The sequence below is a fragment of the Patella vulgata genome, chromosome 1, assembly GCF_932274485.2.
Source record: "Patella vulgata chromosome 1, xgPatVulg1.2, whole genome shotgun sequence".
NCBI lineage: Eukaryota > Metazoa > Mollusca > Gastropoda > Patellidae > Patella > Patella vulgata.
Genome location: NC_065879.2, coordinates 43025933 through 43170111, shown reverse-complemented (window position 1 = coordinate 43170111; position 144179 = coordinate 43025933). Strand labels below are relative to the sequence as shown.

At 35.5% G+C, this 144179-nt stretch overlaps 5 protein-coding genes across 10 annotated transcripts; 3 read left to right on the top strand and 2 right to left on the bottom strand.

Annotated features, from left to right (window-relative positions):
* The first annotated feature begins 12797 nt into the window (after positions 1-12797).
* Positions 12798-57796, top strand: LOC126820850 (monocarboxylate transporter 12-B). Of its 3 annotated transcripts, XM_050548993.2 has the most exons (6): positions 12798-12862; positions 36931-37449; positions 39110-39253; positions 44264-44407; positions 46905-47861; positions 48481-57796. In XM_050548993.2, the coding sequence occupies exons 3-6, from the start codon at positions 39121-39123 to the stop codon at positions 48627-48629; spliced, it is 1383 nt and encodes a 460-aa protein (XP_050404950.1). In that variant the 5' UTR covers positions 12798-12862; positions 36931-37449; positions 39110-39120; the 3' UTR covers positions 48630-57796. The 3 variants fall into 3 exon arrangements, with proteins under 3 accessions (XP_050404950.1, XP_050404940.1, XP_050404935.1); XM_050548983.2 differs by lacking the exons at positions 12798-12862; positions 36931-37449 and adding an exon at positions 37485-37735; XM_050548978.2 differs by lacking the exons at positions 12798-12862; positions 36931-37449 and having other exon boundaries at positions 38450-39253.
* An 8764-nt stretch (positions 57797-66560) lies between these two features.
* LOC126820978 (WD repeat-containing protein 53) lies at positions 66561-75152 on the bottom strand. Of its 4 annotated transcripts, none has more exons than XM_056103556.1 (3): positions 74996-75125; positions 71692-71814; positions 66561-67817 (listed from the first exon to the last, which is right to left on the bottom strand). In XM_056103556.1, exons 2-3 carry the CDS (start codon positions 71692-71694, stop codon positions 66792-66794), a joined length of 1029 nt encoding a protein of 342 aa, XP_055959531.1. In that variant the 5' UTR covers positions 71695-71814; positions 74996-75125; the 3' UTR covers positions 66561-66791. The 4 variants fall into 4 exon arrangements, with proteins under 4 accessions (XP_055959531.1, XP_055959534.1, XP_050405183.1 ...); XM_056103559.1 differs by having other exon boundaries at positions 71718-71814; XM_050549226.2 differs by lacking the exon at positions 71692-71814 and having other exon boundaries at positions 74996-75152.
* On the top strand, positions 75135-118694 carry LOC126821018 (AMMECR1-like protein). The gene is made up of 5 exons (XM_050549272.2): positions 75135-75343; positions 98969-99079; positions 100733-100847; positions 110382-110472; positions 110891-118694. The coding sequence occupies exons 1-5, from the start codon at positions 75135-75137 to the stop codon at positions 111067-111069; spliced, it is 705 nt and encodes a 234-aa protein (XP_050405229.1). The 3' UTR covers positions 111070-118694.
* Positions 118695-120198: 1504 nt separating this feature from the next.
* On the bottom strand, positions 120199-127120 carry LOC126825182 (transcription initiation factor TFIID subunit 9B). The gene is made up of 6 exons (XM_050554677.2): positions 126986-127120; positions 123930-124066; positions 123240-123371; positions 122770-122845; positions 121837-121965; positions 120199-120495 (listed from the first exon to the last, which is right to left on the bottom strand). The coding sequence occupies exons 1-6, from the start codon at positions 127104-127106 to the stop codon at positions 120287-120289; spliced, it is 804 nt and encodes a 267-aa protein (XP_050410634.1). The 5' UTR covers positions 127107-127120; the 3' UTR covers positions 120199-120286.
* Positions 127121-127341: 221 nt separating this feature from the next.
* Positions 127342-135466, top strand: LOC126820194 (selenoprotein T2-like). Its single transcript, XM_050548069.2, has 5 exons — positions 127342-127531; positions 130551-130788; positions 131097-131184; positions 134445-134579; positions 135163-135466. The coding sequence occupies exons 1-4, from the start codon at positions 127359-127361 to the stop codon at positions 134555-134557; spliced, it is 612 nt and encodes a 203-aa protein (XP_050404026.1). The 5' UTR covers positions 127342-127358; the 3' UTR covers positions 134558-134579; positions 135163-135466.
* The last annotated feature ends 8713 nt before the right edge of the window (positions 135467-144179 follow it).

Sequence of the window (144179 nt, the reverse complement as noted above, 5' to 3'; positions counted from 1 at the left end):
TATACAATCGGCCTCGCTTAGCAGTGGGACTTTTTCTTATGTTTAAAAGATTTGGGGGAGATTTTTTTTAATTGATTTTGATAAAATAATCATATTTCTTTCGAACGTTTTACGTATATTAAGGACAATATACTATATATCCCAGAAACACGGAAATACATCACCCAATATCGCGTCTCGAGCCTAATCGGCCTCGCTATGCATGAAGTATACAATCGGCCTCGCTTAGTAGCGAAACTTTTTCTTAATTTTGAAAGATTATAAAGTATTTCTATGAATTAATTTACATTGAAAAATAATATTTTGTAAATTAAATGATGTTTCAGTAAGTGATTCACATATTTTTAGAATATTAGACAGTATATTCCAGAAATAGGGAAATTCATCGACTACTTATTATAGTACTCCGAGTACACAGTAGAACAGGTCAGGGAGAGTACATTTTGTCGCTATTGAATTTTCGTACCGCTAGTACCTCCCGTGGTCGTAGAGACTTGAAATTTTCAGGATGTGTTAAGAGCGACTATTGATGATCACACACTAGGACCACGGAAACCACTAGGTGTACGTAAGTGTAGTAGCACCTGAGATTTCTTTTATTATTAACAATAAATAGTCCTTTCTAAACTCGACCTTCAAAAAAAATGGGAGGACTTAAACAAGAAAGAGGCGGGGCTTATATCGGCCTCGCTCAGCATAATCGTAAAAATCGGTCTCGCTTAGTACGGTATAACACTTACCAACATTGTTAGTTTATGCGGACGCCTTACATGCCAAGCGGGGCTTGGATAAATACCCTCGATCACAACAAATTGGTAGTACGGATAAAAATTAGTATTATTTAATTGCTAAATCTTTTTCGTTAAAAAACGGGAGAGGAAAGTTATAATAAATTATTTTATTTATAGGTTAAAATAAAGATTGTTTACTTTATTGATTTGTTTTGTGAATCTAAGTGTGAAGGGTTGTGTTTGTGAGCGTGTCTCGCGGGTCCAAACACAGTTCAATTAACACCTTCTCGTAAATTTGTTTACTTAACGCATGTGTGTCGCGACTGCACGTGCTACTATAGCCAGTCAATACCCGACTTATTACACGTGGTATATCGCGAATAATTTTATCAACAGCTTAACTCCAGACAATAAGTAAATTATCCCATAGTAATTATTAGTTTATTAGTGGCGTCAATCACGACTTGAAGTTCATCGTCAGATATTTTGCGATGCTCGAAACAAGACAACCCGTGACATTCGTCAAGCTAAACGTGATTATTGCTTGCTGAAACTTGACGAAAGTAACGATCCACAAAAACTTCACAGATTCATGCACTCCTTGATTGGCAAGAAATACAACACTAAGCTACCAGCATCTGAAAATTCTAAAACACTGGCTGACTCATTTAATAAATTCTTCGTTGACAAGGTCGATAAGATTCGGTCTGATCTACAAATCTCTTCCACAGTCAACCTGGAAATAAATACCCCTACTTTTAGTGGTGAACCGCTTCTTGAATTCACAGTCTTCACTGAGAAGGAGATCTCTGAAATAATCCTTTCTTCCAAGCCCACAACTTGTATTAACGATCCTATTCCAACTCGTATAGTTATACAACATTTAGATATTCTTCCTCCAGTTATCACAACAATAATAAATACTAGTATAAAAAGTGGAATCTTTCCTGACATCTTCAAACAAGCAGTTGTTCGACCCCTGCTGAAGAAAGACAATTTAGATTCGAATATGTTTGATAAATTTCAGTCTGCGTACAGAAAAAATCATAGTACGGAAACAGCATTACTTAGGGTAGTTAGTGATATTCGTTGTGCTGTAGATCGCGGTAAAGTGGCTTCCCTGGTGTCACTGGATTTATCTGCAGCCTTTGATGCGATTGACCATGACCATATGTTGAAAACTCTCGAGACCCAACACGGTATTCAAGGACCTTGTCTAAAATGGTTTGCATCATACTTAAATAATCGAATTCAATCAACTGTCATTGCAGATGCTAAGTTCGATGCAGTTGAATTAAACTGGGGAGTTCCCCAAGGCTCGGTGCTCGGACCTGTTCTGTTAATTCTCTACACAACTAGTGTATCTCATATCGTCAGCCAACACAGCCTATTACATCATTCCTACGCAGATGACACTCAGATTATTGATAGTTTTTATCCTTGTGATTTTGACAGTCATTTCAACGTACATCAAATTGCACCCAATCTTTAAAAGGCTGGATGTCCACCAATATGTTGAAATTAAATGACAAAACTGAAGCTATCATGATGGATCAAAACACTCATTATCAAAATCTGATAGATCAACTTTGAAAATAGCTGACTCAGAAATTAAACCAGTCAACAAAGTTAAAAATCTGGGTGTTTACATCGATTCAGAACTCTCCGTTGAAGTTCAGATTAATTATATCTGTAAAACCTGTTTTTTCCACCTCCGCTCTATCAGAAACATTCCTCATCTAATATCGAAGGACGCAGCTCATACTCTGGTTCGATCACTCGTCTTATCAAGATTAGACTATTGTAATCGCTTGTTGTGCTGATATCAAAACTCCAAACCCTTCAAAATACTGCAGCTCGAATCATCAGTCGATTAAACAGGCACTCGCACATTACACCCGCACTGAAAGAACTGCATTGGCTACCAATTAAATCAAGAATAGATTTCAAGCTCTTGTGCCTTGCGTATAAGTGTTTACATGGAACTGGACCTTCCTATCTAGCAGATCTGTTATTACCATACTTTCCCGGACGTCCACTCCGTTCTCAACAGGAACATCTTTTACAACCCCCAAAAAATATAAACTCAAATCATTTGGATACAGATCGTTTGTTCATATTGTGCCTCTTTTGTAGAATTCATTACCGCTGAACATTAAGCTGTCACCCAGCCTAGAAACATTCAAAACTAACTTAAAAACTCATCTATTTACGGCCTATTATGGCACCCAGTCTGTGTAGCGCCTTGAGCATGCATACTAGCATGGAACTGTGCGCGATATGAATATACATATTATTATTATTATTTAATATTTTCTATTTAATTGAACAGTTATCTGTTAAGGGACAATATGTCTTGTAAAATAAACATTAACAATTGTTCATTTGAACAATTATGTGACATATGAGTCAGCCCGATTGCGGCTGAAAAAATATGTGCCACTCGAGAGGCTATTGGCAGCATAGATAAGGTAGAATTGGAACAGATTCCCGAGGTATTGAGTTTGTCTGCTTCGGTATTTTTGAAATTAGGCACGGAAAAAAAAGACGGTAAACAGCCGAGTAGACTACATCGTCGCCTGGAAACAATTTTGGGCGACCTTCGGTTATAATTTTTTCACTACTAGTGGTCGGAACTAGAAACCGAACGCGAATGGTCCGGACCATCGTCTTTTCAAAGATGGCTACCCCCAGGGACATGGTGATGTCATTATACTCTGCTTTAGACCTCGAGCATACCCTGAAAAAAAAAACCTTAACCCCAAGGAAGGTCTATACATCTCTCCATTGAGGATAATGAATCGCTGTGTTTAATAGTTTAATAAACAAATAATACTTTCATGAAGTTAAATTTGCGCGACTCAAATTAATTTTAGAGATGACACAGTTCCTTGTAACTTGATGTTACTTTTTGCAATTATTGAAATAATGCGTAATTTTTAGACTTACATATAGATTCAGACATAACATACGAGACAAAAAAATATCTGCTCATAGAAGTAGCAACCATTTAAAATTCATTCAAGCTTTCTTAAAATCAGATACTTAACAAAAATAGATTCTTTCTACGTCATATTCTACACTTTCGTTTCATCGACACCGCCAGGTTCAGTATTTTCGGGCTATGGTCCGGACTAAATGAAATTCGGATTCAGTTAGTTCGACCATAGTCAAGAAATCACGATAACCGAAGGTCGCCCTGAATGTAACCGGCCTGGCCGGTCCTATACAAAGTCAACTTTAGATGATGCCGCCGACGTGTCTCATTCCCATCTAAGTCCTTATCCTATGATGGTATGACAAGTTGGCAGGCTTTTTCTAGTAAATTTACGCGTTATGCTTTGACTATTACTGTGTAATGGCAGAAAGATATACTGAATTGTCATTTTTTGAACTTTTAGGCAAATTAGAAAAAAACGATTTGGAAATCAGGAATTATCAGAGTCGGCGATGACTCAGTTTTACAATTTACGTCAGATTAATGGAGAAAATATAAACGATTGGGCAGACCGTGTTCTATCGGTTGCTTCGCAGACCTTTAGAGAATGTTCCAGCGAACATGTCACTAGAGGGGATCACGTGGCTAAGTGGGTAAGACGCTGGCTCGCTAGCCTGGAGGTCGATCGGGTGTTCGATCCCTGCATTGGCCGAGAAAGTTCGTCCAGATTTTCCGGCGTGGTTCCCCCTTGTCAGTGATGCAGGATGGAGGGCCTGACAAGGACAGGGGGGGGGGGGGTGGCTGAATGGTTAGCGTGCGCGCGCAATATCATACAGTCTGTCATTGAGTCGACTGGCGTGGTTTCGAATCCCCGGTTGTACGTGACAAGGAGTAGGGTCGCCTGTCCAACCTCGTGGGTTTTCTCCGGGTCCTCCGGTTTCCTCCCACTGCTAAAGACCCCTACGCGCAATCGAATTAATGAAATAAAAATAAACCATATGTTAGTCCCGAAATGACCTAGTTTGTGTCGAGTGTACGTTAAACCCCATTTCTCTCTCTGACAAGGACAGCTGTCTAGTCGTTCGGATGGGACGAAAAACCGAGGTCCCGTGTACACATTGGCGTGCACGTAAAAGATCCCTTGGCAGTTGGAGTTCGATATAAGAGTAGGCCGTAGCGCCGCTGCCCGGGCAAAATTTCCCTCATCGCACACTGTATGGCGTATGCCCGTCTTCATTAGCCCAGGTTAGGAGCAGAACAGAAGAACGTTAAACACCATTTCATTTCATTTCATTTACATGTCACTAGTCAGGTTGTCTTGAGATTTTGTCAAGGTTGTATTGATAAAGAAGCGGCTTCAAAGTTTGGAAGAAAGGGTCGTCAAATCCGACCATACAATGGAGACGGTTTTAAAAACAATGGCGGAACTTACAGATAGTGTCTCTAAACTTAATTTGAATGTGTCAAGATTTAGACCGCGCTCAAGGTCGCCATTACGTGAACAATCCTCGTGTTTTCAGTGTGATAAATTGGGTCATTTCAAACGAGAGTGCCCAAGTTTGTTAACTCCAAGACAGGGTACGCCTCTAAATCCCACTGCAGAGCAGAAACATGTCAGTTTTGTCAGCGATGATAATCAGTGTTTAAACTACAAGGAATCGAACGAGTAGGCGAGCGTTTGATCCAGTATACTTTACCATCGTCGATATTATATTCAGAAAGTGAGGCGTCGATTGAAGCTACGGGTATAAATGAAAGTGGAACCGTTAATTGTTCGACCGGTTCTAAGTCCACCGTTTCCGTCGGTGATGAGCAATATATCACCACTCCGGGGGGGGGGGGGGGGTGATCAAAAGTTCCTGGATACCGTTGCAAATGGTGTCATTCCAAGAATCCACTCAATCGATTCCGCGAGATTTGAGGAATCGTGCGTTTTTTAGCTTCGATGTTTATCTACATGTACAGTGATCATTCAGATTCTGTAAGTCAGTTTCATTCAAAAGCTCAAAGTCAACAAGTGTCGACTGTGTTAAATAATGGGAGGCAGATGACAAAACTTTCGGAGCATTGCAGTCAAGGGTTAAAAGATAAACTGTCAAAAATTGAAGAGGTTCCCGAGTTTCGTGCGTTTGAGAATTCTGTTACGAACTGGTTGCGTTCGATATCGAATAGTCAACCGAGACTTCATTTTCGCGGCCTATCACTTGATACGCAATTTACCGCTGGGGAATATTCAATTTCAGATAGTTTCTTTGAGCAACAAAAAGAAAAGCCTTCTAGACTTACGTGTGTGGAGTTAAATATATCTTCCATAGATAAATGGTTCGAAGTTCCAGTGCATTATTTGGCTAGGCCCGTAAATTGGGATACGTGGTTATTTCAAGGAGAAATGAATTTATTCATAGAAGAACTAAGCTGTGTGTCAGTTTCATAAAAGAGACATTTTTGTTGACCCTTCACAGTGTTCCTGTAAATTAGAGCTGCAACGATTCAGTTCGGTGCACCGATAACCGACACTAGCCGTCTCGGTTCGATCCACGATCTACAACGTTCAAATTTCGATTAGGTTCAATTTCAAATAAAAACAACGTACACCTTACCATATGAAAAAAAATGAAAGACCTGTAGCAATTAAGTCCACTTAAAATTTAAAAAAAACTTTGTTTTTACGTAACTTTTAATTTACGTTATTTAACAAAACACGAATGTCACTCGAAAACATAACTAAAACAGAGTGACCTCCCTTTAAAACAATTTCCGTATGCTGACGAAAGTTAATTTATTTAAAATTGGTGACGTACCGAATGTTCATTGGATGTTAATTTAGGTCAATAGCTTCGGTAATCGTTATATAAATTCTAAACGATCTCATTAGCTGATAATTCCGGTCATTATCTTCGGATATTTTCGTGTTTAGCGATTATTACCCATAGTCAAGCAAACACTGGAAGGTAAAATTATGGCAGACGACGTACTTTCTCGACCACCTGGTCATTTGAAATCTAAAGTTTGGGATCATTTTGGTGTAAGAAAAAACTCTAAAGATGTGGCAACTTGTAGAGTATTCTTCACTGACATATATATAGAAAAAAATTACTGGTTATTGTAGCTGATAATCGAATCGAAAATAATCGAATCGAATGGTTAAAATCGATAATCGAACCGAATCGAGGTAGTTGTGAATCGTTGCAGCTCTACTGTAAATACGATGAACACAGATTTATTCATTGATGATTTCCGCCCCATCGACGATGTTTTTGATGCGTGTTACGAATCAGAAGTTACAAATAGTAATCTAGCTGTCCTTAAGCAGATATTAGCCTCACCGTTAACTGTTTCACGGTGTAATATTGACAGTCATTTAAATGAATTTACGTCTGGACTTTTAAATATTTCCAAAATCTCATTTGAACAATCTGTTCGATCGAATGCCGTGATTGTGATTTCTCTCATTGATGTAATCAAGTTTGCATTAGCAGCATATGGGCCCTTCTATAAAATGGTCGAATCTATTTATTTCGATCCGTACGTTGCGGTCTGGAAATTTTGCGTTAAACATCGGACTGAATGGCAAAGTCCGTTTACCATTACATAATATTAAATGTCTCGTTATTCCACGTGTGAGTTCAACTGTGGTCAACATGAACTGCATGTATTATACTATTTGTAGAGGGTCTTTGTTACGAATACGATCAGAATATCTGGCCAGAATAAAATGCTATTTTTCGAGTTTAGGAAATAAGATTCAATCTTTCCTTTGAAATAAAGGAACAAAATTAAAGTGAAGATGTCTTCAACATTACGATGTTGAATATTTACCTGTAAACTTAATGCCAACGGTGACTTTGATGGCTGTGTGTGTATGTAGAATTTTTTCGGTGAATTTATAACCGATTTGTTCTTGACTGATGTGTGAATGATACGGTGTACCTGTGTACCGTTACTAGTGTGATTGAAAGTGTGAGTGTGAAGAGTAGGATATTGTTTTCAGAACCAGGAACCAATCCTTTCAAATTAAGAAGGGGAGGTGTGTTGTGATTTTGCCCTGTATAATACAGGTGTCCGTCAGGATAACCGGGACTACTTCCACCTGTCCACGGAGTCCCGTGCTACCAGCGGGATTTAACCACAAAATTTTACTCTGTGCTAAATATGGTAAGTGTTAGATATTATGAAGCAGGGCCGATTTTGATAGATTCTATAAAGCGAGTATAATTTAAGCCCCGCCCTTTTGTTGTTTAGGCCCTTCCCACTTTTTTGAAGGTTAAGGTTGCAAGGGGCCGTTTATTGTTAGGCCTAATGATGAACATAAAACTTATTCTCCCTGAAGTTGAGAATACTATCGTTGGATCTTTCTCTGAGGCAGGACGATTTCCAATACCACCTAATATGTCTACAGAAGTATTTCAATCTGATGAAAATTTTAATAAGTTTGTTGAAAATTTTGAAGTTAATTCCACAACACGTTTTGTCGTGTCATATAACAGAAACTTTAATTTAACAGGTACAGTATAACTCCTCAGTTGCGTTCGGAGCCGTGTGCGTATTTTTATTTTTTTATGTAATCACCCTTTCCATTCGTCGGTCCGTCCACAATTCCTGTCAGCGCAATAGAGGATACAATTTTTATACGCCCACATGGAAATGTGGTCGTATATTGTCGTCACCCCCGTCCGTCGGTCGGTCTGTCTGTCAGTACGTCGATCCGTCGTCCACAATTATTTGTCGTGAACAGTCAAACAGACTACATTTATCATCCGATCTGTATGAAATTTATATGCAGTATTTAAATTAGTGAAACAGAGAAGCATATTGAATTTTTCAGCGAATTTCAGTGATCACTTTGAAAATTCTTTTGGACGCTCTACTACAGTTATCATCCGATAGACTTGAAATAGATACACAGTGTTTATGGTCATGAGATAAAGAATCTTATTGATTGCCAATAATTACTGCTAGAGTTATGGCCCTTGATCACTTTGAAAAATCTTGTATACGCTCAAGGGGCTACAGTTATCATCCAATTGACACAGTGTTTATGTTCATGCCCGTGTTACAACGATATATAAAATTAGAATTTTTAATTAAGTTAAAAAAAAATCAAGATTCCAATCTTTAGCTACATATGACCAGTTTCAATATAATATGTTATCAAATTCCACTGAATGTCAACTTGCACCATTCTTACACAAATGAAATAATAGACGAAACATCCTGAAAAACGTTGTATAGTTTGAAATTCTGTGACAGGCTCAAAATGTTTACTCTTATATATATGGTTACATAGCTTTAAACATAGTATGAAATTTTATGATTAGAATAGGTAGTTTAGAAACATGTGTTTACTTAATTAATTGGGTTATCTGTATTTATTGCCTTATAGTATTCGAAAATGTTTAGAAATTTTATGACTGGTTTTTATTTAAACATATAGTATATGAAATTTTATGATTAGAATAGGTATTTTAGAAACAGGTGTTTACATAATTGTTTTATCTGTATTTATTATCTGTATTTTAGATATATATTTGTATTTATTGCCTTATAGTATTTTAGATATATATCTGTATTTATTGTCTTATAGTATTTTAATATTTTAACCAGTTTCTCAAAGGCCTTTGTTGGCCAGAAATCATGTGTATTATGTTGTATAAAATGTGTAAATATTCTACTGATTTGTGACACTTTTAATAAAATAATTATTATCATCATCATCATCATCTAATTAGATGACAAATCGCTTTAAAAGACGAAACAAAGCATCTCTAGTACCAACACAATTGCACTTAATTATCGTGTCCCAAAACATCAACCAACCTAATTGCTTATCTCTGCCTAGCCTTAGCGCAAAATGTTAATCATCGAACACAGTCAAGACATTCACCCATTGAACAACTAAACGAAGTTTAAACATTCTACCTCAAATAAAGGTGGGTTATTGTCAGAAGCGGATTATAGCGGTGGCGCCAGCCTCCGACCCGAAAATAATGGAAAATGTTTAAAAATAAAACGCAAAAAACGCCAATTCCGGGGAGAAAACATAATATGGACCCCCTATAACAGAGCCCCTAGGTCTAGTGGAAGGGCCCCCAGGACAGAAAAAAGGCCCCTTGCCTGTGTTCAGTACTAAGGAACATGAGTCATGAGCCAGGCCAATTATATTCGACAAATGGCGATGAGCCACGGTGTCTAGGTGAGTAATGCGCTGGCTCACTGACAGGAGGTCCCGAGATGGATCCCGGTGTTGGCAGAGAAAGTTCGACGGGATTTTGTCCAGCGTGGCTTTCCCGTGTCGTCCGGTAGGGATACCCGTGTACATGTAAGATTCGGCAGAGTAGGCGGAAACGCCCTCATAGCACACATCATGGTATATACCCATCTTCATTTTATTCCTAAAAGTCGAATGCGATGTTAGAATTCTCATTTGCTTTCTTCTCTTTTTTGAACTGATAGTATTGGATGCCCGCAACGAGCTGAATTTGGTGTTGGGATATTCCTTAGTCCCCCCCCCCCCCCCAAAAAAAAAAATGTATACTGCTCTCTTGCACGAATCAAGAATCACTACCTGCGTTCCACCATGGGTAAGGGACGCATGAAAGCGCTCCCCTCGCTGTGTATAGAGTTGTTGCAGTTAACATGTTCGCAAGTCACAAAGCTGGAAAGAAACTTATTATGTAAAATATATGTTATATGTTAAAGCATCTATGCGACATTTCGTGGGTTATTTTTCTCTTGTCAACTTTGTTTCCAAGGAGTGGGTGATTTATCCATTGCAGAATCACTGTCTAATTAGAATTTTCGATCTGTATCGAAACAACTCTTTTCGCGCAAAAATGCTGATAACTCCGTATTTCGTCAGATTTGGGCAATGTAATCATTGGTTCCACTTTGTATCTAATCCGACAGGAAAGGGCTGCAATTTTCAAAACTTTCTGTAGGAGGGTCCGCGCTCAACCCAACCAATCATAAGAAAATGACTCACTTTACAGCGAGGTCGATTGGGTTCTGTATGTGGTATAGGATGCTGATTTTCTCTATTTCTAGAATATATATAAGATAATATTCTTAACTTTTATAAGAAAATCACTCAAATATCATTTTTCTATGTAAATTAATTGAAAAGAAATACGCCAAGACCTTTCATACATAAGAAAAAGACTCACTGTAAAGCGAGCCCGATTGATTGGGTTTTATATGTGGTATAGGGCCATGAATTTCCCTTTTTCTAGGATACATAAAAAATAGTATTCTTAATTTATATAATAAACAGACTCTATTGTTATCTTTTTTTTATGGAAATTAATTGGAAATATACTTCAAAATCTTTCAAAAATAAGAAAAAGACTCACTATAAAGCGAGGACGATTGGGTTCAATGTGTGGTACAAGGCAGCGATTTTCTCTATTTCTAGGATATATAGAATATTATTCTTAATTTATATAATAAAATCATTCAAATATCTTTTTTTCATGAAATTAATTGAAAAAAAATACTCCAAAATCTTTTAAACATAAGAAAAAGACTCACTATAAAGCGAGGCCGATTGGGTTCTATAAGTGGCATAAGGCAACGATTTTCTCAATTTCTTGGATATATAGGATAATATTCTTAATTTATATAAGAACTCACTAAAATATCGTTTTTTTAAATGGAAATTTATTTAAAAAATACACCAAAATCTTTCAAAATTGAGAAAAAGATTCACTATAGAGCGAGGCCGATTGTGTTCAATGTGTGGTATAAGGCAATGATTTTCTCTATTTCTAGGATATATAGGATAATTTTCTTAATTTATATAATAAAATCACTGCAAATATGTTTTTTATGGAAATTAATCGAAGAAAATACACCAAAATCTTTTAAACATAAGAAAAAGACTCCGTAAAGCGAGGCCGATTGGGATCTATAAGTGGCATAAGGCAACGATTTTCTCAATTTCTTGGATATATAGGATAATATTCTTAATTTATATAAGAACTCACTAAAATATCGGGTTTTTTTAAAATGGAAATTAATTTAAAAAATACACCAAAAGATTCACTATAAAGCGAGGCCGATGGTGTTCAATGTGTGGTATAAGACAATGATTTTCTCTATTTCTTGGATATATAGGATAATATTCTTAATTTATATAATAAAATCACTGCAAATATGTTTTTTTATGGAGATTAATTGAAAAAAATACTCCACAATCCTTTAAACACAAGAAAAAGACTCACTATAGAGCGAGGCCGATTCGGCTCTGTGTGTGGTATAAGGCAATGATTTTCTCCATTTCCAGGATATATAGGATAATATTCCTAATTTATATAATAAAATCACCGTAATATCTTTTTTTTTTATGGAAATTAATTGAAAAAAATAACCCAATATAATTTTAACATAAGAAAAAGACTCACTATAAAGCGAGGACGGTTGGGTTCAATGTGTGGTATAATGCAACGATTTTCTCTATTTCTAGGACATATAGGGTAATATTTTTAATTTATATAATCAAATAACCTACTATTGTTTTTTATGGAAATTAATTTAAGAAAATACTCCACAATCCTTGGATTCTATGTAATAGTGTGATGATTTTCTCCATTTCTAGGATAATATTCTTAATTTATAATAAAAAGAGTTACTCTAATATAATTATTTTATGGAGATTAATTGAAAGAAATATCAAAATCTTTTAAACATAAGAAAATGACTCACTATAAAGCGAGGCCGATTGGGTTGTATATATGTGGTCATAGGATAGCCTATATATGATAATATTCTTAATTTATATAATAAAATCACTCTAATATCTTTATTTTATGGAAATTAATTGAAAGAAATACTCCAAATTTCTTTCAAATATAAGAAAAAGACTCACTATATAAAGCGAAACCGATTTATGTGTCGTATAATGCGATGATTTTCTCTATTTCTAGGACATATACGATAATATTCTTAATTTAAAATAATAAAATCGCTCAAATTTCGTGTTTTTTATGGAAATTAATTGAAAAAATATTCCAAAATCTTTTAATTTAAGTAGATCCAAGATCTGATTTTAGCCTCTACTATACATAATGTCAAGGCCGTACATCGAACTGTCAATCAAATTGACTGACATGTTCCTAGATCTATCGTTTACCGCTATATATTGCTGTTTTGCCGTAGCTGCGACTCAGATTATCATTATGCTTTAGACTTCAAATAGGTAACATTTTTAGTTTATGCGGACGCCTTTCATGCCAAGCGGGGCTTGGATAAATACCCTCTATTACAACAATACCGTAAAACAATTTTTATAGCGGTTGCAAGTAATTCAAGGTTTGTCATTGTGTAGGCCTATTCACCTACCCGTTTCTTAATTTATCAATATCATGGCATATTTGGACCTTTACTTTGTATTTATTTTTTAACCCGCGATAGCACGATTTACCATATCTATTCAAATCCACCCAAAATCCACCATTATTTATTTCAATATCTCTCATATAATAATAATTAAACTTTATTTCATATATAATTTATTGTTTTTGTTAAGATTATTATTTATAGGGTTTCACACTGCGTTAAGATTATTATTATTATTATTATAGGGTGCCCCGTGCAGCGAAAATCTTATCTACTGAAAGATCAACTTGACACGGCGAATGTGCACACTTCAGTTGCTTGTTTCGAAGTGATTTCTGGCTCGTCACGCAGTACGATAACACTCGTAGTCGTATAGCCTTTGCATGTGAAATTCTCTACACATCTATCAACTATTGTGGGTTGCACATGATGATAGTACCTCACCGGGACGAAGTTGGGGGGCGCTCTGTAATTACTAGTTCGAACACTGGTTGTTTAGTAATTGGGTTTATTGTCGATTCAACTCATGTAAACAATACAGGACGGCTTACAAAATAGTCTACAACAAAATTTATATCTACAGCACAGTAAACAACACAGGTGAAAACAATATACGGACGTCAGACGCCCACCATCGTGCATCACCGCATGGCTTCTATCTAGACCATAATAATCAGTTACTATGACAATAATACAGATAATTCAACCGGACACATGGATGCGGCGCTCGTTCTTCGTCTTTTTACGCAAAATACTAATTTTTGGCATAATATACCGGCCCCTATCGAATGAATATGAGATACAAATTGACATATGACCAAAATTTACAAGATTAACATGTAGAACTAAAAATGCTTATTCTTCCCTGAGAATATAAAATTAATGTCTACACTTAATCTTGATAACTACACTCATAATGTATCTTAAATAATATAATCAATATTCAATATACATAATATCAAACTATAGAAACATTTATTTTAATCTTAAGATTCTATCTTTGATATTATCACTAAAGTATCAATTTGTAATTCTTAAGCTATAACTCAAAAGTTTATATTTCCACAGTTCTCATTGTTCTTAGTTCATGAATCACGACGTAATTCGCAAATACTGAATTTACAAACTACAGTTCACTTGATGCTGTACGACAGCTTTCTAAATAAATGCGATGGTGAATACGGAATTCACATATCGAAGTTATCTATTTCACAGTGTAATAAGCGAATGCGGAATTCACAAAATTACAGTTCTAGTTCTTAAGGGCAGGGTTCATGGTTTCTAGTGTAATGGCCAATACGGAATTCACAAATTACAGTTCACGGACATGAGCCTACTAAAATTCACATTTCACAGTAAACTAACTTTCACAGTTCACGATTCAGTTACTAAATTTCAAAGTTCACGATTCAGGAACTCGGGGGGCTTTCAACCAGTTTCTAGTCACTAATTCACGAACACTAAGACTTCTTGATGCGTGATCAGCTGGGTTTTGAGCAGACGGAATGTAGCGCCACTGATCATCAGTCGAACCATCATGTATAATCGCGAGTCTATTCGCAACGAACACTTGATGTCTGGTTGTCTCGTTTCTGATGTACTTAATAACTGTTTGACTATCAGTCCAGAAGAAACACTTGTTTATTGGAATGGAAAGTTCTCGTTGCAGCATGTTGTTGACTCTCACTATGGTTGTTGCTGCAGAAAGTTCAAGTTTTACTATCGTATGTAGTTTGATCGGGGCCACCCTGGATCTGCCAATCAAGAACGATGTATGAATTACACCGGCTTCATTTTCTAGTCGTACATAAGTCACTGATCCATATCCGAGCTGGCTCGCGTCAGCAAAATGATGTAACTGTGTGCTAACAACAGCTCCAAAATCTTTAGGTTTAATACATCTTGAAAGTTTCACAGTTTCTAAATTCTTCAAATCATCAATCCACTTATTCCATTCGCGACAATGATGAAGAGGAATGGACTCATCCCAAAAAAGCTTCTCTCTGCATAATGCTTGTAGAATAATCTTGGCTTTCAGGATGAAAGGAGCAGCGATTCCAAAGGGTCGTACACCGAACTCATGATGGACAAAATATTGCACTTTGTCGCTTTAGAATTCAAATTACTCATGTTGACACTAAATTCTATCATATCAGTTTCAACAGACCACTGTACGCCAAGAGCACGTTTAACAGGAAGACTGTCAGTATCGAAATCTAGATTCTTAAATCCTTCTTCTCTCTTTTCTAATGGAATGGTCTGAAGTAATTCTTTACTATTACTGATCCACTTAGTAAGGTTAAATCCGGCCTTTGACAGAATTTCGCAAAGTTCTTTTACAAGATTTACACTCTCTGTTACAGTAGGTAGGGATTTCAGAAAATCGTCTACATAAAAGTCCTTTTCTATACAGCGGGTTACGTCTTGCCTATAAAGATGCTGATACTCTAAGGCAACTTTACGCAGCGCGTAATAAGAACAACTGGGGGAGCTGACAGCTCCAAAAAGATGTACCAACATTCTATATTCTGTTAAAGGTTGATTTAAGTCACTATTGGGCCACCATAGAAATCTCAACATATCAATGTCTGATTTGTTCACACGGACCTGATAAAACATGGCTTCAATATCCGCCATGACAGCTATAAAATCCTCACGCCATATTAAGAGGACTCCTAAAAGGGTGTTTGTAAGGTCGGGACCTTGCAGTAAAAGAATATTCAAAGATATTCCATTAAAAGTAACAGGGCAGTTGAAGACAACTCTAAACTTGTTGGGTTTCTTTGGGTGTGTTACAGGATGGTGAGGAATGTACCATACCCTTCCATCGTTCCTGGCTAAATCTTTAGGCGGAATCTTCTCACAATAGTTCTTGTTCTCCAGGTTGTCCATGAAATCTGCATATTGTTCAAGTAATGAACTGTTCATCATCAGACGACGCTTTAGTCGAAAAGCATACATTTCGGCTTGTAGTTTATTGTTCGGAACAAGTTGGCTTGGATTCCGAAAAGGAAGTCTTGTTTCAAAATGACCATCTTTTAACACAGCAGATTGGCTCACAATTTGTACAAACTGTTTATCTTCGACAGACGAGTTCAGTGTGTTGTCACACAAACGTTCGCCAAATTCCAGGTTGAAATATCGTTTGACCTGGTCTTCTAATCTAGCATCAAGACTACAAAAGTTAACTTTCACATGGTTCACTTCCACTTCTTTTATCTTGTTAAATCCATAGAACAGCCACCCAAGAGGCGACTTTATTCCATAGGGTTCACCTAATTTACCTGTTGCGAGTTCTAAGGGTGTGGTCGCAGCTGGCACGTTAATTCCAATCATGATGGAAACTTTAGGGATCTGAATTTCACGAACATCAGGAACAGAAATTCCATGAAAATGTTGTTATTCTTCTTTGTCTTTCTGAGAAGGAGCATCAGACGCGGTAACAGGCATCTTGTATTGCAGGTAAGGTGACGGCAAGTCAATAAAATGAGTACCATTCAAGTCTCCAATTTGTAACACATCAGTCACATTTTCAGTCTTAACGGCTTGTTCACCGTTCAAAGTTTTCATGTTAAGGGTCACAGGTCTACACCGAACTTTCAAAGCGGTTATTATATCTGGTGTCACGAATTCTGCACTAGAACCATTATCAACAAATGCGTAAGTTGTCACGCTATCACCGGTTATCTTGGATCTTATACGTACAGGTGTAACAGTCATTAGTGGATCACCGTTAGAGGCAATTTCTGCACCACTGGTACTACATGTTACTGTCAAAGAACAACTGGAAGTCACATTAGCCTTCAGTAGGGTATCGTCATTTATGTTCTGTTGATGTCTTCTTTGATCATGGAGAATTGTGGGATGGGATCTCTGACACTTTGTGCATCTGGCAGATTCAGGAAATATACAGTTCTGTTTCCTATGCCCACTGTTCAAGCATAAAAAACAAAGTCCAGCTTTAAAACAAAAAGACGATCTTTCTTCTGGTGATAAGGCACCAAATCTACGACATTCTAACAGGAAGTGCTTGCTTTCTCGACCACAGTAAGTACAAGGTGGTTTCTTGGCTAAATTCTCAGGTTTAGTATTCTGGGTACCGGAACTATTCTCCCTTGTCACAGAAGCCAGAACTCGTTTAGGTCGAACCGAGTGAGTAGGATAGCTTCTCTGGGCTAATTGTGTATCGGCGCGACGTTGGTAACCAAGACCTGCCACACGTGGGTCATTCTCATTTCTGGACAAGTGACCAACAAACGACTCAAAATCTTCCAATGTTGGAGAGCGGTTATCAACTTCACGTAACCTTCCAACAGTATTAATCCAGCTTTGTTGCCAGGACAATGGTAACTTTAACGCCAGTAATTTCAAATACTCAAAACTGTCCATGCTTTTCATTTCCAGGTTTCCAATCTTCGCATTACAGCAGTTGAGGATGAACACAGCAAATTTTCTTATGGCGAGTTTGTCACCTACATTAATCTTGGGCCACTCTTCAGCCTTACTTCGGTATGCAGCTGCCAATATTGGGGCTTGTCCATACTCTCGCTTCAATAGCATCCAGGCGCGATCATAACCGTGTTCTGGTGGGTCAATGAGTGGACATTGCTTGATTAATTCACGAGCTTCACCTTTGGTATATTTAATCAAATATTCTAATTTTCTGGCATGATCACTGGTTTTACTTTCAATGACATACTTAAAGTTTTTCACGAAGGTATTAAATGACAAAATATCTGTTCTATCAAATATCTCAATGTCAGTTGAAGGCAAGGAGAATTCTCCTTGGTTCTCGATCAGCTTATTTAGTATCGCCACCATAGACGAGTCTTCACCACTTGAAGTATTTACGGGCATGTATTGCACGTGATCAGACCGAGGGGGTGGGCCTGGGTTCACTGGTTCTACAATGTCACTTGTAGCATTCACAAAATTAGGCTGGCTAGGAATACAAAATGTTTCTGGATCATTCACACGATTCTCTAAATTAGTGTTCTTGATAGGAGTTAATCTTGGCATGCTTCTTTCAGTTTCAGTTTCAGAAAACACGAAATCATGATCACTAACAACTGGTTTCTGTTTTAAACGACGATTCAATTCTCTTGCAGCCTGAAGTTTTGACTTTAAAATTAATTCTTCTTCCTTTCGTTCTAAATCAGCTTCTTGGGCCTTTAATTCTATCTTTCTTCGTTAGAAATCAGCCTTTTCTGTTGCTCGACGAATTTCTAATTCGGCAGCTTCTAATTCTAGTCTTCCTTTTATATCTTGTTTCCGTTCTTCAATTCTGGTTCTATCTTCCAGGGTTTCTAACATGCACTGGATTTCAATTTCATCTTTAAGACTTTGAACAAAACTATCTTTATGGTTTTCTGTCGGTGCTTCATGATTAGCTGTGTTATCTACAGGAATCACATTATCAGTGTCATTTTGTTCTACGTTGTTTTCTTGTTGCTCACCAACTGGATTGGGGGCATGTTCATTTTCATTTACAGCAACTCCGGCCCCGTTTGGGGGAGTATCGCCATTATGACCCGGCACGATTCTGTCGTTGAACGGGCGATTGGTAACATTCTCACTAGTTCTATCCAAAGTCACATCTGCTGCACTGCACACAAATGACAGTAGGCAGATATACAATAAAATCTTCATGACATTCTAAAGTTCTCAATTCTACTCACGAGTCCTTATGTTTTCACTAAGTAATGTGGGTTGCACATGATGATAGTACCTCGCCGGGACGAAGTCACCGAACACAATTTGGCGAACTATTCGGCTAGCGACCTATTCGACCGATCCAGCTGGCAACCTGTTCGTTGGCAACCTATTCGTTGGCAACCTATTCAGAATAAATTCAACAGTCGGCCAAACTCATCTATTTTTATCAACCAATCAAATCCAACGTTACGTCTATCAAATGAAAGTAGAATATATTATTATTTATCCATTCCTTTAGCCCAGAATAGAGATGTATTTTCGCATTATCTTACAAAATTCTGGACATCCAACTAAATATATTCCAAAATGGAAAATAAATAAGCTTTCCAAATATTATTAGTAAAAGTTGGCACAGTCATATTAAAGCGATGCACTCTCATCCTAAACATGGCCAATTTTGAAAAAAAAATTAAACGGAAAGACTGTTAATGTTAATATCCCGTGTCAAAATTCGGACCATCGTACAAAATTCTGATAATCCACCTAAACATATTCTAAAAGGTAATTGAATAAGCTTTCCAAATCTTATTAGTAAAAGTTGGCACAATCATATTAAAGGGGTGCGCTCTCAACCTGAACATAGCCCATTTTTCAATATTTTAAAGTGAAAGAACGGTAATATTCCGAGTCAAAATTTGGACCATCGTACAAAATTCTGAGCATCGGGCTATATATTTTCTGAAAGGTAATTGAATAAGCTTTCTAAATATTATTAGTAAAAGTTGGCACAATCATATTAAAGGGGTGCACTCTCATCCTAAACGTCGTCCATTTTTCAATATTTTTAAAGTGAAAGAACGGTAATATTCCGAGTCACAATTAGAACCATCGTACAAAATTCTGAGCACCCAGCTATATATATTCTGAAAGGTAATTGGATAAGCATCCAAATATTATTAGTAAAACTTGGCACAATGATATTAAAGGGGCGCGCTTTCAACCAGAACATAGCCAATTTTTCAATATTCTAAATGTAAAAATAGACCTGTATTTTTTTCGAAGCCCCATTTTCGGATCATCGTACAAAATTCTGAACATCCAGCTATATATATTCTGAAAGGTAATTGATTAAGCTTTCTAAATATTATTAGTAAAAGTTGGCACAATCATATTAAAGGGGTGCGCTCTCATCCTAAACGTCGACAATTTTTCAATATTTAAAAGTGATAGAACGGTAATATTCCGAGTCAAGATTCGGACCATCGCACAAAATTCTGAGCATCTAGCTATATATATTCTGAAAGGTAATTGAATAAGCTTTCCAAATATTATTAGTACAAGTTGGCACAATCATATTCAAGGGGTGCGCTCTCAACCTGAACATAGCCATTTTTCCAATATTCTACATGTAAAGATAGGCCGGTATTTTTTTCGAAGTCGAAATTCGGATCATCGTACAAAATTTTAAGCATCCAGCTATATATATTCTGAAAGGTAATTGAATAAGCTTTCTAAATTATATTAGTAAAAGTTGGCACAATCATATTAAAGGGGTGCGCTCTAATATTAAACGTCGCCAATTATTCAATATTTTAAAGTGAAAGAACGATAATATTCCGAGTCAAAATTAGGACCATCGTACAAAATTCTGAGCATCAAGCTATAAATATTCTGAAAGTTAATTGAATAAGCTTTATAAACATTATTAGTAAAAGTTGGCACAATCATATTAAAGGGGTGCGCTCTCATCCTAAACGTCGCAAATTTTTAAATATTTTAAAATGAAAGAACGGTAATATTCCGAGTAAAAATTTTGAACATCGTACAAAATTCTGAGCATCCAGCTATATATATTCTGAACGGTAATTGAATAAGCTTTCCAAATATTATTAGTAAAAGTTGGCACAATCATATTAAAGGGGTGCGTTCTCAACCTGAACATAGCCAATTTTTCAATATTCTAAATGTAAAGATAGGCCGGTATTTTTTTCGAAGTCGAAATTCGGATCATCGTACAAAATTCTGAGCATCCAGCTATATATATTCTGAAAGGTAATTGAATAAGCTTTCTAAATATTATTAGTAAAAGTTGGCACAATCATATTAAAGGGGTGCGCTCTCATCCTAAACGTCGCCAATTTTTCAATATTTTAAAGAGAAAGAACGGTAATATTCCGAGTCAAAATTCGGACCATCGTACAAAATTCTGAGCATCCAGCTATATATATTCTAAAAGGTGATTAAATAAGCTTTCCAAATATACTTAGTAAAATATGGCACAATCATATTAAAGGGGTGCGCTCTCATCCTAAACGTCGACAATTTTTCAATATTTAAAAGTGAAAGAACGGTAATATTCCGAGTCAAGATTCGGACCATCGCACAAAATTCTGAACATCTAGCTATATATATTCTGAAAGGTAATTGAATAAGCTTTCCAAATATTATTAGTACAAGTTGGCACAATCATATTAAAGGGGCGTGCTCTCAACCTGAACATAGCCATTTTTTCAATATTCTACATGTAAAGATAGGCCGGTATTTTTTTCAAAGTCGAAATCGGATCATCGTACAAAATTCTAAGCATCCAGCTATATATATTCTGAAAGGTAATTGAATAAGCTTTCTAAATAATATTAGTAAAAGTTGGCACAATCATATTAAAGGGGTGCGCTCTAATATTAAACGTCGCCAATTATTCAATATTTTAAAGTGAAAGAACGATAATATTCCGAGTCAAAATTAGGACCATCGTACAAAATTCTGAGCATCAAGCTATAAATATTCTGAAAGTTAATTGAATAAGCTTTATAAACATTATTAGTAAAAGTTGGCACAATCATATTAAAGGGGTGCGCTCTCATCCTAAACGTCGCCAATTTTTCAATATTTTAAAATGAAAGAACGATAATATTCCGAGTAAAAATTTTGAACATCGTACAAAATTCTGAGCATCCAGCTATATATATTCTGAACGGTAATTGAATAAGCTTTCCAAATATTATTAGTAAAAGTTGGCACAATCATATTAAAGGGGTGCGTTCTCAACCTAAACGTCGTATATTTTTCAATATTTTTAAAGTGAAAGAACGGTAATATTCCGAGTCAAAATTAGAACCATCGTACAAAATTCTGAGCATCCAGCTATATATGTTCTGAAAGGTAATTGGATAAGCTTTCCAAATATTATTAGTAAAAGTTGGCACAATGATATTAATGGGGCGCGCTCTCAACCTGAATATAGCCAATTTTTCAATATTCTAAATGTAAAAATAGACCTGTATTTTTTTTCGAAGTCCATATTCGGATCATCGTACAAAATTCTGAACATACAGCTATTCTGAAAGGTAATTGATTAAGCTTTCTAAATATTATTAGTACAAGTTGGCACTATCATATTAAAGGGGTGCGCTCTCAACCTGAACATAGCCCAATTTTCAATATTTTAAAGTGAAAGAACGGTAATATTCCGAGTCAAAATTAGAACCATCGTACAAAATTCTGAGCATCCAGCTATATATGTTCTGAAAGGTAATTGGATAAGCTTTCCAAATATTATTAGTAAAAGTTGGCACAATGATATTAATGGGGCGCGCTCTCAACCTGAATATAGCCAATTTTTCAATATTCTAAATGTAAAAATAGACCTGTATTTTTTTTCGAAGTCCATATTCGGATCATCGTACAAAATTCTGAACATACAGCTATTCTGAAAGGTAATTGATTAAGCTTTCTAAATATTATTAGTACAAGTTGGCACTATCATATTAAAGGGGTGCGCTCTCAACCTGAACATAGCCCAATTTTCAATATTTTAAAGTGAAAGAACGGTAATATTCCGAGTCAAAATTCGGACCATCGTACAAAATTATGAGCATCCAGCTATATATATTCTGAAAGGTAATTGAATAAGGTTTCCAAATATTATTAGTAAAAGTTGGCATAATCATATTAATGGGGCGCGCTCCCAACCTGAATAAAGCCAATTTTTCAATATTCTAAATGTAAAGATAGACCTGTATTTTTTTCGAAGTCCAAATTAGGATCATCGCACAAAATTCTGAGCATCTAGCTATATATATTCTGAAAGATAATTGAATAAGCTTTCTAAATATTATTAGTAAAAGTTGGCACAATCATATTAAAGGAGTGCGCTCTCATCCTAAATGTCGCCAATTTTTCAATATTTTAAAGTGAAAGAACGGTAATATTCTGAGTCTAAATTCGGACCATCGTACAAAATTCTGAGCATCCAGCTATATATATTCTGAAAGATAATTCAATAAGCTTTCCAAATATTATCAGTAAAAGTTGGCACAACCATATTAAATGGGCGCGCTCTCAACCTGAATATAGCCAATTTTTCAATATTCTAAATGTAAAGATAGACCTGTTTTTTTTTTCGAAGTGAAAATTAGGACCATCGTACAAAATTCTGAGCATCCAGCTATAAATATTCTGAAAGGTAATTGAATAAGCTTTATAAATATTATTAGTAAAAGTTGGCACAATCATATTAAAGGGGTGCGCTCTCATCCTAAACGTCGCCAATTTTTCAATATTTTAATGTGAAAGAACGGTAGTATTCCGAGTCAAAATTCGGACCATCGTACAAAATTCTGAGCATCCATCCTAAACGTCGCCAATTTTTCAATATTTTAAAGAGAAAGAACGGTAATATTCCGAGTCACAATTCGGACCATCGTACAAAATTTTGAGCATCCAGCAATATATATTCTAAAAAGTGATTAAAAAAGCTTTCCAAATATACTTAGTAAAATATGGCACAATCATATTAAAGGGGTGTGCTCTCATCCTAAACGTCGACAATTTTTCAATATTTAAAGTAAAAGAACGGTAATATTCCGAGTCAAAATTCGGACCATCGTACAAAATTCTGAGCATCTAGCTATATATATTCTGAAAGGTAATTGAATAAGCTTTATAAATATTATTAGTAAAAGTTGGAACAATCATATTAAAGGGGTGCGCTCTCATCCTAAACGTCGCCAATTATTCAATAGGTCGCCAAATTGTGTTCCGTGACGAAGTCGGGGGGCGCTCTGTAATCACTAGTTCGAACGCTGGTTGTTTAGTAATTGGGTTTATTGTCGATTCAACTCATGTAAACAATACAGGACGGCTTACAAAATAGTCTACAACAAAATTTATATCTACAACACAGTAAACAACACAGTAAACAACACAGGTGAAAACAATATACGGACGTCAGGAGCCCACCATCGTGCATCACCGCATGGCTTCTATCTAGACCATAATAATCAGTTACTATGACAATAATACAGATAATTCAACCGGACACATGGATGCGGCGCTCATCGGCAGCATTCAGCGTTCTTCGTCTTTTTACGCAAAATACTAATTTTGGGCATAACAACTATGTAAAAAATCTATTATTGATGATTCTGAATAGCAGTAATATTAACCTATTTGGTTATTACAGCAGCTTTAGAAATTACATTTGTTTTATTTTTTAAATTGCTTAATCATGAACTATATACCGTTGGGAGCGGCATCTTTGGTTTAGTACAAATAATATTTCTGAAACACTCGGGCTAGATTAGAACATGATACTAGCAGTAGTTTCATTTTACTTTTACAAAGTTCTTAAAACAATTGCGGAGTTGCCTAACATGCTAGATAACAAACCTTATCTCGCCAGCCTCCGTGTTTCGAGATAAGAAATGGTTCTATTAACTTCAACGTAGCACATGCGGGAGCGATTCGCACCCGGCATTTGTAAACAAAATTGACAATATTTTTAATCAAAACAACGATTGATTATTGTTATTTATAATATTTCTGCTACACCCAACTACAATTAAGCATATAATCCTACTTGAAACAGGTACAAATCCCATCTTTTTAAATCAAATCGACAGTAGATTGCTTATGTAACACATAAGGGCGGGGCCTCGTGTGCAATAGCCAATCAAAGTACTAATCTGATCAGAGTTGCGCAGTAGTAATACGCCGTAATTAATGAATGTCTGAATCAATTTTGATAAAAACAACGCTTGATTTACTTTATTGTCAATATTTGCTGATAAATGAATGTTGTTTCAGTAGATTGAAAAAATAACTAGAAATAATTTATCATGATCAGTTACTCACAGCTTAAATCCTGACTACCGGTAAAAAGCGAAACAATCATTCTAGTTTATTTTATACTATCCAAACAACTGACAATCAAACGATTGTGTCAATTGCTGCACGCAGCATGACAATACCTATATTGAGGCCATTTATATCTATCAGTGACATAAGACAATAGCATTTTTAATACCAATCAAAGAAACAATGATTTTGTGAACAACAAACAACTTCATAAAGCATACGATGACAACTCACTGGTAGATAATTAACGATACCGGTAAATTATAACAATGGGTACGTGTACAATGTATTGCCATTTTTTTTAAGACGAAACGAAACATCAAATAATCACAGCTTGGATTAATCATTAGGTGTTAATAATGACTTGAGATAGGCTTTATAGATATCAATCAACTAATCATTAATCCAAGACAAGTGATCAGTATTACTCATTGACGCGATCCGGATTATCCGCCATGTGATTGACACTCAATAATGGTTAATCCAGGATAAATACGATTAGAATTTTAAGATTGTTTTCCACCAATTCTCAAAAAGAATCGCCAGTACCGCCAAAATCAAATTTTAATCACCACTTTCATATTTTTATCGCAAATTGCGACTTTGGCAACCGACAGTGTGAGCCCTGGGTTTAAACTTGAAATATATGTTTGTAACCCACAGATCTCGGTTATCGGATCATAACTTCCTGAATTATGGCCCCTGATTGTACGAAAAATCGTGTTTTTAGCTTGTGGACCCTATAGAGGTCATAATTTTTATCCTATTTAAAAACTGTTTTAGTATATCACCGTTACACCCTAAGGATGACTGATTTCAAATTTCCTGAAAATCGGACCAAAACTGACTGACAAAATGGCCGCCCATCGTTCTCAAATAGCGTAAAAATATGGCACATGTATATCAAGGTTGTGGACCCTATATAGAGGTCACAATTTTTATCAGATTTTGTTGAAACTTGAAATGTAAGTTTATAACCCAAAGATCTCAGTTCCTTTGATATTCACGCATATCGGACTGTAACTTCCTGGATTATGGCCCCTGATTGTACGAAAAATCGCGTTTTTAGCTTGTGGACCCTATAGAGGTCATAATTTTTATCCGATTTAAAAAAACGTTTTAGTATATCACTGTTACACCCTAAGGATCACTGAGTTGGTTCCTTTTGATATTCGCGCATATATCGGATAGTAATTTCCTGAATTATGGTCCCTCTAGAGGTCACAGTTTTTATCTGATTTAAAAAAAATGTGTGAATATATCACCATTACACACTAAGATCTTGGATCCTTTTGATAATCACGGATACCCAAACTTAACTTCCTGGATTATGGCCCCTGATTGTTCGAAAAATGGCATTTTTAGCTTGCGGATTCTCTAGACATCACAATTTTTTTTTCCTATTTTAAAAACTGTTTGAATATTTCACCATTCCAGCATAATGAAGGTTGAAATCGAATTTCAGGAAAATCGAAATGAAACTGACCAGCAATAAAGGCCGCTCTTTGTATGCAAATTGTGTAAAACTATGCAATACGAAGGTTGTCGACCCTCTAGAGGTCACAATTTTTATCCGATTCTGATGAAACTTAAAATATATCTTTATATCCCAAAGATCTCAGTCCCTTTTGATATTTGCGCATTTCAGACCATAACTGTCTGGATTATTGCCCCTGATTGTACAAAAAATCCTGTTTGTTTTTAGCTTGTTCTCTAGCCATCTCTTGCAAAATGTAGATGTATCCTGCCTGGCAGCCGCTGGTTGATCTATTTCTCTTTGAGTACCTTAAAACATTTACTTTAAATCTACCATTTTCGATTTTCAAAATTCGAATATTACGTCATTGACATTTTCTAACTTATCTCGCCTTGGAGAAATTAAGGATCAAAGTTTTAAAAAAAATTGACAAAAAGTAGGTCAGATTGCCTTCAAGATTTATTTTTGTATTAGTTAAGAAATTACTAATGCATACACATAATATGGAGTTTGTTGATCGAACCGAAAGTGCCACCATCTTGAAACGTGAAAAGTCTGAAGGCTTTTGCGATATTTTACTTAAAGACATCAGATTTACATCTTCTGAATCCTTTAAGGAATGCCTAAAAAACATTTAGAGCAGAATATTGATTTAGGTCAACTGTGGGGTTCACCATTTTGAATTGAATATGAAAAAACGGACGCGAAAATCAACACAATAGGCCGTCGTTTGGAGAATTTGTGTCCTATTTCCGAAATGAATACATTTCTTGATAGCCAGGATCAGGGTATTTGAAAATTTCAGTGTTCGAGGTCATGAGACGAAGAATCATATTGATTTTCAACGATTTCCGTTAATTACTGCCAAATAGACCAGGAGCCCAGGGGGCCAACCTAGCTGAAAAGTGTACCAATTTTTTCCTATATGTTATCAATGCATGTATATCTGGTATCATCAGAATGTAAGTCTGCCGGGTTTCCGGTGGTGGGTGTGGTATTCCACGGCCAAAATGCCATGCACCTCAACTAGGCTAGATTAGCTCAAAAGTGTATCACCTGAAAACTAGATTAGCTCAAAAGTGTACCACCTGAAAATCATACAGCAGTGTACCATACATGTTCAGGTGTTACAAAAACACTCCAACAGACATTTCTAGTGGTGGGTTACCCCTGACAGAGCTATGTAATTGTCAGACATTTGTAGTGGTAGAGTATCCCTGACAAGAGTTATCTAATTTCCAGGCAACAGCTAGGCTAGATTAGTTGAAATCTGTACCCCCTAAAACAGCTTTGGAGTTGTTCAGTACCACCACAGGAATCATGAATGACCACTGCCAGACAGTTTTTGCGGTTGGTTACCCCTAATAGACAAGCCCTAAAATGCCACGCCCCCAACTAGGCTAGATTAACAGGCACTGTTCCCGTGTTCTAAAAAATTAAATTTTTAGCCAGGATGCGTAGAATACTAATATTCTAGGTGTTATTCTCATGTACAGCGAGAATTTTTGTTTACGGTAAAATTCCATTCCTAAATTTGGAATATTGACTGAGCGTTGGTTTGAACATGGCGGCCCAATTCAAATGAAAATTGTGTATGTTTTTGTATCGCGTAATTCTACATGAAAATAGTGTTGGATTTTTATAAATTTGTGTTTGGATGTGACAAGAAATGATTCCTTTTAGCGACCAAAGAAGAATCACAGTGAAAAATAGACGGTAAGGGTTCCAAAATAGCCTTAGAACCGAGATGGGGAAAAACCTTATTTTCATACTAGTTGTCATTAGGAGCTGACAGTAACGTAGTAGAGAGCAGAGCCGATACAATTTACGTTACTAAAGTAACTGAGAGCAGAGACGATACAATTTACGTTACTAAAGTAACTACGTTACACCCTAATAATGGTCGAATTCAATTTCGTGAAAATCGGACCGAAAACTGCCAGACAAAATGGCCGCCCCATGTATGCAAATCGTGTAAAATATGGTATATCAAGGTTGTGGACCCTCTGGAGGTCACAATTTTGAATTTTGATGAAACATGGAATGCATGTTTATATCCCAAAGATCTTGGTTCCTTTCATTATTCGTGCATATCGGATCGTAACTTCCTGAATTATGGCCCCTGATTTTACAAAAAAATTCACTTTTAGCTTGTGGTCCCTCTAGAGGTCACAATTTTTATCCGATTTAAAAAAACATTTTTATACGCCCACATTTTCATGTAGACGTTTATTGCATCGCCCCTGTCCGTCTGTCCGTCCACAATTTGTTTGTGGACACTTTACAGGTCACAATTTTTATCCGATTTTGTTGAAACTTGAAATATAGGTCTATCTTTCAAAGATTATTATCCCTTGATTGTACAAAAAATCGCATTTTGAGCTTGTGGTCCCTATAGAGCTTACATGTTTTATGTGATTTTAAAAAAAAACGTGTGAATATATCAGAGTTATACACTAATGTTGGTTGAGTTCAAATTTTGTGAAAATCGGACAAAACCTGACGGACATAATGGTATATCAAGGTTGTGGACCCTCTATGGGCTACAGTTTTTTTTCCGATTTGGATGAAACTTTTATATGTTTTTATCATAAAGATCTTGGTTCCTTTTGGTAATCACACCATAGAACTGTATTAGAAAGGAAGTCCGACTGGTCGTTTTTGTTATACATCGCAGTTAAATAAAATTAAAAACCTGAAGAAATGAGTATGGAGTCCTGTGAGCTTCGGAATAAAATAAGAACAAAACTTCGTCTTCACAACTACCAACTACCAAGATATATCCGAAATGAATGTTAAAACATGTGTAAGTTATTTTGTATCAATACGATTAGTTAAATGTTTCGTTCATACACAGGCCTAACAACAATAACACATGTAAGTTATTGAATAATCATTTTCAGTGAGAATGCGTCCTGGAACATGTATTATAAAACCTAATTTGTTTTCATTTGATATAATATTTCGTCAAACCTAATAAAAACTATGCAGCTAATCTAGAATCTAAAATTTTCTAATTATACAGGCCTATATAGGCCAAGTCATGTTCTATCTTTAGGCCTTCGTTTTTTTGTTGTTTTTTTTGGTGTATCTCATAATCATTACTTCAAGGTTTCTTCATAGTATCACCCACGGTTTCGGGGCTATTCTTCGTTGGAATATGCACCCAGGTGATACATATGTACATATGTAATATTTCATACATATGGATGAGCTAGGATTGGGGGTGTATAGCTCATTACTGGAGAAGTATTCTGGTGAAGGCGGTCACTGTTCATTAAAAGTCCAATTCCAAATTCATTTCAATATTACTTTATATACAGTTTTTAAAATACATTATTTACAAATTAAATACAAGGCATTCGATCTCCTTGTCTGTGTGTCTCTAATTTCATCTGCCCTCTTGTCTGTGTGTAGAGGTCTTTTAAAGTAACTAATTTGTATACAGACAAAAGGACAATGATTTCAACAAATCAAATTAAAGATAAAAATATTGTAACACATCAAATGAAAAGAAGTTAAATAAATATATAAATTTCATTGGTTGAAAGTTTCATAGTGAAATATAATTTATAGGATCTAATAAACTTTAAGCCATAAAGAATTAAAAAGCATTGACACTTGATTGGCATTGATCAGACTGCATTGTTAACTGTATAAATCTTTGCTCAAGGTTTCTCTTAATAAGCCTACTGGCATCCAAAGATTATAAAACAGTCAAAGCCAATCATGCTTTTAGGCAATTACTTTTTATAGACTTTAAATCAAAATATTAACACTAAAAGTAAAGAAAGACCAAATGATAACCTTACTATTAGCTATATTGTCTATATACTTTAAGAAATAAATTCTGTATATCCTTAAAATAAAATTTGAAAAAGAAGTAGAATTTAGTATCACTATTCGGTGATAATAGCCCCTCAAAAGTATGTTAATAGCTAAAATTTCTTTTTTAGATTGTAAGAAAAACTGTTTTGTTTGTAACATTATTATATATATCGTATACGTGTATAAATAAATTAAAAAATTATGTTTTTAGTGAATTCATTAAATATGTAGGAAAATTCAGTTAATATTTTCTATAAAATTCAGACCTTTATAAATGGTCTCAGCATTTTGCCAATTTCAAATGTGCTACCGGTATTTTAAAAAGATATGTATGCACACTGAAATTTCAAGGTAAACATATTTAAAAATCATCTGAATGGGTGTCTGTTTCTAAGCCCTCTTTTAATATTGAAAACATTATCATATTCATTCAAATTCAGTTATATATAGTAAATACTTGAAAGTAGGCTCAGTAGCTAAAATGTGTATAATGCTTCGTCATACTTTCAAGCCAGATATAGTGTGTTTAGATTTTTTATGCAAGTTAAATATTGGTTGTATTGACATTATAAAATTTCCATGAATGTAAGTCTAAATATCGGATAGTGACGCTGGTTTTTTTGCCTTCTAACAATATTTATTTAATCAGTATTACATAATCTAAAGATACATAATTACTGGATCTGAAAACTGTTAGGATTATGTTGAATATATTAATACCCCTTTAAACTCCTCAATTTCTTTATGAAGATGTAAATACCCCTTTAAACCCTGTACTTTCTTTTGTAGGCCTCTGAATATAAGATGAGCTCTACCCTGCTACAACCCTCCATGAATAAAAGACTTTATTGCAAGTCAAAAGACTTTACTGTCAGTAATTTCGGACGGAGGGCCTGGCAAGGACATTGTCAATTCGATTCGTTGGAGTACATGTAAAAGAATCCTTGATAGAAATCGAAATAGGAGTAGGTAATTACCCTGCTGTTTGGGCAGCCAAACCATGCAGAAAAATAGGAGATAAACCCTATCTGTTAAAAGATGTAGCCCCTATCGTGTTTGGAGAAGGAGGGGGGGGGGGGATTCAGGAACACCACATTTGATATAAATCTGTTGAAAAACTGTAGCCTCTATTGCTTTTCGGAGGTTTTCAGGGGTTAACTCCGGAACAGAGTTTTGTGGAGCACTGATTATTGATGGAGTTCGTCCTCCCATGAATGTACAACCAGGGGTAATAATCCAGAAATTTAAGGTTCGACATGTGTCCGAGTTATTTGGGAAATAAACATATATTGTAAGCTTCATCTAAATTGGATAAAAATTGTGACCTGTAGAGTGTCCACAAACAAATGTGAACAATGGTAACAGCATGATACGAGTTGATTATTGGCTTGTCATGTGAATAAATGTCTAATTAATACTTTATATAACATATGTTCGTTAAAAAAGTATTAACATTAGTGTTACTTTGCTCTTATTTTTTGAAAAATTTTCACAAGTTGTTTTCCTTTATTTTGTTAATGTAGAATGGTAATGAACTGCTCTTTTCATTTTCTTTGTTTTATTTGTTTCGTTTGAATTTGATTTATCTGTTTAGTTTTTGATTGTTTAATTTTTGTTAATGAAGTTGATTCTTTTAAACTTCGTTTTTTATTTTTGAACTCTACTTGGTGTAGGTGTTCATCAGGTAATACCTTGACTGAGTTCAATATAGAGATTAGCCGGTTGATTTATTGGATATAAACCTTTGAATAATAGCGAATAACAGGCAGCTGTGTTTAATTGTCTTTAATTGTGTTTAATTATGTTCTCCTGATTTTGATTGTTTCTGTGTGTTTGAAGTAAATGTTTGTGATATGTGCTTAGAAACACTTCATGTGTAATGAAGCGCTATATAAATCGAACAATAATAATAATAATAATGACAATACGTCCACATGAAAATGTGGGCGAATAAAAGGTGCTTAAGTATGAATAAAGAAGTTTTTTATGCATCTGGCTATTTTTTGTTTATATCTGTAATTGTGAAAAAATTATGTACCGGTATCTTATTGTTGTGTAAATATTTGTTAGTTTTATTGTTCTAACAAGAAAAGAACCCTGTACGTATGTACTTAAAAGAACCCTTGCCAGTTCAAAATTGTGGGGTTGGGATGGTCTAGAGTGCCCGCTTCAACCTCTAGCTGGCCGGTCAACTCGTGCTTGCGGTTGTTGTTTCAATCCCAGGAGTGAGCGTATGTGGCTTGGAGATAGGGGTGCCTTCTCAGCTTCATAGGTTTACTCCGGTTTCCTTCTACATGAAAGACCCCTGCGCGTGCGCCAAGATAATAAAAATGAAAAATAAGACTTGTCTGCAATATTACCTTTGGTGGAAGCGGACGTTAAACACTAAGAACAACAACAGTTCAAGATTGAAGAAGCATGGACAGACAGACGCTGTCCGGGCAAAATTCTCCTTCTTTGCATTTTACAAACATTCATAGAATAAAGATTACCAAACGTTATCCTAACAAAATACTGAAGTATTGCATGTGTTGACAAGATAATGTTCAACCCCATTCCGTTTATGTTTTTCGATTATGTACAATTTAATAGCACCATATCAGCATTATTCATTTTAAATTATAATTTCATAATTAATTTTTCTCTATTTTTTTTTATATGTCATATTAAATTTTTCTACCAATTGAGTCAATGAAATGGGGTTTTAACGTCCAACTTTTTTTTTCTTTGAAAATAGTTTTGAAGAATCAGTTTGATTACAAAAATACACGATGCCAATGTGTACCCATGAGCTTGTGCTTTTGTCCCAACTAGACACTGTTCTTTGGAAGGTCCTCCCTCCTGCACTACCGACCGGGAGAAACCATGCTGCAAAATGCCGGAGAACTTTTGTGACTAACACGAGTGTACATAATCCTTATATTCAGATGGGTACTTTTTTCTTTGGAAAAATTTGTAATGAATCAATTTGAATTAAAAAGCTCAAGTATGAAGACACGTAATTCTAATATCAAGATTTTTATTTTTGCTTCGAAAATATTTTAAATGCATCTTTTTTTTTTCTTTGAAAATAGTTTTGACCGGGAGATACCATGCTGCAAAATGCCGGAGAACTTTCGTGACTAACACGAGTGTACATAATCCTTATATTCAGATGGGTACTTTTTTCTTTGGAAAAATTTGTAATGAATCAATTTGAATTAAAAAGCTCAAGTATGAAGACACGTAATTCTAATATCAAGATTTTTATTTTTGCTTCGAAAATATTTTAAATGCATCTTTTTTTTTTCTTTGAAAATAGTTTTGAATAATCAATTTGGTTACAAAAATACACATGAGGTTTACAACATCAAATATAATAATGGACACAAAACTAAAAAGTAGTTTTATTTTTTCAAGAAAATCTGTAGATCTATAATTTAAGTACTTTTTAAAAATATAAGAAATGAAGTAAAAAATATGGTATTCATGTTATAATTATTATTAACTTCATAAATATAGGAAAGTTGTCTCAAAATTTCAAGTCGCTGTCTAAATTACAATTATTACAAAATAATAACATCAAATATCAGTTCATGCATAGGCTATGCAATGTGCTATGGCCCATAGTATGGGATCTATAATTTAAGTACTTTTTATAAGCCCACATTGAAGTGTGGTCGTATATTGTCGTCACCCTGTCCATCCGTCCGGCGTTCACAATTGCTTCTGGACGCTCTAGAGGCCAAAGTTAATATCTGATTGACTTTAAATTTATACATAGTGTTTAAGGCCTTGAGACGAAAAAGCCTATTGATTTTCAGCGATTTCCGATAATTATTGCCAGAGTTGTGGCCCTTGACCACTTTGAAAAATCTTGTGGACGCTCTAGAGGCCAAAGTTAATATCTGATCGACTTTAAATTTATACACAGTGTTTAAGGTCATGAGACGAAGAATCCTATTGATTTTCAACGATTTCTGATAATTACTGCCAAAGTTATGGCACCTGATCACTTTGTGACACTCTAAAGGCTAAAGTTATCATCCGATTGACTTCAGATTGATACACAGAGTTTAAGATCTTGAGACGAAAAAGTATATTGATTTTCAATGAATTTTTATGTCTTGAACAGCTAAATCCATGATATTAAAAGTTTTGTATACAAAACGTTAGCATGTGGCAGAACTTTATAAAAACAAACAAATTCTAATGGTTTTCTGATAATTATTTCATGAGTTGTTGCTCTTAATCAGATTTTATTTAGTGTATTATAAATGTTTCATTACCGAAAAAAGTAAAAATATGCTACAACTCTTGTTGACTGCCCGGACGATTTAGCTGTTGTGGGCGTATGTTTCATTGCCTGGCAACCTATCTTTAAAAATATAATTAATGAAGTAAAAAATATGGTCTTCATGTTATCATTAACTTCATAAATATACTCTTCAAAAAAAGTAGGGAATATTGAAATGCAAATACCTATGTGGGTTGTGATATGATAAATAGTCATGGACACTTGACATGCTTTGAGAGTATGTTCACAGATGAAGAACTTGTCGCCCCATAGTGCCATATGGTGGGAGGGGTTCATTGTCAAATTTGACACCTCAAGGAAGGCTTGATGAAAACTGCCGCTTGCTGGTTTATCCTATCCATGTTTGCTTTCCTATCGGTTCTTGCATAAGATTTACTGTTTAGCGTATCTTTGCTTTAGTGTGTTACGTTTAATTTGTAATGAGACGTCTTCAACATGATAAATGTCTACGTGCTATTGGCATGCTTCAAATGGGTTACTACACAGCGAGCAGTAGCCAACATGCTTAATGTGTCACAGTCTGTGATCAGCAGACTGTGGAACCAGTACCAACAAACACACAATGCTGATGATAGACCTTGTTCAGGTCGTCCTAGAGCCACAACACAAGCCCAGGATCGATACATTCGTACACAGGTCCTGCGAAATCGAGGACAAATGGCCAATCAGCTTTCTGTAAACTTGTACCAAGTTACAGGAATTTGAGTTACGCCCCAAACGATTAGAAATCGCCTACATGCAGCCAATTTGCATGCACGACGACTGTGTGTTGCAGTGATGGGATTTCAAAATTTTAGTTGTCGGACATTTTCTTCCCGAAAATAAAGGGACATAACTCTTATCGTTATTTAAGCAGGTGTCAATGGTGTGGTGTAGGCAGTGTAGAAATTGGGGTAATCGTCGATGGGTGCGTGTAATGTTCTCAGATGAGTCCAGATTTACTCTGGATTTCAAAGATAGGCGTGCCCGCGTTTGGAGGCGTGTAAATGAGCATCATGTTAACGTCAGACAGCATGACAGATTCGGGCATGGGTCTGTTATGATGAGGGGAGGAATCACCATGACTGGCAGAATGGACTTGCATATTGTTCAAAGAAGTCTCACTGGTGTGTACCACTGTGACCACATCCTGGCACCGATAGTTCTGCCCTTTGCTCATTGTGCAGGTCGATGTTTCATCTTCCAAGATGATAATGCCCGTGTCCACAGCGCTCGTGTCGTGAATGACTACCTCCAGTGCCACCAAAAGTTATAATCCAATCTGTATAAAATTTATATGCATTATTTGAATTAGTAAAATAAAAAAGCCAGTCAAATTTCAAGAATTTCTGTAAATTGCTTCCAGAGTTAAGGCCCTTATTTCAGTTTGTAGAACCTTGTGAACCCTCAAACGACGAAAATTATAATCCGATCTGTATATTATAAAATATCCATATAAATTATTGTCTTATAATTTGAAATAACGGCTGATGTGGGTAAAGCATGGTTACTGTTATTGTTAGGGCATCTGGAATGGGAGTTACATCAACCATGAATGCCCAGTTAATGAACAATGGTGATAATACTTATTAATACTCTGGAATAAGATAAAATAAGATGATTTTTTGCATCAAAACATCCATTAAGGACACTGACAGATACACCAACATTTAGACATAATCATAATCGTATACATTTGGCACATAGATGTACACACAGTGTAATACATTTATACAAACAGTAGTACATGTACATGTATATATCTAAAGAGTTTCAGCTATAACAGATATAAAGCCACTGCCTTGGCAATCTATTTTGGTGGGTCAAAAAGATTAAAGATACATTATGGGAGATAAGATAAAGAGATGGCAGTTCTCGCTATAATAGTTAAAAACTAGATAGTGTAAAGGTAATTTGCTGAAAATTTCAGTCAAATTGATCCACTATGAGCTGAGAACGAAACGGGTGAAATTTTCGCATAGTCTCGGTCATCATTACTAAAATCATTAATATAAACAGCATAGTCTTGATTATCCACAGTTTTGATTTAATTATCAATGGCCGTTAAGCGGCATATAGGAATCTAATCCAGCCAACATCGAAGGCTAGCCTTGACATCGAGAGTTTATTATGGTCTGGATAAGTTAATTAATGTCTAATTGATAATTTAGATAACATTTCAGGCCTAAAGAAAGACTTGTAAAAGCAGATTTTGCTCTTGCATAATGCATGTTTGATAAAATTGTAGGAGATGTCAGGATTTGCTAAGAAGGCTGGGAAAAATTGGCTTCACTTAGTTCTTCACATATCTTCATTTTCCTGTTCGTTTTTGTACCGATGCGAAAGGTCCCTATTGTACAGTGAGTGACTATACGTTTTGCCCTATGCTAGAGAATTGAAAAGGTGATATAAAATTTATATTGAAAAAAAGCTCTTATTAAAGAGAAAATATTTTGCTGATAATTTTGGTGTCTATTTCCTATCTGCCATCAAAATCCTGAGTACGCCATGCATCTAAATTATTATTTTTTACATAATTTTAAATATATTTCAGAAATCCGGTCAGCTTTATACATGAAAGATTTCTGTCTACTGTTAAATTATGGTTATGATGAAATTGCCATAGTGTAAATTTTAATGAAACTTACATGCTTTCTGAAATAATCAATAGAATGAAACACATTCAGTGATAGGTGGAGCAGTTAATTAGATCACTATACTGACTACAGACAAAATCATGGAGTCAACTGAGCTAGACATCCTTGAGTCAAAAAATGCAGAAATTAAACTTGATAAAGAAGCCATTTTACATTTGAGTGAAAGACAAGAAGCTAAGTTTAGTGATGGCAATAGTCAAGGGTTAAATAGGGAAAATAATTGTGGCATCATGGACATGGATGGCAGTAATAAAATAGAAAATTTAGACGATCAAAATCAAAGGACTATGGAATTAGTGATGACAGAATTTGGCTCCATGAGTTTTATGGATGATTCTGAATATTACATTGAAGAAGGAATTGAGTCGACGATGCCAACTGACAAGGGCTGGGCTTGGATGACTGTTGTTGGTATGGTAATAACTTTGTTCAAATATTTTACAAATGAATGGAAATCAATTTATACAGGATGATACAGCAGGTCACATTGGCACCTGTAATAAATTTCTGTTGATTGCATTAATTTCAGGTAGCCACATTAAGGAGCTGGCTCACTAACATGAAAGTCTAAGTTTTTATCCTGGTGTTGACAGAGAAAATTCTGTGAGATATTCCGATATAATATGCACTTGTAAGTAGTGCAGAACAAAGCGTGTTGCATGAAAGAGCATCTAGTTGATTGTATGATACAGGAAACCAAAGGTACAAAATACAAAATAACAGTAGGCCATTGAGCGCTTGTCTGGACAAAATTACCCTCTTAGCACACTAAACTTATCCTTACTTTTTATACGCCCACATTGAAATGTGGTCGTATATTGTCGTCGCCCACGTCCGTCGGTCCGGCGTCCACAATTGCTTGATCACTTGATCACTTCAAAAAATCTTGTGGACGCTCTAGAGGCTAAAGTTAATATCCGATTGACTTTAAATTTATATACAGTGTTTAAGGCCATGAGACGAAGAAGTCTATTGATTTTCAGCGATTTCCGATAATTACTACCAGAGTTATGGCCCTTGATCACTTCAAAAAATCTTGTGGACGCTCTAGAGGCCAAAGTTAATATCCGATTAACTTTAAATTTATACACAGTGTTTAAGGTCATGAGATGAAGAAGCCTATTGATTTTCAGCGATTTCCGATAATTACTGCCAGAGTTATGGCCCTTGATCACTTCAAAAAATCTTGTGGACGCTCTAGAGGCCCAAGTTAATATCCGATTGACTTTAAATTTATACACAGTGTTTAAGGTCATGAGACGAAGAAGCCTATTGATTTTCAGCAATTTACAATAATTACTGCCAGAGTTATGGCCCTTGATCACTTCAAAAAACCTTGTGGATGCTCTAAAGGCTAAAGTTAATCTCATTGACTTTAAATTTATACACAGTGTTTGAGGTCACAAGGCGAGGAATCCTATTGATTTTCAAAGATTTCTGATAATTACTGCCAAAGTTATGGCCCTTGATCACTTTGAAAAATCTTGTGGATGCTCTAGAGGCCAAAGTTAATATCCGATTGACTTCAGATTGATACACAGAGTTTAAGATCTTGAGGCGAACAAGTATATTGATTTTCAATGAATTTTTATGACTTGGAACAGCTAAATCCATGATACAGTATTAAAAGTTTTGTATACAAAACGTTAGCATGGGGCAGAACTTTATAAAAACCAAACAAATTCTAATGATTTTCTGAGTTGTTGCTCTTAATCAGATTTTAGTGTATTATAAATGTTTCATTACCGAAAAAAGTAAAAATATGCGACAACTCTTGTTGACTGCCCGGACGATTTAGCTGCTGTGGGCGTATGTTTCGTTGCCTGGCAACCTATCTTTAAGAGAAGAATTTTATGCATATTTCATTTCATTTCGTTAAACTTAACTTCACTTCACTTGATCTGTTTCATTATGTATAAATTCCTTTTCTTACTAACTTACGTATGGATAAGGTTAAAATTGAAATATAGCTTACCACATAGCTTCAGACATTTTTCTGCTTTGAATCTTCAAAATAATTTATTGTCAATATTATGCTTGTCAAATTTGTAGCGTTAAATAACTTGCGTTTTCCAGGTTGTTTTGGTATGCATATATTGGCCGTAGGAGGTATCAAATCATTTGGTGTATTATTTGTGGAGTTTGAACATCGTTTTGATACAACATCCCGAGCATTAGCTTCTGTACAAGCTGTAACAACAACCTTTATGATGGGAATGTGTAAGTATATTCAAATATTTTCTCTCCATCCATACAGTAACTGCTTATTAAAGGGTGCTACACTGCTAAACAACTTGCGATCATTCTGAGACTAACTTAACATATACTAATTTCTATTTCTATGGTTATGTGTGCAATACAAAGAGTGGTTGGCTGGGGATTCTTCATGGAGATTGGCTCTTTTACCTAGTCTTCTTTAAATTCAAAATTTTATGGATGCACTACAAGTTTTTACATACCACCTAAAGCATTTTTATACGTCCACATTATGCCGTCGCCCCGGTGTGTGTGGGTGTGTGTGTCTGTGGGTCACCTAAAGGGCGCAATTCTTACTCGATTTTCTTCAAACTTTGTATACTTATTCCTTATACCCTAAGGATGATCCCTATTGGCAGAGCCACCCCATTTCTTGTATTTATTTGTTTGTCTTCCACAGACCGCATTTCTTAACGTATCACCTTGAAACCTTGCATACTTATTCCTTCTATCCTAAGGAACATCCCTATTGTTTGTGGTGAATGCCCAACCCCCAGGGACAGAGCCACGCACAATTTCTTTCTGTGTGTCTGTATGTCACTTACAGCCTGTAATGCTTAGTCGATTGTCTTGAAAAAATTTCATATGAATTCCTTATACCCAAAGGATGATCCCTTATCCCTATTGTTTTTGGTGCATGCCCGACCCCCAGTGGCAGAGCAACGCCCATTTCTTGTATTTATTTGTTTGTCATCTACAGAACGCATTATCTTAATGTATCACCTTGAAATTTTGCATACTTATTCCTTCTATCCTAAGGAACATCCCTATTGTTTGTGGTGAATGCCCAACCCCCCGGGACAGAGCCACGCCTATTTTCTTTTTGTGTGTCTGTATGTCACTTACAGCCTGCAATGCTTAATCGATCGTCTTCAAAACTTTTTTATACTTATTCGTTATACCCTAAGGCTAACCTCTATTATTTTTGGTGCATGTCCGACCCCCAGGGACAAAGCCACGCCCAATGTTTGTGTCGCCTACAGGCTGCAATTCTTAACAGATCCTTTTGAAACTTTGCATACCTATTCCTTATACCCTAAGGATGCTCCGTGTTGTTTTTTGGTGATTGCCCAACCCCAAAGGCAGAGCCAGACTCATTTTTTCGTTGTGTCTCTGTGAGTGTCTTTGAAGTTGGGATATGTATTCCTTATAGCCTAAGCACGACAACTGCATGTCCCGACCCCCAGGGGCAGAGCCACGCCCAATTTTTGTGTTTATCGTTTACAGGCCGGAATTCTGAATGGATCAACTTTGTTCTTGGTATATATATTCCTTATAGCCTAAGGGTGTCAACTATTGATTTTGGCAAATGCACCGACCCCCAGGGGCAGAGCCACGCCCAAGTTTTGCCTTCAGCGCCCAAAGGCCACAATTCTGAATGGATTATCTTGGAACTTGGTATACTTATTCCTTATAGTCTAAGGACGGCAACTAATGATGTTGTCATTTCAATAACAGGGTGGTACCTATTTATATTGTTTCCATATCCAAACCCCACGGGCACAGCCACACCCATTTTTGTATTTATCGTCTACAGTCAGCAATTCTGAATGGATCATCTTGGAACTTTGCATGTTTATTCCTTATACCGTAAAGACAGCAACTATTTATTTTGATGCTTGCCCCGGCCACCTGGGGCAGTGTCACACCCACTTTTTTGTTAGTATTTTGTCTGTAAATTAGGCAAAACAAACCCAACGCCTAGCCTTTTTTGCCTCTGATCATATTACAGCCAATTCATATTTGATTTTCTTCATTTTAAAAAGTACCATATCAATCAAAGCTGGAATGTGGACGTATATTGCAGCGCTAGCGATGCTCTCATTGATTATGCTAGATTTACTGTTTTCCTCATCTGAATTTCTAAAAAAAAAAAACTTTTAGCCCCTTTTTGTGTTTAATTTAAATAAAGAGAATAAAGTAATTTAAATAAAGAGAATAAAGTAATTTAAATAAAGAGAATAAAGAAAATGCCTATCGGTCTTCAGCTACATTGCCTTTTTAAGAAATACGATATTTTAACAATAGATTGTGTTGCATTTCAGTGTGGGCTTATTATGTCGTCACCCTGTCTGTCCTTCCGTCAACAATTAGCTTATAGAATTTGGGGTGAAGCATTGGGTTCATAAGAGGATGCAACTTTGTATTTACTTCCAATTAATTAGCTCTGTACCAATGTCAATACATTGTAGCAATCACACAATATTTTAATCTGTTATCATTTTCCTTCGTAAAAATTAGTGAGGGGACTATTAAAATGGGTTCGTCTGTCCGTCACACTTTTTGGGACACAATAACTCTTTTTTAATTGAGCTACAATGTTCAAACTTGGTGTAGGTGTTTATTAGGTCAATGCCTTGATGCAGTTCAAAGATGAGCATTTTCGGCTTAGGGTAAGCAGAGATAAGCAATAAGGTGTTTATTTGGACACGATAACTTTGGTTCTAATTAAGTGAGAGTGATGAAACTTGGTGTACAGTTTCATTACATCAATACCTTGACTAAGTTTGATAATGAGCATTTTCTGCTCAGGGTAGGCAGAGCGATAAGCCAATTGATTGGTCGAGACTTTGGAACACAATAACTTTCATTCTTATTGAGTTAGAATGTTCACACTTGGCTTGGTGTATAGCTTTATTACATCAATACCTTGACTAAGTTCGATTATGAATATTTTATGCCGAGAGTGTGTAGAGCGATAAGCAATTTGATTGGTCAAGATTTTGGAACATAATAACTCTCCTTTTAATTGAGGTAAAATGTTTATACTTGCTGTAGGCATTCATTAGGTGAATGTCTTGACGGAGTTCTATGATGAACATTGTCTGCTTACGGTAAGCAGAAATATGCAATCTGATTGGTTGATGCTTTGAGGCAGGATAACTTTGGTTATAATGAAGTGAGAGCGATGGAACTCCGAATATAGATTCATTGTATCCTTACCTTTTCTAATTTCGATGGTGAGAATTTTTTTTTTAGGCTAATGAGCGATAAGCAATTTGATTTGTCAAGACTTTGGAACATAACAACTCTGCTTTTAATTGAGGTAGAATGTTTAGACTTGATGTAGATGTTCATTAGGTGAATGTCTTGACTGAGTTCAATGATTAAATGTCATTGGCCAATGCTTTGGGACAAGATAATCTTGATTCTATATGATAGTAAGTGATGAAACTTGCTTGATACTTTTGAAAAATAAATAAATGTGCGATTAATTAATGTGTGTCATCTATTTATTTTGGGATTTCGGCGGGGGACATCAGCCTCGAGACTGTTGGCTTGTTTAGTAATAATTTCCAACCCAAAGAAACATTCACTGGGACACTTAATGTGCCTAACACACCAACACCATACCCTTCCGAAAGCGCTCCCTATTATTAGCTGTTAATAAAAACCCGTCTAACTCATTTTATGCTAATCAATAATGCTAAGACTCCATTTTGACATTCTCGGGATAGCGGCATTATTCTGTGATCTCACATGAAAAAAATACTACGCTTTGATTAGCATATAAGCACCACAGGTCTGCCATATTCGGCATTTCATATTACAAGAGTAGTAAAATGGATAATTTTGGCACAAAAAGACCTGATAATACGTGGAAGTTGATTGATATGTCTTTTGGCAAGTTATTTTAGCTATCGACAAATTTTAAAATACTATTTTTATACGCCCACATTGATACACAGTGTTTAAGGTCATGAGACGAAGAAGCCTATTGATTTTCAGCGATTTCCAATAATTACTGTCAGAGTTATGGCCCTTGATCACTTTGAAAAATCTTGTGGACGCTCTAGAGGCTAAAGTTAATATCCGATTGACTTTAAATTTATACACAGTTTTTAAGGTCATGAGACGAAGATGCCTATTGATTTTCAGCAATTTCCGATAATTATTGCCAGAGTTATGGCCCTTGATCACTTTGAAAAATCTTGTGGATGCTCTAGAGGCTAAAGTTAATATCCAATTGACTTTAAATTGATACACAGTGTTTAAGGTCATGAGACAAAGAAGCCTTTTGATTTTCAGCGATTTCCAATAATTAAGGTCAGAGTTACAGCCCTTGATCACTTTGAAAAATCTTGTGGACGCTCTAGAGGCTAAAGTTAATATCCGATTGACTTTAAATTGATACACAGTGTTTAAGGTCATGAGACCAAGAATCCTATTGATTTTCAGCAATTTCTGATAATTTTTGCCAATGGTTTTTTGATAATTACTTAATGAGTTGTTACTCTTAATCAGATTTTAATGTATTATAAATGTTTCATTACCGAAAAAAGTAAAAATATGCGACAACTCTTGTTGCCTGCCCGGATGATATAGCTGCTGTGGGCGTATGAGTCGTTGCCTGGCAACCTATCTTATTAAGAATGTAAAAGATGTTAAGACATTATGAATTACAATTATTTCTTTTTCTATTGTATAAACGGGGTTGTAGTTATTGAGGAATATTATTGACATGAACTTATAGCCAGTACATGAACTAAATATAGAAAATATCGAGGTGAATCTATTTTTCTATTTTATTTAAAATAAAAAAAGAGAGAGAGAGAGAGAGAGAGAGAGAGAGAGAGAGAGATGGGTTTGAACGTCCACTCGACACAAACTATGTCATTTCGGGATTAACACATTATTCAATTTTATTTCAATAATTCGCTTGCGCATAGGGGTCTTTAGCAGTGGAAGGAAAGCGGAGGACCCGGCGAAAACCCACGAGATTGGATTAAAATATAAAAAAAACATAATAATAGAAATACAGTGTTAGGGTAGAGGTTGTTTTTTATTACTTACTTGTGTCAATTTATTGTGGGTTTACATGTACGAACTTACAAGATCATTTACTGTTCATAACCCAGTTGTATTGTATTGCGATACAAGTTATAACTCTTGATCACTGTAAGCTGCTGCTGAGACATTGATGCTGTATGGGAATATTTCCATGCTTCATATGTCTATCTTTTGTAATTTCAGGTCCTGTGTCTAATGCATTGAGTAAAAAATTTGGATGTAGAAGAATTGTATTTATTGGTGGTATATTTATGGGATTAGGTTTTGTTTTATCATCCTTTGTTCAATCCTATCAGTGGCTGTACTTAACCTACGGTGTTATATCAGGTACAGTAATCAGGTTTGCTGCAATAATGCATGGTTAGGAGTAGAATACAAGACACTATGAACCTGTTGCTAGTATTGATCATCCAGACATATCCTTATAATACGCTCTTGCTATTATTGTACAACCTCGTAGTATTGATAATCACCTTTGATTTTTAGTGATGTATTAATTCTGATTGGAACGGTAGGATTGTGCCTAATCTGGTAAGCTCGGGCGTGGGATGGGGGTAGAGAGACCTAAGAGTGCCTCCCTATAAGTTTCAACCATTAAAAAGTACTCCTTGTTTCATTTGACTTTCGGCCAGGTATTTACATATCTTATGAATTTGAAATCTCTTAGCTTGTGGTCCCTCTAGAGGTCACAATTTTTATCCGATTTAAAAAAACGTTGTTATACGCCCACATTGAAATGTGGTCGTATATTGTCGTCGCCCCCGTCCGTTCGTCCGTCCGGCGTCCACAATTGCTTGTGGACGCTCTAGAGGCTAAAGTTAATATTCGATTGACTTTAAATTTATACACAGTGTTTAAGGTCATGAGACGAAGAAGCCTATTGATTTTCAGCGATTTCCGATAATTACTGCCAGAGTTATGGCCCTTGATCACTTCAAAAAATCTTGTGGACCCTCTAGAGGCTAAAGTTAATATCCAATTTACTTTAAATTTATACACAGTGTTTAAGGTCGTGAGACAAAGAAGCCTATTGATTTTCAGCGATTTCCGATAATTTCTGCCAGAGTTATGGCCCTTGATCAATTCCAAATATCTTGTGGACGCTCTAGAGGCTAAAGTTTATATCCGATTTCCTTTAAATTTATACACAGTGTTTAAGGTCATGAGACGAAGAAGCCTATTGATTTGATTTTCAGCGATTTCAGATAACTACTGCCAGAGTTATGGTCCTTGATCACTTTCAAAAATCTTGTGGACGCTCTAGAAGCCAAAATTAATATCCGATTGACCTTACATTTATACATAGTGTTTAATGTCATGAGACGAAGAAGCCTATTGATTTTCAGTGATTTCCGATAATTACTGCCAGAGTTATGGCCCTTGATTTCTTTGAAAAATCTTGTGGACACTCTAGAGGCTAAAGTTAATGTCCGATTGACTTTAAATTTATAGACAGTGTTTAATGTCATGAGACGAAGAAGCCTTTTGATTTTCGGCGATTTCTGATAAGTACTGCCAGAGTTATGGCTCTTGATCACTTTGAAAAATCTTGTGGACGCTCTAGAGGCTAAAGTTAAAATCCGATTGACTTTAAATTTATACACGGTGTTTAATGTCATGAGACAAAGAAACCTAATGATTTTCAGCGATTTCTGATAATTACTGCGGGAGTTATGGCCCTTGATCACTTTGGAAAATCATGTGGACGTTCTAGAGGCTAAAGTTAATATCCAATTGACTTTAGATTTATGCACAGTGTTTAAGGTCACGAGACGAAGAAGCCTATTGATTTTCAGCGATTTTCGATAATTACTGCCAGTGTTATGGCCCTTGATCACTTTGAAAAATCTTGTAAATGCTGTAGAGGCTACAGTTAATATCCGATTGACTTTAAATTTATGCAAAGTGTTTAAGGTCATGAGACGAAGAAGCCTATTGATTTTCATCGATTTTTGATAATTACTGCCAGTGTTATGGCCCTTGATCACTTCAAAAAATCTTGTAAATGCTGTAGAGGCTACAGTTAATATCCGATTGACTTTAAATTTATACACAGTGTTTGAGGTCATGAGATGAAAATTCATATTGATTTTCAAAATTTTCGATAATTACTGCCGGAGTTATGGCCCTTGATCACTTTGACTTCAGATTGATACACAGAGTTTAAGGTCTTGAGACGAACAAGTATATTGATTTTCAATGAATTTTTATGACTTGAACAACTAAATCCATGATGTTAAAAGTTTTGTATACTAAATGTTAGCATGCATGGGGCAGAACTTTATAAAAACCAAACAAATTCTAATTGTTTTCGGATAATTACTTAATTAGTTGTTACTCTTAATCAGATTTTAATGTATTATAAATGTTTAATTACCGAAAAAAGTAAAAATATGCGACAACTCTTGTTGACTCCCCGGACGATTTAGCTGCTGTGGGCGTATGTTTCGTTGCCTGGCAACCTATCTTTCTATATTGGTGTCACCCGTCTTTCCACAAGCTAAAGTTACCATTTCGTTGAAAAAGCCTGTTGATTTTTAATAATTTCCAATAAGTCTTGTATAATGAACAATCCCACTAAGTTCTAAGTTGCTTTTACTCAAGAAGCAGGGACTTTATCTTGAGTGTTTAGTTTATTATGTTAAAACACTGAGGTGGCATAAACTGAGTGGTCTATCACTTCATGCAAGTGTCATGGTTTTGATGGAATGTCTAACCCCATGGGTTGTCTTCAGGTTTTCACCGTAAAGAACCGTATCTTAGTCCCAAAATGACCTGAGTGGAGGGGACATTAAACTTGATTAACTCGCCCTTTCTATTTCAGGTTTCGGATTTGGGTTAAGTTACGCTCCATGCATTGTGTTTGTCGGACATCATTTTAAAAAATACAGAGCTCTAGCTAATGGTTTATCTGTGTCTGGGAGTGGTGTAGGAACATTTCTGTTTCCCATCTGCATCAATAAATTTATTGTGTGGTATGGGTTAGGAGGAGCGTTATTACTTTTAGGAGCAATTATGTTTAATTGTTGTGTCTGTGCCATGCTTTTTAGGCCCATATCAAGCTATAAAGACAGAAAAATCAGGAATAAAGTTTTGAAAAGTACAATTGAAAGTCATCCAACTGAAGCCAAAGAAGTGCTTTTAGAAAAATTAGAACAAAATGGTTCCAGGAATAATATTCTTAATGTAGAAGAAATGTCCGATTTAAATGGTACTACAAAAAATAATGCTTTGACAGCAGACACAACACAAATACTTTCAAAACCGGTGGAAGGTCAACAGTTATTAGATTCAAAGACTAAAGCCTCACCAATGTTTGATTGGAAATTATTAACAAATCCTGTCTTTCTTGTGTTTCTTACTTCAACTTCTGTCACCAATTTTGCATACCCAAATGTTTTTATTATGGTACCATCTTATGGAGAAGAAATTGGATTGGATAAATCAACTAGTGCTCTGATGGTGTCTATCATTGGAATATCAGATCTAGTTGGAAGAATTTTTTTTGGTTGGTTCTCTGATCTTAGATTAGTACCAAGAAAGTATGAGTTTATGTTTACAATGGGTATAAGTGGAGTGTTAAGTCTTATTTTACCATTTGTTAAGGGTTATGCAGCATTAATCGCATATTGTAGTACTTATGGATTTTTTGCGGGTGCCTATATTGCACTGATTGCTGTGGTGTTGGTGGACACTCTAGGAATCGAGAATCTGTCCGGTGCATTTGGTTTTGTTGGATTTGGAATGACAATTGGTTTATTAGGGGGTCCCCCTATAGTAGGTAAGAATGATGTTTATTAAACTATTTAAAGTTAGATTGGATTCCCACTTTATTCTTGACTACCATTAGTCGTTCATAACAGCTCGAGGAGACGCAGTGGCTCAGTGCCTAAGATGTTGGCTCACTAACCTGGTGGTCCAAGTGTGAAGTACATGAGTATTTTTCGGCGTGGTTCACGTTTGTCAGTGGTGTAGGACACAGCGCCTGGCAAGGGACAACGTATAGTTGTTTGGATGGTATGGAAAACCGAGGTGCCGTGCACGTATAAGAACCCTTGACACTTGACAGTTAGAATTCAGAATAAGAGTAGCCCGTAGTGCCGCTGTGTAGGCAAAATTTCTGAACGCATGTCTTCATTAGCCCAATTGGAGCAGAACAGTAGGAAGTTAAACCCTATTTCATTAGATTTTATAACGGCTGGAAGATCTACCAGCTGTCAGCTTCCTCAGGTTAGATATGATCTTTAAAAGTCAACCGATTCTCATGATCCAATGTAGGTCAAGATTTTTATGACCACAAATTACCCTTTGCCTTACTTCACAAGTATTATTAACCCAAGAAAATGTATAATATATATGTTACAACACAAACTATTAAAGATATGTTGATATATTTTCAGGTGGTCTTCGTGATGGTACTGGTACCTGGGATAATTCCTTTATGTTTGTAGCATTGATTGCCATAGTAGGTGCAATGATCATATTGTTTGAGCCTTTGGCACAGAGATACATTAATAAAAAGAGTATAAAGAAAGTAACTGAGATTTGAAGGCCATACCATTTATTTTCTGGTTTCTTAATTTGTAAATAATTTGGTAGGCATCACTGAAATTTATACCAGACATAAGCCCCATTTACACATGGCTGTGATAAGCACGCCAATCTCGGCACGGTACCAGGCCGCAATAAATTTCAAGAAATTGACCCATTTACATTACTCTAAAATAACCGGTCTCGGAACCGTGCCAGGCATGCCATATGTGGAACTATTCACAGAAAAGCTAAATTCAGTCCCTATGCAAATTACCGTAATGAAAACAATCATGGCGGTTGATTGGCACTGTACTCAGTATGGCACGCTTATGTTTTACCCGTTTACACTACAAAAAATTTAACCGTGGCATGCTTAAACTTTGTAATGTAAATAGGGTTAAAGTCTTTCTTCATGATTACTTTAAGAAAATGGAAACGTGTCTTTTTTCATTCTTGATTGGTAGTGAGGTTAGAACTGGTGATGTTCTGTTTTCCTTGTATCTGTTTTTATATGCCCACATTTTCATTTGGATGTATTATGCCGTCGCATTAACAAAACACAATTTTTATGGGAAAAAATCACTGGTTTTATTCTAAAAACACGACATTTCGACAAGTATCCTCGTATCGTTATCAAGCACAATGACATTCACTACTACTACTGCCTGGTGGTTTAACATCGGCTTCCACAGAAGTGATATCGCAGACAAAACATAGGAGAGCCGAGGCTTCCTCCTGTTTTTAGAATAAGATTTTGCAATCTTTCCATTTGCGGCCTTAGACCATGGAGTCGGTTTAGTTGGATGTTCATCCCTTTATTTAATAAAAAACGTATTATTTGGTAGTTGATCTGTGGAGACAGCATATATGCGGACATATATGCATCTTGTTTCTAGATTGGTAGATGTAATCTTTGTGGGTTTAGTGTTTAGGTGTCAGACCCACAAAGACATTTAGTATACTTGAGTTTAATATACATGTATACTCTTCAAAAAGTAGGGGATATTGAAATGCAAATACCTATGCAGGTTGTGATATGATAAATAGTCATGGACACTTGACATGCTTTGAGAGTATGTTCACAGATGAAGAACTTATCGCCCCAACAGAACCACTGAGCTGCATGTGTGACACGCACTAGCGCCATACACGTTGGAGGGGTTCATTGTCAAATTTTGACACTTCAAGGAAGGGTTGATGAAAACTGCCGCTTGCTGGTTTATCCTATCCATGTTAGCTTTCCAATCGGTTCTTGCATAAGATTTACTGTTTAACTTACCTTTGCTTTAGTGTGTTGCGTTTAATTTGATCGGGAGACGTGTTCGTCAACATCAACCGACAACACTGCAAGAACTGACCGTGGCACTGCAAGAGGAGTGGGTCAGATTACCCCAAATCATGATTGGATGGTTGATTAGGAGCATGCCACGCCGTATTGCTGAATGTATGAGGATTGGTGGAGCAATTACTCATTATTAAGACAAAAATCAAAAATGTCCATTTTCACTTTTGACAGTGTATCTCTTTCAAGTGAAATGGGGCCGTCAGATAAGCCACCCATATGAACTGTTTATGTTCATGTGTAGGCAATTGACCTGTTATTAACATACCCTGGTTACCTCTAATAAAAACAGTAGGCATTTCCACAGTTTTGTATTGTTTCTGAATATCCCCTACTTTTTTTGAGTGTATATAAGAGTTCATGATGAAGCCATTTACAAAGATTAAATAACAATAAGAAGTATTAGATTAAACAAAAAACAAAACAAGCTAATAGGCTTACATTCCAGGCAAAGGATAATATTAACTATGAAAGCATTCAAAGGGAGCCATTGGGTAAAACCATATTATGTTAATGAGGTAAAAAAGATGAGACCATTTCCCAAAATATAGATAACACTAATAATTAGAGATACAAACACCACATAGCCCAATCTCAGTTGGTTGTTAGAATCTGCACCTCGTTCCATTCGATTCTATGCTGCGGGTGGTTATGAAGATGCTCCGCTATGGCTGAGTTGTTGGTAGCAGCTTTGGATCTGTGTTCCGATATTCGTTTATCTATAGGGGTCGTTTAGTTTCACCAATTTATGATAGATCATAGGAGCAGTTCACTTGGTAGACAACTCCTTTAGGCTGAATGGGAAGGGTTGGCTTTTGTTTGCCATTAGCTTTCAGTATCTGTTTCAAGGTGGTAGGGACAGAGAATGTAGTATCGATGTTGCACTTAAGTAAATTACTGACTTGATATGATAGGTTGCCATAAAATGGCAAGGTTATTCTGATCATCCCTTTTTGTGTTTTTGTTGGTCTCTTTTGGTGTTTTTTGTTGTTTCATTGATTTGCTTATTGACTAGTGATGGGGTGTAATTATTCAAGTTGCAAAACACATGACGTAGATGTTCCAATTGATCCTGAAGGAATTCAGGTTCACAAATGCTTATGGCTCTGCGTGCTAGGGTTGATATGAAGGCTTTTTATATGCCCACATTTTCATGTGGGCGTATATTGTCGTCGCCCCTGTCCGTCTGCCCACAATTGTTTGTGAACACTCTACAGGTCACAATTTTTATCCGATTTCAACGAAACTTGAAATATAGGTTTATCACCCTGAGATCTTGGTTCCTTTCGATATTGGCATGTATCGGACTGTAACTTCATGGATTATAGCCCCTGATTGTACGAAAAATCACCTTTGTAGCTTGTCAACACTGTAGAGGTCACAATTTTTATCCGATTTGGGTTAAACTTAAAATGTATGTTTATAACCCACAGATCTCGGTTCCTTTTGATATTCGCGCATATTGGACCATAACATCCTAAATTATGGTCACTGAATAATGTTTTTAGCTTGTGGACCCTATAAAGGTCACAATTTTTAACCGATTTAAAAAAAAAAAACGTTTGAATATATCACCGTTACACCCTAAGGATGGTTGAGTTCGAAAATCCGACCGAAACAGACGGGCAAAATGGCCACCCCTTGTTCGCAGATAGTGTCAAAATATTGTGTATCGGGGTTGTGGACCCTCTGGAGGTCACAATTTTCATCTGATTTTGATGAAACTTGAAATGCATATCTTTGTTCCTTTCCATTTTCGTACGTATCGAATCGTAACTTCCTGAATTATGGCCCCTGATTGTACGAGAAATCACGTTTTTAGCTTGTGGACCCTATAGAGGTCATAATTTTTATCCGATTTAAAAGAAAAACGTTTTAATATATCACCATTCCACAGACAAAATGGCCGCCCCTCGTACGCAAATAGTGTAAAAATATGGTATATCAAGGTTGTAGACCCTCTAGGTCACAATTTTCTTCTGATTTTGATGAAACTTGAAATGTAAGTTAATAACCCAAAGATCTTGGTTCGTAACTTGGTTCGTTATGTTCGTAACGTAACTTCCTGAATTATGGTCCCTGATTGTACTAAAAATTGGTTTTTAGCTTGAGGTCCCTCAAGAGATCACAATTATTATGCGATTTAAAAAAAAAACGTTTAAATATATCACCGCTACATCGTAATTTTGGTTGAGTTCAAATTCCGTGAGAATCGTACGAAAATTGCCATACAAAATGGCCGCCCTTAGTACACAATAATATTAGTCTAAACATCTGGTGTATCAAAGTTGTGGACCCTCTCAAGGTCACAATTTTGATCTGATATTGTTGAAACTTGAAATGCATATTTATAACCCAAAGATCTTGGATCCTTTCGATATTCGGGCATATCGGATGGTAACTTCCTGTATTATGGCCCCTTATTGTATGAAATATCACGTTTTTACCTTGTGGTCCCCCTAGAGGTCACATTTATTATCCGATTTAAAAAAACGATCGAATAATATCACCGTTACACCGTAATGTTTATTGAGATTGAATTTCGTTAAAATCGGGCCAAAATTGTAGAGGTCACAATTTTTATCCAATTTAAAAAAAAAACAAACATGTGAATATATCACCATTACACACTAAGATCTTGGTTCCTTTTGATAATTGTGGTAACCTCCTGGATTATGACTCCTGATTGTTTGAAAAATCACATATTTAGATTGCACAATTTTTTTTCCGATTGTAAAAAACGTTTAAATATATCACCGTTCCACCGTAATAAAGGTTGAATTCGAATTTTGGGAATATCGAAATGAAACTGCCGCTCTTTGTACGCAAATTGTGTAAAAGTATGCAATGTGAAGGTTGTGGTCCCTGTAGAGGTCAAAATTTTTATCCGATTTTGATGAAACTTAAAACATATCTTTATATCCCAAAGACCTCAGTCCCTTTTGATATTTGCGCATTTCAGACCATACCTTTCTGGATTTTTGCCCCTGTTTGTACAAAAAATCCTGTTTGTTTTTAGCTTAGTTTCTATCCATCTCTTGCAAAATGTGGACGTATCCTGCCTGGCAGTCGCTGGTTATCCGATTTAAGAAAAATGTGTGAATATATCACCATTACACACTATATAAGGTCTTGGTTCCTTTTGATAATCGTGGATACCCGAGCTTAACTTCCAGGATTATGGCCACTGATTGTTTGCAATTTTAGCTTGCAGATTCTCTAGAGGTCACAATTTTTTTCCGCTTTTAAAAACCGTTTATAAAAAATCACCATTCCACCATAATAATAATAATAATAATATTTATTATTTAACGCCAATTACATCAAGATAGATCTCAATAGGCGGTACAATATAAAATGAAAAACAATAAAATATCACAGAGCATAGTGAAAACAAAGATGTATGTTATAAAGAACATTTACGTTAAAAGTAGATGCATAATTAAAAAGAAATCAATTCAGAAAAAAGTCTAAGAACAAAATTAAAAATTGCTTAAATAAATGACTCAAATATAATAATTAAAATTGATAATATGCTATGCTAAAAAGGTGAGTTTTTAGTAGGGATTTAAAACATTCAAGTGATGGTGCATTACGGATGTTTAAAGGTGTTGCATTCCAAAGACGAGGGGCGGCAATAGAAAACGCTCGTTTGCCATAAAACACCTGCTTGTATCTTGGCTCGAAAAGTTGTATTCCTGATGAAGATCTGGTGGTTCTAGTTGACTGACGATAGGAGATAACATCACATAAGTACCAAGGTGCTTGATTGTGTAGAATTTTAAAAGGTTGAATTCGAATTTCGGGAAAATCGAAATGAAACTGCCCAACAAAATGCCCGCTCTTTGTACGCAAATTGTGTAGAAGTGTGTAATACGAAGGTTGTGGACCCTCTAGAGGTCACAATTTTTATCCGACTTTGATGAAACTTAAAACAGATCTTTATATCCCAAAGATCTCAGTCCCTTTTGTTATTTGCACATTTCAGGCCATACCTTTATGGCGTTTGTTTTTAGCTTGTTCTCTATCCATCACTTGCAAAATGTGGGCGTATCCTGCCTGGCAGCCGCTGGTTTGATGTAGTGGGGATGGCTTGAGTTGTAATTAATATATTGATCTGTATGGGTTGGTTTTCGATATATTTTAGTTTTCAATTGATTGTTTACTTTCACAACTTGAAGATCTCAAAACGGTAGAGCTCCATCTTTCTCGGTCACAATGGTGAATTTAATTCTGGGATGCTGTTTATTCATTTTCATCCAGTATCACAAACGTATCGTCGACCTTGTTTAGCCAAGTAATTGGAGTAAGGTTGAGGTTCTGAGTGCGCGTTCTTCGAAGTCAGTCATGAAAATTTCGGAAATTTATGGTGAAAGGGGACTGTCCATACGTAAACCACTAACTTGCTTATTTATATAGGTCATCCCCCAGGTAAAGTATGTGGAATCAAGGCACACTGTAGCTAATTCTAGGATGCTGTCTGTAGATAATTTAGTTTCCAAGGGTACTTAAAGGTCGTTTATTCGGGAGTGGAGAGCTTCAATAGCTTCTTGACGAAGATAAAAGATCAACTACATCGTATGACACAATTCTTCTAGGACGGCTTATTTCTCTAATTGTCCTACAAAACTCAACAGAGTCTTTAATGAAGGAGGCAGAGTATGTTCCTAATGGGGCGAGTAGCTTGGATAGGTGTTTAGCAACATTGTAAAAAAACAGTCTCTTGAACAAGCCAACAATCTGGCCTTAATTGGGTTCTTGTGGGTTTTGATAGTAGCTCGAGCGTATGGGGGCGTGGATGGTTAAATCTTATACTTCTTATTGTTATTGTTATTTAATCTTTGTAAATGGCTTCATCATGAACTCTTGAAATATAGGTCTTTCTCAAAAAGATCTCAGTTCCTTTCGATATTGGCTTATGTGGACCATAATTTAATGGGTTATGGCCCCTGATTGTACGAAAAATCACGTTTTTAGCTTGTGGACACCATACAGGTCACAATTTTCATCTGATTTTGATGAAACTTGAAATGCATGTTTTTAACCCAAGGACCTTGGTTCTTTATGGATATTCGTGCACATTGGATAGCAACTTCCTTAATTATGGCCCTTGATTGTACGAAAAAATCGTGTTTTTAGCTTATGGTCTCTCTAGAGGTCAAAATTATTATCCGATTTAAAACACTGTAATGTCGGTTTAGTTTGAATTTCGTGAAAATCGGACCAAAACTGCCAGACAAAATGGTGGCTCTTCGTACGCAAATAGTTTAAAAATATGGTATATCAACATCAAGGTTGTTGACCCTCTATAGGCCTCAAAATTTTATCCGATTTTGATGAAACTTTAAATTTATGTTTATATTACAAAGATCTTGGTGCCTTTCGATAATTGCGCATATCCAAACGTGACTTCCTGGATTATGATCCCGAATTGTTCGAAAAATCTCATGTTTAGCTTGTGGACCCGCTAGAAGTCACAATTTGTATTCAATTTTAAAAAAACGATTAAATATATCAGTTACACATCAATGAAGGTTGGGTTTGAATTTCGTAAAAAACTGCCAGACAAAATGGCCTCTTATTGGATCAAAATTGTGACTTCTAGAGGGTCCATACAACTTTGATATACCATATACTTGCGCACAAGGGGCTGCCATTTGTCCGGCAGTTTTAGGCCCATTTTCACGAAATTCGAACTCGGCGATTGATAGGTTGTAAAGGTGATATATTCAAACGTTTGTCTCAATCAGATAAAAATTGTTACCTCTAGAGGAGCCACAAGCTAAAAATGCTCTATTTCGTATAATCAAGGGCCATAATTCAGGAAGTTACGATCCGATATGCGCGAATATCAAAAGAAACCAAGATCTTCGAGCTATAAACATGTACTGCAAGTTTTATCAAAATCAGATGAAAATTGTGACCTGTAGAGTGTCCACAAGCTAAACACGTGATTTTTCGTATAATCAGGGGCCATAATTCATGAAGTTATGGTCCGATTTATGCCAATATCGAAAGGAACCGAGATTGTTGGGAGATAGACCTATATTTTAAGTTTCGTCTAAATCAAATAAAAATTGTGACATGTAGAGTGTCCACGACAGGGGCAACGACAATTTACATCCACATGAAAATGTGGGCATTTAAAAACCGTTAAATTTATCACTGTTACACCCTATTGACTTGCAATTTCGTGATAATCGGACCAAAACAGCCTGACAAAATGGCAGCTCCTGTCCTTGGACACAAATAGTGTAAAAGTATGTCATACCAAGGTTGTGGATCCTCTAGAAGTCACAATTTTTATCAGATTTTGATGAAACTTAAAATATATGGTTACGTCTAAAAGATCTCTGTTCCTTTTGATAATTGCGCATATCAGACCGTCACTTCCTGGATTATGGCCCCTTTTTGTACGGAAAATCGTATTTTTTTTAGCCTGTTGATTCTCTATCACAATTTTTTATGAAGGTTGAATTCGAATTTCGGGAAAATCAAAAAGAAACTGCCCGACAAAATGGCTGCTCTTTGTACGCAAATTGTGTAAAAGTGTGTAATACGAAGGTTGATGACCCTCCAGAAGTCACAATTTTTATCCGATTTAAATTTGATTAAACTTAAAATGTATGTTTATGTCCTAAAGATCTCAGTCCTTTTCGATATTTGCACATTTCAAACCATAAATTCCTGGATTATGGCCCTTGATTGTTAAAAAAATCGTGATTTTGTTTTAGCTTGTTCTCTATCCATCTCTTGCAAAATGTGGACATATCTTGCCTGGCAACCGCTGGTTTTCTCTCATGAAAACAGACTTTTTTTCAAAAAAGCTTTAATCAATATGGTTATTTAGTAGAGTTTAAACAACAAAATTGACTATTTAGATTGTAACCCCGTCAGACCGGGGTGGCGTCCTTTACCGTGTGGAACACCAGATATCGTGCTATGGTCGCCAATGATCACCATGTCACGGCGTTTGTTTTGAGCACGTTCAAAACAAACGCCAAGGTTCTGCTATCTGACCTGGAAAGCTGTAAGAACTCGACTTTTTCAAGTTTGTAATTTTTGGGGACATTTTCTCGCTTTATGTTCACGTTTGTCGACGACCGTGTGCATTTTCTGGTCAGTAAGAACGCCACCCTGGTCTGACGGGGCTATTAGTCTCCAAGCAAACTTCGTGGAACAATGTAAACTATAGCAATGGTTTATTCATGATAATGCTTGTTACCATTACTTCAGGACATTTAATATGAAAAAGGTCATTATCAAATGTAAAGATTATCCGTTTAAACTGTGCCTACTATCATGATTTATAGTTTACGCAAACTTTTAATTGCTCAATCGTAATGGTTCTTATGAACAATATACATGTATGTCATTTATTTTTTTATTTACCGTTGAAAAGAGAGCTAAAAGTGTACATGTGCACCTATTATTGGTTAAACCAATACTCAACTTGAATCCCAATTAAAATATAAAGCTATTTGTTTTTGTCCCCCTGTCTTTCGAAGAAAGCAGGGGACTATTAAAAATGGGTTCGTCGGTCTGTCTGTCACACTTTTTGGGACACAATAACTCTCTTTCTAATTGAGCTAAAATGTTCAAACTTGATGTGGGCGTTTATTTATGGGGCGCCGTTTGTAAATTAATTATTTAGCTTTTTATATAGCAAAAAACACTAGATTTAATTTAAATTTATATATATAGTTAAATCTGGATTTTTGTGCAAATTTTTCACTTTTAATATTTAAACTAAAAATACAACAAAAACTCAATATTTAACATAATATATATTAATATTTCTTGATTTGTCTCTATTTTCATATTTAACATTTAGCATTGAATATTAAGACCAAAACAAGAGATTTGATGATATATAAATATTTAGTTAAATGGTTAAACATTTAGCTAAATATATATTTATTTAAATGTTAAAATATTTAGTTAAACATTTATATATTTAGTTAAACATTTATATATTTAGCTAAATAATATATATTTAGCTAAATAATATATATTTAGCTAAATAATATATATTTAGCTAAATATTTATATATTTAGCTAAATAATTATATATTTAACTAAATAATTATATATTTAGCTAAACATATAGTTAAATTTACAAAGCGCAACCGTACCACGCTGTTTGTAAAATAATTATTGTTGTAAGCGACTTCACACTAAACGATGACGTAGTAGTGTACAACTTTCCATTGACTGCACAACACAGTACTATCTGGTACCTGAACGCTCAGCTTAGTTCTTACACCCGCAATTCGTTAATAATGCCCACATATATGTAACGTTAGACATCGATCACTCATAAATATGGTAAGTTCACAACATATTGGGTTAACTGATTCATCATCATTTTATGCACAGTTTTTTGTGTCGCTTACGATAATATAAATATTGGCGGGACCACAAATATATATTTAGTTAAATATTTATACATTTAGCTAAACATATATATTTAGCATGATATTTATATATTTAGTTAACTGTTTATATATTTAACTAAATATATATATTTAGTTAAATGTTTATATATTTAGCTAAATGTTTATATATTTAGCTTAAATGTTTATATATTTAGCTAAATGTTTATATATTTAGCTAAATGTTTAACTTTAGATTTTTCAGTGATTTAGTATTTAGCATTTATACCTACGAAAACGGCACATTTAGCTATATATTTAACTAAGCAATGTGAAATCAAGATATAACATTTTAAGTTTTTCATAGACCAAAAACTCGACTTTTAGCTACAATATCTTTTGATATTTACATATATGCCATTTTTGTTCTAATATTTATCAAAATATATATATTCGGAGTTAAATCTAATGTTTTTTGCTATAAAAAAAATTAAATAATTATTTTACAAACGGCGCCCCATATTTATTAGGTCAATGCCTTGATGGCGTCCTAAGCAGATGAGCATTTTCTGCTTAGGGTAAGCAGAGATAAGCAATTTAATTTGTTGATACTTTCGGACACGATAACTTTAGTTCTAATTAAGTGAGAGTGATGAAACTTGGTGTATAGTTTCATTACATCAATAAGTTCGATAATGAGCATTTTCTGCTCAGAATAAGCAGAGCGATAACAATTTGATTGGCTGAGACTTTGGAACACAATAACTCACCTTCTAATTGAGCTAGAATGTTCAAACTTGGTGTAGGTGTTTATTAGGTCAATACCTTGATGGAGTTGGAAGATGAACATTTTCTGCTTAGGATAAGCAGAGATGAGCAATTACTTTAGTTCTAATTAAGTGAGAGTGATGAAACTTGGTGTATAGTTTCATTACATCAATACCTTGACTAAGGTCGATAATAAGCATTTTCTGCTCAGGGTAAGCTGAGCGATAAGCAATTTGATTGGTCGAGACTTTAGAACACAATAACTCTCATTCTAATTGAGTTAGAATGTTCACACTTGTCGTAGGTGTCTATTATATGAATGCCCTAATGGAGTTCGAGGATGAGAATTTTCTGCTTAGCGTAAGCAGAGATAAGCAGTTTGATTGGTTGCTGCTTTGGGACACAATAATTTTAGTTCTAATTAAGTGAGAGTGAGGAAACTTGGTGTATAGCTTTATTACATCAATACCTTGACTAAGTTTGGTAAAGAACATTTTCTTCTGAGGGTAAGCAGAGCGATAAGCAATTTGATTGGTCGAGACTTTGGAACACAATAACTCTCCTTCTAATTGAGGTAGAAGGTTCAAATTTGGTGTAGGCGTTCATTATCTTGACTTAGTTTGACGGTGAGAATTTTCTGCTTAGGCTAAGGAGCAATAAGCAATTTGATTGGTCAAGACTTTGGAACATTAAAACTTTTATTTTAACTGAGGTAGAATGTTTAAACTTGATGTAGATGTTCATTAGCAATCTGTTTCACAGAGTATTATGAAAGTCTTCTAATATCTCTGTAAAAAATGACTGCCTTCAACACATGACATCATATCACGCGGCGTCAATCATTGGCTCAATGGCGCGTGCATTGTTTACATAAGACGTTACCGATTTGAGCAGAATGGCGCCTTTTACTCATTTTAATACCCATTTACACTAAAACAGGAAATATTTTTACCTACAAATACTTCAAACGTCTTTATTTATTTTTCTAATACATAAAAAAATGTTTTAGAATTCAATTTGTCGGAGGAAAAAATTTAATATTTGGGGCTCATTAAGTTGCATTGAAGTCATCAGTGTGGTTCATTAGGTGAATGTCTTGACTGAGTTCAATGATTAACATTTTGTTGAGCTGAAGCTAAGCAGAGCTAATCAATATTGGTTAATGCTTTGGGACAAGATAATCTTAATTCTATCTGATAGAGAGTGATGAAACTTAGTGTATTGTTTGATTGCTCAATACTTTTGAAAGAAATAAATGTGCGATTAATTAATATGTGTCATCTATTTATTTTGGGATTTTGGCGGGGGACATCAGCCTTACTGTTGGCTTGTTTTTCTGGAAACACCATTGTGTTTTACAAGAGGAATAGCAGAGGAAATAGCAAAACAAAACTATCATGTCATGTTGAATGTTCAGGGTATTTTATTGACTGTTTTATCATGGACCATTAAGGAGATATTGAAAGTGTTCCGTCATCTTATTTATATTGTTTGTGATGTTTTTTGTTTAGAATTTTTTACATTTTTATTTTGTATATCTTTTAAATGATATTTTATTTTGAGTATGCCATGAGTATATGTACAATACTAGTTTATGAATTTGAAAATAAGTTGAGGCCTAAATAAATTCATCTCTATATATCATTGTTTATTTTGAACAGTAATTGACATTGTTTTATTGTTATTGACATAATTTTCCTGATCCATTAACATGGGGGATAATGAAATGTACTCCATTTATATTTATTTGACATTGATTATATCTATTAACATATATTGTAAATTGATTAAATGATATTTTGTTTTGAGTATATACCATACTAGTTTAATGGATTTGAAATAAATTCCATCTACATATATGAAATCCCACCGCATGACATCAATTTCAGTTTATGCACCATCTGTTATTTTCTTATAGTTGCTAGCAGATGACATAAGGATAACTGAATTCTAACATTAAGGCAATGATGACATGTAAAATACATCTTTTACTTGATTTGTCTTATTTAATACCTCAAGAAAAATTTCCTTAAATTCCATGCAGGAAAATGTTTAAAATAAAATTATATGTGCAATTTTATCATAGTTTTTATCTAATGTAATTAGAAAATATCCAAACTTATTATATTTTATAAAGGTTTTGTTATTTTATTAGTTTAATGTAACTTAATATCACAGATGATTATTTTGTATACATGTATCTCATATTAAAATATATTTCAAATTTCAAACTTTTGAATACAGAGAAGGACTGTAACAAGCGGTGCTTTCCTTCAGCATTTTAACTTATTTATGCTCATTTTTGAAAACCAGATTGATTTGTACTTCAGAACGCATCCAAATGTCACGACCATGCTAAATCGTCCAAAAACAACCTACGAGCTCATATTACGCATATGTACTCCCCATCCACCTGGGGGGTTGGATGGCCGAATGGTTAGCAGGTGTGCGCTGCGCTGTATCATACGGTCTGTCATTGAGTCAACTGGCGGGGTTATGATTCCCCGGTTGTACGTGACAAGGAGTAGGGTCGCCTGTCCAACCTCGTCGGTTTTCTCCGGGTCCTCTGCTTTCCTCCCACTGCTAAAGACCCCTACGCGCAAGCGAATTATTGAAATAAAATTGAACCATTTGTTAGTCCCGAAATGACACAAAGAAATGACCTAGTTTGTGTCGAGTGGTTAAACCCCATTTCTCTCTCTCTCTCTTTCCCCATCCACCTAATATTTAACACACTAAGTGTAAGTGTCATTATCTAATACCCACTGGTTCCTGCAATATTGAGATCCGCTATTCTATATAATTGATAGATATTATGTGGTTTCTGAGGACACTGTTAGTTTGATTATATATATGAAATTTCTTGATCTACAAAATAATGTTCTATCCTTTGACCTGTGAGAGAGTGGTGAAAATAAATACTTTTCATAACATATCTGCTGATCAAATTGCACTTAAAAGTTTTCAAAACATTGGACATTAACTACTGCTAAGTTGGTTGTTGATATTTTAGCCGATTTTACATCAATATTTCAATGCAATAATTAGAAATGTTGCTGTATGATAATGCCGATAATGAAAGAACAGACGATTAAGACAGTTGTGGAAGTGGAGCATATAAAAAAAAAAGGTTACCGATGCATTGTCAGTGAGAAAGATGCATCGTCAGTGAGATATAAAAACAGCCAAAGATAACCATTTCATAGTAAAGCCACATGGTCATTTTTTTATTTTATCAAAGTTATCAAAAAATCATTGGTAATCAATATACTTGTTCGTCACAAGACCTTAAACTCTGTATCAAGGGTCATAACTCTGGCAGGGATTATCGGAAATCGTTGAAAATCAATAGGCTTTTTTGTCTCATGACCTTAAACACTGTATAAATTTAAAGTCAAGATGAAGGAGCCTATTGATTTTCACTGATTTCTGATAATTACTGCCAGAGTTATGGTCCTTGATCTCTTTGAAAAACCTTGTGGACATTCCAGAGGCTAAAGTTAATATCCGATTGACTTTAAATTTATACACAGTGATTAAGGTCATGAAACGAAGAAGTCTATTCATTTTCAGCGATTTTCGATAATTACTGCCAGAGTTATGACCCTTTCACTTTGAAAAATTTTGTGGACGCTCTAGAAGTTAAAATTAATATCTGATTGACTTTAAATTTATACACAGTGTTTATGGTCGTCAGACGAAGAAGCCTATTGATTTTCAATGATTTTCGATAATTACGGCTCTTGATCACTTTGGAAAATCTTGTAAACGCTCTAGAGGCTAAAGTTAATACCCGATTGACTTCAAATTTATGATAATTACTGTCAGAGTTATGCTTATGGCCTTTTATCTCTTTGGAATATCTTGTGGACTCTCTAGAGGCTAAAGTTAAGGTTATCAGATGAAGAAGCGTATTGATTTTCAACAATTTCAGATAATTACTGCCAGAGTTATGGCCCTTGATCACTTTGAAAAATCTTGTGGCACTCTAGAAGCTAAGGTTAATATTCGATTGACTTTAAAGGACAATATTGGTGTCAGTCATTATCACATATGTGATAGAACTGGTTAAACACATTCCAAATATAATTTTAACACCGAGATCATTGCTACGATAAAAGAGTAATACAGGTGTCATGAATCGGAAGTGACGAACGCCAAAGGAAAACACGAGTTATCCCTCTATATAACTGACTAAAGCGCCGAGTGAAAACAGATACACGGCCGTATTTCTGCTCACTTATATTTTCTTCGAAGACCAAAAGTTGTTGTGTGAGACTGCGAGAGGATATCTGACAATTCATAAAAAGAATTGACTGCCACTAGATAAGAGAACACGAAAGAAAACGGAAAAGTCCGTGCATTACCATGTTTTTATAAGGTATAGAATGAATAAAAACAAGGGAATGTAGGGACTATTTCTATTTTTCTCGTGTTCTCTTATCTAATGACATTCAATTACTTTATTGAATTGTCAGATATCCTCTTGCAGTCCCATATAACAACTTTTGGTCTTCAAAGGAATTATTAGTGAGCAGAAATTCGACCGTATATCTGTTATCACTCGTCACTTCAGTCAGTTATATAGAGGGATAACTCGTGTTTTCCTTTGGCTTTCGTCACATCTGATTCATGACACCTGTATTACTCATCTATCATTGAAATCTCTGTGTTAAAATTATATTTGGAACGTGTTTAACCAGTTCTATCACATATGTGATAATGACTGACACCAATATTGTCCTTTAACTTTATACACAGTGTTTAGGGTCATGAGACTGAATCCTATTGATTTTCAACGATTTCCAATAATTACTGCCAGAGTTATGGCCCTTGATCACTTTGAAAAATCTTATGGATGCTTTAGAGATCATAGTTACATTGTACCATCAGATTGATTTTATATTTATACACCGTGTTTACACCTATAAATGTATATAATCGTTTATTGTTTTTTGATTGATACACAGAGTTTAAGGTCTTGAGACGAACAAGTATATTGTTTTTCAATGATTTTGTATAACTTGAACAGCTAAACCCATGATATTAAATGTTTTGTATACTAAACGTTAGCATGGGCCAAACAAATTCTAATGATTTTCTGATAAATACTTAATGAGTTGTTATTATTTAGTGTATTATGTTTCATAACCGACAAAAGTAAAAATATTTGACAACTCTTGTTGACTGCCCGGACGATTTAGCTGCTGTGGGCATGTTTCATTGCCTGGCAACCTATCTTTTAGTAGTTTCATTGTACCTAGCGATGTATAGGAATGCACTCTTAAAGTACCTTTCCCTGTGTATTATGTAAGAGCTAAATCTGCCTATTGCAGGTCTTTACTTTGGCTTCAAATCTATATATTTATTAACATTGTTACCATAATAAAAGAATCTACATGTAGGTACACAAAGACAAAACACTCTTAAATTGTTTGTCAGTGATGCAAGACATAGGGCCTGACAAGGAGAGCTGTCTAGTTGTTTGGATGGGACGAAAAACTGAGGCCCTGTGTATACATTTGCGTGCACATAAAAGATTCCTTGGCAGTTGGAATTCAATATAAGAGTAGGCCATAGAGCTATAAACTAGTGTTAAGCAGATGAAAACAAGTGTAGATGGTGTGAAATTCGTTGCTTTAAAATTGGCTACTTCCAAACTGTGCGAGTAACTGTAGCCTACGACAAAGCGGAATAGTAAACAGTGTAAATGGTGGCTTTTCATGGTATTTCTGTGCTTAATTCTTGCATTTAGAAATGAACAATTAAAGATACATTATGGGAGATTTTTACAGAGAATTGGCCATTCTTGCTATAACAGTTCAAAAGTAGATGATGAAAGAAGAATATTTTGAAAATTTCAGTCAAATTACTTTATTCTGAACATAGTTATCATCGTTGTAATATTTGACTAGAAATGGTAGTGAAATGTGCCTTCACCGTGGCTGATCGTTTGATTGACAGGCGTTAACTCCACGTACATATCTCGATTATCAAGTAAAATTTTCAATGGCATGCGGAAACACTCTACAGCGGCCTCGCTAAGTACACTCTATCATTTAGCCTCGATCTAACGGACGTATTCTCATCAGGATGCGCCATATTTGAATTAATTGATAAGTGAAATCCTATTTAAATCCGAGCTGTAGCCGAGCCATCCGTGGGTCTACAGAGTTGATTTTGGGCTTGTTGTTTAAATAAAGATCTAATTTATAATTTCTATAACATCTGAAGCCTAAATTAAGACTTGCAATAATCAGATTTTGCTCTTGCATAATGTATGTTTAAATGTACGTGACGTGGACGTGAGTATTGTGGTCTTAAGTCAATTTACTGAACATTAAGTAAAATTTAGTCCACCTGTCGCAGGCGGTAGGTAGTTTGACTTGTTACCTGTCAGATGTAAAAACCGCCTGGCGGCGACAAGTTAGTGAACACTCAAGCCATTTTTAAGGGTGATAATCCAGATAGAATCTTGAAAAACGTTAACAAGCCAACAGTGAGGCTGATGTCCCTCGCGGAAATCCCAAAATAAATAGATGACAGTACACATATTAAGTAATTGCACATTTATTTTTTTCAAAAGTATCAAGCAATCAAACTGTACACTAAGTTTCACCCCTCTCTACCAGATAGAATCAAGATTATCTTGTCCCAAAGCATTGACCAATGAAATTGATTAGTTCTGCTTAGCTTCAGCTCAAAATGTTAATCATTTAACTCATTCAAGACATTCACCTAATGAACATCTACATCAAGTTTAACCAATCTACCTCAATTAAAAGCAGACTTGTTATGTTCCAAAGTCTTGACCAATCAAATTGCTTATCGCTCCTTAGCCTAAGCCGAAAATTCTCATCATCGAATTTAGTCAAGGTAATGATATAATGAATCTATATTCCGAGTTTCATCGCTCTCACTTCATAATAACCAAAGTTACCATGTCCCAAAGCATCAACCAATCAAATTGCTTATCTCTGCTTACCGTAAGCAGACAATTCTCATTGTCTAACTCCATCAAGGCATTCACCTAAGAGACAGCTACGTCAAGTGTGAATATTCCAACTCAATTAGAATGAGAGTTGTTGTGTTCCAAAATCTCGACCAATCAAATTGCTTATCGCACGGCTTACCCTGAGCAGAAAATACTCATTATCGAACTTAGTCAAGGTATTGATGTAATGAAACTATACACCAAGTTTCATCACCCTCACTTAATTAGAACTAAAGTTATCGTGTCCCAAAGCATCAACCAATCAAATTGCCTATCTCTGCTTAAGCAGAAAATTCTCATCTTCGAACTCCATCAAGGCATTCACCTACACTTAGTTTGAATATTCTAGCTTAATTAGAAAGAGTTACTGTGTCCCAAAAAGTGTGACAGACAGACAGACGGACGAACCCATTTTAACAGTACCCTGCTTTCTTCGAAAGGCAGGGGGACAAAAAAAAAAAATAATAATTAAGTGTAGTACTAATTTAAACAAACATATTTAAAGTTAAAAATATTTCATTTCTTAAATGATATAAAACATACTGGTAGCTGTAATATTATTTTTTCCAAATTCATCACTGGATTTTGTGTTTGGCTACAGATAATAGAAATGTAACTAAAAATTCACATTAAAGCTTATACATGTATTGTATTCTCATTTATTGTTGAAACTAAACTTTAATAATCTTCTGTGTATAATTAAGATATAGGTAAAACAGATATACACATTGTTTGATCGGCAACTAATAAATACCGAATTTCGTTTCTACAAAAATAATCAAGCCAATTAATTTTCATTGGATGATTAAATGATTGTTCTTTACACAAATGGGTTATTTGTGCATTGCGATGGTCCAGAGGTGAACCATGACCATTTGCACTTGATCCGTTTTCTAAATTTTCTAAATTTTCAGCTTTACTTAAATCCCAAACTATTAGTTGGCAGTCATTTCCTCCTGATATAAGATGTGTTTCATCACAGAATGTAACTTGAGAAACTCCCTGTGTGTGTGCATGCAAATTAAAAAGTTGCGAAAGATTTTTACGATTCCCATTAAACACCGCAATTTGACCATTCTGCATACCACATGCAATGTAAGTTCCATTAGGGGAGCATGCCATATGATGTATAAAAGGAGGATTCACCATATAGGCAGAAGCATCCTCTGGTGTGTTTAACAATTCCTGCATATTAAATTGATTCAAGCACTTATGATTGGGATAAAGCCAGTGAATGAGTTTTCCATCCAGCCCAGCACTGACTATATCTTGTTGTCGGTTTGGACGGAAAATAATTGTAGAGCAGATGTTTGTATGTTTGTTTCGTAAAGTTCTAAACATTTTCTTCTCTAAAAGGTTAATTATTTTAACTTCTCCAGAGTCATCACATGCCGCTAGATTTTCCTCATTATTGTTCAAAATGATCTGGTTAATCTCATCTGTGTTATAATCGTATGTGTGTTCTGGTTCTGCAAACTGTTCTGTGTTAAATACTAAGATCTTTTCTCCAAAGGCTGCATACAAAAGATTTGGATTAATTTTTGAGAAACAAACTGAGGTACAATCACAATCCAGTTGAACATATTTTTTCTGAAGACTTTTATCCACTAACGACCAGATACAAAGTTCTCCATTTTCTCCTCCAGAGGCCAACTGTTCTGTTTGTCTTTGAACATCCAGGCATAAGACTGATGAAGTATGACCATTAGTTAATTGCTCAGCCATCTAAACAAATAGCGAAATAAATCAAAAATAAAGTATGTATGTCCCTTCATAATGAATATTAACATACTAAATACAAATATAGATTCAGACTCAATGACAGACAACAACCAGTGGCTGCCAGGCAGGATATGCCCACATTTTGCAAGAGATGGATAGAGAACAAGCTAAAAACAAAAACGATCTTTTGTACAATCAGGTACCATAATCCAGAAAGTTATGGTCTGAAATGCGAAAATATCGACAGGGACTAAGATTTTTGGAATATAAAGATATGTTTTAAGTTTAATCAAAATCGGATAAAAATTGTGACCTCTAGAAGGTTCATAACCTTTGTATTACATACTTATACACAATTTGCGTACAAAGAGAGGCCATTTTATCAGGCAGTTTCATTTCAATTTCCCGAAATTCAACCTTCATTATGGTGGAATAGTGATATATCTAAACGGTTTTTAAAATTGGGAAAAAAACTGTAACCTCCAGAGAATCCACAAGCTAAAAATGTGATTTTTCGACCAAACAGGGGCCATGATCCATGAAGTTACGTTCGGATATGTGTGATTATCAAAAGGTGCCAAGATATTTATGATAAAAACATATTTGAAGTTTCATCCAAATTAGATAAACATAGGTTGCCGGGCAACAAAACATACGCCCACAGCATCTAAATCGTCCGAGCAGTCGACAAGGGTTGTCGCATATTTATTCTTTTGTAGGTAATTAGGGGAATTTAATAGACAATTTCATACAGATGACATTATAATTTTCGTCGTTTGAGGGTTCCCGAGGTTCTAAAAACTAAAACAAGGGCCGTAACTCTGGAAGTAATCTACTGAAATTGTTGAAATTCCACAGGCTTTTTAGTTTTACTAATTCAAATAATGCATATAAATTTCATACAGATCAGATGATAACTTTTGCTGTTCGAACGTTCCCAAGGAACAACAAAGTGAAACAAGGGCCATAACTCACGGCATAATTAACAGAAATTGCTGAAATTCAATAGGCTTCTTCGTTTCACTAATTTAAATAATGCATATAAATTTCAAACAGATCGGATGATAACTGTTGTCATTAGAGCGTTCACAAGATTCAACAAAATGAAACAAGGGCCATAACTCTAGATGTAATTAACGAAAATTGCCGAAATTCAAAAAGGCTTCTTTGTTTTTCTAATTTGAATGATGCATATAAATTTCATACAGATCGGATTATAACTTTTGTCGTTCGAACGTTCACAAGGTACAACAAAGTGAAACAAGGGCCATAACTCACGGCGTAATCAACGGAGATTGCTGAAATTCAATTGGCTTCTTCATTTCACTAATTCAAATGATGCATATCAATTTCGAACAGATCGGATGATAACTGTTGTCATTAGAGCGTTCACAAGATTCAACAAAGTGAAACAAGGGCCATAACTCTAGATGTAATTAACGGAAATTGCTGAAATTCAATAGGCTTCTTTGTTTTATTAATTTAAATGATGGATATAAATTTCATACAGATCGGTTGATAACTTTTGTTGTTAAGAGTGTTCACAAGGTTCAACAAAGTGAAACAAGGGCCATAATTCCAGAAGAAATTAACAGAAGTTATTGAAATTAAATAGGCTTCTTCATCTCACTAATGCAAACAACATATATCAATTTCAAAACAATCAGATGAGAAATGTAGTCTGTAGAGGGTTCTCAAGAAATTGTGGACGACGGACGGACGGACGGACGGACGGATGGACGAACGGGGGCGACGACAATATACAACTACATTTCCATGTGGGCGTATAAAAACTGTTGCCTCTATAGAGGATCCACAACCTTGATATACCATATTTTTACACTATTTGCGTACAACGGACGGCCATTATGTCCGCCAATTTTTGTCCGATTTTTACGAAATTCGAACTCTACCATCATTAGTGTAGAACTGTGATATATTCACACGTCTTTTTTTAATCAGATAAAAATTGTGGCGAAAGGGACCACAAGCTCAAAACACGTTTTTTCATAATTCAGGAAGTTACGATTCGATATACTCGAATATCGACAGGAACCAAGATATTTGGGTTATAAACATATTTCAAGTTTCATCAAAATCGTCCACAACCTTGATATACCAGATGTTTACACTATTTTCGTACAAGGGGTGGCCATTTTGTCGACAGTTTTGGTCCGATTTTCACAAAATTTGAACTCAACCATCATTAAGGTGTAACGGTATATACTAAAAACTTTTTTTAAATCGGATAAAATATTTGACCTCTAGAGGGACCACATGGTAAAAGCGCAATTTTTCGTATAAAATAATGGGCCATAATTCAAGAAGGTACGATCCAATATGCGCGAATATCGAAAGAAACCAAGATCTTTGGGATATAAACATGACGTATTCCAAGTTTCATCAAAATCGGATGAAAATTGTGACCTCTAGAGGATCCATAACCTTTATATACCATATTTTTACGCTATTTGGGTACAAGGGACGGCCATTTTCTCCGGCAGTTTTGGTCTGATTTTCACGAAATTCGAAATCCAGCTTCGTAAGGGTGTAACGCTGATATACTACAACTTTTTTTTTTTAAATCAGATAAAAATTGTGACCTCTAGAGGGACCACAAGCTAAAAAGGTGATTTTCCGTACAATCACGGGCTAAAAACGTAATTTTTTGTACAATCAGGGGCCATAATCCATGAAGTTATGGTCCAATACATGCCAATATTGAAAGGAACTGAGATATTTCAAGTTTCGTCAAAATCGGATAAAAATTGTGACCTGTACAGTGTCCACAAAAAAATTGTGGACGGACGGATGGACAGGGGCGACGACAATATACGTCCACACGAAAATGTGTGTGTATAAAAATACATCAACCAGAAGCTGTGTAGTTCAAGTTTTAAAAAATATTACTATAGCATTTCTAGTGAACATTTTATTTTTGTTGTGATATATTGCACAGAAACCATACTAATACTATGCTCTAGATTTTCATCAAGTTTAACAAGCATTGCACAAATTATGAGGCAAAAATATACATGTACAATTGTACATGTATTCTGACAGTTATTTTCGAGAAATGTCATGACAAAAGATGTACAGCGGTTCACTAGACAAATGCAAGAGGGTCACTACACAAATGACAATAAGAATGACAGAGGTTCATTGATAAATGACAAAGAGAAGGATAGAGGTTAACAGATCGAATGACATAACGATAGATCTGCGAGGTTTAACAGACAAAAGACAATGCAGATGTTCATTAGATTCACTAGACAATTTGTTGGGATTTTTTAAAACAATGTTATATTCAGAAATTGAAATACAGATGTTCATAAGAGAATAATAGATTCACTAGACAAATTTTATAAAAGCAATATTTTATTCAGCAATTGAAAGGGATTGAGGAACAGATGAATGACAGAGATTCATTAGATTACATATAGACTGATAAGAGCTACAGTTCAGGAATGACCTTCAAGGAGAATGACAGAGGTTCATTTAGATAAAAAAACAAAGAGAATGAAAAGGGTTGGCCAGACAAGAGTCCCAGTAGAGGAATGACAGAGAGATGGACACTTATAAGAGGAATGACAATTTGATTTGTTAGTCCTTCCAGGAGTTTGTCATTCTCTTCTAATGAACATTTAGCATTCTATTTGATGAACCTATGTTGTCATTTGCCAGGTTAACTTGTCATTCCTTTGTAATTTATTCAGTGAGTCGCTGTCATTTTCGTTGTCAGTCATCTTCATTAGTGAACTTGTCATTCGTCTATTAAGCTTCTGTCAGTCCTATTATGGGGTTGTCATTCTTTCCATTACAATCAGTCTTACTGGACCGATTCTTCAGTATAATCCCAATGCACTCTAATACAAACCATGTGATCATGCAATTTATTGAGACCTTGTCATAAATAATCTCTTCAGTCTTGACTGAACCATACGATCAAGTTGCCCACCTGACTTCATGACCAGTCTCAATTCTTCCGTGAAATAATTCGCTAGAATGACAAATAGAATGATTGACCAATATAGCTTCATGAGATGAATGTATCAGGTTATTAGATGAATGACAATGCTGCAGTAGAGGAATGACAGAGCCCCACTGTCATCATGGTCTAGGGCCAGATTAAGCTTGCATGGGGGCCCCTGAACGAAAATGTCACTGGGGCCCTTGCGTCAACAGTGAAAATGGTACATATACTGGTCATTGTCTGTCAGACTCACACAAATGCAATTTGTGTGTCACTTTGGTAGAAAGATAGATTTATTTGGCACAAACATATACTACATAATAAATGACATATTTATGTAACATGTACATGTAGGTACAAAAACTTATTTAGAAGTGACGGATAACTGGACTGGCTATTTCTACCCCATGTGATTCTAGTTCCTGTAATATAATCTCATCTTCAGCGTGAATCAGAATATTCATAAATGAAAACACAGATGGAGAATATAACATTTCACATTTATAATTTTTTCCGCTAACAGTAATTCCTTCTCACATACTAATCGCATATCAACTATATTTAAAGTGTTTTCAATGATATTTGACTTATACAGTCTTGGCACATAACCAATGCAACTCCTATCTCCATATTTATCTTCAATTGCTAGAAAAACCTTGTCAATACATACAGTTTTCAGACTAATAACATTTACGTTCGTTCGTTTGTTCGTGGGGTGGTACTGCAGACAAGCAAAACATTTACCGTCAGGGCCCTTTCTTTTATATTCTTCCAGGTATTCATGTTATGGGGAAATTCTATTGTCCACACAATATTCAGATGACATTCTGCAGTAATGTGATCATCTAACAACATGTGAAGTTGCCAACACACTATCAAAGTGACCAGAATCCTACTTTAATAGATTTGCTGTTCTCCTCAGAGGATGAGATGGTGACTGAACTCAAACATGCATCCCCACTTGACAAAAACCATCATCATATTTTAACTTTTTCATTTATGTGTTATGACATGTACTATGTGATTCTGTACAGTCTAGTAAGCACAGCAACTACAAGGAAGCAGGCTATGACAGCATGAAGAATAGTGTAAAGAGACTGATCTTGTATCTCTGATTAGAGACAAAAAAGCACAAGAAGCCTGGGATTGTATATTAGGGACTGTACAGACACGGTCGATAAATGCGGGCAAAAATGTAAGGCTGGTAACTACATGTACCACGCCTGTGTCTCTGACGTGTGTACTGTGTAAACTTATGGAATCCATCATTAGGGAGAGACTAGTGGAATACCTTGAAGAAAAAGAACTTTTGTCATGCCACCAACACAGCTTCATATCGAAGCAATCATGTACTAGCAACCTGCTTGCAACACTGGACAAGTGGACTGAGTATCTAGATACTGGTATCCAAGTAGTGACCCAACTCTGTCTACTCAAGAAGCTTAAGTCATAAGGTGTTAACTCGTGTGTGCTAGAATGGATTCTGGACTTTCTGATTGACAGGAGGCAGAGGGCATGTGTCAAAGACAGTTTTTCTGAATGGTCACCAGTGACGAGCAGAGTGCTCCAAGGCAGCTGTCTAGGGCCCATTTTGTTTGTGGTATACATCAATGACTTGCCAAGTATTGCGAAATCACTGTCTGAGATGTATGCTGAAGACTCCAAAGTTTTCTCTCAGGTAGACAAAGATGAGTTCATAACTCAGGTCTAAACAAATCTCGACAGTCTTGTAGGATGGCTTGAGACATGGCGGACAAATGACACATATTCCACTTGGGTCACAATAACCCCCACAATACGTACTGCATGAAGAAACACAACTCAGACGATGTAGTGACGCTAGAGACCTCTGAGGTTGAAAAAGATCTTGGTGTGTTAATGGACAACAAACTCAAGTTTTCCGGTCACATTCAAGCTCAAATGAACAAAGCAAATCGGCTTGTAGGTCTCATTCGCAGATCAGATTTAGATATTTAGAAAAGGACTGCTTCAAGATGCTTTTTGTTGCACTAGTGTGTCCACACTAGTCTGAAAGAACTCACATATGAGCAAAGACTGAAGATGCTTTTAACTTTCCAAGTTTGGAATAAAGATGGACCAGTGGAGATCTTATTGAGGTGTATAAACACACACATGGTTTCTACCAGAGCCCACTCCAGTTGGACATTTCCGGCGTCACCAGAACTTCTTTACATTCAGAGTTGTGGAACACAATGTCATCATCAGTTGTTGACTCCCCATCACTACTGACCTTCAAAAACAGACTTTATTCGCAAATGGCAGACAACAAATTTGCTGCGAAACTGGAGTAGTGAGCTTGCCACCCACACTACTCTGCCCACCTTGATGCAGAGAGAGAAATGGGGTTTAACCTCCACTTGACACAGACTAGGTCATTTTGGGACTAGAGAGAGAGAGAGAAATGGGTTTAACGTCCACTCGACACAAACTAGCTCATTTCGAGACTAACACATGGTTCAATTTTATTTCAATAATTCGCTTGCGCGTAGCGGTCTTTAGCAGTGAGAGGAAACCGGAGGACCCACAGAAAACCCACAAGGTTGGACAGTCATGTACAACCAGGGATTCGAAACCACGCCAGTTGACTCAATGACAGGCCTTATGATGCGTTACAGCGCGCGCGTGCTAACCATTCGGCCATCCACCCCCCCCCCCACCACCTTGATGCAAAGTCACTTTGATAAGTATAGTCGAAGAAATCGGCTTAAGCTGAACAGTGCTTTGATCAGGAGAAAGGCCTATACAGGTCTACTAGATCCTGTACCTGATATATATGATATGATATTACTATTAGTATTGTTTAGCTAGCTCTATGAAATAATGGAATAGTTGACCAACTGGTCTAAAGTGAGAAGCTGTTAGTGTTAGTTGTCTTTAGCTGTCATTCAGATTAGGGAATCTGGATGTACCTGTCTGTGGCCGTGGGCTAGCCTACTTTACACATGACATGTAGGACCATGTATTATAAGATACGACTGCATGGTAGGACCGGAGACCTACGGCTACAACTACATACTTTTACTTTAGCACCGTAGACTACGTCAGTACGTGCTAATTATTTTTATATGATCAGAGGATGAGAGAAGTTTTATTTCATAAATAAAATCTGAAAATATTTCCTTCATTAACTTTGTATATATAAATGTTTGTCTTGCAATAACAGTGTCACTGTTAGCTAATCACATACCGTTATAAAATTTAACCGTGGATTATGTCTTTGCACACTTCCTTGGTTTCAGCCGACAGGATCAGCAGGTGCGCTCTAAACCCGGAAACGACGTTCGACGCAGGCGACATCTCGCGTCAGTTGGGCGAGGATTGTGGAGATGACTTCGAGTTGTTGTGGTGTGAAAAAACAAAAATTGAACAATTCTTCGGCCTCAGTCTGTAACAATGGGCCATCTACCAGTCCTAGTTTCCATAAAAATGGCTACACCGTAGCTGTACCTGATATGGTCTTTTATTGTTTTGACGTTCTTCACAGCCATTTACATACTTATGAAGCACCAAAACCAGCGTTTACTAACGATTCATTGTAAGTAGTCTTGACCTTTTTGTATAATGGACTGGTCCAATTGAGAAATAAACATAATTCCTGACGTTACTTTTGAATTAAAGTTGTTGTGTTATGGTTATTTATTTTTTGGTAATCAATTTTGTACCACGATAAACTCTAAATTGTTAGAACTGGTGACATATAACTATATTTGAACTTTGTTGACATCTATCAATTTAGTACCCAGGGAGATTCCATTTGAATCAAAAGGGGTTCTTTTTATTACACTTTCTGTATCTATCAAAACAAAAGAATTTCCATGTCTACCTTACTATTTTTAGATCATATAATTAAAAACAACAATAATGGTTATCATATTTAATTCAGAGTGATATTTTTAAATGATGTAAGCTTATAATTTACAATACAATAGCTCATTTGATAATGAAGTCTAGAATAACCCCAGCAGGTCCATTAATTTATTAATAAATTTGTTGATAAAATAAACAGATCAGCTGTTCAGATTAAATAGACTGAACATAAGTAAAACTTTAAAGGGAACTATTGGCTTTGTCACTGACTGTCATTTTTTTTCCTAGAATCTAAAAACTATTAAACTTTGTGATATTTAATTGATATTTAGCAGTCACTGGTCATGTTTCGGTTTTGTTTGATTCTCTTATTTAACTGAATTATGGCAGTTTATTGAATATATTTGAATTCTCTTTTCTGGAATCTATTTAAGTTAAATTTTGAGGGATTGGAATTTAGTACTGGCACACTCTTTTATCAAAGTTGAAGATCCATTCAATGAAAATCCAGTTCTACAGAATATATTCCATCAAAGCTTATATATTTTTATACGCCCACATTTTCATGTGGACGTATATTGTCGTCACAGGCACTTGAAGGGATTAAAATAAAACTTCTTCTCTTTGACTATATATTACAGTAATAAGAAGGTGTATCAGCTGACATTTTGTTTTGACATGTTGACGACATTTCGTCTGCTATCATCTCACAATACTCACTAGTTCTAACGCTTCCCGTCGTTTTTATTGCCAATGAAACTTTATTTGATCATTATACACCTTCCAATGTAATTAAATTGGTCATTTTACAGCGTTATTAATTACAAATCAAACTTGAAGCGTGATCACTTGGCAATTCCTATCTTAGACGGACCGGAAGTACGACAAAATGAGGTCAAAGGAATTCCCTTTTGCTTTTGTTTGTAGCAGTCTGTATCACCCAGTCCCTTATAAACCTATCCGTTACTCAAAATTTGCCTAGGAACTGGGTGATCCAGGCTGCACCAAAATACAAACAGACGGCCTGCGGTCTCGCTCAATAGCGGCCTCACTTCGTAGGCTCTATCATTTACCGTGTTTGTCGGGTGAAAAATTCAGGCTTTTGAAGTTATAGAATAGCACTAGACGCCGTTTTTTTTTTTACCCTGATTTTAGATATTTTAAATTTATTAGTCAATTTAAAAAAAATAACGGTTTCTGAAAAATTGATGAAACAAATGATTTTTTAGTATGATCGATGCTTGAAAAATCTATTATTATAGCAAATATCGGCCGAAACATGATCGGAGATGTCCGGTTTATTTCTTTATTACGGGCACTTCATTTTTGCCGACAGGATTTTATATCTGTGTGGATTGAATTTGGAATCACTACTAATGGTTAAAAAAAAGATCAACAAATCTGTTTTCACTAAATTTATTGAAACATATAATATGGTAGTAGATAACAGAAATATTGAATTTCATACACATGATTTTAGATATTTTAAATTTATTAGTCAATTTAAAAAAAATAACGGTTTCTGAAAAATTGATGAAACAAATGATTTTTTAGTATGATCGATGCTTGAAAAATCTATTATTATAGCAAATATCGGCCGAAACATGATCGGAGATGTCCGGTTTATTTCTTTATTACGGGCACTTCATTTTTGCCGACAGGATTTTATATCTGTGTGGATTGAATTTGGAATCACTACTAATGGTTAAAAAAAAGATCAACAAATCTGTTTTCACTAAATTTATTGAAACATATAATATGGTAGTAGATAACAGAAATATTGAATTTCATACACATATCAATGCATACATACAAGCTGCAATTCTGAGCACTGAACAATCATGTGAATATTGTAGTAGTTAGTATTTTATTGTATATTTTAAATCTTATAATCCCTCTTGTTGTTTTAAAGATTATTCTAAACGCTACCTTAATTAGATGAATTCTGGTATAAGCTGTATTGGAGTAATAGCAAGTATTGTGAGAACTGTGTCTTTAGTTACAAACAATAAACTTTAATTGGTGTTTAACTAAATTGGCTTACTATAAACTAGTTGCTAGGAATGCATAATGTAACTGTTGTTCTGATGAGGCCTAAATTATTTTCCAATATTCCACTTACAGTGTATTTAAATTAAAAACAAATATCTAATTTACCAAGTACCTAATTTACCAAATATCTAATTTACCAAATAAAATAACATCACCACAAACTCGGCAAGAGACTTTGTTCTTTTTTCTACTTGATACTCGATAGGAAGCCATTGTTATAGAATTATCAGGTGTAAGTGTGATTACTACACGGTACTGGTGGTTAGGGGTCACAGAGGTCATAGTTCATACGTCGCGTGCTATTCTTTTAATCATCGACTGGTATTCTACTAGAATTGTCACTAAATTAAGCAGAGGTCACAGGTGATAGTTCATAAGTCACAGGTGGAATCGCTAATGTCGCGTGCTGATGTTTTTATCATCGACTACATGTAGCTTATTCTAGTAAATTATTATACGGTAATCAAAGTAAACAAAAATACAAGAACAATAAAAATAAATAGTATTCTTTATTTTACATGATTTACGTGGCAGTAATAATTTTTAAAAATGTGCCTGCAAAAAAGTTTTTTAAAGCAAATGTGCCTATACAACAGATAAATGTAACATGATGAAGGGTAGATTAAATATAACTTATTTCATTGCACATGTCTATTAACACTTGTAATTTATGATAGGAGGATAATTAGGTATGCAATAGAGATATAGATTTAATATAAAAACAAAACAACTTATAACAATGGATATAGCAGGATAGTAAATACAATAACTAATCAAAAGAATAAAACACAGAACACTTGTACAGTTTATAAGGAGTGGTGGAACCATGCTATTATTTAAATTAGTTGATCATACGCATTCGACGAAACTTGAAATATAGGTTTATCCCCAAAAGATCTCGGCTGCTTTCGATATTGGCATGTATCGGATCGAAACTTCATGGATTATAGCCCCTGTTTGTACGAAAAATCACGTTTTTAGCTTGTGGACCCTATAGAGGTCACAATTTTTATCCGATTTTGTTGAAACTTGAAATGTAAGTTTATAACCCAAAGATCTCAGTTCCTTTCGATATTTGCGCATATCGGACAGTAACTTCCTGAATTATGGCCCCTGATTGTACGAAAAATCACGTTTTTAGCTTGTGGACCCTATAGAAGTCATAATTTTTATCCGATTTAAAAAAACGTTCTATTATATCACCGTTACACCCTAAGGATGACTGAGTACGAATTTCGTGAAAATCGGCCCAAAATTGACAGACAAAATGGCCGCCATTCGTTCCCAAATAGCGTAAGAATATGGTATATCAAGGTTGTGGACCCTATAGGGGTCACAATTTTTATCCGATTTTGTTGAAACTTGAAATGTAAGTTTATAACCCAAAGATCTTGGTTCCTTTCGATATTCGTGCATATCGGATCGTAACTTCCTGACTTATGACACCGGATTGTACGAAAAATCACGTTTTTAGCTTGTGGACCCTATAGAAGTCATAATTTTTACCCGATTTAAAAAAACGTATCATTATATCACCGTTACACCCTAGGGATGAGTGAATTCGAATTTCGTGAAAATCGGCCCAAAATTGACAGACAAAATGGCCGCCGTTCGTTCTCAAATAGCGTAAGAAAATGGTATATCAAGGTTGTGGACCCTATAGAAGTCACAATTTTTATTTGATTTTGTTGAAACTTGTAATGTAAGTCTATAACCCAAAGATCTCGGTTCCTTTCGATATTCGCGCGTATCGGACCGTAACTTCCTGAATTATGGCCCCTGATTTTACGAAAAATCATGTTTTTAGCTTGTGGACCCTATAGAGGTCATAATTTTTATCCGATTTAAAAAAAGGTATTATTATATCACCGTTACACCCTAAGGAAGGCTGAGTTTGAATATCGTGAAAATCGGCCCAAAATTGACAGACAAAATGGCTGCCGTTCGTTCTCAAATAGCGTAAAAATATGGTATATCAAGGTTGTGGACCCTATAGAGGTCACAATTTTTATCCGATTTTGTTGAAACTTGAAATGTAAGTTTATAACCCAAAGATCTTGGTTCCTTTCGATATTTGCGCATATCGGACTGTAACTTCCTGAATTATGGCCCCTGATTGTACGAAAAATCGCGTTTTTAGCTTGTGGACCCAATGGAGGTCATAATTTTTATCCAATTTAAAAAAACGTATTATTATATCACCGTTACACACTAAGGACGGCTAAGTTCGAATTTCGTGAAAATCGGCCCAAAATTGACAGACAATATGGCCGCCGTTTGTTCTCAAATAGCGTAAAAATATGGTATATCAACGTTGTGGACCCTACAGAGGTCACAATTTTTATCCGATTTTGTTGAAACTTGTAATGTAAGTTTATAACCCAAAGATCTCGGTTCCTTTCAATATTTGTGCATATCACACCGTAACTTCCTGAATTATGGCTACGAAAAATCCCGTTTTTAGCTTGTGGACCCTATAGAGGACATAATTTTTATCCGATTTAAAAAAACGTATTATTATATCACTGTTACACCTTAAGGACAGCTGAGTTCGAATTTCGTGAAAATTGGCCCAAACCTTACAGACAAAATGGCCGCCCTTCGTTCTCAAATAGCGTAAAAATATGGTATATCAAGGCTGTGGACCCTATAGAGGTCACAATTTTAATCCGATTTTGTTGAAACTTGAAATGTAAGTTTATAACCCAAAGATCTTGGTTCCTTTCTTCAATGTGGTCTAATTCTTTTTGGAGATGTTCTTTGTCACAGATGTTGACAGCACGGCGGGCTAAAGTTGCTATGGTTGCTTTCTTAACACTGTGTGGATGGTGGGAATAGAAGTTAATGTAGTGTTCAGTATGTGTTGGTTTTCTATAAACACTTGTTGTGAGCCTACCTTCTGTTTTCTTAACTAGTACATGTACATCCAGGAATGGGAGGCATTGGTTTTCTTCTGTTTCTATTGTAAATTTAATTCTGCCATTTTGGTTGTTGAGGTGATGGAGCAAGGCGGTGTGGTCTTCGTTCTGACGGAGAATTACAAAGACATTATCGACTTATTAAAGTAATCTATAATACATTAATACAATTTAGAAACCATAATAAAAAAGGTACTAAAAATTGGATGAAAATTGTGAGCTCTAGTGGGTTCACAAACTTGATATACCATATTTTTATACTGTTTGCGTTCGAGGGGTGACAGACAAAATGCCCACCCCTCCAATGCATAAAAAATATGGTATATCAAGGTTGTGAACCCACTAGAGCTCACAATTTTCATCCAATTTTGATGAAACTTGAAATGCAGGTTTATAACCCAAAGATCTTGGTTGCTGTCGATATTTGCGCATATCGGATCATAACTTCCTGAATTATGGCTCCTGATTGTACAGAAAATCACTTTTTATACGCCCACATTGAAATGTGGTCGTATATAGTTGTCACCCCCGTCCGTCCGTCTGTCGATCGGCCGGCCGGTGTCCACAAATGCTTGTGGACGCTCTATAGACTAAAGTTAATATCCGATTGACTTTAAATTTATACACAGTGTTTAAGGTCATGAGACGAAGAAGCCTATTGATTTTCAGCGATTTTCGATAATTACTGCCAGAGTTATGGCCCTTGATCACTTCAAAAAATCTTGTGGACACTTTAGAGGTCAAAGTTAATAATAATATCTGATTGACTTTAAATTTAAACATAGTGTTTAAGCTCATGAGACGAAGAAGCCTATTGATTTTCAGTGATTTTCGATTAATACTGCTAGAGTTATGGCCCTTGATCACTTCAAAAATTCTTGTTGACGCTCTAGAGGTCAAAGTTCATATCCGATTGACTTTAAACTTATACACAGTGTTTAAGGTCATGTTACGAAGAAGCCTATTGATTTTCAGCGATTTTCGATAATTGCTGTCAGAGTTATGGTCCTTGATCACTTTGAAAAATTTTGGGGACGCTCTAGAGGCTAAAGTTAACATCCGATTGACTTCAGATTGATACACAGAGTTTAAGGTCTTGAGACGAACAAGTATATTGATTATCAATGAATCTTTATGACTTGAACAGCTCAATTCATGATAATAAAAGTTTTGTATACTAAGCGTTAGCATGGGGCAGAACTTTATAAAAACCAAACAAATTCTAATGGTTTTCTGATAATTACTTAATGATTTGTTACTCTTAATCAGATTTTAATGTATTATAAATGTTTTATTACCGAAAAAAGTAAAAATATGAGACAACTCTTGTTGACTGCCCGGACGATATAGCTGCTGTGGGGGTATGTTTCGTTGCCTGGCAACCTATCTTTGTTTAGCTTTTTCTCCATCCATCTCTTGAAAAATGTGGGCATATCCTACCTGGCAGCCGCTGGTTAGCTTGTGGACCCTATAGAGGTCACAATTTTTATCCGATTTTGTTGAAACTTGAAATGTAAGTTTATAACCCAAAGATCTCAGTTCCTTTCGATATTCGCGCATATTGGACCGTAACTTCCTAAATTATGGCCCCTGATTTAATGAAAATTCGTGTTTTAAGCTTGTGGATCCTATAGAGGTAATAATTTTTATCCCATTTAAAAAAATGTTTTGGTATATCACTATTACACCCTAAGGCTGGTTGAGTTCGAATTTCTTGAAATTCAGACCAAAACTGACAGAGAAAATGGCTGCCCCTCGTTCTTAAATTGCGTAAAAATATGGCATATCAACGTTGTGGACCGTTGTAGAGGTCACAATTTTCTTCTGATTTTGATCAAAGTTGAAATGTAAGTTTATAACCCAAAAATCTCGGATCCTTTCGATATTCGCGCATATTGGACCGTAACTTCCTAAATTATGGCCCCTGATTGTACGAAAAATCATGTTTTTAGCTTGTGGACCCTATAGAGGTAATAATTTTTATCTGATTTAAAAAAACGTTTTAGTATATCACTATTACACCCTAAGGATGGTTGAGTTCAAATTTCATGAAAATCGGAACAAAACTGCTGGACAAAATGGCCGTCCCTCGTACACAATTAGTGTAAATATCTGGTATATCAAAGTTGTGGACCCTCTAGAGGTCACAATTTTGATCTGATTTTGATGAAACTTGAAATGCAAGTTTAAAACCCAAAGAACTTGGTTCCTTTCGATATCGGGTAGTAACTTCCCGAATTATGACCCCTGATTGTATGAAAAGTCATGTTTTTAGCCTGTTGTAGAGGTCACAATTTTTATCCGATTTTAAAAAAAACAACATGTGAATATATCACCATTACACACTACACGCGTATGTCCGAACAAACTTCCTGGATTATGGCTCCTGATTGATTGAAAAATCGCATTTTTAGCTTGCGTAGTCTCTAGAGGTAACAATTTTTTTTTCCGATTTTAAAAACCATTTAAATATTTTATCATTCCACCATAATGAAGGTTGAATTCGAATTTCGGGAAAATCGAAATGAAACTGCCCGACAAAATGGCCACTCTTTGTACGCAAATTGTGTTAAAGGTCAAAATTTTTATCCGATTCTGATATATTAAAATATGTCTTTATCTCAGTCCCTTTTGATATTTGCGCATTTCAGACCAAAAATCCTGTTTGTTTTTATCTTGTTCTCTATCCATCTCTTGCAAAATGTGGGCGTATCCTTCCTGGCAGCCGCTGGTTGAACAGTGGTCAGGAAATTAAATACTTGGACACTCATTATCAAAATTAATCAATCATCTTTAAACTGGACAAATTAAATGATTTTTGATGATTTTAAGCGATTTTTACGAATTTTTAAACAAAGATTTGATATTAAATGAATGTGAAATAAATTAGTGCTAGATACACAAGATTAAATGATACCTGGGTTACAGTGTTATGAGTAGCATTTATTTGGATGTTCTGTTTGATTTCAATCAACCTTATGAATCAACCTTATGAATAATTATGGACAAAAATTGTATTGTAGAGATCCCGGGCTACTGCTCAAGGTTTTTATGCGCCCACATGGAAATGTGGTCGTATATTGCCGTCGCCCCTGTCCATCCGTCCGTCCACAATTTCTTGTGAACACTGTACAGACTACATTTATCATCTGATTGTTTTGAAATTGATATATGTTGTTTGCATTAGTGAGATGAAGAAGCCTATTTAATTTCAATAACTTCCGTTTATTTATCCGGGGGGGGGGGGGGGGGGATGGCTGAATGGTTAGCGTGCGCGCGCTGTATCATAAAGTCTGTCATTGAGTCGACTGGCGTGGTATTGAATCCCTGGTTGTACGTGACAAGGAGAAGGGTCGCCTGTCCAACCTCATGGGTTTTCTCTGGGTCCTCCGGTTTCCTCCCACTGCTAAAGACCCCTACGCGCAAGCGAATTATTGAAATAAAATTAAAACCATATGTTAGTCCCGAAATGACCTAGTTTGTGTCGAGTGGACGTTAAACCCCATTTCTTTCTTTCTCTTTCTTTATTTCTTCTGGAGGTATGGCCCTTGTTTCACTTTGTTGCACCTTGTGAACGCTCGAACGACAAAAGTTATCAACCGATGTGTATGAAATTTATATGCATCATTTAAATTAGTAAAACAAAGAAGCCTATTGAATTTCAGCAATTTCCGTTAATTACATCTAGAGTTATGGCCCTTGTTTAACTTTGTTGAATCTTGTGAACGCTCTAATGACAACAGTTATCATCCGATCTGTTTGAAATTTATATGCATCATTTAAATTAGTGAAACGAAGAAGCCTATTGAATTTAAGCAATTTCTGTTAATTACACCATGAGTTATGGCCCTTGTTTCACTTTGTTTTACCTTGTGAATGCTTTAACGACAAAAGTTATTATCCGATCTGTATGAAATTTATTGGTATCGTTTAAATTAGTAAAACGAACAAGCCTATTGAGTTTCAGCAAATTACCGTTAAATACATCTAGAGTTATGGCCCTTGTTTCACATTGTTGAATCTTGTGAACGCTTGAAAGACAAAAGTTATCACCCGATGTGTATGAAATTGATATGCATTATTTGAATTAGTATGTTGGTGCAGAAATGTAGGACCTTAACGTTAAACCCCATTTCATTTCATTTGTTACACAATAACCCAGCTTCTAACTGAGTTAAAATGTTCAAGCGTGGTGTAGATGTTCATTAGGTGAGTTCTGCTTAGGCTAAGATAAACAATTTGATTGGCACAATATTTCTGCGTCTAATAGGGAAAAACTTGATACACGTTCAATAAAGAACATTTTCTCTATCAGTACTAAAAAATTTGATTGTCAGTTGATTTATATGCAAATGTATAAAGAATTTGTTAAGAGAAGTGGGTGGATTTGTCATGAATTATTGAATATGTCTGGGGTTTCTTTTATTGCTATTCCAAATGGAAGTTAATCTTTTTAGTACATTGGAACCACTTCATATGGTAGTACACAGCTGTGTCATCCGGGTCTGTATTTGTCTGTTTTATTGTCCCCCGCCTTTCGAAGAAAGCAGGGGACTATTAAAATGGGTTCGTCCGTCTGTCTGTCTGTCTGTCCGTCCGTCACACATTTTGGGACACAATAACTCTCCTTCTAATTGACCTAGAATGTTCAAACTTGGTGTAGGTGTTTATTAGGTCAATGCCTTGATGGAGTTCGAAGATGAGCATTTTCTGCTTAGGGTAAGCAGAGATAAGCAATTCGATTGGTTGATGCTTTGGGACACGATAACTTTAGTTCTAATTAAGCGAGAGTGATGAAACTTGGTGTATAGTTTCATTACATCAATACCTTGACTAATTTGGATAATGAGCATTTTCTTCTCAGGGTAAGCAGAATGATTAGCAATTTCATTGGCCGAGACTTTGGAACACAATGACTCTCCCTCTAATTGAGCTAAAATGTTCAAACTTGGTGTAGGTGTTTATTAGGTCAATGCCTTAAAGGGGTGTGGAGATGAGCATTTTCTGCTTAGGATAAGTAGAGATAAGCAATTTGATTGGCTGATGCTTTGGGACATGATAACTTTAGTTCCAATTTAGTGAGATTGATGAAACTTGGTGTATAGTTTCATTACATCGATACCTTGACTAAGTTCGATATTGAGCATTTTCTGCTCAGGGTAAGCAGAGCGATAAGCAATTTGATTGGCCAAGACTTTGGAACACAATAACTCTCCTTCTAATTGAGCTAGAATGTTCAAACTTGGTGTAGGTGTTTATTGGGTCAATGCCTTGATAGAGTGCAAAGATGAGCATTTTCTGCTTATGGTAAGTAGAGATAAGCAATTTGATTGGTTGATGCTTTGGGACACGATAACTTAAGTTCTAATTAAGTAAGAGTGATGAAACTTGGTGTATAGTTTCATTACATCAATATCTTGACTAAGTTCGATGATGAGAATTGTCTGCTTAGGCTAAGGAGCAATAAGCATTTTGATTGGTCAAGACTTTGGAACATAACAAATCTGCTTCTAATTGAGGTAGAATGTTTAAACTTGATGTAGATGTTCGTCTTGACTGAGTTCAATGATTAACATATTGAGCTAAAGCTAAGCAGAGATAAGCAATTTCCTTGGTCGATGCTTTGGGACAAGATAACTTTGATTCTATCTGATAGAGAGTGATGAAACTTAGTGTATAGTTGATAATCAGTTTGATTGCTCGATACTTTTGAAAAAAATAGATGTCAATTAATTAATATGTGTCATCTATTTATTTGGGATTTCGGCAGGGGACATCAGCCTCACTGTTGGCTTGTTATATTAAAAATGATACCATCGTTTGTTTAGTTTAGTTTTCCAGCCATTCATTTCATTGACATGAAAGCAGGATATGATCAATGGATGATTATTAGCTTTGTTAGTTTTCCAGATTGTCATCAGTGATGTCAAATTTAACCATTTTAATGAATGAGTAAGCTCACTGTGTATGGTACACTGAAAGCTTATAATGTTCATAAAAATATTAATATACCTGTAAATAAATGTATTTAGACGATTATTACTCTTTAATGGAATTCCCATCGTATATTATTATTTGGGGAAAAAGGCTTTAACTTAATTAATCAAGCACTTAGATCAGTTTACTCTTACATTTTCAACGCATGTACATTAACAATTTTGCCAAACTATTTTTATCCGTCCACAATTTTTTGTGGACACTCTACAGGTCACAATTCTTATCCAATTTTGACGAAACTTGAAATATAGGTTTATCTCCAAAAGATCTCGGCTGCTTTCGATATTGGCATGTATCGGATCGAAACTTAATGGATTATGGCCCCTGTTTGTACGAAAAATCACGTTTTTAGCTTGTGGACACTATAGAGGTCACAATTTTTATCCGATTTTGTTGAAACTTGAAATCTAAGTTGATAACCCAAAGATCTCGGTTCCTTTCGATATTCGCGTATATCGGACCGTAACTTCCTGAATTATGGCCCCTGATTGTACAAAAAATCACGTTTTTAGCTTGTGGACCCTATAGAGGTCATAATTTTTATCCGATTTAAAAAAACGTATTATTATATCACCGTTACACCCTAAGGATGGCCGAGTTAGAATTTCGTGAAAATCGGCTCAAAATTGACAGACAAAATGGCCACCGTTCGTTGTCAAATAGCGTAAAAATATGGTATATCAAGGTTGTGGACCCTATAGAGGTCACAATTTTTATCCGATTTTGTTGAAACTTGAAATGTAAGTTTATAACCCAAAGATCTCAGTTCATTTCGATATTCGCGCATATTGGACCGTAACTTCCTGAATTATGGCCCCTGATTGTACGAAAAATCGTGTTTTTATCTTGTGGACCCTATAGAGGTAATAATTTTTATCCGATTTAAAGAAACGTATTATTATATCACCGTTACACCCTAAGGACGGCGGAGTTCAATTCGTGAAAATCGGCCCAAAATTGACAGACAAAATGGCTGCCGTTCGTTCTCAAATAGCGTAAAAATATGGTATATCAAGGTTGTGGACCCAATAGAGGTCACAAATTTTATCCGATTTTGTTGAAACTTGAAATGTAAGTTTATAACCCAAGATCTCGGTTCCTTTCGATATTCAAACATATCGGACCGTAACTTCCGGAATTATGGCCCCTGATTGTACGAAAAATCACGTTTTTAGCTTGTGGACCCTATAGAGGTCATAATTTTTATCCGATTTAAAAAACTGTATTATTATATCACCGTTACACCCTAAGGATGAATGATTTTGAATTTCATGAAAACCGGCCCAAAATTGACAGACAAAATGGCCGCCCTTCGTTCTCAAATAGCGTAAAAATATGGTATATCAAGGTTGTGGACCCTATAGAGGTCACAATTTTTATCCGATTTTGTTGAAACTTGAAATGTAAGTTTATAACCCAAAGATCTCAGTTCGTTTCGATATTCGCGCATATCGGACCGTAACTTCCTGAATTATGGCCCCTGATTGTACGAAAAATCGCGTTTTTAGCTTGTGGACCCTAGAGAGGTCATAATTTTTATTCGATTTAAAAAACCGTATTATTATATCACCGTTATACCCTAAGGACGAATGAGATAGAATTTCATGAAAATCGGCCCAAATTGACAGACAAAATGGCCGCCGTTCGTTCTCAAATAGCGTAAAAATATGGTATATCAAGGTTGTGGACCCTATAGAGGTCACAATTTTTATCCGCTTTTGTTGAAACTTGAAATGTAAGTTTATAACCCAAAGATCTCGCTTCCTTTCGATATTCGCCCATATCGGACCGTAACTTCCTGAATTATGGCCCCTGATTGTACGAAAAATCATGTTTTTAGCTTGTGGACCCTATAGAGGTCATAATTTTTATCCGATTTAAAAAAACGTATTATTATATTACCGTTCCACCCTAAGGACAGTTGAGTTTGAATTTTGTGAAAATCGCCCCAAAATTGACAGACAAAATGGCCGCCGTTCGTTCTCAATTAGCGTAAAAATATGGTATATCAAGGTTGTGGACCCTATAGAGGTCACAATTTTTATCCGATTTTGTTGAAACTTGAAATGTAAGTTTATAATGAAAATTTTCAATGAGAATAATTTCGGAAGAAATAGATTATATTTTATGATTATATTTTGAATAGGGGTTATGTTTTTAAACAAAATTTATACAAGCTATATATATTTAGAAATGTTGACAAGTATTTCTATTGGAATACTATATGTACTGTAGTTATAGACGACAGTAGGAGTTTGACTTGACTGTACGACTACACGAGTGCTATTTAGCAGACGATGTTTATTATCATTTATATGTAACAAAGAATGACCCTTACACGCAGTTATTGATCTTCAGAACTATTTCCCATACAAACAACTAATCACTCTCCTTAATATCAGATCATTCTCCTTAATTTCTAAATCACTCTTCTAATCGAAACTGCGAGAGCTTTTTTAGGGGAGCAATTTTTTCAATTTGTTCATTAAGGGGAGCTTTTTCGGCTCCCCTCTAAAATACAAAAAACAACGACTGCATTTATCATCTGATTGTTTCGAAATTGATATATGTTGTTTGCATTAATGAGATGAAGGAGCCTTTTTAATTTCAATAACTTCCGTTAATTTCTTCTAGAGTTATGGCCCTTGTTTCACTTTGTTGCACCTTGTGAACGTTCTAACGAAAAAAGTTATCAACCGATCTGTATGAAATTTATATGCATCATTTAAATTAGTAAAACAAAGAATCCTATTAGATTTCAGCAATTTCCGTTAATTACATCTAGAGTTATGGCCCTTGTTTCACTTTGTTGAATCTTGTGAACGCTCTAATGACAACAGTTATCATCCGATCTGTTTGAAATTTATATGCATTATTTAAATTAGTGAAACGAAGAAGCCTATTGCATTTTGGAAATTTCCGTTAATTATGCTGTGAGTTATGGCCCTTGTTTCACTTTGTTGTACCTTTTGAATGCTCTGACGACAAAAGTTATTATTCGATCTGTATGAAATTTATATGTATCGTTTAAATTAGTAAAACGAACCAGCCTATTGAGTTTCAGCAAATTTCCATTAATTACATTTAGAGTTATGGCCCTTGTTTCACTTTGTTAAATCTTGTGAACGCTCGAATGAAAAAAGAAAAGTTATCACCCAATCTGTATGAAATTCATATGCATCATTTAAACTAATGAAATGAAGGAGCCAATTGAATGTCAGCAATTTCCGTCAAATACTTCTAGAGTTATGGCCCTTGTTTTACTTTGTTGTACCTTGTGAATGCTCTGATGACAAAAGTTATTATCCGATCTGTATGAAATTTATATGTATCGTTTAGATTAGTAAAACGAACAAGCCTATTGAGTTTCAACAAATTTCCATTAATTACATCTAGAGTTATGGCCCTTGTTTCACTTTGTTGAATCTTGTGAACGCTCGAACGAAAAAAAAAAGTTATCACCCAATCTTTATGAAATTCATATGCATCATTTAAACTAAAGAAATGAAGAAGCCTATAGAATGTCAGCAATTTCCGTCAATTACTTCTAGAGTTATGGGGGTGGGGGGTGGATGGCTGAATGGTTAGCGAGGGCGCGCTGTATCATAAAGTCTGTCATTGAGTCGACTGGCGTGGTTTCGAATCCCCGGTTGTACGTGACAAGGAGTAGGGTCGCCTGTCCAACCTCGTGGGTTTTCTCCGGGTCCTCCGGTTTCCTCCCACTGCTAAAGACCCCTACGCGCAAGTGAATTATTGAAATAAAATTAAACCATATGTTAGTCTCGAAATGACCTAGTTTGTGTCGAGTGGACGTTAAACCCCATTTCTCTCTCTGTCTAGAGTTATGGCCCTTGTTTTACTTAGTTGAACCTTGTGAACGTTTCAACGACAAAAGTTATCATCCGGTCTGTATGAAATTTATATTCTTTATTTGAATTAGTAAAACAAAAAAGCCTGTCGAATTTCAACAATTTCTGTAGATTACTTCCAGTGTTATGGCCCTTGTTTTAGCTTTTAGAACCTTGTGAACCCTCAAACGACGAAAATTATAATGTCATCTGGATGAAATTGTCAATTAAATGCCCCTAATTACCTACAAAAGAATAAATATGCGACAACCCTTGTCGACTGCTCGGACAATTAAGCTGCTGTGGGCGTATGTTTTGTTGCCTGGCAACCTATCTTCTTGTTCTGAATTAAAAATTAATAATCAAATGTTTTTGACTCAAACCATCCTACTCCACTAACCCCTGGTGGGGGGGGGGGGGGGGGGGAGTCGGGGCACGTTTTCATGTTATCTGCTCTTAATGATTGTGCTATTTTTATCAACCAATCCCATAAACAGTTAATTGCAATGTAGGTTCAAGAGTTTTATTGAGAGTCATATTTCCAAGTATAAGTTCAATAATAATAAACATAACAGAATGAAACCTTTCAGACAAAGAACGAATAGTAATAATAATAACAAAAGTCAAACATGTTATGCCTATTTGAAATCAGTGAAACATACTATAGATTTTGATAATACAATTCAATATAAATGAAATAGAAATATATACGTTATTTACATCATTTAGTATATGGACATGAATAGGGTTATCTCCCTTTATAAAAATGAACGTGAAATGAAAGCGTTGAATATATCACCGTTACACCCTAAGAATGGTTGAGTTCGAAATTCGTAAAAATCGGACCAAAACTGACAGACAAAATGGCTGCCCATCGTACACAAACAGCGTAAAAATATGGTATATCGAGGTTGTGGACTCTGGTATATCAAAGTTGTGGACCCTCAAGAGGTCACATTTTTGATCTGATTTTGATGAAACTTGAAATGTAAGTTTATAACCCAAAGATCTTGGTTCCTTTCGATATTCGTACATATCGTTCCTGAATTATGGCCCCTGATTGTACGAAAAATCACATTTTTAGCTTCTGGACCCTGAGCCTATATAGGTCATAATTTTTATCCGAATTACAAATCCATTTGAATATATCACCCTTACACCCTAAAGATGGTTTAATTCCAATTTAGTAAAAATCGGACCAAAATAGACAGACAAACTGGCCGCCCCTCTTACTCAAATAGCTTAAAAATATGGTATATTAATGTTGTAAAACCTCTTAAGGGGTCACAATTTTCTTCTGATTTTGATGAAACTAGAAATGTAAGTTTATAAACCAAAGATCTTGGTTCCTTTCGATCTTCGCGCATATTGGATCGTAACTTCCTGAATTATGGCCCCTGATTGTACAGAAAATCACGTTTTTAGCTTGAGGTACCTCTAGAGGTCACAATTATTATTCAATTTAAAAAAATGTTCGAATATATCACCGATACACCGTAATTTTGATTGAGTTCGGATTTTAAAAAACGTTTAAATATATCACCATTCCACCATAATGAATGTTTAATTCGAATTTAAGGAAAATCGAAATGAAACTGCCAAACAAAATGGCCTCTCTTTGTGCGAAAATTGTGTAAAAGTATGCAATACGAAGGTTGTGGATCCTCTATAGGTCACAATTTTTATCCGATTTTGATGAAACTTAAAAAATATCTTTATATCCCAAAGATCTCAGTCCCTTTTGATATTTGCGCATTTCAGACCATAACTTTCTGGATTATTTCCCCGAATTGTACAAAAAATCCTGTTTGTTTTTAGCTTGTTCTCTAACCATCTCTTGCAAAATGTGGGCGTATCCTGCCTGGCAGCCGCTGGTTTGATTAGTTCGTAGTCTTTAACTACAATCAAGGCCAGGGCAGATAATTCGAAATCACGGAAGCCCTATGCTATGGATTATCCTAGGGTATAGCGGAATGGGACCACTGGGGACTCAAACATGTTACACAGAGATTTTAAACTGAGTTGTTAAAGTATCTAAGTCTCTAACTCGACATTGAAAACATGAATTATTTGCCAATTTAAATCAACATTGATGTTGTGATCTTTTTGGGAAAAGATGGGCTTCTGATATTAAATATTTAAAGGTCACCGGAAAAGGTTCATAAATTTTTTAAATAAAGCAGGTAATTATGTCAACATATCCTTTCCATAAGTATAACACGAACCCGAATGTCAATATTACCTGCAACAGGTAAATTTCAACGTTAGCAATTTCCGCCATTCTCCGTGGGTAGTCGTAACTTTCCGTAAATGTGACGTCATTTTAGTCCTTCTGCTCATATTCTAGTCTATATTTCTATGTGCAGAAGGACTAAAATGACGTCACGGATTGCTTATTGACGGAAAGTTCCGACTACCGACGGAGAACGGCGAAAATTACTAATGTTGAAATTTACCTGTTGCAGGTAATATTGACGTTCGGGCTCGGGTTATACTTATGGAAAGGATATGTTGACATAATTACTTGCATTATTTAAAAAAAAATTGATGCTTTTCCGGTGACCTTTAAGACAAAATAAACATTTTACCATTGGTACACGAATCGTGTACCATAATGCATGTCAGCGCCATTTGTAACGAGGGACTCAAAGAACTAGGCTAGACATATTCCACAAGTCATGTACGGTGACTCATATTCTTATCTGGAGAGCATGCTCCATAAATACTGTCGGTGTAGATTGGAATAATGAGAAATTACAGTAAAAACAGAAATGATTAAATGTAAATCAGTTTATATACATTCATATTACATTATTATATGTGTTGCAACCCATTTGTGTCAATTTCTAATTTCCAAATATTAGCGATTTAGCTCCTTTAAAAGAGCTTAACTGCTTTTCTTTCGGTGGAAATAAAGTATTGAATTTTACTGCATTGATCCGGGCCCTTATTCACGAAAACTTAAACTAAGATACAATCGAAATTTTAAGAAATACTGCAATTCGATTGGCTGACCAATATGCAAATTGGATATATGCAAATTGGATATATGCAAATTGATTTTACTGGTCAGCCAATCGAATTTCAGTATTTCTTAAAATTTGGATTGTATCTTAGGTTAAAGATACATTATGGGAGATTCGATAACGAGTTGGCGGTTCTCACTATTAGGGGTGACTATTGTTGGTAATTTTCACTATTGCGATAGTATTGCTATTGGGTAAACAGCTATTGCAATACTATTACTATTGGGGATTAAATATTGCGATACTATTGGACTATTGCGATAGTTTGATTTGTTTATTAGTTTAGGTTTAAAACCAACTGTCAGGTATACATTTATTATAACATTTAATCAAACTAAAATCAATGAAACACTGGAAAGTTCAATAAACTATAACACATACTTATGGAAGAACAATTACTGATTTATTTGGGCGACGTTTCGAAGAGTATTCTCTCAACGTTTTCAAGCAAGTACAGTAACAAATGTGTAGAGCAATTATATATAGACAAGCAATAACAACAATTCAGAAACCATGCATGACAATAACAAGATCAAAGGATTAAAAAACAACATGATCAAAGGCAATATACATATGACGGATTATAGGGGTAAATAATTTTAATTGGACAACCAATCATGACAAATGAGAAACCATACATGATGTGATTGGCTAGGTGAGGGTACATCAAGGGAATAATAAAGGACTGATAATAGGGGTAAACATACCATTAAACCAAACAAAAGGGAAGCCATACATGTTACGAAAACATCAGAGGAGTAGTGAGCTACATAGGGATTAAATGGTTAAGCCATATTTAAGTGAATTACAAAATATTAGTATTAAAATGCACACAACATAGCACACCTAATGATAGTCCAACATTCTTCCTTCCGACAGACTCACACATACATTTATTCCTAGGATAAGTACAAGAGACACTTAACTGTTTACAAAAGATAATTACATAAATGACCATAAATAAGTGGTAAATGTAAATATTGGAAAGCCACACCACAGTCCTATCCACAGGCTTCTAAGTAATTATGTCCTGCACACTCCTTCCCATTAGACACACACACTTATTAAAATTAGTTCTACAAATGGATAACGAGAATAAACAAGTAATACACATGATACGCGAACTAAGTAACTTAAGCACGTATGGAAGTCTAGGCATGTACACATTAGTTAAGAATTAGTTCATCATAGGCTCTTGGGAGCAATATTCCTGTGTCGCGATTGAGGTCTGGTTTGGATCTCCTGATGTGTATTGCTTCCATGATTTTCCGCGTCTTTTCGTTGTGTTGGTTGAGGGCTAGGGTCTTAGAGGACTGGATTTTGTGGCCTGGATTGGACTGGAGGTGCTGGGCAACTGCTGATTCTGCTGTGGGGGACCTTGAGTTATGCTGGGCGAGTCTTTTAGGTAGGGGTTGTCGGGTTTCACCAATGTATGTCATATCACACGAGCACACAACTTCATAGACACATCCTTTAGGTGGCAGTGGAATGGTGGGCTGCAGTTTACCATTCGCTTTCAGGTGGTCTTTAAGCGTGCGTCCTTTGTAAAAAATGACTTGGATGCCTGTCGTTGCGAGTAGCCTTCGGATGTGGTACGATAACGTTCCTTGAAACGGAATGGTTATCCGTATGGGTGGTTTATCTGGCTTGGGCTGTTCAGCAACGGTTTTCATTTAAAGGCTCAATACCACTCTTGTTGTAACTGAATAATATGTCCCAATCTTTATTCTGGTCAACAAATTGTACTATTTCAGAATATTTCAATTAATTGATGATACAAATTTCATCTTAACACACCTTATTTAAAAATTTTGAAAAATTCAACATAATGGTTTGAAACGTCTAACGTAAACCTTTTCAAATGAAACTCCGAACCCTCTGGACAAATAAAATAGGATGTAATGGATAATTTACACAACAGGTAGGACACTTAAACATCTAGTACTTAGATAGAGATATTATTTATTTTCTTGATCTTGCAAGCCAGCAAGAGTGTTATTGTCCCTTTAATTCACGTACAAATTGAAATTCATGTCGGTAACATTCTTGAATAAAATTACTGTATTGTTTTTTTTTCGATGGATATAAGCCGATAGGCACCGTGGTATTTCTTCATAACACAATTTGTAGGGGTTTTTTTCTATCATGTAACGTAGTTGCAAATGATTTTATTCATTTGTCCATGATAGACACGTACAGCACATTGAATAATCACGTGACAACCATGAATGGTTTTAAAGTTAAATTCCATACGGCTTTCAATGATAATAACGACAATATTTTTTTTTTTAAAAAAAATACGCCTGTCATCATGTGTATAAAATAAACCAGCGGCTGCCAGGCAGGATACGCCCACATTTTCGAGAGATGGATAGAGAACAAGCTAACAAGAAAGTGATTTTTCCTACAATCAAGGGCCATAATTCAGGAAATTACAATTTGATATGCGTGAATATCGAAAGGAACCGAGATCTTTGGGTTTTAAACTTACATTTCAAGTTTCAACAAAATCGGATAAAAATTGTGACCTCTATAGGGTCCACAACCTTGATATACCATATTTTTACGCTATTTGAGAAAGAACGGCAGCCATTTTGTCTGTCATTTTTGGGCCGATTTTCACGAAATTTGTACTCAGTCGTTCTTAGGGTGTAACGGTGATATAATAAAACGTTTTTTTAAATCTGATAAAAATTATAACCTCTATAGGGTCCACAAGCTAAAAACGCGATTTTTCGTACAATCAGGGGCCATAATTCAGGAAGTTAAGGTCCGGTATGCGCAAATATCGAAAGGAACCAAAATCTTTGGGTTATAAACTTACATTTCAAGTTTCAACAAAATCGGATAAAAATTGTGACCTCTATAGTGTCCACAACCTTGATATACCATACTTTTACGCTATTTGAGAACGAACGGCGGCCATTTTGTCTGTCAATTTTGGGCCGATTTTCACGAAATTCTAACTTATCCATCCTTAGGGTGTAACGGTGATATAATAATACGTTTTTTTAAATCGGACAAAAATTATGACCTCTATAGGGTCCACAAGCTAAAAACGCGATTTTTCGTACAATCAGGGGCCATAATTCAGGAAGTTACGGTCCGATATTCGCGAATATCGAAAGGAACCGAGATCTTTGGGTTATAAACTTACATTTCAAGTTTCAACAAAATCGGATACAAATTGAGACCTCTATAGGGTACACAACCTTGATATACTATTTTCTTACGCTATTTGAGAACGAACGGCGCCATTTTGTCTATCAATTTTGGGCCGATTTTCACGAAATTTGAATTCACTCGTCCTTAGGGTGTAACGGTGATATAATAGAACGTTTTTTTAAATCGGATAAAAATTATGACTTCTATAGGGTCCACAAGCTAAAAACGTGATTTTTCGTACAATCAGGGGCCATAATTCAGGAAGTTCCTGTCTGATATGCACGAATATCGAAAGGAACTGAGATCTTTGGGTTATAAACTTACATTTCAAGTTTCAGCAAAATCGGATCAAAATTGTGACCTCTATAGGGTCCACAAGCTAAAAACGTGATTTTTCGTACAAACAGGGGCCATAATCCATGAAGTTTCGATCCGATACATGCCAATATCGAAAGAAGCCAAGATCTTTTTGGGATAAACGTATATTTCAAGTTTCGTCGAAATCGGATAAGAATTGTGACCTGTAGAGAGTCCACAAACAATTGTGGACGGACGTCCGGAGGCATAATACGGCCACATGAAAATGTGGGGGTATAAAAATCATAACGGTAAACGCTATTTAAAACTAGCATCGCTGGTTTACTGACCTAATTTCACCTGATATCACGTGTCATCGGTAAATTGGCATTGGAGAATAATAATATGTTATTAATGACCGTTTCTCGGTGTATTCGGTGTTCTATCAAAGGATTATATAACTAACAACTGGTCAGTGTAACCATTAAATTATTAATTTAATATCTACCGATTACAAAGCTTCGAAGGCGCGCGATAGATGCACAAGCTTGTTCTATTTTTTTTCACCGGCCGATTATCAAAATTACGAAATGATTCCGATTCCATACTTTTGATTTAGCTTTATCGTTATTTTACAACCTCAAATTCTGCCATCTTTAAACAAATCAGAATGCACGATTAACCAGTTATATTTCCGCGATTCTCATGAATGAAGGAACTGTCTGGACTGGACTGATCGAGAAACAAATACAGACTGACTTTTAATAAAAACACAATTTCGAACAAGTATTTTGGAAGTAAATATTCGACAAATACGAGAGAACTATTTAGGAATTTGTGCCATTTAACTTTTGCTATTACAAACTATCGAAACAATCGATAGTTTGGTTGACTATCGCAATTTTTATCGATAGTTTCTTTTTACTATCGATACAGACTATCGGCAGTCAAGTTATTGCGATACATCGATTGTTCGATGTTTCGTTACACCCCTACTCACTATAATAATTAAAAACTAGATAACGTAAAGGCAATTTGCTGAAAATTTCATTCAAATTGATCCACTATGAACCGAGAACTAAGCGAATGTAATTTCTGCATAGCCTCGGTCATCATTACTAAAGTCAGTACGATAAACAGCATAGTCTCGAATATCCATTTAATCGTTTAATGGAGAAGGAAAGTTATGCAGTAAATCGGCTCACATTCCACTTAAGATCGCAGGCTAGCGATGCCATCTAGAGTTGATTATAGTCTGGATAAGTTAATTAATGTCTAATTAATAGTTTAGATAAGATTTCAGGCCTAAAGAAAGACCTGCAATAGACAGATTTAGCTCTTGCATAATGTATGTTTAAGTTTTCGTGAATAAGGTCCCTGATGTGTTATTTTAAAGTGGCATTAGAAAAAGAACTGACAGTTCTCGCTATTATAGTTAAAAATTAGATAATGTAAAGGAAATTTGCTAAAAATTTCTTCACTCTGAGCCGAGAAACCCTCATTTTAATGACACTCTAGCCTTGATTGTCATTCTTACGGTTGTTACGATAATAAATGAAAGTCTCTGTTGTCCAGTTTTTAGGGTTAATCATCAACAGCTGTTGATCAGCAGATCTGATTCAAATCTGTTGAAAACCAGAGGCATCCGCTGGCATCGAGAGTTGATTATGATCTTGTTATGTTAATAAATGTCTAATTAATAGTATATATGCAGTACATGTAACATTTAAAACCTAAAGAAAGACCTGTAATAGACAGATTTAACTCTTGCATAATGTATGTTTAAATAGTGATGGCACAAGATCTATATTATTATATTGTTGTTTTCAAAGATTAGACAAAGTCGGTTTGTTTGCTAATTTTACTTAAATATATTCAGAAGACACACTGGTTGTAGCTCATGATGTAAATTTTGCAGTAAAAAGCGATTTGTCACCACACAAAACAAATTATAGATAAATGGCAGCGAAATCGACAATTTTGTTTTTGTTTTGCCATTTTAAGGCTACTGGAAATTGTCATTTAAACTCTATATCTGCTTCTTTTATAGTCCATTATTTGTTACATGGAAGATTGGGCGTGAAAGACGACTACGAGGATGTATTGGTACATTCGCAGCTATAAATCTACATACTGGACTCAGGGAATATGCTGTCAGTAGGTTAGATGAAGTATTTTTTATTCGGCCAATTTTGAATTTAGTTCTTCATCCCTGAAGAAGTTAGTATTTTTACTGACGAAAAGTTGGATAAAACGATGGTTTTTTGATATTGTATTCTATTAATTATTTTATATCAAAACATTTTCATGTGGACGTATATTGTCGTCGCCCCTGTCCGGACATCCGTATGTTGGTCCACAATTGTTTGCAGACACTCTACAGGTCACAATTCTTATCCGATTTTGACAAAACTTGAAATATAGGTTTATCTCCAAACGATCCCGGTGACTATAGATATTGGTATGGATTATTAACCCTGATTCTACGAAAAATCATGTTTTTAGCTTGTGGATATTCTTCTAGAGGTTACAGTTTTTGTCCGATTTTGATGAAACTTGAAATTCATGTGTATAAGCCAAAGATCTAGGTCCCTTTCGATATTCACACATATCGGATCGTAAGTTCCTGAATTATGGCCCTTGGTTGTATGAAAAATCACATTTTTAACTTCTGGTACCTCTAGAGGTAACAATTTTTATCCGATTTAAAAAAACGTTTGAATATATAACCGTTACATCCTAATGATGGTGAGATTGAATTATTTGAGCTAAAAAAAATGTTTGAATATATCACCGTACACCATGATGTTGATCAAATTCTAATTTTGTGAAAATCAGACCAAACCTGCCAGACAAAACGGCAGCCCCTCGTACGCAAATAGTGTAAATATATGGTATATCAAGGTTGTGGACCCTCTAGAGGCCACAATTTTGATGGAACTTGAAATACATGCTTGTAACTTAACACAAAGATCTTGGTTCCTTTCGATATTCACGCATATCAGATCATCACTTCCTGAATTATGGCCCTTGATTGTACGAAAAATCCCATTTTTAGCTTGCGGTCCCTCTAGAGGTCCTAATTTATATCTGATTTAAAAAAACTTTTGAATGTATCACTGTTACACCCTAATGATGGTTGAGTTGTGGACCCTCTAGAGGTCCCAATTTATGTCCGATTTTGACGAATCTTAAAATATATATATCTTAATATCCCAAAGATGTCAGTCTCATTTGATATTTGCGCATTTCAGACCATAACTTCTTGTATTATAGCCACTGATTGTACGAAAAATCATGTTGTATTTTTTTTTAGCTTTTTCACCATCCATCTCTTGCAAAATGTGGGCGTATCTTGCCTGGCAGCCGCTGGTTTCCAAATAGGATTGTTTGAAATTAATGTGTACTGGTATTCTATGAATAATTTTACGTTTTTATAGTTTTAAAGCCACCACATGGCAGATACCTAATAAACATATCTACTCCGTATTTAATTTTAACATAACTTGGGTCTGAAAAAGAATAGTAGGCCTAATTGAGACAAGCAAAAAAAAAAAATAGGTTAGATTCCATCTAATCTTGCTGTTCATGGATAGATATGAGTTATTGTTCAGATATCAATAGCCATAATAAAGATGGCTGCCAGAAATCTATAGTAAGCAAATCTATATTTGTATATTAGTCTGAAATATTGGGCCTTTGAATGTGTTTATTACAATATATACAAACATATAACATCATGTAATTTATTTCTACATTTTAATAAATTCAAGGTATTATTAAATCTACTAATTGTTTTCTTATATTTTTGCAGTGCCATGAAAGACAGTCGTTTTGTCCCAATAGCTAAAGAAGAATTTCCTAAGCTCCATTGCTCAGTCTCAATTTTAACAAAATTTGAAGAGGCTGATGATTATTTGGACTGGGAGGTAATTAAGATCATATTAAGTACCATAAGATTACGTGTCGTATATACCACTATTTATTGACAGATACAACCCTATGGAATACAATTACTGTTTTTATTAATCTTCTCTTAGGTTCCTCTAGTCTTTATCAAGTAATCAATAAATAGTAATTGTATTCAATGGAATTGTTTCCTGTGTATATCCACTTCAAGTCTTCAATTACTAAATGCTATTGAAACAGTTTGTTCTTTGTTAATGTATAGACAGTCAAATATTTTTATACGCCCACATTTTCGCGTGGACGTATATTGTCGTCGCCCCTGTTTGTCCTTCCATCCGTCCGTCTGTCCATATTTTCACGTGGACAGTCTACAGGTCAGAACTTTTATCCAATTTTGACAAAACTTGAAATATAGGTCTATCTTCCAAAGATCTTGGTTGCATTCGATATTGGACACTCTACAGGTCAAAATATCCATCTGATTTTGATGAAACTTGAAATGATTGTTTATAACCCAAAGATCTTGGTTCCTTTTGATAGTCGCGCAAATCGGATCGTAACTTCCTGAATTATGGTCCCTGATTGTATGAAAAATAACATTTTTAGCTTGTGCTTGCTCTAGAGGTCACAATTATTATTTGAGCTAAAAAAAATGTTTGAATATATCACCGTTACACCATGATGTTGATCAAATTCTAATTTTGTGAAAATCAGACCAAAACTGCCAAACAATATGGCCGCCCCTCGCACGCAAATTGTGTAAACATATGGTATATCAAGGTTGTGGACCCTGTAGAGTTCACAATTTTGATTCGATTTTGATGAAACTTGAAATACACGTTTATTACCCAAAGATCTTGGTTCCTTTCGATAATTACACACATCGGATCGTAACTTCCTGAATTATGGCCCTTGATTGTACTAAACATCACGTTTTTAGCTTGTGGTCCCTCTAGAGGTCACAATTTTTATCCAATTTAAAGAAAATGTGTGAATATATTACCATTACACCCTAATGATAGTTCCTTTTGATATTTGCACATATTGAACCGAAACTCCCTGGATTATAATCCCTGTTTGTACGAAAATCAAGTTTTTAGCTCTAGAGGTCAGAATTTTTATCCAATTTTAAAAAACATTTAAATTCATCACCATTACACCCTAATTACGGTTGAGCTCCAATTTCGTGAAAATTGGCAGAAAACTAGATGGCGGCGGCTCCTTGTACGTATATAGTGTAAAAGCATGTCATACCAAGGTTGTGGACCCTCTAGAAGTCACAATTTAAAATATATGTTAATGTCCCAAAGATCTCTGTTCCTTTCGCTGCATCTGGATTATGGTCCCTGATTGTACGAAAAATTGTGTTTTTTAGCTTGTGGATCCCTAGAGGTCACACTTTTTATCTGATTTTAAAAACCGTATATCGTCATTCCACCATAATAATTTAAAGGTTGAATTTGAATTTTGGGAAAATCAAAATGAAACTACCCAACAATATGCCCATGTTTGTATGCAAATTGTGTAAAAGTATGTAATACGAAGATTGTGGACCCTCTAGAGGTCACAATTTTTATCCGATTTTGATGAAACTTAAAATATATGTTTATGTCCCAAAGATATCAGTCCCTTTCGATATTTGCGCACTTCAGACATAACTTTCTGGATTAGAGCCCCTGATTGTACGAAAAATTACTTTTTTATCCATCCATCTCTTGCAAAATGTGGGCGTATCTTACCTGGGAACAGCTGGTTAGTTTCACAGTTAATAACAGATGGAAAATGAATATCTAATACTGAATGTCAGATATTTTAAGATATTGATGTTTACTTACAAGTTACAGTAATTACTCATGAAGCATTTAATGTTTTTATACGCCCACATTTTCATGTGGACGTATATTGTCGTCACCCCTGTCCGTCCATCCACAATTGTTTGTGGACACTTAACAGGTAGTAATTATTGGAAATCACAGAAAATCAATAGGCTTCTTCGTCTCATGACCTTAAACACTGTGTATAAATTTAAAGTCAATCGAATATTAACTTTAGCCTCTAGAGTGTCCACAAGCAAGAGTGTCCACAAGCAATTGTGGACAATGGATGGACGGGGGCGACGACAATATACTACCACATTTCAATGTGGGCGTATAAAAAGCAATTTTTCTTAACATCAAGGGCCATAATTCAGGAAGGTACAATCAGATATGTGCGAATATCGACAGGAACCAAGGTCTTTGGGTTATAAACATGCATTTCAAGTTTTATCAAAATTGTGACCTCTAGAGGGTTCACAACTTTGATATACCAGATGTTTACTAAGGCAGGTTGATTTTCCCAATTTTTTAAAATACGACATTTTGGACTAGTCGAGATATTCACAAGACAAAAATATCACATCTCTAGCTTGAATGGCTTTTTGAGGAAATCTACTTTGTAACATAGTAATAAATTTCACAAAAAAATCCTTTTTTCACCACTTTTTGTGAAAAAAATCATATTGTAGTATCTTTTAAAATCCTGAGTATTTGCATGAAAACACATGTAGAGAGTCAAAGATCAAGCTCAGATCACCATACATGTAGGTTTCACTGTAATGACCTTTAGAAGCAAAAAAGGTCTCATTTTGAGATATAGAACTTTAAAAATAAAAATCTTCTATAAACTAAATTCGAAAATATGCCAAATGGAAGAAAAAAAGATCGAAAGTTACTTATTCTGCGATTTCCGACATTGAAATACAAACGTAGGGTGCCTGATAAAAGTAGATATAAAACTACAAAACATGGTACACATGGCCAGAAAATCATATACTCACGCCAGGTTGAGAGGTCACTTCGGGCGTCTGAAATAAGTTAATATTGAGTATATATGAAAAGTTGAAAATTTGAATCAAAACATCGCCCTTGTGCCTTCCCTGGGTTATTTCAATTTGACGCTCGATCAATGGCTAGGATAGAGCTGGCCGACAGTGTTCATTCCTAGAGGTAGGAGTCCGACCTTCAAACATTTATTTGGCTAAATTGGGGGTCACCCTGGACTGTAAGTGCACGTCTTGCTCCCTCCAGTTTTGTCATTCGTCATGCCTTTGAGACACGAGGAAAATCGATTTAAAGTATGTTTTTCGTGCTTTTAAAAAGGCTCCAGTATGACGAAGATTGAAGGCAAGATACTTCTGAAAAGGATCAAGGCGTACTTGATAGAGGACTATGATATATTTGAACCTGATTCATAAGGATTACGAAAAGAAACTATTGGAATGTGTGATTTCATATTGTTCCCAGCACATGTAACGTGCGCGTTTACTCACAAAGTTGCAATCATATTTTCAGAACTCCTAGTGACGTCAGAACTTGGCGGGAGTATCCGACTTTCACATAATGTCTCGTCTGTGATAAATGGTATATATGCATTTTACTATATTGCTTCAATTGTCAAGTAATTTCAAGAATGAATGTCAGAACATCGCGGAAGAAGTAAACTTTAATATTTTTATCTTTTATTTGGCATATTTTCGAATTTAGTCTATAGAAGATTTTCATTTGTTCGCTTCTGAACAGCCTTGGGTATTGTGTTCAATGAAAATGCAAACAATATGCCATGGGACTTTTTTTTTTTACCCTGACCCTGAGGTGTGACAGTTAAACTCAACCTAAGGGATTACTTTAAAGCTACAGGACACATGCATTTGTAAGCACTGGTTAATATTTACCTACTAACCAGACATGTGTAACATAATACATAAACTCATTTTATTAGAAATATACTTTAATGCTGGATAACATATTTACAGGTACAGATAATGCTGGATAACATATTTACAGGTACATATGGTGAAATCTATCTGGCTCTTGTCCCTAGGTCTGCGAAGACCTTATTTCCGGGGTCCAAGGGCAGACCCCTTGCCTCATGGTCTGAGGGCAAGTTCTCTACGTCTCTCTCTGCCCTCGTCTTATCTTGTTTTCCAAACTAGGCTTATTTATATTGGCTATGGTATGCCATAGTTAATACCATTAGTAATCAGAACAATGAAACTTAATTATTAAGATTCACACATCCTATCTCTAGACAATATGTGTTAATGCTTGTTACCTAAATCTTATATCATAATATACTTGTCGGCTAAACATTGTTTGAACAACCCATCACATCTTACATAATACTATGTCATCAATCCCCACACATACAAATTAAATCTAACATGTACATGTACATGTACAACAAATAGTGCAAGTGCTTACATTAAATATTTAAAATAAACCATTATCAAAATACCCAACAGTATTTTGTAACACATGTGATATTCAATATTGTGATTTTAAATCATTCCATCTTCACTCTACAAGGAGTTAAAAGTAAGAGCTCATTTTAGCCTTTGTTTTACAGATTGCTATGTCTACAAATATATGTCATATTATTATAGAACACTATGATAACTTGTTTGGAGAATTACTTTTTGTGGAAGGCCAAATTATTCTGCGTGTCGAATTATATGAGATTAATTTAATATTCAGTTAAATTGATTATCTTGCATAGCAATGTTGCATACCTTGGACCTATTGTTATTACAATAGAATTTAAGCTCATTATTATTACAGACAATTGGTTTTGTTACCTACATACACAAGCACGATTCTATAAATGGAAGATCAAGTGCATTGTTTGTTTTATTTGTTTTATATATACCTCCACATTTAAATACAGGATCTAACATGTCACTGTCACATCATGCTTTACATGTACTCTGCATATAATAAGGATATTTGTTTTTAAATATGTCACAATGAAATATTTCAAGCTGTACATGTTTTTTCACAAAACCAAATTTAAATATACAGTTTATGATAAATAAAGCAATAAATCAACACAGCAAAGTAAAAAGCACAAATTGGCAACACATAATATACTAGAATTATCTATCATTCTTTATCACTACACATATACTATTCAAAAAAAGTAGGGGATATTTGATTTTGGGGGCATAATACTAAAATATGCAAATGACTACGAAAAAAGTCACTATAGAACCTAACAGAAGAAACATTTCCAGTTACATGTGACGCCCAAACGCACCAATAGCTACCGCATGGAATGCAGGTGATGCTTGGGATCATCATGGGGGTCCAACCCAAGATTTGCACGACTCTGACTTTGAATGTTACAGTCATTGTGGCATTGAATTCCAGGGTGGAAACATCAGTTTAATTGTTTTAGTGACCAGAAAACAAATTTTGATATGCGTCGGCTTACCCAAAATGAAAGGTTACGTGCCCTTGGCATGCTACAGATCGGCACAACACAGGCGGTTGTGGCGCGGACGATGAATGTTTCTCAGTCTGTCATAAGCAGGCTATGGTCCAGATACCGTGATACACAATCTGTACAGGACAGACCACGCTCAGGTCGACCAAGGGCGACAACTCAAGCCCAGGATCGATTTATCCGTACCTTGGCCTTGAGAAATCGTGTCATCACAGCAAATCAGATCAGCGCTCGTCTTCAAACAGACACTGGTGTGAGAGTGAGTGGCCAGACGATTCGGAATCGACTGCACAGGGTTCACCTTCGCGCCCGACGTCCTCGCGTGATCCCTTTTTTGAGAGATCATCACATTCAGGCAAGACGTCGTTGGTATAGGGATCGTCAACACTGGGATAATCGACGCTGGAGCAATGTGATGTTTTCAGATGAGTCAAGGTTCACTGTTGATTTTTTGGACAGACGTAGGAGGGTGTGGCGTCGTCGAAACGAGCGCTTCCAAGACGTTAACGTCATCAGACATGATCGATTTGGGGGTGGTTCTGTTATGGTGTGGGGAGGCATCACTGTTGCTGGAAGAACGGCTTTACATGTTGTTGCAGGGCGTGTTACAGGCCAGTACTACCGGGACAACATCTTGGCAGTCCATGTTGTGCCGTTCGCACGACGTCATGGCCGCCGTTTCATCTTCCAGGATGACAATGCAAGATGTCACAGGGCCAGGATCGTTACAGGTTACCTCCAACAACAGAACATCACCACATTACCTTGGCCAGCACTGAGTCCCGACCTCTCCCCCATCGAGCATGTCTGGGACATGCTTGGACAGAGGTTACGTCAACGTCAACAACGTCCTGCCAATGTCCAAGAACTTGCTGCTGCGTTGCAACAGGAATGGGACAATCTGGACCAAAATGACCTTAGACGTCTCATTAGGAGTATGCCACGTCGGATCAATGCTTGTTTGGCAAACAGAGGAGGATTTACCTGTTACTGACTTGGTTGTGATGCTGTGGTAACTTTGCTGTTTGACCCCGTGTATCATTTTACCCTTATAATGGTCAGTCTGTGCCTTACTTAGTCTAACGATCATTTGGAATAAATCGATGAATGTGAACTTCATTTCATTTTGTCATTTGTTTCTTCGTCAGTTTCATTAGGTGACTTTAATAACACTTAAAAATCAAATATCCCCTACTTTTTTTGAATAGTATATTATGTCGCAATTACATTGTGCATAAAATGGTTTATAATACTGCAAATGACTTTGCATTAATTTTATGGCTTTCTGTATTCCTTGGTGGTTGAGTAATTGTTGTCAAGGCAGGAGTGACTGGCCCTGTTGATGTGACAACTTTCCATAAATACTGGCCGTCTGTCATTCACAGTTCCATGTGGATGCTCATTTGTAAGTCAATCACAATATTAGCATATGTTATGAAATCATTTCCATTCAAGTGTTAAATTTTGTATAGTAGTACTGAAATTGACCTACATGTACTGAACTTTTTTCCGAGTTTGGCCTTCATATAGTGGTCAAGACAAAGCTTTAATAAGTATCATTTACACCAGTAATCTGGTGGTGACACATGTAAAAGATCTAGAGTATTGAGCAATACAAGTTTATTGTACGATTTTGAGGAGTCAAAATGCAAATTCTTTACCCCCCCCCCCCCCCCCCAATACATAGGCTCTTTATGAAATACTATTTTTCTGAATTATATTTATACGCCCACATTTTCATATGGACATATTATGCCGTCGCCTCTGGACGTCTGGACATCTGTCTGTCCACAATTTGTTTGTGGACACTCTACAGGTCACAATTTTTATCGGATTTCAACGAAACTTGAAATATACGTTTATCTCCCTAAAATCTTGGTTCCTTTCGATATTGGCATGTATCAGACCGTAACTTCATGGATTATGACCTCTGATTGTACGAAAAATCACGTTTTTAGCTTGTGGACACACTAGAGGTGACAATTTTGATCCGATTTTGATGAAACGTGAAATGTATGTTTATAACCCAAAGATCTTGGTTCCTTTCGATATTCGCGCATATCGGATCGTAACTTCCTGAATTATGGCCCCAGATCCTGTAGAGGTCACAATTTTAAATTCGATTTTGATGAAACTTAAAATGCCTGTTTATAACCTAAAGATCTTGGTTCCTTTCGATATTTGCGCATATCGGATCGTAACTTCCTAAATTTTGGCCCCAGATTATCCGAAAAATTGCCTTTTTATACGCCCACATTGAAATGTGGTTGTATATTGTCGTCGCCCCCGTCCGTCCGTCCGTCCGGCGTCCACAATTGCTTGTGGACGCTCTAGAGGCTAAAGTTAATATCCGATTGACTTTAAATTTATATACAATGTTTAAGGCCATGAGACGAAGAAGCCTATTGATTTTCAGCGATTTCCGATAATTACTGCCAGAGTTATGGCCCTTGATCACTTCCAAAAATCTTGTGGACGCTCTAGAGGCCAAAGTTAATATCCGATTGACTTTAAATTTATACACAGTGTTTAAGGTCATGAGACAAAGAAGCCTATTGATTTTCAGCGATTTCCGATAATTACTGCCAGAGTTATGGCCCTTGATCACTTCAAAAAATCTTGTGGACGCTCTAGAGGCCAAAGTTAATATCCGATTGACTTTAAATTTATACACAGTGTTTACGGTCATGAGACGAATAAGCCTATTGATTTTCAGCGATTTCCGATAATTACTGCCAGAGTTATGGCCCTTGATCATTTTGAAAAATCTTGTGGACACTCTGGAGGCCAAAGTGAATATCCGATTGACTTCAGATTGATACACAGAGTTTAAGATCTTGAGACGAACAAGTATATTGATTTTCGATGAATTTTTATGACTTGGAATACATGATACAGTATTAAAAGTTTTGTATACAAAACGTTAGCATGGGGCAGAACTTTATAAAAACCAAACAAATTCTAATGGTTTTCTGAGTTGTTGCTCTTAATCAGATTTTAGTGTATTTTAAATGTTTCATTACCGAAAAAAGTAAAAATATGCGACAACTCTTGTTGACTGCCCGGACGATTTAGCTGCTGTGGGCGTATGTTTCGTTGCCTGGCAACCTATGTTTTAGCTTGTGATCCCTCTGGAGGTCACAATTATTATCCGATTTAAAAAAAACATTTGATTATATCACCGTTACACCATAATGATAGTTGAGTTCGAATTTTGTGAAAATCGGACCAAAACTGCCGGACAAAATGGCCGCCGCTTGTACACGAATAGTGTAAGAATATGGTCACAATTTTTATCAGATTTTGATGAAACTTGAAATGCATTTTTATAACCCAAATATCTTGATTCCTTTCGATATTTGCATATTGGTACGAAATTTCCTGAATTACGGCCCATGATTGTACGAAAAATCACGTTTCTAGCTTGTGGACCCTATACAGGTCATAATTTTTATCCAATTTAAAAAAAACGTTTTAGTATATCATCGTTACACACTAAGGATGGTTGTTTTTAGCTTGTGGACCCTATAGAGGTCATAATTTTTATCCGATTTAAAAAACCGTTTGAATATATCACTGTTACACCCTGAGGATGGTTGAGTTCGAATTTCATTAAAATAGGACCAAAACTGACAGACAAAATGGCCGCCCCTCGTACTCAAATAGCGTAAAAATATGATATATCAAGGTTGTGGACTCTCTAGAGATCACAATTTTCTTCTGATTTTGATGAAACTTGAAATGTAAGTTTATAACCCAAAGATCTCGGTTCCTTTCGATATTTGCACATATCGGACCGTAATTCCTGAATTATGGCCCCTGATTGTACAAAAATCGCGTTTTTAGCTTGAGGTTCCTCTAGTGGTCACAATTATTATCCGATTTAAAAAAAAACATTTGAATATATCACCTTTCCACCCTAAGGATGGCTGGGTTCGAATTTCATGAAAATCTGACCAAAACTGACAGACAAAATGGTCGCCCCTCGTACTCAAATAGCGTAAAAATATGGTATATCAAGGTTGTGGACCCTCTATATGTGACAATTTTCTTCTGATTTTGATGAAATTTGAAATGTAAGTTTATAACCCGAAGATCTTGGTTCCTTTCGATATTTGCACTTATTGGATTGTAACTTCCTGAATTATGGCCCCTGATTGTACGAAAAATCGCTTTTTGTTTAGCTTGTTCTCTATCCATCTCTTGCAAAATGTGGGCATATCCTGCCTGGCAGCCGCTGGTTATCAATAGTAAATGAATGTGTCAATTTAATGCTGTCTTTATTATTATAGGTTGGTAATCATGGTATTCGGATAGAATTTGTTAATGATAAGGGACACAAGAAGACAGCCACATATCTGCCTGAAGTTGCCACAGAACAAGGTATGATTATCAGAATGAAATCAAAATATTTATGTTTTCAGCCAAATGATACAAACTTCAGGTATCTTTAAATACATTCGTGAATTCCAGTGCTGCACTCAAAGATCCTGACTTGTAATTCTCAATGCCCTGTGAATAGCTTGCTTTAACATTGCATTTGTATGGAGGGTATTTTTTTCGTTATTTTACTTCATAAAAAATAAGGTTAACTTAACTAACTCCTTCATGTTTTAGTAGCACAATAATATATTTTTTTGCCAAGGACTATTGAAAGAGGAAATATTTTAAAACCATATTTACAGAGTAGAGAGATACGGTACACTTATTTTTGTATTTCATTGCTCTGTAGAGCCAGAAATCACAAGTGAAATATTGTTTTAAAAGCAATGTCTTATGACATCTTCTTGTTCACTTTCAGGATGGGACCGCATAGAAACAATTGATTCACTATTAAGGAAAGGAGGTTTTAAAGGGACAATAAATCCTGATGTCCGGAAAAGTATACGATTGACACGCTATTGTAGTGAAAAACTCTCAGTTAGTTACTGTGATTATGTAGCCAATAGACAAAAGAATGGCCAGCATCCTCATCAATGATGATGAACCTGTGCAGTCTCTCCATCACAAGGCAACCGGGAATGAGTCTTTTTACCCATTTTACCTTTTATATAAAAAGGCAGCACCCATTTTAATGGGGAACTCTTCTCAGTGTTTTTCTGATTGATTAAAGATTCTATGAGAATATGGTTGCAACTTCGGCATTTTATATTAAATACTTGATCATCAGGGCATTTATGTTATTCTTGCTTTTATTGTTTTATTCGTCGTACAAATAAATTCATCAGTTTCACTGAGGAGGTTAATGTAAAAGATAGGCAGCTCCATCCCATTTTGAGTATTCATGAAACTTGGGCACCAGAAGGGGAAAATATCATTTCGGTTAACCATTTATGATCAGTTTATATTAGTACATACATCTGGCTGGTTCATTTTAACTCTTCCAAGAAGTTTAGGGCTTTTTTGTTTGGAATATTAAAGCCATTTTTTGTAAGGTGATTTAATGAGCTAGTTGAGTAATATCCCTATCTGCTTACTTGGTAATCTTTATTATGCAGTTGTTTCCCTTACAGAGAGGGTGATATTAAGAAATATGAGCGATATTCAATCCACTTTAGCAAAAAAATTCAAAAATATTATTTTTTAAAAAAATTTAGAAAATTGACATTTTTGGCAATATAACATGCCAATCATTTTACATCATTTGTGACCAGCCTTTACTCGATTCTAGTCCCTGAGCTAAATTACACTACCCTAGTGAGGGACAGGATTGTGAACTTTCAGGAAAGCTTTTTTGCTGTATATAATCTACATTGTTTATATGTAATGTACATGTATCATACACAAGTCAAATATAATATTTATATAAACAACTTGTAATGGTTGACTTAGAAACTTGTGTTTAAATATCAGAGACCCAGTTCACAAAAACTTAATCTCTTCCGGTCTTCAAGCACTTAATAGTAGCATGGAATTTGGAGACAGTAAGTTGAACAAGTCTAGGATAAACATTTCTAAATTCTTTCATCCATTATAATCCTGTTTTATTAAAGATATAATATGGGAGATGAGATAAAGATAAAATAGTTAAAAACTAGATAATGTAAAGGGGATTTGCTGAAAATTTCAGTCATATTGATCCACTCTGAACCGAGAATTTAGAGATTGAATTTTTGGCCTAGCCTTGATCATCTTTACTAAAGTCGTTATGATAAAAAACGTAGTCTCGGTTATCCAGTTTTTGATTTAATTATCAATGAGCGTTGTGCAGCAGATAGGATTCAAATCCGGTAAATATCGTAGGCTAGCAATGACATAGAGAGTTGATTATGGTCTGGATAAGTTAATTAAATGTCTAATTAATAATTTAGATAACATTTCAGGCCTAAAGAAAGACGTGCAGTTGGCAGATTTAGCTCTTGCATAATGCATGTTTAACTAAAATATATCTGGAATGGCTACGTTAAAAATAGGTTTTGATTTGAAATAATTTTTAGCATGCAAACTTAAATGGTAATAAAGTAGGCCTTCTGATTTTAAGTTCCAGTAAGTTTTTGGGATTTTATTTATCATGTACCAGTAACATAGGTTAGTTGGGTTCTGAATCTAGATTTTTTATTATATGAGCTGAAGAGATAAAAGATTTTATACCAATAGGTTGAAATTTACGGTGGCTGATTTAGGACACGTAAAAAATCCAAAAAAAATCTTGAGCACTTAAGATGCTAAGTCGAGTGCTTGAGATGCTAAGTCGGGCGTTTGAGATGCTAAGTCGGGCGCTTGAGATGCTAAGTCGAGCGCTTGAGATGCTAAGTCGAGTGCTTGAGATGCTAAGTCGAGCGCTGAAGATACTAAGTCGAGCGCTTGAGATATTAAGTTGAGCACTCGAGATAATTAAGTACTAAGTTGAGCGCTCAAGATAATATAACCAAACATGTCTCAACCGATGTTTTAAGCTGTATAATTTTGTGCATAATTTGATGATAAACTTGCAGAATAAAATAAAGATATTCATTTGTTTGTTTTTACAGCCCATCCAAGGCTGCAGTGACAGAGCGGATACCCAATCCCCACCCTGGCATTATCATGCCACTTGCTCCAGGGTAAATAAGGCAATGATCAGTTCCTACATATTAAATAAATAACCTTGGATCAGACCTGAGCTTCTAGATAAGAGGAATTGTCAGTCTCTCCTAGCAAAACTCTGTAATCTCGATATATACAATTGTTGATTCTTATAATAACATGCGATATACTCCCTACTTGGAAGGGGGTAAATGTAACAGGAAATATTTAGTGGTGGTGGTGAGCATGGGATGGAGTGTGTGTGTGTTTGTGGGGAGGGGGGGCGCTCCGTCACTGCAGCTTTGGATGGGCTATAAAAATGACCTATCTTAACTATCTCGAGCGCTTGACTGAACTATCTCGAGCACTCGACTTAACTATCTCAAGTGCTTAACTCAGTATCTCAAGCGCTCGACTTAGTATCTCAAGTGCTCGACTCATCTAAATCAGCCACCGTAGAAATTTCACTTTAATAGAAAAAAATTATTTTAGAAAAAGAAGTAACTACAAAAGAAATGTATTGTAAAATTGAACATTCTTCTAAATCACAGGATTATTAAGATGCATAAGATTCTGCAATCTAGATCTTTATTTCATTCTTATTTTGGTTAATATACACTACATGAAGATCAAACTATTTCTTGATTATTTCTCTGTTCTATTTAATGTCTGGTTTCAAATACTGTGATTGGGTAAATTCAACTTTAAAATTTCTCTTTATTGGTAAGAGGGAAGGTCAACTGAACACAAACATACAGTATAGTTACATAGTATATGTAAACCAACAATAAAAAAATTAGAAAGAAATGAAAGTATTTCTAGATTGATAAAACCAGGTATAACCTGAATATATTAAAGCAGAAGATTCTATGTCAACCAGCCATATTATCGTAATCATATTTGGGTAGAACAACTCTATTAAGTGTAACTGATATCATCTTTATCTATATAAATGCCTTTCCCGGTTGCCAGGAGACTGCACACAAATGTCCATATCTAGGTAATGAATCTATACATGTACTTGTTTGCATTTTACAGAAAATATATAATATTCATTTTCACATCATGATTATTATAACATATAGTTATGTATCTGTTTTTACAACATGTGAAGAAAAGCACAACATTTTTTTTGTACTGTATTTTAGGTCTTATGACTGATTTGTTACAATGTTTTCATGTTATCAAGCTACAAGAACCTTAATGTTTTTATCATCTATTAATCTTAAAGGAGCTAAACCCATTTGATTCAGGTCAAAATAAAGTATTGAATTGAATTGATCTGATGTGTTATCTTGATAATTTTGGGGCAAGCTCTGTACGATTAAGCGGAAGTTGGCTTGTTTAGTAACTGTAGTTTCATATTTAGCTTACAGTGTCATCTGTGGAACTCAAAATTTGTTAAATCTCAAGTCTTGCTTTATCGAAGACAAATTGTCATCCCACGAAACAAATCAACATATTATATTCAATAAGTCAACAATTTTAATTTTGACCCAAATCAAAGAGGGGTAGTCATTTTAATAACAAAAATCTGGATATATTTCTTAAATAAATTTAAAATTTATTATTTATAATTTTAATTGATTTAGGAAAGGACTGAAAAGATATAGATATTGGCTTTTAAGACCCAAGCATAACCCATTTTATTTATGTTTTTAACAACACAAAACCATCCGCTTGAAAATGTTATCATCTTGGCTTATCTTAAAATCTTCTGCGCATTCTATTTTGAGGGGAATTTTCTTTTTCTAATGTCCAAATATGGAAGCCTTTTGTTTTTACATTGTTCAAAGGGTTCTTATTTTAACAATTTGGGGTGGGGAATCAAGAAGTGTTCTAAAAATATCTGTAAAATAATCAAAAAAATGTGTGTTGATTTATAAATGTTTTGATTTTATTTGTTTTTCTCTGTTTTTACTCACTTGTAAGTTATCATGTGAGCTTCTTTATTTATGTTTTTATCCTTATGCATATGGTTCATAATTAAGAGTTTCTTTGAGGCACAGATAATGAAATAAATGTCCATTTTTCCTTTTGGGAAGTTAGTGTGACTATCAATCAAAGCATTTTAATAATTACTTGCTTAAATTGATGGATTCTACCGAGAGGTATCAAGTTTCAGAAAGAGTTGAATGATTAAGGCCCTGAGCGTAAATTGGGCGCTTTCAGTACAGTATTTTTCATAGAATCATATAAGGAATGAGACCAGTTAACTGAGCTATGCAGATTTGTTGCAATAGGGAAAAAATAATTGTCATGAATGTCTTAAGAAATATAAAATTGAACATTGTCAACACAAGAAAGTTGTTGATGTAAGATATTGAGAGGAAAAACGCTTGAAAATAGACAATTTATGTATTAAATTGTGTATTAAACAAGCAAGGTATATGTCTGAATTACAGAGAATGAGTCATTATGTACACATAATCTAAATTTCTGTTACAATGCTTATGGATCATTATTATGCACCACAGCAACGAGGGATCATTATATTAAAGGAACAGGTTACAGATGTGTCTGTGATTCTAAGAACAAATCAATTATATCTCATGAACTTGTCTAAAATAGAACATCAATACTAGAAATAACTTATTTAATAAGCAGCATTATAACTCAATATGAATCATGTTTAAAAATTCAATAACCATTTTATTTATTAGGAAATCTATTCATTAGTTGTTCTTATTATTTTTCTATTATTTTTTCCTGTATTATAAGTAATTGTAATGTTTTATATTTTTTCTAACTGAACACATATTATATAGATGTAAGGATCATATGCCCCCCCCCCCCACTCACTGAAGTTAAATTCATACTTCTGAATTTTAATGCTTGGTTATTATTCATATATTTTTTTATACGCCCACATTTTCATGTGGACGTATATTGTCGTCCGTCCACAATTGTTTGTGAACAGTCTTCATATATTTTTTTATACGCCCACATTTTCATGTGGACGTATATTGTCGTCCGTCCACAATTGTTTGTGAACAGTCTACAGGTCACAATTTTTATCCGATTTCAATGAAACTTGAAATATAGGTTTATCACCCTAAGATCTCGGTTCCTTTCGATATTGGCATCTTTCGGACCGTAACTTCATGGATTATGGCCCCTGATTGTACGAAAAATCACGTTTTTGGCTTGTGAACACTGTAGAGGTCAAAATTTTTTATCCGATTTTGTTGAAACTTGAAATGTAAGTTTATAACCCAAAAATCTCGGTTCCTTTCGATATTCGCGCATATCGGACCGTAACTTCCTGAATTATGGCCCCTGATTGTACGTAAAAATGCGTTTTTTGGCTTGTGGACCCTATAAAGGTCATAATTTTTATCCGATTTAAAAAAAACTATTATTATATCACTGTTAAACCCTAAGGACGGTTGACTTCTAATTTCGTGAAAATCGGCCCAAAACTGACAGACAAAATGGCCGCCGTTCGTTCTCAAATAGCGTAAAAATATGGTATATCAAGGTTGTGGACCCTATAGAGGTCACAATTTTTATCCGATTTTGTTGAAATTTGAAATGTAAGTTTATAACACAAAGATCTCAGTTCCTTTCGATATTAGCGCATATCGGACCGTAACTTCATGAATTATGCCCCCTGATTGTACGCAAAAACGCGTTTTTTGGCTTGTGGACCTTATAGAGGTCATAATTTTTATCCTATTTAATAAAAAGTGTTAATATATCACTGTTACACCCAAAGGACGGCTGAGTTCGAATTTCGTGAAAATCGGCCCAAAACTGACAGACAAAATGGCCGCCCTTCGTTCTCAAATAGCGTAAAAATATGGTATATCAAGGTTGTGGACCCTATAGAGGTCACAATTTTTATCCGATTTTGTTGAAACTTGAAATGTTAGTTTATAACACAAAGATCTCGGTTCCTTTTGATATTCGCGCACATCGGACCGTAACTTCATGAATTATGGCCCCTTATTGTATGACAAATCGCGTTTTAGCTTGTGGACCATCTAGAGGTCATAATTTTTATCCGATTTAAAAAAACGTTTTATTATATCACCATTAAACCCTAAGGACGGCTGAGTTCGAATTTCGTGAAAATCGGCCCAAAACTGACAGACAAAATGGCCGCCGTTCGTTCTCAAATAGCGTAAAAAATGTGGTATATCAAGGTTGTGGACCCTATAGAGGTCACAATTTTTATCCGATTTTGTTGAAACTTGAAATGTAAGTTTATAACCCGAAGATCTCGGTTCCTTTCGATATTCGCGCATATCGGACCTTAACTTCCTGAATTATGGCCCCTGATTATACGAAAAATCACGTTTTTAGCTTGTGGACCCTATAGAGGTCATAATTATTATTCGATTTAAAAAATCATATTATATCACCGTTACACCCTAAGGACGACTGAGTTCGAATTTCGTGAACATCGGCCAAAAACTGACAGATAAAATGGCCGCCCTTCGTTCTCAAATAGCGTAAAAATATGGTATATCAAGGTTGTGGACCCTATAGAGGTTACAATTTTTATCCGATTTTGTTGAAACTTGAAATGTAAGTTTATAACCCAAAGTTCTTGGTTCCTTTCGATATTCGCACATATCGGACCGTAACTTACTGAATTATGGCCCCTGATTGTGGACCCTATAGAGGTCATAATTTTTATCTGATTTAAAAAAACGTATTATTATATCACCGTTACACCCTAAGGACGACTGAGTTCGAATTTCGTGAAAATTGGCCCAAAACTGACAGACAAAATGGCCGCCCCTCGTTCTCAAATAGCGTAAAAATATGGTATATCAAGGTTGTGGACCCTATAGAGGTCACAATTTTTATCCGATTTTGTTGAAACTTGAAATGTAAGTTTATACCTCAAAGATCTTGGTTCCTTTCGATATTTGCACATATCGATTTGTAATTTCCTGAATTATGGCCCTTGATTGTAGGAAAAATCACTTTCGTTTAGCTTGTTTTCTATCCATCTCTCGAAAATGTGGGCGTCTCCTGCCTGGCAGCCGCTGGTTTTATTTATAATTAAAATGTTTAACATTCAGTTATTTGTATGATTATTCCTTTTAATTTGCTTCTAAACTAGACCTGCAGAATGACCAGAGTTTAATCTGCATAGGCCAAAGAGAATCTTAGGATTTTCAAGTCGGTTTGCCCATTTGACAATAATAGTGCCTCCAGTGCTGACAAGGACATTTTTGTATAGGGTAAAAACCCTACTTAAAGAATATAGGTGAAAACATTGCTGGGAAAAATTGTCCTTCCTAGCTTGGCACACATGACCATATAAAACAGAACTGTAGTCTCAACAAAATTAGTTTAACTCCTTTCCTTAACTTGATCCTCATGTTAGGCTTGAAATATTTAAATAAAGTACGAATTTAGTACCAGGTAGTTTAAATTAAGAGCTGGTCATATCGTCCTTATGTAGTTGTTGATTTCTTTATTAACAGTATATGTATCATTTTAATATAAAAATTTGTAGTCGTATAATTGTGACTGTACTAATCATTGGTGAATGAAACTTGTTTTTTTTTTTTTGGTGAATCTTATAAAAGTGTGCTGTATGAGGATGTTTAATAGATGCAATAAAAGTATATTAAAAAAAATGTCAGTCCTGGTATTGATTTGAAGATTGGAATGGGCTATAATATGGAAGATTATGCCTGTATCATTACTATTGATCAATGTGTTTTTAACTTGTATAGTAGTTGGTCTTGCTCACTTTGCAGACTCTTGTGAACATTCCAGTCTACATGAAAACAAATAAGCCAAGAAGAGAAACAATGAGCGGTGACTTGAACTTAAGCTTTGTTAAAACAGCTCTACTTAAAGATACATAATAGGAGATTAGATAAAGAGTTGACTGTTCTTGCTATAATAGTTAAAAAAAAAAATAGATAACATAAACAGAAGATGTTGAAAATTTCAAATTGCTCCACTATGAACCGAGATACACTGCATTAGCTTTTGAATTTTAAACCTAGCCTCAATCATCATTACTAAAGTCAGTACGATAAAAAATATAGTCTTGATTATCCATTTTTGGATTTAACCATCAATGAGCACTGAGCAGCAGATTGGATTCCAATCCAGTGAAAATGTGACACATAAGATGACATCAAGTTTGGATAAGTTAATGTATGTTTTAAAAAGATCATTTAATAACTCGACGAGCATCCTTAAAAAGACTGCGGAGCGGTTGAATGTGTATGCCATTTAGAATAAACAATGATCAAGTCAAATGATCCTAGTTTTTATACGCCCACATTGAAATGTGGTCGTATATTGTCGTCTCTCCCTGCTCCCGTCTGTCGGTCCGGCGTCCACAATTGCTTGTGGACGATCTAGAGGCTAAAGTTAATATCCGATTGGCTTTAAATTTATACACAGTGTATACGGTCATGAGATAGAGAAGCCTATTGATTTTCAGCGATTTCCAATAATTACTGCCAGAGTTATGGCCCTTGATCACTTCAAAATATCTCGTGGATGCTCTAGAGGCTAAAGTTAATATCCGATTGACTTTAAATTTATACACAGTGTTTGAGATCACGAGATGAAGAATTCTATTGATTTCCGATAATTACTGCCAAAGTTGTGGCCCTTGATCACTCTGAAAAATCTTGTGATGCTCTAGAGGCTAAAGTTATCATCCGATTGACTTCAGATTGATACACAAAGTTTAAGGTCTTGAGACGAACAAGTATATCGATTTTCAATGAATTTTGATAACTTGAACAGCTAAATCCATGATATTAAATGTTTCGTATACTAAACGTTAGCATGGGGCACAAATACTAAAGATTTTCTGAATTACTTAATGAGTTGTTACTCTTAATCAGATTTTAGTGTATTATAAATGTTTCATTACCGAAAAAAGTAAAAATATTTGCTAACTCTTGTTGACTGTCCGGACGATTTAGCTGCTGTGGGCGTATGTTTCGTTGCCTGGCAACCAATCTTTCAGGATTATCAAGCCCTTTTTTCGTGCTTCAGATGAACGATTTTAAGGCTCACCCGATAATTAATCTGCAGGTGTGAGTGAGAGCAATTACTCTACTCCAAAATGAAGGCCTGGCATACATGCAAACATCTTATTCAGACGACATCTTTCTAATATGTCATAAGTTTATTTCAAATATTTACAAAAAATGAGTATGGACAAGAATGGTTTTACTTAATTTCTATTTGCAGTTGTTTATTTATCGTAATCATCATCTTCTAATTTCCGTTTTAAAGGATTAGTTATAACAGTAGGTGTATTAATAGCTGATGATAAACTAATAGTAGGTGTAATAGTGGTAGGTAATAATGAAGTCTGTATCGGTGTAGGTTTCGGTGTTAATATACTTGTACCAGAAGAACTTTGAGTTATTATTTTAGGTAAGCTTGTTGATCCCAGAGAACCTGCAAAAAAATAGTTCAATAAAATTAATGAACAACCAAAGATAGAGGGGGAGAGAGAGAGAAAATATGTTTAACATCCATACAAATGGGACAAAAATATTTTTTATTTCATGCCCGATTCTTCAGGAAAAACTGAAGGAAATAATTTAAAACATTCGAGAATTACTAAGAATATAATTTATTTATTTCAAATCTGCATCTAAACTTGATAATAAAATTTAAGCCTTAATATTTCAGTAATGTACGAAACAAAATAAGGCCCCACTTCATTTAAATAATTTAACTCAAATAACACAAAGAAAACAGTTGAATGTCAAATGTTTACTTTTGTGATCGTTATTGATGGACTGGTAATATGTATATCAGTTTTACATTTGTAGTAACAGCACATAATTGAGTGAAAGGAGAACATAAAACTGCATCATAATTTAGCGTCTACAAATCATGTGTATATTTTTCTTTACTATTGCAGGGCTAGAAATTCGTCATTTTTTGCGAGAATCTAAGAGGATTCTCATATATGCAATCTGCACAAATCTTTTGAATCTTAATATTAATCCTGACTAAAATAACAAAATTGTATTTATTGTTTATCGCCAGTATCAGAAAATGCCGTAGCCAAAATAAGCTGATACAGAGCCGTGGGATTTCTTCATAACACAATTTGTAGTTCTTTGTCCATCACGTAACTTGCAAAAGTTTTTATTTATTCGTCGATGATAGACAAACGGCACAATGATCATGTGACAACCATAACTGAAATTGCTATAAAATAAAATTCTGTACGACTAAGATATAGCCTTCATTAATATTTTTAAAATTAAGCCTGTGTCAGTAGTATATAAAATAAAAAATCATAACGGTAAACGCTATTTAGAACTGTTTCTCTCTCCATGTATTCGATGTTCTATCAGGGGATTATATTCAAAGAAGATTTAAATTTACCTAACAACTGGTCAGTGTGCTAATTAATCGGATTATGAACCACATATATGGCAGATTCTTAATCCGTCGTAATTTAGCCAGAAGTAGATTGATGATTGATTATCTACGATACCATAGTGGCCGATTCAATGTTTTACCAATCGGCTTGAATAAACATCAATCGGCTAAGCCGACAAAATACAGCCCCATGGTAAACCCTGACCCTGATTGACATTCAATTGTCAGACTCAACAATTCTCCGGGATTTTTTTTTTTAGAAAAATTTTACGCGAATTGAGCGTAAGCTCTTGCGAGAATCCTTGCGCGAATTAGATTCGGAGATTCCCGTGAATTTCTAGGGATGTATTGGTTGGCAGCACAACTAGCATAAGATGAATAGATAGGGTGCACAAGTACCTGTATTAACTCGGATTGTAGGTTTCGGTAAACTGGATGCTGGTTTACTAATTATCGTAACAGTTGGTTGACTTACAGCTTTAGTTACAACGGTTAATGTAGGGTTTCCACTACTACTGCTAGTTTTTACTGAAAAATAAAAGTAAAAAATTAAAAGATATAATACAGTCTCACCATCCATTTCATGTTTTGATGTACACCTAACTGTTGAGCAATCTATCCCGCTACGAACGGCAAAAACAGTTTAGTGTCCCCTACCCCCTTCAGCATACACAAATGTGTCCTATAATAATATATGAAGAGCCCCAGGGAAAAACGATCTAAGTCACTTTTTCAACGAACCCCAGTTAATGGCGCCATCTGGTAGCAAATTGTATAAGCTTTTTGAGGAACAATCAATTTCAGGCAAAAACGATCGGAGTCACATCGAACCAAGGCCCTTCTGAAATGGCCTCCCGGACAAATACAACTGCATTGTATTTATTTGACCTTAATTTGGCTGAAAAGTGGAAGTCAGTTGTTTTACTGGTAATTATGGTTTGTATTAAACACATTTTGAAGTGTTTGTTCTGTTCGCGTCAACCATTCTCGTCCAAAAGTCTGTTTTCGTTCTTCTCCTGGACTCTTCATATGTGTCATGTGCTTGAGAAGTTATTTTGTTAAAGATAGTTTACTGATCCATAAAGGGCGCTTATTAAATAGTTTTTTTTAAAAGTAATAGATAAATACAAATTAGAAGGCTCCCAAAGAAATATTATCCATTCGGCCCCATAAATATTAAATTTAGCTTTGGGCCTAATAATTTCCTACTGGTATATAACATGGCATATATCTCTAGTATACCATCACTAAGTTTTATCTTATAATACTAGTTATATAGACAATGTGAAAGATTTTATTGAATTAATGCAAGATTTGATGCGCTACGCTTACAGTTTGCTAGACTTATTCTTTGTCCACTACCAAACTGATTAATTTGTTTCATAGGTAAACCAAACTGAATTCTTGGCTGAAAAACAAAAATAAGACATTTTAACTAAGAAGTAGAATAATCAATAATGATTACCAATATATGAGGATTACCAGATAACCTCTACAAGAAATTGGATTTGACATCTTCCATACATAGCATGGTAACTGATTACTGCATTTAATATATGCACAATAATTAAGATTATTTGTAATATATGAGTTTTCTTTGAAAATCATATTGCAAAAAAATGAAGTAATTGATAAATATTCTATAAACATTATTTCATGTTAAATAAAAGCCTTTTAATTTAACTTAGATATAAGTACAAGGAATAAAAAAAAATAAAAAACTGATTTTCAAAACAGGATGATCGCAATGACACTCCCTCTATTTTGGGAGAAAAAAAATCTTCAAATTCTTTCTATGTTACCTTTTTAGTAGACTTGAGTTTATAATTTGGTGCCGAGAGACAGTAACGATCTGGTGGAAGGCGTGGTCCTGTATATGGTTTTATTAAAGGTAATTGTTGATTATTTTTATGTCTAGCAATCTCCATTAGTAGCTGAAATATAAAAAAGCAACAAATATTATTAGTTTGAAAGATGCCTAGTCCTTAAAAATTGAACAAGCAGTTGCCATGCAAGATATGCCCACATTTTGCAAGAGATGGACAGAGAACAAGCTAAAAAAGAAAGAAGGGTCCATAATTAATCCTGTATATTATGGTCTGACATGCTTCACTATCGAAAGGAACCGAAATCTTTGGCAAACATGCTGGTATTACATACTTTTACACTATTTTCATACGAGAAGAGAACATTTTGTTGGGCAGTTTCGGTCCAATTTTCAAGAAATTCAAACTCAACCATCAATAGGGTGTAAAGGTGATACATTTGAACGGCTGTGAAAATCAAATAAAAATTATGAGGGTCCACAAGCTAAAAATGTGATTTTTCGTACAATCAGGGGCCATAATCCATGCAGTTATATAAGTAATACAAAGCTAGACAAGCATGATTATAAATCCAAGACATTAAACGTATCAATCAAGCAGGATACAGTCCACAACAAGGTATACTCTGTCCTGCTAGACTAGCATTAACTGAATCAAAATAATTACATCTCTTGGGGGTGGTGAGGTAAAGGAATGGTCCATTCTACACTGTACTGCTATTTTAACATCATCTACATCTATCGTCTTTTTATTTGCATGTGCTGAGTAGATTTTGGCATCATCTAATATATCTGTTACATACCCTAAAATATAAACAATATGGGTGAAAATTAAACAAAGCTTTCAATAATCCACCAAAGTAAATCAGATGTTATCTAATTTACCATTCTTTGTCCTTCGTCTAGCATTCCTTATTTTTTATTTTACCAGACGTCACAGTGTAAAAAGTCGATCAATTATAAAAATATTTATTCAATCACACCAAGACTTTATGATCTATTTATAAACTAACTGCATAACACAAATTGCTGCAATGATTTGTGCTGTTCGGAAAACAATAGATCTTACATATAAGCTTACATTATGGAGAAAATCTAAACCATAAAAAATGAAACAAAAACGTATCCATAATATATTTTTGTATGGTCTACAGGCTGTCACAAGAAAGAAATTAAAATTCAGTGTCATCTAAAACATTTCTCACAAGAACACAACAATATTTTGTTTATTAAAAAACTTCAATATGTAATTTGTATACATTCAATTATGGTCTGAAGCTTGGTCCAAGACTGGTAATTATTTCCCTTGATTTCAAAACTATTTCTCCCTTTTTCAGTTTTTTTGCATGGAAATTTTTGTTGACTCATTGGAGAGAGAGAGAGAGAGAGAAAAATTGGGTTTAATATCAACTCGACACAAACTAGGGCATTTAGGGACTTTAGCAGTGGGAGGAAACCAGTGGACCCGGAGAAAATCCACAAGGTTGGACAGGCGACCCTACTCCTTGTCACATACAACCGGGTTGACTGGTCTAAATACCACAAGTGTTTGAATATTTATATTTTCTGTCAGGTTTTGGTAAATATTCACTACTTTGAGCCAGAAGAATCAAGAGGAAACTGTTCTAGTTCCTTACGGAATGGTCTCTGGATGGGACTCACGATTGTAAGAGCCGACCAATTCAAACATAGTTTTGATTCTGTTTTGGAATCGAAAAGTTCAACAGTATTATAAATTTGTGCCAGATATGGTGAAAAATAGAAGGTAATAACTCCATAATAGGCTCAGAACAGACGTGGGGGTAGAGATGTTATAGTCAGTTGGTATTTCTATACTGCAGTTTATAAAGGATAGACAGGATGGTCACGTCGGCCTCAGGAAATTTTTGAAAACAGGACATTGTTTTAAGCCATCCCATGTGTTTTTGGCCCATTTTCACTTGACAATTATACCACACATTTACCCTGTCTTGGGGGCTAAAAATCATTGAGAGAGAGAGTGAAATGGGGTTTAACGTCCACTCGACACAAACTAGGTCATTTCAGGACTAACATATGGTTCAATTTTATTTCCATAATTCACTTGCGCGTAGGGGTCTTTAGCAGTGGGAGGAAACCGGAGGACCCGGAGAAAACCCACGAGATTGGACAGGCGACCCTACTCCTTGTCACGTACAACCGGAGATTCGAAACCACGCCAGTTGACTCAATGACAGACTTAATGATACAGCGTGCACGTGCTAACCACTAAGCCATCCAACCCTCCCTAAAAATCATTGAAATGTTTGAGAAATTGAACTGACACTGGTAATAAGGGGTATGATTTTTACTGTAACATTTAATAGGAAAAGTGACAAGAGTTAATCATTCATTTATTTGAATCCACCAAACACTGATGATAGCGAATAGATAGTCAAATGGCACTGTGCAGCATTCGTGTGTTTTGAACTTTGACAATGACGAACGAAGCTCGTGAATCCTCTTCCTCCGTAATTAATTTCTTCATTACACCAAAGACAACATGCTTTTCCAGGCAGTTCAATTTTATGCACAAATTCATTCAAGCAAAATTTTTCCCGCTATCTTTCGTCAAATCGACTTCTCTTTCAAGCCAGTCCCATCTCCATTTATTTTTAGATCCACCATCCATCTCTCGCGCACATGATTCGTCAGTTCTGTTGATTATTGACATCGTTCTTCATTTACATATGAATAGATAAAAATACATGTAGCGACAGCTTGAAGCAATGATCTTGTAGCGAGAATAACCAACACGTTTTGACCAATCAGAATGCTGTTATAGCTGATCACGGAAACGGTCGATTTGAACCGAATCATGCCAAATGTGAAGCGAAAGCCAATCGGATCATCGAAGAATTTTTCCATCAAAGTCGTCATGAGCTTGGCGTAAATTACCGAAGGGTGTTCTGATTGAAGTGAAATCTATTTGCTTTACCTGAGTTTCCATTCGGCGATAATTTTTGTTTGAATAATTTTTACTTGGCTTTTTTGGGGGGGTTTGTAGTAGAATTTATAAAAATTTAAAAATTGCTTTAGGTCAATTGGCAGAAATTTTGTGGAAAAATCTCATGTCTGTTTAATCTGATTTTATTATTGTTTGTCTGACCTAAACAACGTCAAACAATATTTTAATTGATGTTCAACTCCTATCTACAAAAACAATACATAAGTAATGCACAGAAATATTGTACAAAAATACACTTTGTTTCGCGTAAAACAGGGGTACTCAAATTTTAATGAGGATATGATGTCAGGTCAAACTATCCAAATATGGTGACTAAAAGAAGGTGTTGGTGAATGTGATATTGGACAAACCTTTGTTTGTCAATAATATTCTTGTTCAATGATGGCTCACACAATAAGGTAGGACATGCATTTGGAATTTGCCGACTGACGCCATTCAGCTCGTGAGTATTTGATGCGCCCAGAATTCAGGCGCCTGCTTTACTTGAAAAATCTAGAGGTTACATGTGAATGAAACCTCTAAACACTCTGGAGTACCTCCACCCCTTCTGCTCCTTCAATATTTTGCCAGATGGGAAAAAGAGACAGATTAAAGTTAATGGAAAATATTTGGTGGTCTGTATCCTTTTGTTTTATGATGCATGGACTGGAGTGGAGTTAATCTTCTTGGAATTGGATGTAGAGAAAAATTAAATCATTAAATAAAACCAAGAAACCCGAAATCTTTATGTAACGTACGGTATGTAAACTCTAGCATCTGATTGATTATTCTTGGTTCATATTCTAAAACACCCATATCTTTCAAAATTGCAGCCATAATTTGAGCATCTCTGGGTGTGCTCTTCGCTGGAGCAGCCATGTTGGATGTTGATATTGAAGGTGATACTAAATTTTAGTCTAAAACTCGAAGAAAACGAAATAATTGTATAATTATCTATTTTATTCATTATATATTCATATTAGAATTTTCCATTTTACATCCAATTTTATTTTATAATCTGATTAAATGAAAAAACGTCAGCACAATATATTTTATAATTTCATTGTATTTAGAAATATTTCGGTAAACTGATATTTCGGGGCACCCCATTTTTTTTAGCAACCGTGAAAGATGGCGGACTTGAATCACCTGTCCATGGTGGGACTATTTGTCGCCCTGTTATTTTTAACATATAGGGACATAACCCAGTCCCAAGAGACCCATTCAACAATTAATAAACAAAAGGACATAAAGGCACCAAATCTGGTACATTTTGCTGGTCCCACACTCAAATTTTTGTATTGGTAAGTAGGCTTACTTCTCGGCATGAATGCATAATTGTATTTCAATTTGTAATAATTTTGTTACTTTAGTTACTTTAGTAACGTAAATTGTAGAAGGCGTAAATTGTATCGGCTCTGCCTTCTACTACGTTACTGTCAGCTGCTAATGACAACTAGTATGAAAATAAGGCTTTTCCCCATCTCGGTTCTAAGGCTGTTTTGGAACCCATACCGTCTATTTTTCACTGTGATTCTTCTTTGGTCGCTAAAAGGAACCATTTCTTGCCACATCCGACACAAATTTATGAAAATCCAACGGTAAAATTCCATTCCTAAATTTGGAATATTGGCTGAGCGTTAGTTTGAACATGGCGGCCCAATTCAAATGAAAGTTGTTTATGTTTTTGTATCGCGTAATTCTACATGAAAATGGTGTTGGATTTTTATAAATTTGTGTTGGATGTGACAAGAAATGATTCCTTTTGGCGACCAAAGAAGAATCACAGTGAAAAATAGACGGTAAGGGTTCCAAAATAGTCTTAGAACCGAGATGGGTGAAAAGCCTTATTTTCATACTAGTTGTCATTAGCAGCTGACAGTAACGTAGTAGAAGGCAGAGCCGATACAATTTACGCCTTCTACAATTTACGTTACTAAAGTAACTAGCCCAATAGTAGTAATTCACATACATTTATACTAAAATTGCTTCAGCATTTCACTAAATTTACATCGGTTACGATCGAAAGCCATTTTCATGCGGTTGGGTTTCAATAACAGAATTACCCTGTGATATGACCGTATATACGGTCCATGATATAACAGATCAAAGAAACATGTACGCCCATCTTCACACGTAGGCACCTTTTGGAGACTTAATTGCTGCGTTCTGTTTCTAGGCACAAATAACCCAACCATATCAGAAAGCATGCAGTTTCACCTTACAATGAGTTAAATTGATTTTGGAATTCTTAGTATATTCAATCGTTTTTAATCGCTTATCACCAATCAGTTGTCGTCAATAATCACAACTCACTCAGCAGAATGGGTTCAATAATCAACCCCAGATTAAATACTTTTCAATCGTTTTTTAAACTGCTTTAACAATCACCAATCAACTGTCGTCAAAAATCACAACTCACTGAGCAGAATGGGTTCGATAATCAACATCAGATTTAAAGAAAGGCAGGTAATCGTTTATTATTTCAATTTCTTTCAACAACATATAGATTTATTTTAATTTCTTTCAATTCATTTCAACAACATATATATAGGAAAAGGTACGAAGTTCATTCGTAACTCACTTCGTACCTCAAATTGATTCGTACCTTTTCCTATGTTGTTGAAATCAGTTGAAAGAAATTGAATATGCCGAACCAGAATTAGAATATGCAAGAGATTTGTACCTCAAATTGATTAGTTCCTTCTCCTAAATCTAAAGGCTGCGCTAAATTTATAAAAATGGCTGCCGAACGAGAATTAGAATACACACGTGATTTGTACCTCAAATTGATTTGTACCTTTTCCTATATGTTGTTGAAATGAATTGAAAGAAATTAAAATAGATCTATATGTTGTTGAAAGAAATTGAAATAATAGATTACCTGCCTTTCTTTAAATCTGATGTTGATTATCGAACCCATTCTGCTGAGTGAGTTGTGATTATTGACGACAGTTGATTGGTGATTGTTAAAGCAGTTTAAAAAACCAATGAAAAAGTATTTAATCCGGGGTTGATTATTGAACCCATTCTGTTATACCATGGACCGTATATACAGTCATATCACGGGGTAATTCTGTTATTGAAACCCAACTGCATGAAAATGGCTTTCAATCGTAACCGATGTAAATTTAGTGAAAAGCTGAAGCAATTTTAGTATAAATGTATCCTTTAATTGTGTGTGAATTACTACTATTGGGCAGGCTGTGTAATATAAATTTAGCGTAGCCGTTGGATTTGATCAAATCGTTTCACCTTTATTTCAATTTCTTTTAACTGATTTCAACAACATAGGAAAAGGTATGAAGTGAAGTACGAAACGGCTCATGTGAGGCACGAATGAACTAAGTACGAAACAGTCAGGTTACGAAACAGCTGACATCCATTTTTTTCTAAATGGCTCAAAATCTGACCAGTTAGTCCAAACTTCTAACAGTGACAATTCCGTTCAGAACAAAGTAATTTGACAGAAATTTTCAACATTTTCTTTTTTTATCATCTATATTTGAATTATTATAGCAAGAATGTCCAACTCTTTATAAAACTCTTAACTAATGTAGCTTTAATCCTGAGGGGTTTTGAATTCCATAGCTGGTTACATACATGTACATGTTTCAGCTGATCTACTTGACTTGATCATTGTTTATTTAGGCCAGGGGTTTTTATTTCCATAGCTGGTTACATATGGAGCTACCTGTATCATCGGATCTGCTTGATCAATGTTTATTTAAGCCTGAGGGGTTTGATTTCCATAGCTGGTTATATATGGAGCTACATGTACACTGTATCATCTGATCTGCTTGGTCGTTGTTTATTTAAGCCTGGGGGGTTTTGATTGATTTCCATAGCTCGTTACTCTACATGACGTATCATCTGATCTTCTTGATCATTGTTCATTTAGGCGTGGGGGATTGGACGGCGGAATGGTTTAATGTGTGCTTTAAATCAGACGGTCTGTTATTGAGTCAGGTGGCATGGTTTCGATTCCCTGCTTGTGTGTGACAAGGCGAAGGAGTGGGGTCACTTGTCCAACCTCTGGGGCCTTCCGTTTCCTCACCCTGCTAAAAACTTCTATGAGAAAATGAATTATTGAAATAAAATTGATTCATTTGCTAGTCCCAAAATATCGAGTGGACTTGAAACCTTATTTCTCTCTCTCGCTCTCTCTGCTGGATTTGTTGGTAATGATACGTGTATTAGAACTAACATGGGCGACTTTGCTTACTATTGGTTGGGGCCTAATATAACAAGCCCCCATCATGTATATATCAATCATCTAATGATACAATAAACAATATATCAAATGTTCTTTTCTATTTTCAGTGTTTCCTGAGGGTATAAGAAGGCCTTTGACCAATATGCAGAGGCCATTCACCAGAGATTTCCTAGCTTGACGATAGAAGGTGGACATTATCCCGCTCCTTCTGTCCGAGCTTTGATTTCTCAAATCCTCAGCATAGCAAAGCTGGTTCTTATTGGCTTTGTGGTCAGTGGCCATAACCCTTTTACTCTTTTCAATATGCCTACTCCTAATTTTTATGAATGGGCTGCTCAAAATAAGGTAAGTAACTGGTTTCATTTTATCATAAGCATAATTATATTATACTGACTTTTCTGTGTTACATGTATATTCCAAAATATCTGACTTTGACTTTGATGGGATTTTCCACAATTCTAAAGGGTTTCTTTTTGTAAATTAAACTAACTTTTGCAGCGATTAACAGACATTGCCATGAGTGAGTAAATGAATAAATGTACTAAATAACTGCAAAAAAAGGTCACCATAACTTAATTTTAGAACTGTTTTTTAATTGTTGATTAGTCTTCTTATCTATTATAACTTACATGTATTTGATGAAATATTTTCAGATTTATTCCTGTTTAATGATATTTTTTATCAGTAATGCCATAGAAGGACAGTTAATATCAACTGGTGCATTTGAAATTTCGCTTAATGGTTAGTATAATATTGAAGTTTGCTTGCAATTGCAAGAATAGTACTTATGGACAAATCATAATTTATTCCTACATGTATTTGTATGTCCATTTTAGCAGTATTTGATGTTAGTACCAACTATTGGATCACTAACTAGGATGTGCAGGGTTCAGTCTCGTTGCTGAGAAAGTTCCCCGGAATATTCCAGTTTGGTTGCTCCTTCAGTGGGGCAAGACAAGAGGACCTGATTAGGACAGCATCTATTCGCTAGGATGGGACAAAAAATTTCTTATAGTGCCACTGTCCAGGCAAAATTTCCCTCATTGCATGGCATACACCTGTCTTCACTAACCCTATCATTGCAGAACAATAGGACATTAAACCACTTCTTTATCGATGTCAAAGGGATGCAACTCCATATTGAACAGGAACCGGAGAAATTGTACCAAATCATTAATATCCCCATGATGTTCATAAGTTTTCGAGGGGTTGAAGTTCATAACATTCCATATAACAAATTACCAAGAATTATTTTTGCTGAAGTCTGGTTATGCAAAAGGGAATGGAATATTATAATTTTTAAACCCATATCCATACCAGGACCTCATTTGACCCAATTTTGACCAGTTCATTTCAAAATGGATTAAGAACCCTGGATTGAATGCTTTCTACCACAGATGGAGCAACGTGTAGCAACCCCTTGCTTAAAAGCAGATATAGATTCACCATGAAAAACTTGAGATACACAAACTGGAAGTTGCATACAAGTAAACATGCATCTGTCCACCCTACATTCCAACCTGACCAATCAATCTCTTAACTCTCTTATCTTTCCGCCTACTAAACCAAAAAGTTAGCAAAGATCGTCATGCAAAAGTGGATGGGGGGAGGGAAAGAGAGAGAAAGACTAAAAATAAATTTGGCCCTTACTTCGGGGGCTAACAAGCATAGGAATTAATGGTGGGCTGTGTCCATATTGCATATATTCATTACAGTTCGGGAGATGCATTCTTAAGCCCGCAGTTAAAGCATAATCTATCTTTCAATTTGACTTATAATATAAATATCTAAATAATTATATAAAAGAGGAAGTTTGTTTGTTCGCTATAGGATGCTTTTGTATCTGGTGGAGTAGTTAATGAAGAAAATTGACAATTACCGGTAATGACTATTAATGCAACACAGTTCCCAGGATGTCCTTGTGAGAAAGTTCCTGTTTACTATATAAAAAGTTATCAAACTTGCACAAAATGTTTGCATCCTTGAGGCTGAAAGAAAACTAGTTTATAACCATTTTGGATGTTACAAAAATGGAGATAAACTTTGCACATCTACATGTAGTATATAAGCTGAAAGTTTGTCATGCTATTATGTTAATGCCTTAGGCTGCGTTTCCACCAAATTTCACGTGTCACGTATCACGTGTCATGCATGACACGTCATACGTGACATTAGGGGTTTCCACTGGATTTCAAATCGAACATGTCACATGTCATTCGTCCTGTGTTCGTGATGGGTGACGGTTCAGACTCATCTGACGAGGAAATTCTTGTTTGAGATTTTCCAGCGCCTACAGCCAGACAGAGCAATTACAGTTACTAATGCATGTTCCGTTCTGCACAATTTTATCCGTAGAAGAGATGGACATATGATAGATCGGTCATCAGAAATTACATATGACATCAGGCCTAACAATGAACAAGGATTAATTAATCTGCGCCCCCAGCAAGGTGGCAGAAACTCGGATGAGGCTACAGAAATCTGTGATTTGATTGCAGAATTTTTCAACGATCCTCGCGGTAGTGTCATGTGGCAAGATCAGAATGTGTTCCGAAATGTTCTTCTTCTCGAGGACTAGAAAGGTAACAAAAATGAAACTATATGCAAGCCAAAACTGTTCAATCCAAGTTCATACATCTGTTTCTTGATTTATGTTTAATTAAATTAAATACCTTCTACTGGTGGTTGTAGCTTTTCATCAATCTTCTCCCACACCTGTTTTCTTTGGTCTTTGTTTTTATAGTCTTTATTTCTGGGGTCCCACAGAAGTGGGGTCTTCTGCAAAAGGCAGGTTGTGCTTATAGTCATTCATGTTTAGGACAAGCGTAAATAACTAATTTTAGACGATCAAAACACAGGCTCTTTTTACATTCGATACAAACACGTGGAGTTACCAAAAGGGAAAGTAAAAGCTGTGGAAAACCCAGGGGAAACCCCAGATCGGACAGACGTGAAACATGACACGGGTAAAAAGAATGAACATGTTCATTCTTCAAAAACGTGTCATTTCACGCGTGAAATGTGAAAAGTGACATTGATGGAAACGGTTCCTACCAAAATCATATGTTTCTATTTCGTGTCACGTGAAACTTGGTGGAAACGCAGCCTTACTAACACAGGATAGTGCCAGCATAGCCACATTAAAGTTTGAATTCATTATACCCAAATCATACCTGTAAGACACAAAGGTGTTACTTTGAAAGGGGTATTTTTAACTTATTATATGAAATGATCAAATGATATTTACTGGTAAGGTGACCCAAGAGTTAGAAAGAAATAATAAAGTTGGATTATCTGTAATTCTTCTATAGACAGTGCCTCAAAACACTGAACAATGCATACAGACAATCTAAAATATCAAAGTGCGAAGCAAGGCCCCACTGTAAGTAGCTTGGAACAAGTAACAGTATTTATCACCCAATAATACATTCTACAGTAGATATCGCTTGTGTGATATATTTCATAATCTACTGCTATATCTCCTTAGGAGATATCGCTTTACATGAATTTGATTGGTCAGTTCAAAGAACAGTTCATTTCTTTTTAAAAGTAACTTTTTTTGTATTAAAAATGATCTATTGTTATTCAGTTGACCTTGATGGAAACCCTGGACCAATATAAAGGACTTTGCAATGGTTGAATTGCTGTCATAAAATGATGTATCACTACACCGTAATGTTCAGTAAAAGTGAAATCTACAGCAAAGAATTATATTTATCTATTTGTGCATGTAAGAAGGGATTGGGTGATAAATAAAATCTCCTACTCGTCTTTTTTGATATCAAAAAATATCAACACTCGTTGATAAAGTAAAAAAAAACCCTCGTTTTTGGTTGTTACTTTATCAACTTGTGTTGATATTTTTTGATATCAAAAAAGACTAGTAGGAGATTCTCTATATATCTATTCAGTGTTTTGAAAATTTGGATGTAGTTTTGTTTCCTAGGAAAATCATCTGATCATTTTTTTTCACTACCGTACAGTTTTTTCTTCATTTTCAGATGTCCCCATATGGTCAAAATTAGAAACTGGTCGTATTCCGTCACCTTCAGAAATGTTTCAGATTCTAGATAATCATATGAGACTTGGTAACAAAATGCAATCCCAATCATAGTAAATAACAACCAGCCAATTAGGTTTGTATATTAATCTATACTGTGAAATATGAAAATATTACTTGGATGAAATCATGATGATGTATGATGTATGATGCTATCTAGTAAAAAATATTATGTTATATTTGTTCTGTTTACTCAGCAGGTTGCTCCATTAACTTTTAAAACATGCCTGTGACATTTGTCTGGATAATCAAAAACATTTTGCAGAATTTTCTGTAAGATTGGCTTTGATTATTGGGGTAATTGGAATTGTGTTATCTTCATCTCTAAAATACATGTTCATGAGCATACATAAATACTTTGTCAGATTGAGATAAGTTACATGTAATTGAGCCTACATAAATGCTTTGTCAGATTGACATAATAAATGTTGATAATAAATGTTGATAGGACATATATATGCTGCTATAGCCTTTAACATACCTTTAAAGATAAAAAGATGCATTATCATTCTTGTATTCCTTATGCTTTCTGAGCCATTTCTTGTTTACCTGATGTTATATAAGCCAAGCCTGTTGTATTTTCAAGTCCAATAAAAATAATTTCTAATGTATATATATGTCAGTTCTTATATTTCTTTAAATTATTTTCTTCATTTCAGATGCTAAAGTTATAAAGAGAACTGTCTATATGCTATTGTAGACTGAACGTATGAAAAATCAAACTTAAACCAGCTATCTGAGGGTTTGATTTGGAGGAATAGTCAGCTACAGTAGTATGATGCCACTTCCTGTACATAACAGTATTATCTGATTGACTGAAAAAAAACCATGTGATAAATCTTATTTTGATAAATCGTAGCTCATCATCTGTGTATTGTTGATATTTTATATGTTTGTCCATTTAAATGTTTTTGATATTAGATAATGTAATGCTGATTCTTTATTTCGTGTGGCACCACATTTTTAAAAGAATTAAGATTGATAATCTATTCAACTTTTCTCTCATATGAGCTGTGTATGTTCTCCTTTATAATAAATTATTGTGACTGGAGAGATGATACAAGCTATATCAAAACTCTGTATATTTGCATTCTTGAACTTTTCATTGTCAAATAATTGTGGGGTTTTAAAATTTCAGTTTTTGTTCAAAATGTTTATAATATGTTTAAGATGTACATAATATTTATTTGATTTGTAAATATGTTATCATAATTCCAAGGTATTGATAATATTTTTATCTCATTGCATTGGCCGACAAAATTTCTGGTCAGAATTATGCAATTCAAGAGAACAGAATGTAAGTTTTGACGGACAGACAAATGATGCTATGTATTTCTAATATAATAATATTTATAAATCATAAGATTGCCTAAAGAGTTTATCATTTCCAGCTGTCGTTGAATATAAGTTACAACTGAATTAAAAGTGGAATTAAGCCTACCTGCTGAAATTTTAACACAGTTACTGTTGGCATCTGATTTCAAACACAATCATGAAAGTACATTACACTTTTACTATTCAGTAATATTGAACTAGGGACCTTAATAAGTTACAGGCCTTTGCCAACCAAGTTGGATCCATCAATGGTTAAAATCCAAATATAGTGTTTAAAAAATCAGCACTAGTACCGTAAACATATTAAATACCCCTTCCTGTATGTAAAAATTTAGCATTGCATTTACATTGACTGACAAAGAAAAACTGGATAATTGTCAATGAAATATACTCTTATAGTCATGTACCTTATATAATGCATTGATTGTGTTGTATACATGTGCCTCTTCATTTCATTATTATTTGTAAGAAATTTTTAGGATGTTTTCATGATATAAAATAGATTTCTGTGTTGTGTTATTTCTGTATCATTAATATAATGTATGGGTATGTAATTAATAAATTGTTTTGTGTTTTATAAATGTATATCTATCACACAAAAATCTTGTTTTGTTTTATTTTTACTTATTAATAATTTAAAGGAGCTAAACCTCTTTGATTTGCATTGAAAGCTCTATACTATTAATATTTTGTTTGGAAAAATTACTAGTGGATGTCAAATTTTGTTTACAACATAGTTTTGATTTGAGTTGAAAACTCTATTCACTTAAAATGAGTAAAAGTCACCTATTCTACCCAGACCAGTTTGTGTTACTATGTGCTATTTTTGGGCCTTATAAAGGCTTTTGCATTACCACTAAGAAACAGATTGATGAAATTAGTGAAATCTACAGTTTTATTTTGGACTCAAATAAAGAGTTCTAGAAGTGGAGAGTTTTGAGTAATAATTGTATTTCTCATGCTTGTTCAGAAAACTTGTTTTATGTTTTTTTCAAATGCCTCTAAAACCCTGGTGGCTTTTATAAGCAGGGGACTATTAAAATGGGTTCATCCTTCTGTCTGTGCGTCCGACCGTCCGTCTGTGCGTCACACTCTTTGGGACACAATAACTCTCTTCTCTTTCTAATTGAGCTAGAATGTTTAAACTTGGTGTAGGTGTTTATTAGGTCAATGCCCTGATCCAGGGTTCGAAGATGAGCATTTTCTGCTTAGGGTAAGCAGAGATAAGAAATTTGATTGGTTGATGCTTTGGGACATGATAACTTTAGTTCTAATTAAGTGAGAGTGATGAAACTTGGTATACTGTTTCATTACATCTACCTTGACTAAGTTCGATAATGAGCATGTGTTGCTCGGGGTAATCAGAGCGATAAGCAATTTGATTGGACGAGACTTTGGAACACAATAACTCTCCTAATTGAGCTAGAATGTTCAAACTTACACTTCCATAGTACGATTTCTTCAGCATAGGCCTACCTGTTTTGCATTTCTTGAGTGGGGTATTGTATTAATATATTATAAATTGTACAATTACATAACTTAATAATTCCGATTAGTCGCTAAAACTTACAGTTTTTAAGCTTTTAACGTTTTTTTATCTGGATTATCGCCCTTATTGTTGTGATTTTTTTATCACCTTCTAAGATCACTCGGCAAACCTCAGCAGATTCCAGTACCCTACCAAACTGGTTAAAACACAGATCTTATTTCGTTTCGTTTTTATAGTTCAAAATTTCGTTTTACTTGTCTTTACTACACTTGGATCTGGAAGAGTTGTTATTTAACTCGTGTTCTAAATGGTGTCCGGGATACGCCAATGAAACGGTCTGTTACGGCGAGCTTTAGGCGTGTTTTTCACGGAACTGTGGGTAATCCACTATTAACATCAATGCTGATTGGTTAATCAAATGTCTGACGTCAAAAGGGTCATAAGTCGGTCTTTTGACCCCTGACGTGACCTATCGCTATAACTTGTCAGATCTTCATGTAGTGTAGGCCATCGAAAGTATAAAAAACGAAACGAAATATACATCTGTAGTTTAATTAGATTGAGTACCCTACATCTAGCCTCGGCTGTATGACTAAGTCCGCCATTGGAACTACTTTCATGTTCCCGGATTACCTACAAATATTTCAAAGTCTGAAACTGTTTTTCTTTCAAGTTTATCCGATTTTCTTCAAACAATGACACCTTTGCACTGAAAATTGTACATACGCTTCGAACGACGCAATTTTGATAACTTCTTTTTGAAAGCATACTTATATAATTCTACCTAATACCGAGCAAAAAGTCTTTAATAGAGGGACGAATGTAGCAATATTGCTAGAATGTTTGCTTTTGAAATTAATGATGGCATTAGATTGTATTAATTAATATCTTTGGCAAGTTATTAGATTCACATATATGTACTTAAATCAAAATGAATGACAGATGGGTATATAAAAAAGAGTTCTAGAACCAAAACATAGCTGGTTCTATGTGTCAACATCACATCACCAGATTACACGTGATTGGAAATTTACTAATTGCATCATTCGGCTTAAAGTGGCTAAGTCTCTAACTCAATATCATCCAAAATCTTCAACATTGAAAACACGATTTATTTGTCAAATTAAATTAACATTCATGCTGTGGTCTTACCATGGACCTTATTATAAGATCCATGATCCTACCGGAAAAAGATGGGCTTTTGATATCCAATATTTAAGACAAAATAAACATTTTACCATTGGTACACGAATCGTGTACCATAATGCTCTTCAGCCCCCAGTTGTATCAAGAGACTCGAGGGACGAGGCTAGACACATTGCACCAAATCAAACGGCGTATGTAGACTGGAATAACCAGACGCTAGAAATTTGCACTCGCTTGAGACTGCTGGCTTATTTCGCCGAACATAACTGATTTGAAATTGGAGTAAAAACGGAAACCATTGAATGTATATCAGTTTATATACATTCATATTACAGTATTATATGTGTTGCGACCTACTTTTGTCAATCTCTGGGTCCCAAATGTTAGCGATTTAGCTCCTTTAAGTAACCAATCGTATCAGCAATTGCACAGGTCAGGGTCATGAATAGCCTAGTCTGTGCGTAATGTTCATGGGGCCTGTAAAAGAAATCATTACAAACTTTTAGGGCAGATTTTCATTAGATTCCGGAGAGATTACCGTCTGAGTTCCTAGACCATATGATGTAGCAGTTTCTATCAGCATACTCGCCCAGCGAGTCATGTTACAGAAAACTGAACTCGAACTTTTCAAAGCCAGTTTTTGGACATTTGACCTTGACTTACGACCTTCACTCCGTAACCATTTTAAAAGGCCATCTTCTTGCCTAGGACCATCAACGTTTACCTTGGTTCAGCCACACAATGCTGGGTCAAAAAACGGTCAAACGCAGAGGGCCTGTGTTCGAAACGAAGTAAATAGGTATGGCCAATATGACAGGTCACGGTGACCTCCGGTCATCAACGCTAACCAACCGTGACCTCGACTTCAAACTTCCAATCGATATCGGGGCCTTTGCGTTTATGTGTGCCATGGACATATTTCTTGCTGTATTATCAAGGTCAAAGTTCGGATTATAAGCAGAGAAGATGCCCTTTAGAAAAGATAACTGGGTCAAAGTCGTGGGTCAGGGTTAGAAAAAACTTTTGGGACATTTTACCTTGACTTACGGCCTTCACCCCATACAAAATTTTAAAGGCCACCACCTTGGCTAGGACCACCTTGGTCCTTTCACACACTGTTTTGTCAGAAAACGGCCAGAGGACCCGCATTTAAAAAGGCAATGGGCTGGGTCAATAAGAAGGTCGTGGTGAGAAAATGCAAGATTTAAGCGTAGAGCCAGCCAAGTTTGTAATTGATGCATCAGATCTCATGATATGAATGTAGTGCCCCTATATACCCCACCCCCATCCCCCCTGGGGTGTAGGGGGTGATAAGAATATACCCTTCGTATGTCCTGCGTGTCGTAAAAGGCGACAAAAAGGATCCCTGTAATGGGGCAACGTGTTTGCCGTGCGTTGCGACCCGTATTGGTGGAGAGCGGAATCCTGGTAATTGAGTTGGGATTTGGCTTGCGATCCCTTTTTCTGCAACACATTGCTTCGGCCCACAATTCACCTAGACGGGAGGTTAGAGTGGCCGACTCTGTTCAATCGGCTTTGGTCGTGTTTAGCTGACGAGTAGGCGCATCTTTCTCATAAGTCTGTAATGTATTTATTGCAGCTCTACCTTTGTGTCCTGAGTGCCCACTCTAAAGCAGCGACTTGGGTCAACTGGATAAAGTAAAAATAATAAATCTTTACTTTGTCTAAGTATATCCCTGTCTGTCCTCTTAGGGCGTATGCGCTAGATATCCGCGCAGTAGCCTGCATGGATATTGCAACCGGTTGGTGGTTGGAGAGCAGGCAGGGATGAATCTTTAAAATTATACCCATGGCTTCCCAATCGAAGAAGACTCGTTCATTAAAGCGTACGTTGACCGAGGAATTGGAACCAAATAATATACCAAACAAAACTTCCCGAACCTGGCCTAGATTTCTGGTTATACAGAGTACGAATGATATCAACTTAGCTAAAACCTCTCCTTTTTTGATTGCTAAAGGTCTTGCTGGCTTAGCTGGTGAGCCCAAAAGCGTAAAAAAAATTGGAAACGGTACTCTGTTAGTGGAATGTGCTAAAGAATCATATGCTACTTCATTGTTAAAATCAAAAACTTTAGCCAACATTCCGATTAAAGTTGCACCGCATAACTCTCTTAATTCTTCAAGAGGTGTTATTCGGTCTCAGGATTTAGAAGGCAGCTGTGAGGAAGAGATGCTTGAAAATCTCGCCTCACAAGGTGTTACATACGTCAAACGTATTTCCATCAGACGTAATAGTAATATTATCCAAACCAACACCTATATCCTGACCTTTGATAAACCAGATCTTCCCAGGATGATTAAAGCTGGTTTTCTTGCCATACCAGTTACCCCTTACATCCCAAATCCATTGCGTTGTTTTCATTGTCAACGCTTTGGACACAGTAAAAACGTGTGTAAGGGGAAAGCGGTGTGTGCTCGATGTGGACAAGATGGTCACGAAAGTACCTCTTGTCAGCTCGACCACCACTGCATTAACTGCAATGGGCCTCATTTTGCTTATTCTAGAGAGTGTCCAATATGGAAGAAAGAAAAACAAGTTCAGCAGGTGAAAACAGAAAAAAATATACCATACCCTGAATAAAGGAAGCTGGTTGAGGCTGCAACCCCAACATTTGCAATGTCTTTTGCAATTGCAGCCAAGCCGAAAACCGCTTCTATTGCTTGCCAAACGCCTGCTGAATTTCCAGCTGAGACAGAAGATACCTCGTCAAAACAAAAACCGATTATTCCTCCAAAACCCACAATTATTACTCTCAGCACTCAGACTGTAAGACGGCTCGCTAGTCTGGAGGTCGGGTGTTCGATCCCTAAATTGGCCGAGAAAGTTCATCCAGATTTTCCGGCGTGGTTCTCCCTTGTCAGTGATGTAGGACGGAGGGGCTGACAAGGAAAAGAGAGAGAGAGAAATAGGGTTTAACGTCCACTCGACACAAACTAGGTCATTTCAAGACTAACATATGGTTTAATTTTATTTCAATAATTCGCTTGCGCGTAGGGGTCTTTAGCAGTGGGAGGAAACCGGAGGACCCGGAGTAAACCCACGAGGTTGGACAGGCGACCCTACTCCTTGTCACGTATAACCGGGGATTGGCTGACAGGGAAAGCTGTCTAGTTGTTCGGATGGAACGAAAAACCGAGGTCCCGTGTACACATTGGCGTGCACGTAAAAGATCCCTTGGCAGTTGGAATTCGATATAAGAGTAGGCCATAGTGCCGCTGTCCGGGCAAAATTTCCCTCATAGCACACTGTATGGCGTATGCCCGTCTTCATTAGCCCAGTTCGGAGCAAAACAGTAGGACGTTAAACCCCATTTCATTTCATTTCAGGAAGGGTGACGAGGATCCTGTCGGAAACTATAACAGGTTCGGGATTCAGGACTCTCTTATGGATGTTGTTGAAATTCATGACCCCGAACAACATCATAGAAGTCCTGTTAAACCTCCCAGAAAATGGCAAATTCCATTATTCAATGGAATTGCCGTGGTCTTAAACCAAATTTTTATGAAGTTCAAATCTTAATTCAAAAATTTAACCCATTAGCTATTTGTTTACAAGAAACATTTTTAGAGAATTCAGATGTCTTATCACTCAGACATTTTGTTGCCTATCATCATTTTGCTAATAATGATGGTAGAGCACACGGTGGTGTTTCCATTTTTCTTAATGGAAATATTCCACAGAGTAAAGTCGCCCTCAACTCGTCTTTACAGGCAGTTGCAGTTAGGGTGACTCTACACATTCCTATCACACTTTGCTCTGTATATCTTCCACCAAGTTTACATCTGAACCCCAGAGATCTTGATGACCTTGTTGCACAACTTCCACTCCCGTTTATAATTACGGGAGATTTCAATGGTCATCATTCACTCTGGGGTAGTCCGGATGATAATAACAGAGTTAAACAAATAGCGGGCTTCATTAACCTTAATAATTTGTGTTTGTTAAATGACGACTCGCCTACTTATCTACATCCTGCCACAGCTTCTTTTTCTTCTCTGGATCTAACCATTTGCTCTCCGGTCCTGTTTCAGGATTTTACATGGAGGGTAAATGACGATCTGTGTGGCAGTGACCGCTTCCCGATGGTCCTTCTCCGGTTGAAAGACCTCAAAGGTGGAAGTTGCATAAGGCTGATTGGGCTCTTTTTGAATCTTTGTGTCTCTTCTCCTTTGATACAAAAGAGTAAGAAGATGCAGATGAACCAATGGTCTTATTCACTTCAATTCTTCAAGATGTAGCTGAGCAGGCGACTCCAAAGACCACGAATGAGCCAAAGCGTTTCAATAAACCATGGTATAATAACGATATCAAATCCGCTCTTAAAAAGCGTGATCGTAGTTTAAGACGCCTTGAGAATCGCCCATCCATGGAGAATATTGCTGCATACCAAGGACTTAGAATCAGTCTAGGAGCATTCCGTACATCTCCAGTGCAGAGTTTATACGTCGAGGTGCACGAGCCCTCATTGCACAACAGACGTGATAAACTGGCACTGCAGTATTCTACAAAAAATTGCACCTCTGCCCCATCATATTTCATATAACACCATATTTAGACCATATCATGAACATCTGTATTTACTGAAAGCTAACGTGATTCCATCATTCGGTATTCGCATCCAACCCTTTTTGTCAGAGGCTGGCATCAGCCATGACAGTATTGAGAATACTCCTTTATTTAGAACGCCACCCTGGACTATTTCTCCACCGAAGATCGATCTAGATCTAACAAAAAATAAAAAGAAAGATACTAGCTCCACGGTGTTTCAGTCTCTCTTTCGAGAGTTGCGGTCTAAATATGGTGATTATGCTCCTATTATACTCGAATACTCCTTTATTTAGAACGCCACCCTGGACTATTTCTCCACCGAAGATCGATCTAGATCTAACAAAAAATAAAAAGAAAGATACTAGCTCCACGGTGTTTCAATCTCTCTTTCGGGAGTTGCGGTCTAAATATGGTGATTATGCTCTCATTTACACCGATGGTTCCAAAGACGGTGATCGGGTAGCTTCGGCTGCTGCTTCCATATTTACTGCTGAGCTCCAGGCCATTTTTCAGGCATTGGAGTTCATTCAAACCTCTTTATTGTCAAAACATGATATATTTACTGATTCTTTGTCCTCTTTATATACATAATAATACTAGTTGTCTGATAAAAACAATTAAATAGTTCCATGGCTGGACTCCAGCCTGCAGACCGCGTCACAAAGCCTGCCAAAATTTTCCCCGCTAACATTTACCAATACGACATATATATCCCGTGAACTACTATGTACAATGCATTCGTCGGTTTTATCTCCGTCCATGTTCCGGCGAAATTCATAAAAACTCATAAAAAATTTGCAAACTTTTAATCTCGTCGCCAGATGCGTGTTTTCCCGTCACAGATTAACGTCGGTTTTCCCAGACTGGGATTCTCGGAAATCCACGCGGCCTGCAGGCTGGAGTCCAACACTGAAACTATTCAATTGTTTTTCAGATAACTAGTATCATTATGTATAACAATCGTTGTGAAAATAAATCGGAGAGATTTCGATTTGACGTTTTTGAAACAGGTTTCAAAATGTGTTGGTTCTGTTATGCAAGATCATTTTCGACGTTCCAAAGTAAAAGTTCGGTGCTAAGACCACCTAAAGATAAATTTGAAATGTTCCTATTATTAATTAGAACAGGAATTGCTT

What these genes read in the sequence shown, in the direction of transcription:
- LOC126821018 (XM_050549272.2), top strand. Translation starts at nt 75,135, where the DNA reads ATGACTTCGAGTTGTTGTGGTGTGAAAAAACAAAAATTGAACAATTCT. An exon ending in ATGATTATTTGGACTGGGAG is followed by an intron (nt 100,848 to 110,381) that starts GTAATTAAGATC and finishes TTATTATTATAG; the next exon opens with GTTGGTAATCATGGTATTCG. An exon ending in TGAAGTTGCCACAGAACAAG is followed by an intron (nt 110,473 to 110,890) that starts GTATGATTATCA and finishes GTTCACTTTCAG; the next exon opens with GATGGGACCGCATAGAAACA.
- LOC126825182 (XM_050554677.2), bottom strand. Translation starts at nt 127,106, where the DNA reads ATGGCTGCTCCAGCGAAGAGCACACCCAGAGATGCTCAAATTATGGCT. An exon ending in AAGAATAAGTCTAGCAAACT is followed by an intron (nt 121,966 to 122,769) that starts GTAAGCGTAGCG and finishes TTTATTTTTCAG; the next exon opens with TAAAAACTAGCAGTAGTAGT. An exon ending in TACAATCCGAGTTAATACAG is followed by an intron (nt 120,496 to 121,836) that starts GTACTTGTGCAC and finishes ATTTTTTTGCAG; the next exon opens with GTTCTCTGGGATCAACAAGC.
- LOC126820850 (XM_050548983.2), top strand. Translation starts at nt 37,693, where the DNA reads ATGAAAGAGCATCTAGTTGATTGTATGATACAGGAAACCAAAG. An exon ending in AACCTACGGTGTTATATCAG is followed by an intron (nt 44,408 to 46,904) that starts GTACAGTAATCA and finishes TTTCTATTTCAG; the next exon opens with GTTTCGGATTTGGGTTAAGT. An exon ending in AGGGGGTCCCCCTATAGTAG is followed by an intron (nt 47,862 to 48,480) that starts GTAAGAATGATG and finishes ATATATTTTCAG; the next exon opens with GTGGTCTTCGTGATGGTACT.